The sequence below is a fragment of the Falco biarmicus genome, chromosome 7 (genome assembly GCF_023638135.1).
Source record: "Falco biarmicus isolate bFalBia1 chromosome 7, bFalBia1.pri, whole genome shotgun sequence".
Classification (NCBI taxonomy): domain Eukaryota; kingdom Metazoa; phylum Chordata; class Aves; order Falconiformes; family Falconidae; genus Falco; species Falco biarmicus.
Genome location: NC_079294.1, coordinates 49148712 through 49291260, shown reverse-complemented (window position 1 = coordinate 49291260; position 142549 = coordinate 49148712). Strand labels below are relative to the sequence as shown.

Here is a 142549-nt window from a genome sequence, read left to right as displayed (position 1 = left end):
GAAGTTTTCAGACTCCTGACTGAAAAAAAAAATAATTTATGGGCCCACATCTATTTGTTGTCACTATTTGAAGGCTTCAGAGCAGCCTGAACAATTGCAGCAGGAGATGAGCTGAGCAAGGAGGGAAGCTTCCCCTGACTGCACTTGTTTTCTTTTGTGTTAGCTTCACCAGATCATTCCAACATCACTGAGTCTTGTGCTCTCAAACAAAGTTTTGGTACATAAGAAGGTAAGTCCAATTCCTGCTAGTTGCACTACAGCACACAAAGAAGTAGCCATACTTCTTGAGGAAGGGGAAAGCACGGGAGCTTGCCTTCTTAGCTTCAGAGGTAGGAGATGCCAGGGAGGGTTCAGTGTTCCACCGGGCAATGGAGGTGCTGAGCCCAGAAGTGCTAGTGGCTGCCTGACAGCCTTCCCCTGCGCTGCACAGAAATGATACCACCCAGCCAATAAACAGAGAAGTTAGGCTTGCTTTGGAAGAGGTATTTATACCTTTTTACCAGTGTTCATGACTCTCACCCACATCACCTGCAGCAGTTACCTTGTTTCACCTGAGCCAAGGTCTCACTACCAGGGTGGTAGGACTCCCATTAGAAACACAGGAATATTTTCTGCAAAGCTGGTGTAATTAGGTGACTTTTTAAACATGAAGTCAGAGGTTTCATGATTACAGTGATGACATGGGAGTACAGCATAGCTGCTCTAGTTCGGGGAGAGGAAACACATATCCTTTATACCTTTCTAATGTCAATGTTTGGGGTTTTTTTGTTGTTTTTTTTGTGGGGTTTTGTTGTTGTTGTTGTTTTTTTCTTCAGGTCCAAGCCTGTCTACATGAAGTCCTTCAGCTTTATCTTCCACAGGTTATCACTGTTCAGGAGGTCTGTGCCAGAAGACCAGCACCATGTTTATGAACAGGAAAAGGACTTACAGCTTCACAGTAGATTCATTAGCCCATTTCTACTTCCGTGGTGGAATCATTAAACAAAATGCTAAATAATTCAGCCCCTTACAGTCATGGGTATCCACTAGCTCCCAGTCTGCCTTTCCCAAGGGAAAGCATGTGGCTATTTCTCATATGCTGGTATGAATCAGAGAAAGTGATCTGGGTTCCTCATGTGAAAGAGCTCTCAGAAGAGATATGAGAAGCTGCAGCACTACAGGACAAAATGCATTAACCTTTCCAAGAGAGAACTTAACAACGGCAGAAACACAAATGGTGAAGTGTTTTTATGAAGAGTCAAATCTGTGGTTTTTCAGCAGCAGCTTGTTCTGAAGATGCTTTCTGCACATGCTGCAGTTAAAGACTTTGTACAAGTGACAGGAGAGGAAGTCTGTAGTTAAACACCTTGTAAAGATGGCTCAAGATAGAGAGATGAAACCAGGAATTTAAAAAAACCCCAAACCTTGTGTAAAAGTTAATTAAAATATTAATAATGCAAAGTTTCATTTATTCATGCATAAATAAAAAAAAGATATTTAATGATAGACACACACTGAACATTACTACAGTGAACATGATATTGGGATAGAGAAGGAACAAAGGAGAGCTTGGTCTCTCAGCACAGAAAATTGCTGTGGGGTGTAGAAAGTGCTCAGAAAGGGATGGCCGTGAGGTGAGGGCTGCCGTCCGGGGGGGTCCAGCACCTCCCAGGCTCAGAAGGCAGGATGAGCGATGGTTTGCCATCTGAATGCGGTTCTGCTGGCATGTGTGAGGGGCACAGGTGTACAGACTGCTTCCATCAGCATTTCAGAGTTGCTTCTGCTGTTGTGTCCTGAAGGGCTCCTGGCAGTAAATGGAGCCAAACTCCAGCCTCTGCAATGCTGTGGTGCTGCCATGGTAAATGCACACCAAAAATAGTTTATGTTCGTATTTCATAGAATCATAGAACCTCAGTTTCATAGAATCATATTTGTTATATCTCAGATGTTTTAAATTTCTTGTCATAAATGACTGTATTTGCCAGTGTTTATTTGCATTATTATATATATGTATATAAATGCTAAGAAAAGCATGCTATGAGGCACCTTCCTTTGTTTTTGTAGCCACCATATTTGGTCTTCAAATACAGTGTTCTTGTACAGTAACAACTAAAAAATCCTGTAATATTTTTATATCCTTATTTTCTACAGATCATAAAATCATAGAATCATAGAGCAGACCAGGTTGGAAGGGACCCTGAAAGATTGTCTGGTCCAGTCTTTCATGGGAAAGGGAGCCTAGATGAGATTTCCTAGCACCCTGCCCAGCCACACATTGGAAACCTCCAGTGGTGGGAGCTCCACCACATCCCTGGGGAGGCTGTTCCAGTGAATGACTGTTCCCAATGTAAAAAATTTCTTGATGAAACCTCTCCCAATGCAACTTGTACCCATTGTCCCTTGTCTTCTCCATGTGGCTCCTTGTGAAGAGAGAGCCTCTACCCTCTTTGGAGCCACCCTTTAAGTACTGGAATGCTGTGATGAGGTTCCCCCCAAGCCTTCTCCTCTTCAGGGAGAGAAGACAACTCCTCGGTTTCTCCTCACAGGGCAGGTTCTCCAGCCTTTTGATCATCTTCATGGCCCTCCCTTGGACCCTCTCCAGTCTGTCTGCTTCTTTCTTGAATTGTGAGGACCAGAACTGTATACGATCAATGAGGTTGGGGGTCAGGCAAGCAATACTCTCCAACCTGAAGCCCACAATATTCTTAGCACGGTGCTGCCACATTTGTCATTCCATAATTTGTGCTTTCTCTGACCTCCTGGAACATCTCAGAGTGTGACTTACAGCCTGTTGTCTCTGGGCACACACTCTCCACTTCTGAGACATCTTTCTCTCTACGTGCCCTCACTCCAGCATATCTGTGCAAATACTTTGTTTCTGTGCAGCCATAATTATATTCTCAGTTTGTCTCTTTAAGCTGTCTTTGACAAGTCATTTATAGTTTGCCTGCCTTCATGAACTTTTATAGAGAAAGAAAGTTGGCAGGCAATTCTCAGCTATCCTACTTGTCTCTTGTTTCTCTGATGATTGACTTGCAGTGGGAGTAAGTTTTGATATTTGAAAAGATCCAGACTATTATTATTGAACATTTGAGTTGTGCGATGGAAGTATCTGTCTGACAAATCCAGGATACCTGAGCAAAAGGCTCAAAGGCTTAAGGAAATTCCGGAACATGTATAAAACATTGTCCAATGCTTGCCTCTAACATCAGACACAGAGTGGAGAGAGGCTCCAATGCCAGCAGAGTACAGCCAGGTTGAGGAAAAAAGAGATGCAAAAGGAGTATTTTAAAAATATCAGGAGAAATATTAGGTGCTGTGAAGACTGGAAGACATGACAGACAATGGGATGAAAAGGACCAATGCTGACCTACATATCCAGACAAAATCCCCACTGACAGAGGAAAAATTATGCCTCTGATCTGCAATTGATATCAAGACTTTGGGCAGACAGAGTTGGAGGAATACTGCTGAAAAGGAAAAAAAAATAATCACACAAAACGCAGTGGAGCCTGGGAACTTGCTTCAGTCATAGTAGCTCACTGTGTTCAGCCTGGACTCAAACTGCAGTCCCACATGGGGACAAGACATTTGTGATTAGCTTAGGGATGGAGCTCTGCCAGGAAAAGTGCTAAGCACTGGAGCTGGTCACCTGGCAGACAGCAAGGGCTGCAGAAAGGTGATTACAGAGTCATGCCCCGGGGTGCTCTGCTGAAGGGCTTGCTTCCAGCTCCAGAGCTGGGCTCCTGACTCTTACACGCCCAGGCATATTTTTCCTGAAAAACAAATGAAAATTGCTGTCTTGGTCAAAGAAGCCTCCCTTCATGCCTCATCTCCCGACCCAAGTAAGCAACTGGACTGATATAAGACTCATTTTACAGAAGGTATATTGTTAACAGTAAAGCACATGCCCAGCTTTGAGTTTATGCTGTGCCCTCCTGTACGCAGAAAACCAGCTGTAAGTTCTTGAGAGATCCTTCTGTTTTGGAGCCAGATGGGCAAATACATTTCCCTTCTCCTGTGGAGCTGAGGAAAGGACACCATCCTTGACTCATGGCAGCAGATGCACAGGAAAGCAGGCATGCAAGGACATCATCAGAGAGAGGCAAACTGTGCTCCTGTACGTAAAATTAATGCCGAAGTTCCCATTGCTGTTGCGACACTGATGCTCTCTGCAATCTTGTCAGTGAGCTGGCTGAACAACAGCAGTGGGGATGTAACTGTGCGCCTGTGACCTCGATAGTGATGCACTAAAATAGAAGACAGAAGCGATTCTAGAAATTACCTTGTTTCATGGCATTGAATGAGAGAGGGACAGCACGTGCTTTACCCCTCAAGTTCTGTTCCCAGTCTGTAGCTGGTACAGTTTCCTGTGCTGCAAAGTACTCCCACCTCTTGTAAGGCAACAGGGCACTGTGACAAACCTCAGGAGCAGTCTGCATAATTATTTGCAGCATATAATTATGCTACAAAATATAACTGCTCATAGCTAACAGCAATTCCCCAATTAAGGTTTTCAATCGAGGCCAATACACACATAGCTCACGGAAGTCAGATAACTGCATCATATACTGTGTCAGAGTTAGTACCATGCGAAGCAATGACCTCCAATCATGCGGTGCGAGTGTGTAAGGCTCTGCTATCACTTCAAGAAGGGACATAGCAAATGTATTATGAATCCTCCCTTCCCGTACTGCTTTGCTTAACTCTTTAACAGCCTCATATTGCACAGGCTGCCACTCTGGAGGCTGATCTGGCTGATACAACACTGGACATGCCATCATGACTCCCAAATCCCCTCGCTTAAGCGCTTCCCGCTTGCATCCCTGCCACTGATCCCCCAGACACCCTTTCACCCTCCCTGAAAACACAATCAAGTCATTGGGGTGGGGCGGGGGCAGGGGGTGGGTGGTGTGGTGGCAGTGGGCAGGGAAGGGAAAAGGTCTGGTTCCTTTTCTGGATCTATAGGACCTGGATCAAAAGGTTTCTCAGTGTCAATGAAAATCATTGTCCGAGTTGTCCTTTTCCCACACTTGGTCCTGTGCTGTGAAGGGTCGCTGCAACCAGCGACAGGAACTTTGGGGGCAGAGGAGGTATGGACAGAGTCACCATCATTGACGATGTGTTGAGAAGAGTTGCACTGTCGGTGGAATTTACAGCCTCCCCTGGTTTAGCACTGTTAGTAGAATTAGTTGACACTTGGTGAAGAGTAGTCAGGATTTGCCACCAAGGTGCTAAATGCATTCCCGCTGTGGAGTTCCCCTCTGCGGCAGCATCATACAATCGTCTGCCAACTGCTTGCCAGGCAGAAATTTGCAAAGTGCCATCAGGTGGAAAGTCTGGCACTTTGTGAGGGATCCATTCTAACAGAGTCACCAGCTGTGGACCCACCACAGCTCGTTGCTGAGCTGCAAGCAGCCGTTGCAATACAGCCAGGCTGCGCTATTGGTCTCAGGATAACTTCCCTCCCATCGTTCCCGACTGCTCACCTTTTTTTGTAGGTGACCGGTGCACAAAATTTCTGTGGATCCTGGTTCAGTCAGGCTATGTCACTGGTTTGGGCTCTACAGCCCCAAGTTGGGTGCCATTTGTGGCATATGAAGGCATGGACTCAGGTTGTGGAGTAACCAGAGACACATTATTGTACAGAGAAATTCATATTTATATCTCTGAGCCTGGATACAAATTCCAGCTGTATGTACCATCAGGTTCAGGGCAGAAATCAGTCATGCAGCTACATAGCTATATATCACTAGAGGCATACAGACACCTTTTCACTACTAGACAGTCATGTTTATCTTTCTTACTTTCCTTCACAATACGCAGCTGTTCTCCCATCTCCTGCCAGATCAGACATTCTCCATCCTCCTCTCATATATCTCTCTTCAGACATTCTCTATCCTCCTCTCCCACAGAAGGGGCCTCTGGAGACCACCCAGCCCATCCCTCTGCTCAAGCAGGGTCTCCCAGAGCGGGCTGCACAGAGATGTGTCCAGGCGGGTTTGGATGTCTCCAGAGCAGGAGACCCCACCGCCTCTCTGGGCAGCCCGTCCCAGCGCTCCGGCACCCTCACGGTAAAGACGTTTCTCCTCAGGTTCAGGTGGAACTCCCCGTGTTGCAGCGTGTGCCCGTTGCCCCTTGTCCTGTCGCTGGGCACCGCTGAAAAGAGCCTGGCCCCGTCCTCTTGGCACCCGCCCTTAAGGTATTTGTAGGCATTGATAAGATCCCTCTCAGCCTTCTCCAGGCTGAACAGGCCCAGATCCCTCAGCCTGTCCTCATCAGGGAGATGCTCCCCTCCCCTCATCATCCTCATAGCCTCTGCTGGCCCCTCTCCAGCAGTTCCCTGTCTTGAACCGAGGAGCCCAGCACTGGACACAGCACTGCAGATGCACCTCACTGGAGCAGAGCAGAGGGGGTGGTTCCCCTCCCTCCACCTCCTGGCCACTCTCCAACATGCTCCCGGGTGGAGGGGGTCCCTGGCGTGGGGGGGTCCCAGGTCTGGTGCGGAGGGTGGTTCCCCTCAGCAGCCAGGGCTGCTTGCTGGGGCCAAGGGATGGAAGCTCTTTGCAAGGCTGCCTGGCCTGTAAGGGTCTGTAGGGACCTGAACGAGGGACATCTGGTTTATGAGGACGTCTGGTTAACAGCCATCCAGCTAAAAGCAGAGGAGCCTACAGAGCCTGGTATTACAGTCAGATACGCAACCCTTGGAGCAGGGGACAGTGGTGGCCAGAGCTCAGGGTGACCAATAGATGGACTGTGGGGGAAACGTGGGAAGGATAGGAAGGGGAACAAGGGGGTCCTGGGACTCGGGGGAGAGCACAAACTCATTATGGGGTGCTGGAGGGGGCTGTGGGGCTGTGTAAACTTGCTGTGGGCCAGGGATGGACAGGGCAGGGCTGAAGAGGGGCTGGGGTGTCTGCAGAAATTAAGGAGGTGAAAGGCAGGAGGGGACGCAAGGGTGAGTAGGGTTAGCACAGGACTGGGGGGTGCCTTTCTGGCTTGAGCAGCATCTCTGTGCACATGTGTGCAAGTGCACGTGTGTGTGTGTGTGCATGCATGTGCATGCCTGTGTGTGCAGCACCCATCCTGGCTGCTGAGAAGAGCTACTTAAGGGGAGCACCACAAACCCTCCAGGCAGAAGTCTGTGGCACCTGGTGCCCCTTCCCTGGGAACGCTCCAGGGGCAGCGATGGCAGGGTCCCTCTGCCCTGGGCCAGGCTCCTGGTCCTCAGTGGCACAAGCTCCCACTGCAGCTGGAGGCACCTTGGCTTTGGCAGAGCTGAAGGATGCTGCTTGCCCTTCTCAAGCAGCATGGCGCATCCTGTCTCCTGCCCCATGCCACCAGTGCTCCATGTCGCTTGGCCTTCAGGAGCCCCACACATCTACTTCATGGCAGCTTTGAAAAGATTCCAGGTAGAGGAAGTTTTGAATTGTACCACTTCAAACCACAGGAGGATTATCCAGACTATTGTCATATGTCAGAAAAACCCAAACCCTAGCCTACCTTCCTCCCTTTACTTCCCTACTGGTTGTTTAGAATCCATTGGAACAAAAAATTTCTATCCAAGTTTCATTTGTAATATAGGTCATGACTTCATTTATTGTAAATGCAGATAAAGTGCTACAAAGGCACTTAAGTTCAAATATATAGAAAAACAGTGATTTCTAGTTTAAAATTAGATATTTAATTAAAAATATATCTTAAGTGTATATATGATGTAATTTTTATGTATTTCATATCTATCTTAATTTACAGCAGGAAAATCAATTTTTCAATTGATCTGGTATTTACCCACTAACAGAAGGGGAGTTTTTTTGCAACTGAATAAGCCAGAAAAATGCTTCCTGAAATATGCTGTCCAGCTCCATTCCTGCCCTGCAGCTGCTGGCCTCTCAGTTGTGCTTGTCTAATAACATGGTGGACATGTCTGCTGCTATTACTGTCAGCTCCGTGGCAGGCCCATTTACGCCGCAGCTGTCCTCCGGGCCCAGGGGACAGTGAGCTGATGTGTGGCCAGGGCAGCACTGAGAGGGTGGTTTTGGTGCTGGGAAATCTGGTCATGCTGCCCTCTCCCATGTCCCCTGAAAAAACAGTGCCACTTCACTGAGCACTCCCTGCAAACAGTGCAGCTGAATACAGGCTCCAGCTGCTGAATATTTTCCCAGTTTTTCTGATTTTAATGTGGGAAGCTGACTTTGGTCCCTGAATCAGGATCTGAGTAACCAAACCATTTCCCAGCTCATTCTGCTGCTGCTTGTCAAAAGCCAGTGTCTGGCTGCTGGGGCTGCACATCCTAGCGTAAATGCGCGTGGATGGGTCTACATTTCTGCTGCAGGTTCAGGCCCACACATGCACATCCCGAATTCGAGGCATAGGGGTTTCACAGGGGTTTTCAGCCTTTCCAGGTGCTGGTTTCTGAAGCTGTGTACAATGTGGCAATGTGGACGACGTGACACTGGGAATGGTAGGGATGGACACGACTGGTAAGAGTGATTTTTGTCCCGACACATGGAGTGATTTGGAAGGGTAAGGTGTCGCTACAGACAGATGCACCATTCTTGTTTCATGCTTCATTGGACCCTGTGACAGAGCATTAAATTTTAATGAACTGGATATTAGCTGTCTGGGGAAATCACTCTGTAATTTGTTTGGAGATGTAAATAGCAAACCCAAACCTCACAGACAGCATACTAAGGAATTAGAAAAGAAGAGGCTTTTTGGATTCCTGCTATTATAAACTCAGTGAACCAAGCAGAAACCCTTCATTGGGCACCTTTTGAAAGAGGCGTCTGTCATTCTGAACTTTCTACCAATCAGGCTCAAGCACATCTTTCTTTTGCTTGGCTAGGTGAAGTAGGTCTATTACTTCTAGTGGTTATTACTCATCATCACACCCTAATACATCTCATCAAATAATTTAATTCATATTTTTTAATCTTTTGATCTATTGTTGTCCATCGTACCCCTGCCCCCCATTCTTGCAAAAGTATTTATCTAGTCATAATATCAAGGTGATCCCTTATTTGCCTCAAAGGAAGAGATTAACTTCTTTTGCAGCAGAGAAAGATCAGAATCTGGCAGTCCAACAAGGTCCCTGTGTTACACACTGAGGGCCCCCAGTTGCTCTCCCATTTGAAGGTATTCTGACAGTGAGAGGCCCTTACAGAGATGCCCTGTGCCTTATGCATCTCCTGGTCTTATGGTGCAACCCCAGCTGGCAACTAAGTACCCCACAGCCGCTCCCTCACTTCCTGACTATTGTGGTTTAACACTGTCTGGCGACCAAGTCGCACACAGCTGTTTGCACACTCCCCCCACAGTGGGATGGGGGAGAGGATCGGAAAAGTGAGAAAACTCCCAGGCTGAGACAAAGACACTTGAAGAGGCAAAGCAGAAGCCGCACACAGCAGCAAAGCAAACCCAGGAGTTCCCCCACCGCTGCCCAGGGCAGGCAGGTGCTCAGCCATCCCCAGGGCAGCTGGGCTCCATCACGCATGACGGAGGCTTGGGAAGACAAGCTCCATCATTCCCAACATCCCCCCTTCCTTCTGCTTCCCCCAGCTTACATATCCAGCATGACAACATATGGTATGGGATACCTCTTTGGTTAGTTTGGGTCAGCTGTCCTGGCTCTGCTCCCTCCTGACTTCTTGTGCGTCTCCTCACTGGCAGAGCACAGGAAACTGAAAAGTCCTTGATTTCGAGTAAGCGTAACTTACAAGAACTAAGACATCAGTGTGTTACCAACATTATTCTCACAGTATATCCAAATCACAGCACTGCACTAGCTACTAAGAAGAAAATTAACTCTACCCCAGCTGAAACCAGAACACTGTGCATTGTGTCATTACCCGGAGAACACAGGACCGGCTTGTTCGTGCCTGATGGCAGTCCCTCCACAAAGGCACTCTGGGAGCTCAGATAGCTGATGACATTTAATTCATGCCTGTGCCCAACTTCTGCCATATGACAGTGCAAGCACTGCTGGGCTCGTTGGCGGTGCCCACCTGTGCCCATGCCCTGTGCCCAGCAGCAGCTGGAGAGATGCCCACCAGTGAGGATACTCCAGCCCACATGGACTCTGCGTGCTACTCCCCTCTCCCTGCCCATGCTCAGGGCTGCTGTGCCAGGGTCTTCAGGCATACTTGTGTGATCACACCCTGCTGCATGTGAAGCCATGCCATCCCCTGCACAGTCAGCTGGTGCTTTTGTTTATGCATCTCCAGGCTGTCTCAAATCCACCCTGGTAAAGCACCATAAAGCAGAAGAACATTTTTTTCCACTAAACCAGTCTATATTTTGACCAAATTCACACAATAGAAGTCTTCTGAACTGTTTGTAACATTTCTCCACTGTTCTCTGGCCATAAATGAGACTCATAGTCTATTTTTTAATATTTCTTTTTATAAAAAACCACATTCGTTAGCATCAAAGCTTTCACTGTTCTCCAATATCTTGCTTTTCCATTTGGAAGGATTTCAGGAAAGCTCCTTACCACATGGCAGCTCTTTCTTTTTGTTAATAATTAGTCTTAGAGAACTGTCAATCTGTTCTTACCCTGTGCTTGGTCATAGAATCAACTCTGCTACCCATGGGGTTTCTATTAATTTACTTTTTCCTGCTGCTTTTCATCTTACTGCTTATGCAAGCTTTGAGCCTGCTCAGTCTATCAGTGAATGTTGATAATCTTTTAAATACTAACTTTTCTTTAGCAAGCTGGGCTGTGACCTGATCCGTAGCCCTGGAGAGGTCCTGGCAGGCTCTGCTCTCCATGGCTGTGGGTCTTCTTTCCCCACTGCTGTTCGCAGATGTGGGTGGAGGTGGACACTTTGCTCCAGGGTGCTGTCCTGTGCCAGAGCAGAGGCCCCAGGGAAAGCCTACCAGTCCACAGAAGCCCAAAGGCAGAAATAGGGAATAGTTTGGGTTTGGGCTTTTTTTGTGTCTCAGTTTCCCCTCTTCTCCTCCATTGAATAGCTTTTTTTTTATTTTTTTTTAAATCTTGTTTGCTGGTAAGCCTGCCTTCATGCTCATTATGTAAGCATCTGCACACTTCCTCAAGGTTTGTTTATTTGCATGTTGTTATTACTGCTATGCCAAACAGAAAGGTTTCAACAAGGTCTGAAAAGATTTCAAAAGGTCTGTTTCAAACACAGCCCTGGGGACCTGTGTGCAGGGTGACCAGCCTAGGAAGGGTTTCCTCAGCAGCTGACAACCGCTTGTTCTTGTGCTCATATTATGGATACGATTGTTACTTGTACTCTCTAGTCCTTCTACTATGTTCAGATACAGCAGTCGTCGCCTTGTTGTCCTCATTTTTCCAGCTTAGACAAGTCAAGTTCTTCTGAATTTCTCTTGCAAAACAGGTACTGAGTTCCTGAGGTCATCACAGACTTCCCCCCACCCCCACCCCCCCGAACTGCTTCCAGCTGAGCACATCCAACCTAAGTTTTCCTAGTGAGACCCACAAGAGTTTTTAAACATCTCAATTTCAAATGGCAGTTTCAGTGTTGAAGAAGCATTTGGGCAATGCCCTTAATAACATGCTTTAACTTTTCATCAGCTCTGAAGTGGTCAGGGAGTGGGACTGGATGATTGTTGTAGGTTCCTTCCAACTGAACTATACTATCCTGTTCTGTCCTGTCCTATCCTGTCGTGCCCTTCTTCCCACCTCCCTCTTTCCCCAACAGTACATGCTGAGGAAGTCTTTGATGACATGTTTTCCCAGTCCTGCACTCAGGGAAAGGATTTCATGGGTAATCATGTCCCAGTCTAGGCATTAGCTCTGTCATGTTGTGGAAAAGAAGCATGTATCCTCTGGTGGGGGTGAGAGCTGTGGATTTTGTCAAGGTAATTTGATCATCTGAACATATTTGCAAAAATCATATATGAAGTGCAGGTTTTGAAAGTCTTCTGTGTTCATCCAGTTTAGTTGGGTTTCCACAGAATGGCAAAAATCTACACCTTAGACACTAGTGAGGCTTGAAGATCAAGCCCTCAATCTGAAGCATGAAATGTTCCTGAACTAAATGGTTGCAAATCTTTTTGATGTGAGCAATACCTGTTCATTTCCCCTGGGATTTTTTTTTTCCTTGTGAACATTTTTGTAAATGCCAGAGCCATTTCCCTTTGAAAAACATAATAAAACAAGATCCTGAAAACAACAGTACTCCATCAGAGTGAAGGTCCACCTGACCCAAATTGACCAACCATAAATATCTAAAGGAGAGCATCTGAACAACGCAAATCTACTTTTCTCAGGGTCCTGGGGGTGATCACAGACCTCAATGGCTGGCACTAGCATCCCCTGGGACCCCTCCTTACTGTCCCTGCCAAGGACCCAGGGGACATGGTGTCTTATTTCAGCCTGGGGCTTCCAGTCCCTGCCTGAGCCATGTCATAGGTGTGACATTCTCTGCCCCTCTCTCTCAGATGGGCCTGGGACCTGCACTGCAGAGACCTGCTCTTCTAGATGGACCCCTCCAGCCTAGGTCATAGCTTGCAATGCAGAACCCTAGGCATAACATAAGTGGTATTCTATTCTATTCTATTCTATTCTATTCTATTCTATTCTATTCTATTCTATTCTATTCTATTCTATTCTATTCCATTCTATAATTTTTTGTACTAATGATGAATCGATTAACAGTGAGACTGTTACTTGCCTGCAATGCCAGGGCTTTTTCAGCTCCAAAAACACTTTCAAGAGCACATATCAGAAAGGTTACAAGTGGAACCTGGATCTTATTTGATTTTTCTGAATCTGTTTCAGAGCCAATTCTCACAGGCGTTAACGTAATGTGCATGTGTAGCCAGGAGCAGGCTGATGCATTCTTCAGCTTAGGTTGAAAACACATTGCTTAAGGTCTGGCAAAGGAAAATCACAGCACTACAGAAAGCAGCAGCAGGAATAGAGGCCAAGCAGACCCTGTTTTCTGAAGAGTGAGAATGTGAAGAATGAGGACCAGGACAGATCACACACAAAAGAAGAGGAAGTCTGGGGCACCATGTGGTATTTTCAAGAGTATTACACATACCAACGACAATCATACTTTTTGCCTTCAAAAAGCTGCTTTGCTGTGCTTCTTGGTCAGCGATGCATGAAAAGGGCTCTCATGCCTCCACTACGCTTGTATTGCATGTAGGGACAGCTGACAAGTGGCAGCTCCTGATGGTGTGGCAAGCCTGGAGCCTTTGCAAGCACAGGCGGTGTTGCACAAGCAAGAACACCTAGGGAAATGGAGCCAAAGGAAGAGAAAAGCTTGCTCCCATTACAAACTTGCAATGGAAAAGAGAGCCAGAGAGCCAGGGCACGAGTGGTGCCTTCATGGTGCAAGAACAGCAGGTGAGAACCTAGCCAGAATGGCCCAGAGAAGCGGTGACAAGCAGCCATGCTCAGTGCTGCAGAGGAAAGCAAAAAGCCACTGGGACTGGTGACAGTCCAGCCTAAGGGGAAAAAAAAACCTCCTTCCTCACCCAAGAAGGAGGGCATGAGTGGCATCCTCATGGTGCAAGAGAAGCAAGCAATAAACTAGCCGAAACAGACCAGAGCCACCTTGACAAGTGGCTGTACTCAGCACTGCAGAGGAAGGCAAAAACCCCTGGGGACCAGTGTCCACCTGCCCCAGAGCAAAACTCTGTTCTGACCCCAGACCTGGTGATCACATTCCTTGAGCATGTGAGCAAGACCTGCCTCCTTGTTCCACAAGCTGCTCGTGCCTACCAGGAGACGCTAGCACTGATGGTCCCCTTTCCTCCATCTACCTGGAGCCATCTCAAGGCGTTCCAAGACTGGGCAAATGCCCCTGGTCTGATTGACCTTGGGGGAGAGAATCCTTTCCATGGCCGGCAGGACACCAGTGGGTGCTCCAAAGCACTGAGGAAGGGTGCTAGGACTGGTGCATCCCATTTCATATGGCTGCTGCCACTGGCCCTGCAGGGGATGAGGACAGTGAGTTTTGTGGTGCTTCTCAGGCGCCAAGAATGCATTCCCTTGGTCTTTCCCCTTCTAGTCTTCTTCTTCCATAGGCTCTCCACGCTCTTAATCAACTGCTTAGTCTTTACTTACTTTCATCCTAGATGGAATTTATCTTTCTTGGACCTGAGTAATGAGAAATGTCCATAGGGTACAGGTGAGTTCTCACCAGGGCTTTTTACAACACTTGCCTGTCCTGTGGAAATATTTTGCCCAACGCACAAGAATGCATTTGTCTGTATCATATTCATAGCTCATGGTCCCCCTATGATCTGCTCATGCCTCCAGGAACACTTGCCTACTTCAGTGTTTCCAAACTGTAGCAGAAACTCATGTTGCTTCACATGGCATAGTGTTACCTACCCCTACAGTGCAGTTCTTCGTGCATGGTTTATTGATGCAGGGGATCCCTCTTATGTCAGAGCTTCTGCCAGTGTGGAGTATGGGGGCTGTAGAAATGTACCATGAGATACAGCTTTTTCTGGTTCATGGATACCATAACATCCATAATATGTGGACAATGAATGCATCTTTTGGAGACGGCAGCAAGCCTACATGTCTTGAATAAAGGTCTTCTGCAGTGTAAATTCAAAATAACTGACCATGAGCTTCACAGTTCCGTACATTTGATGACATCACAATATGAAAGGTGGAGCCTGAGAGATGCGTTAAGGGTTAAGGAGGCTTTCTCCTTTCCATTGCCTGCTGGAGTCCAGCTCCACACAGTCACAATCAGCAGACCCAGCCCTCCAGTGCTGCACAAGGAATGCACTGTGTGGGTGGGCTCTGAACACGGAGCTGGTGGTGTCAGTCTAGTCACTTCCAGAATGGGTGCTTGCCTCCAAGGAAAGACAATAAGCACAGCTGACGTTAACTGAGCCTCCAGTTCGGAAGTTTCATTGGAGAAAGTGCCAAATCAGCCCAGACACTGAGAAAGCTACAAGAGACAAAACACTGATGGGTCTGTGTCATGCAGTTTGTGGCACTGCTGTCTCTGGGGATGTGCTTTACTCCCCAGAAAAAAAAGGTTTCTGAGTTTTTAAAGAATTCTGCAGGCATTCAGTGAAGAGGAAGGTTATTGCTGATCATGTTGGTATGGGTAAGGAGGTGGCTGGCCAGGCGGCCATCCGACACTAGAAGGCAACTGCCTGTCTTTGAGAGTCCCTCCATTCCTGTAAGACAGTTGCAAAGAAGGACTGAAGATTTTTCTTTTTATATGCCCACCTGAAACCTCCTGAGAATGTCAGTGTTGCTGATGATGCTATTCAGGTACAAAGGAACTTAAAAAGAAAACAAACAAAAAAACAGCAAAAAAACCCAAACTATGGAAAACAATCTTCTAGCACACACATGGTAATTAGTTTGCAAAACTGGTGCAATGAGTGCAGAAAGCTGCCAGATTATGTTTATTCAGTTAAAGAATTTCAACATTTTGTTGTAAGCCGAGCGTGACGAGGGAGGCCATTCCATGTGTCCAAATGAGGATCTGATAGATCGGCAAGCAGAGCAAGGCTAGAGACAAATTTCCTTGCCAGGAGTGCCCCTTGTCCACAGGGCTTTGGGGAAAAAGGACGGTCTTTAAGGAGCAAGGATTTCAAATTACATGGAACCTCTAAGCTAAAACACATTTTGAGTTATGCTTGAAAATGAACTCGTAACCAGTGCATTTTAAGACCATGCTTTCCTCTCTGCAAAGGGGAATGAACAAGGTAAATGAATGCTGAAATAGCACATCCTGAAATAATTAGCTATAGCTGTGCTAATTGCATTCCCATACTGTGGGTGAACACGGTGCGGGAATGCGATCCCATAAATTGGGCCCCACCATTTAAGAAGGATGTTCAGGTACTTGAATGTATCCAGAGGAGGGGAACACAGCTGGTGGCAGGGCTGGAAGGCATGTCCTCTGAGCAGTGGCTAGGCACTCTGGGTTTGTCTGGTTTGCAGAAAAGGAGGCTGAGGGGCGACCCCATTGCTCTCATTGCTCTCTGCAGCTTCCTGGGGAGGGGACATGGAGAGGGAAGTGCTGAGCTCTTCTCCCTGGGATCCAGGGACAGGACACCTGGGAATGGCTCAAAGCTGTGCCAGAGGAGGTGCAGACTGGGCATCAGGAAGCATTTCTTTACCAAGAGAGTGGTCAAACCCTGGAACAGGCTTCTCGGATAGGTGGTCGATGCCCCAATCCTGTCAATGTTGAAGAGGCATTTGGAAAATGCCCTTAGTAACAAGCTTTAACTTTTGGTCAGCCCTGAAGTGGTCAGGGAGTGGGACTAATGATGGTTGTAGGTCCCCTCCTGCTGAAATACTCCTGTTCTATTCTATTGTGTTCTGTTCTGTTCTGTTCTGTTCTGTTCCGTTCCGTTCCGTTCCGTTCCGTTCCGTTCCGTAGTATTCTACTCTATTACTGTATGCTAATACCACTCTGAATACATCCCAGTACTGAGTTAGCCTTTTCTGTGACTGCCTCACAGTGGTGACACGCATGGATGCGACAAGTTAACACGTCACTGCCTCAGCTTTGTTGCTGCCATCTCCCACTACTTTAGAGATCCTTACTGTCCCGTTTCTACAAACTACACTTGTTTGTACAAGGCAGTTTGAAATGCTTGAATGCATGTTGTCCTAGAGGTGAGTTAATGTACTCCCACTTAATTTTGATGCACCATCTACAAAAACCTTGCCCGGTTTTCCTCTCCTTTGACGAGCTTCAAGAACAATTATTCTAACTGCTTACATTTAAAATGCTTCTTAGATTTTAACACTGTTAAATCAAAGCTAACCATCTGGTAGATTACCATCTAGATGTGCTGTCCATCTGGTAGGTTGTTGGTCTGCAGTTCCACTTAAGAATACTAACTTTTTCTCCTTTTTAATCCTAAGTAGAATTTGTGGTCTCTGGCACAGTGCCACTCAAGGCTGGGCCACCTCCAAGTACTTTGTGGGATGTATTTTACTCTTCCTGGCAATAGTACATGTGGTCAAAATACTTTTAAACTTGTTCTTTTTGCTTTTGTACCCTGCATAATCTTAGTTCAAAATCCCTTGCTCATCTCCTCACGCCTATTGCCATCAGTGACCTCTGACTTCTAGTGGTGTCTGGTGCTGTGGCATATGTGCGCTTGTCCATGAGTGTGCGCATATGTACATGTGTACATGATGGAATAGAGGGATAAATTGCCATCGTAGCATATTGGTTGTTGTCAGTTGCCAAAAACTAAAAAGGAGCAAGTGAAACAATTGTGCTGTAGATTGCTCAACAATCTGAAGTAACAGTGTAATTGTTGACTCTTAGTAATGGCTCATGACTCATGAGGGGATGAGGTAAACCAGGGACCTTGCAAAGGAGGCAATAGAACAACGGCAAAAGCTAAGACAGGAGATCTGGGGAAACCATTATCACAGCAAACTAGGCATGGAGCTGGTGGACTGTGTTGCAATCACTTAAAAAATATCGTACATTGGGTTCAGAAATGCCATTTTTACTCATACCAGTACTATTGCTTTTGGAAGAAGATTTGAATTTTAGGTTACAATTTGCACTTGCTGCAGTTCTGTGTGGTTAATACACTCCCAAAGCATAAACCCACCGCATTTATAACGATAGCATTTTTGAAGAACCCTTTACTCAGAGCATGAAGGGGGAGTGTGGCGGAAAGCACGCAGGGAGGGGAGCTGAGGGAGCAGGGCAGTTCCTATGGGGAGCCAGGCATGGCCTCTGTGGGGATGCTGTCTGGCGGTGTGGGTAAGGGCTGGGGCAGGTGGAGGCACTTGGGGCACTTGTCTCCTGCCTAGTGCACCCCAGGCACTGCAGGGAGGAGCTGACATTGTACTCGCCTGTGTCTCCCTTCTGAGGGAGCAGCACACTGAATCACATCTTCCCTTTCATCATCAGCAATGCAGAGCGCTTCCACTGCCCTGTACGGTCCTTCCTATTTATACCTGTGTACAAAAGAGCAAAATATGTCCCTATCAGAATATACATTTCTCCTTGTCTCTAGAAAAGAACAAATTAATGTTCTGACATGGAAATTAAGGTGTCATCTCTTAATTGCCCTGATGTCCTCAGCATCTGAGGGAGAAATAGGACCAGAAACGGGGAGCTGGTAACAAAGCAAAAATGCCTGTTAACACATGGCACAATTAATGCAGGCAAGTATGCATTGCAATGGAGCAGACCTTGTGACCTGTGACAAGGAACCTGGGGTGTGGGACAAAAGGGAAACAAAACTGAGGAATAACTGCAATGTACATCTCTGAACCTACCAGAGGTGAGGCAAATCCTTGGTCAAGTTATCTGCAAATTATACAGCACATGCTGTTATTTTTGTCTTATTGTCACCCTGAATAATGCAGCACTAAAGCCACAGGGAACTCTTCAGAAGTGTTTGTGCTGTGTTTGTGAGGCAGAAAACACTTTTGTCTCCAGAATGTGCTGAGCTAGACTGTCTACCCGCCTCCTCATAGCAGGTGGCTCTGAGAGTGGTGTCCTCACTTCTCTGTTCCTTCCCCCAGTCCCTCTCCATCCCCTCCTGGCTCCCAGCTCCATATGGCACACAGCCCAGTAGCCGCACACATATCCACACACAACTCCAGGCTAACGGAGCTCCCTGGGAATCTCTGCAAAACACTGGAGAAGAGAACATGGCTGGCTGGAGGGGTGGCTGCTGTCACTGCCACTAACGCTGGCTCTTCTTGCTTTTGGGGGATTTGGTCACATGCAGTAGAGTGAGTTGGTTCTGCAAGGGGGCTCAAGGGCATCCCCTGCCCCACAGCTGTCCGCAGCAGTACACACACAGCTCACGGTCTCCAGGAGTTGTTTCCAAACAGACCTTGGAATTGGTCATTTAGGGCCAGGTTTCAGAGCAAGCTGAGCACTGGCTGGCACCCGTGCTTGTGCTGCCAGGAGCAGAGGACAGGCAAGTCTCCCTGGCTGGAGCTCGGGTGAGAAATTCAAAGCAACCCCCCAGGAATGGAGCTGCCAGAGACAGGACCTCCAAGGCAGAGGCTGCGAACATGCCAAGCAACCAAACCTGCTGCCTTTGAGTTAGTTACAGGTTGCAGATCTGTCTGCCCAGGCACAATTGCAGAAACTGAATGGTGGGCGAGCAGCTGAGCCAGCGTCACTGTGGGACAAGTGGCTGCTCCCCAAGGATCAGGCACTGCCTCATCTCCCAGCTCCTCCATTGCTGTATTTCTGAATGACTGCTGTGCTATGGGGTGAGGGAGAAGTCATGTTGCTAAACTTTTACTGACAGAATTTGAGCTTTTAAAGGGACTGAAAAGTCTGACAAAACCCTGGCAGGAGCTTCTGGGGGTGCAGTCAGAGGCTGCAGGACCCCATGCAGCCCATCTTCCTCCGGACTACCAGGTCCCCTGCCGTGAGGACCCTGCTCACCCACCACCACCACTTCATGCAGCAGGGATGGCTCTGCCCATGTCAGGCACCTCTGTGTGGCAGGGATGCAAGAGTGGAAGAATGGCCTCATTTTTATTTTATCAAGGTAACTTATGTCAAATGCCACACCAAACAACTGACTGTTGGCTCACCGAGATTAGCCTCCTACAAAGACCCCGTTCCTCATGATGTGTCACTCCAGCTAGTACATAAAACATTATGTACTGGAGAAAACTGAAGTCTCTGCTCAGTGAGACAGTTCTGTTTCCTCTCATCATTTTCCCCTCTCCAATAGGTTGTTTTGTTCTTGCTTTTAGGAAGGAGAGTGACAGATCCACTACTGTAACCAACATTTATTTAGCAATGGAGTAAAAATAAAAGTGCTTTCTTTCTTGGACTTGTGCAACCCTGAATTCTCCTTGGTGCATATAAAATGCATGCACAGTGTTGCACATACACTGACAACTGCAGCTCTAAGGGACTGAGAGCCAATTTGGGCAAAATCAAAGTATCGAAACATGATACTTGCTATTAACATTATCTATTAGAAAATAAAACTTTCTTATAACATACCTCTGGAAAAGTAAAACGAGGAAAAGAATGTTTCAAACCTGGCCATCTGTATTTTTTCACATTCTGGCAACTGACTTACGAGGCAGCTGTGTGCTTCCTTGTATAAATTCAAATGGACAAGCTGACAAAGCAGTGACAAGAGTGACACTGCATCAGATTTCTCTTTTAACTAGTCATTTTGATGACTGCAATTTACAATGCAGACTGCAAAGGATTTTCTGATCTCCTTGATGACAAGTTTTTAATTCCTGAGGAATTTTGTAGGGATACTTAAGGAGATAAATTTGGACTGAACACATGGCTGGAATTGTCCCTTCATTTGCTCATGACTTGTGCTGCTGTTGTGGTAACATCTGTCTGTAGGTGTGCATGTGCCACATGGTACAGATAACAGCCCTAATAGCAGCAGTCTTTCCAGTGCACCAGGGTGGAGCCCGAGTCCTGTGTGGGATTTTTGCTTCCAGGGCTGTGTTTCCCTCATTCTATTTGTGGTGAGCTGAAAATCCCATTCAATACTTCTTTGGATCTCCAGGCACTGAAATACTTTTAAAAATCCTGGGGTTTAGCAGCTTATGGGGCCAAATAAATCGGGGGCTTGAACATGGTGTTGTTGAACAATTGCTACCAATTGCAATTGTATGTGTGCTATCTATGTTGTTATGGTATGTAGAAAACAATTCCAAAATGTTATTATCTGCAAATCCCCAACAAATGAGACTGTTCTTAAGGAGACCCTATAGGCACACATGCTGGTCCAAGGATATTTGACATTCACACCAGTTTCTAAGAAAAAAGGAGAAGGAAGGAGTCAAGAGGATGGGCTGTAAGCACAAGCACATCTTTGGGCAAGCAGGAGGCTGCCAGCTTAGATACATCTATGGACAGAAACATGTAACAGTACTTTCAAAGTGAACTGCAGAAGTATGAACTCAGGATTTCCAGAGTTAATTTCATAGGAGAGGTATGGAAAAAACCTGCAATGTGGGAAACCACTAGCAAAACATCTACTGATAATAAGAGAATATAATGAAAAAAACATTCACTGATGATCACTGCAGCTACAGTTGCAATGAGGGTCTATGTCCAACAATGCATTTGGACTTCCCGGTCTTCTTTCCTGTTGCTGTAACTGAGGTGGTTCTAACACAGAGCTAGGACTGCTTGGAGTTAAAATCAAACGGGTGAATTATACATTCCTTCACAGTGGTGTGGAAGAAGAGGTAATGTCATGAGAGGCAGCTCTGCATCCCCAGGTCCTATCTCCAGTGCCAATCCCTCCAGGGCTGGGCTCAGACACGAAGCCTGCCCCAGTGTCACCCATCAATCCCCTCCTCCCTGGCTGCCTCCTGCACACACACGTGCAGGCAGCTCTCTTTGAGAACCCCCAGATGTTATGGTCCCCACTGAAGCTGGCCAGGAGTCCCCTGGTCACTCCAGTCACTGACTCATCCAGGTGTGTCCTCCTCATACACATGCCCTCTGGTTCCCAGACCACCTCACCTACTCGACGACAATTGGTCTGGCTCCATCTTCACCAGCACCCGCACCTGTGTTTGCACACGCACACTCACCCTGGGTGCTGCACCATGGACATATGAGCTTCTGGCCCCTGCTCCCACCCCAGTGTGTGGTGCTTGGAGCTCCCCCCGACACATGTGCACATAGCACAGAGACCTCCTCACAGGGGAAAAGATCTAGAGGTGGAGTTCGATGAGACAACAGGACAGGCAGTGCTGGTCAGGTGCAGGGCAAGACCAGACAAATGCACTGACCAGAAGCATGTTTATGGGTCACTGTCTCCACTGGTCTCCTTATCCCCCTATTTTTCCATGCTTGTTCCTCCCCAGACCACCTGGACCCATCCTTTCCCCTGCCTCTCCTACAAGAAGTCCTGTGCAATCCTAATCTGCTTTTCCTCTGCATCCCATGACATCTCCCACACCCCAGGCAGTGACTGCACTCAGTCTGAAAGGTGGTCCAGGGAGTTGCTCCTGTTGACTTATCTTGAGCCCATCTTGATGGGCTTCATTAGAGACTCTTGAGCATGTGTTTCCACTGGGACAGCCCTGAGAGGAGTCCAGGCAGGGTCTCCTTTCCTCTGAATTCCCACTTTGTATCCCCATCTGCTTCTGTGCCTCTGTGCTCCTCTGGGCTTGTAGAGATGGGCTACTGGTGGTCTGGTCCCTCTCCTGCGATGGGTCTGAGATTAGGCCAGGTAGATTATTATTTGTGCTCCTCACCACCACTGTGCCTGTGTGCCTGTGTGTGTGCATGCGTGTGCGTGTGCGTGCGTGTGTAGAGGAGGTTTTGCACCCAGTGCCAGCCCAGTGTTCAGCCAGCCCAGGAGCGTGGCAGCCAGTTCAGCTGGCCCTGAGAAGCGGCTTCCCAGAGGGCAGGGCTCCCCCAGCTCCAGTCCAGTAAGAAACTGGCATTGACCAACCCAGCCCACCAGGTCCCCTCCTGGTCACCACAGAGATGTCTGGCAGCAGATTAGTGGCACAGTGTCACCTGCAGCGTGAGCATCAGTTACTGATACAGGACAGTGTTGACATTGTAACTAGAGAAACAAGCCCTGCAGCAGTAGAAAGTCAGAGGCTGAAAAGTAAAACCAAAAATATTCAGATCAGAAATTAATTGCAAACATGAACGGCAGCAGCAATGGGTCCTAGTGATTCCCTGCCAGAGCTCTTCCATGCAGTCTTTGCCTTTAAAAAGTTCTTTTTCAGCAGGCTGCTGCCCTGGCCATGGGTCTGCTGTACAGCAGTGCCGAGCGTCGCCTTCCAGCAGTGGCAGAGGGAACACGGACGGCTCTGGAAAGCTCACGGTGACTTGGCTATTGTACTGCTGCACACTGTGGTAAAGTCGAGACCTCTTTTCTTGTACCATGTTTTATCTCATTAAAATAGTGTCTGCTGACAAGAGGGAAGTGGGTGCTGCTGGCGGGGTGCTGTTTTGCACCATGTGCAGGCTGGCTGGGTACCAGTGAAACCAGTGCGCAGCTTCCAGCGCAGCAGTGAGCTGCCTTGCCTTCCCTGACACATGCTGAGTTATCCCCTTCACTGCAAGACGAATGGCCAGAGGCTCATTTTAAAATACCAGCAATTGGTTCGGGAAAACTAGCACCACATATATCTCCATGGATCACATGGGGACTATGAGAGCTTTCTAAGCAAGCTGGACTGCAGGTCCAATTCCTTTTGTCTATTAGACAGAGTAAAATAAAGCAAATTAAACTAATTACAAAGACTTAGCAAGCTTTTAGTTTCAGTAGTGCTGAGGACAACCCACTTATCTTTGTATAGAAAGGTTTTTGTAACGGTAATTGGGCATTACTTTGCCATTGTGGCCTGCAACAAAAATGAATTTCCCTGCTGTTTTCAAACCTTGATCAGGCTTCCCTTTTGACTGCTGTGTTAGCTGCTGTGAAAATGGCAGGGAAATATTTCTGTGATTTGTAGTCATCGTTTCTGCTTTCAAACGACTGCTAGATAGCTCACAGTCAAGTGTGAGTTTTACCGGTGGGGTGAATTTTACTGTGGCGATTCAGCCTGGTCTCCGCTCCTTGCTTACAGAGCCACTAAGGATAACTGACACTTCAGGGCACGTTACCGCAGCGTAACATGGTGAAAACCTGAATAATCGCCATCCTTTTCAAGGTCCTGCGACTTTAATTGTACAGGTGCTTTTACTTCGCTGCCCAGAGCTATCAATGAAGCTGGTAACTTATTACAACTCAAAATGCAGATTAGGTGTTTATGCAGACAGCAGGATACCTGCGGCTGTGCTGAATGAGCCCAGAAGCAGATGAAGGTAATCACCTTCCCAGCTGCTGGGCAGGCTGGGAGGACTGGGAAACTCCTGGTGCTTCTCGGGGGACCATGTGTGCACCCCGGTGGGGCACGGTTGGATCCTGCCTGGCAATAAATCACAGGCTTCTATGAGAAGTGGGTGTGTTGAAAGTACAGGGACTTCTGCTCGGCTTGGTACTGGGGCTGCAGGGTCTGGCCACAGCTCACTGCTGGGCTGTAGGGTGGGCACCCCTGTGCAGCCCAAGCCCTGTGTTGGAGGGGCTGAGGGGGAGCCGTGCTCATCCCTGCCGTGGTGGGGTGTGGAAGGATGCTGTGGAGACCAGTTTGTCCCAGGACATCGTTTAGGTCTCAGGCATGTCTGAGCCCTGTTCCTACAGGCTTGCAGCCTGTGGCTCGCTTGGTTGCCATGTGCTCGTGGGGCTCATGCCAGCAAGGGAGCTCAGGCACAGTGTCCAGCCAGGAACACGGGTGGAAGTGCTCTGCTGAGCCATCCTGGGTGTCCAGCTACAACCGCCTGCCCAGAGCTGGGTATCCCCGCCATGGCTCACCTGAACCCTGAGCACAACCTGACACTTTCTCCTGCCTTTTGGTCCAGGAGGGAAAACCTTTCTAGGACATTTTCCTGCCGAATGCAGTCCTCTGCCTCTGAGAAGGCTCAGCAACACAGTCCGCTCACAGCCACACCACAGCAACACCACAGTGGCCTTTGCATCCTTGTCCATCATCAGTCCCCTAAACCAGGACTGGGGCGGTGATGAGCCCCATCACGGCAAAGGAACCTGTGCAGCAGGGAGGGCAGCCCTGTGCCGCTGGGACATGGCAGCAGCAGATGCAGGTGCAGACCAGCTGCAGCCCTGGAGAGGGTCAACCCAAAAATACACCCATCTTCCAGAAACCAGCAAAATTTGAAACAATAGGAAGGAAGGGTTTATTTTCCCATGACTGATGAATCTGTGCACAGAAGTGTATAAAGAGCTACAGCATCATATTCAGAGAAAGATGCTGAAGGATATCTTATTAGCATACTCTTATCTTTACTAATCAAGTCAGTGTGAATAATTTTGCTTATGATTGTGTTTGATTGTATTAGTGAATTATAGACTTGAAAAGTCCTTTTTTTTTTTAAGACTGCAGAAAGCAGAGCCATTATTACTGAACTATTTTTATAGAGTTTCACAGATAGCATACTCTGTTCTTTTACTATTTCATTACAATAAATTATAATAGGACTTTACAAACACACCTCCAAGGAAAAGGAAACGTACCCTACAAAGGTGGCTATTAGATAGGTTTGTATGACTAGTGGGTGCATTTTCTGAGTCATAAGTCATTTCATACCCTTGTACTGTCTGCCAAACATCAACGGTGATTCCATGCCAAAAATAATGTCCCTGCTGATGTTAGTAGCACTCCTGGCAATGTGGTAGACACATGAGCTGGACCTGTGGCCAGCATTCAAACTCAGGGCCAGTGCTCTTGGCTTTTGAGTGGTATCTGGCATGGCTGCACCTTTTGCTGGGCTGGAATCGGTGCTCAGTAAAAAAAAATGCTTTAGATTAAACTTTGTTTAAATCAGGCTCTGATCCAGGCTAAGGGTGGTATGCTGGATTGCAATGTTTTTTCACCCATTTTATACTACACGTCTGAAAACAATTTTCATGAAGGTTGATATTCCATTGCTTCAACTGTACATACAAAACCACATCTGTGCCACACTTTGGACAGATCTTTCATTGAAAAGAACTGAACATTACAAATGTTAAGGCAAAAATATCATGTGTTACTTCAGATGTGCAATTAGCAGAGCCTGCTGTTACTTAGGCTCCGTTAACCATCAGCACTTTGTATTGGCACAGAAGCCGTGAGCAGGGTGAGGCTCTGGTGCTGTGCTTTCCAGCAGTCCTGGTGTGAAAGGAGAGCTCTGCAGTTTCTGATCACCATGCATGCGGGTGTTGTGAATTCTAGGGATTGCTCAGGCCAGGTCAGTAATGCAAAGAAGTAGGCAAAAGCAAAATTTCTTGATTTCTGGTGTGACTTGCACTAGCAGTACTGTTATATCCAGACCTTTCCAGAAAATTTCAAAGTTTGAAGATGGACATAGGAGTTCACGTGCTGCCACCTCCTACTTCTGCAAGGAAGGTTATGAGAAATTCCTCTTGGTCCTGCCTTGCCAGGTATCATCACCAATTGTTGAGAAATACTACCAGTAACATAGCCCCACTCTTGTTTTCAGATCACCATTATATCCAATTGCATTTTTGGTTTGGTATTTTTGGGTCCCTAAAACAAAACTGAGCAGGGTTAGAAGGGCGGTATACTCCTGGTCTGCATGCTTACTGGTAAAGGAAAAGATAACTCCTACCTCCATTCTGTTCTGCCTGCAGTGCTGCTAAATAAAACCCAGTGGTGCCACTACAGTTGTAAAGTTCATAGTCAAAACTGCATTTTTTACATCACACATAACTTGCCTGCACTTACGATATACCAAAATGAACAGGAGATGTTTTCTGCCCCAGTGATAAAGAGTGATTTATCTGTTCAGCCTCAAGTTGTAACCGCAGGTGAAAACTGAGTGAACATGGGAAGCAGATCTCCTGGCCGCGCTCGACCTCAGCGGTGGCCTTTCAGGCCACAGAGGCTTTAAGGCCATCACACAGCACAGCTTCAACCCTCTTAAACCTCAGTAAGATTTATGGGCAGCTGCTCTCTTTCCAGGTGATTTTTCAGGAGGGGAGCAATATGGGATGGCCTCGCAGCCCAACCAGCCTGCTGGGAGAGCCCAGCCAGCTGCCGGGGTGGCCAGGATAGCCCTGAATCTCCAAGGTGTGGGGCTGAGGACCCTTGGCATGGGCTGAGCATGGCCCCCAGCAAGCGCCATCCCCTGCCAATGGAGAGCATCACCACTGAGACCTGCAGGAGATCTGCAACCCAGGAGCCAACCTGTCCCAGGCAGCAGGTGGGAAGTGCTTCTAGGAGCACATGACAAACCTCCTCTGCTGCTGGGGGTGGTGGGAGCCAGGAGCTCCGTGCTAACAGCCAAATATTCATGAAACCACACAGGGAATAAAATAAAAATAATTTCGCTACTCAGTATTTTCGTAAATTACTTGCATGTTGATATAAAATCAGCACCTGTGCAGAAAGCTATGACCAACTGCAGACAGGTGAGTAGTGCTTCCCATGCTACAGCCACAGAGTGATCTGATCTCATGGTGACCTGACCCCATCCAGGCAAGAGTGGCCCAGCCAGGCCGAGTGCCTGCGGCTCCTCCTGGCACCAGGCACGCTGTTGCTGAGCTGGCGCACAGCGGGGACGGCAGTGTGTGAGCAGTGGCTGCTGGTGCGGTGCTGCAGCAAGCGCAGTGGAGGTGGGCTTCGGATGAGCTAGGGGAGCAGTGGGAGGAAGCAGGAGGCAATTTTCCTCTTATAAGACTAATACTGGACTACTGCACTGTGTTCTGCTGTCTGTGTTTTAAAGAAAAATGTTCCAAATGAATCACCAAAACAATTTGAAGGATGGGGGAAAAAATCCATATCTAGCAAGAATTAAAGAGTTCCATGTGCTTATCTTGCCAGAAATACAACAAAATGCTGTCTTAAGTACGTGTTTTCAGGGAGATATTGTCTGGTACTAAGAAACTTTTCAACCTAGTTGAAAAAGCAAAAGAAGAGACTGACTGGAAGCCAAAGCAAATTTAATTGGATTGGCAACAGGGCATGAGTTTTGAAAGTGCTAGAGATTAACTTCAGGTCACACAGCCAAGGTGGTGGGTACCTGCTCCAGCCCCTGCAATGAACCCACTAAGACTAGGTAGAACCTTTCACAGAAGATGAATGACAGAAAGCCCACGCTGTTGTTTCTGCACTGAGGGGTTGCTGCACATGCTGCATGTGTGATGGAGGAGGTCCTGCTTGCAGTGCTGCGATCCATTCAGGTGGGCAGGAGAAGGCTTCAGTTCCAGGGATGGTGGCAGAGCCCCACACCAGTCATTGTGGTGGCTGACAAAATGCGGAGTGATGGTTCCCCTGGACATCATGAGCCTGTGGCTTCCCACATGTGGGATCCCAATGTGATCCCAACTCACATTGATCCTCCACAAGGGTTATCTGTGAATTTACAAATACTCTCCAGAGTTTTGTATCCACTCATTACAGAAAGGGCTCAGGGGGCTGCATCATGTCCCAAGGTCAGATGAGGTCGCCTGTGAACTCTTCCTCCTGGTTTTTGTACCGTTGTTCTTAACAAAAAGCATATTTAAAAAAAAAACAAAAAAACCCAACATGAAAGCATGGATAAATTTCTTTTGTCCTCCCTCCAAGACTCACAGCTTCCTTGGAAATTACCCATTCCCATTGTGCTACAACAGAGACTCATAAACTGTGACCAGCCATATCACTTCCTCAGTGTGCTACTTTAATCACAAGTTACACTGGAAAGTCATTCTTGCTGAGTGGACTCCTGAGGCCCTTTGCTGCTGACATGGGCTCCGAGCAAGCTGCACCTTCAGCCCGGCAGCCTCAGACACCCAGCCCCATGCCAGTACACGGCCCTGCAGGACTCCTGGCCAAAGGCTTGCTCACAGCCCATCCCAGACCTGCTCACAGTGCTCCTCTGCGTGAGTGCGTCACTGGCTAAGAAACAGGCAGGGACAGAGGGGGTTACTTTTTTAGCTGGAAATAAAGGCATCCCTGCAAAGGCACTTAAGGAACATCGCTGCCTGAGGTACTCCCTTGTAGTAGCTCAGCTCAGCTCTGTGGATGGAGATGAAACTTGTGAACAAGTGAAACATTATGGAGCTCTTCAGCTGAGTGCACATACGCACCTGCTCACGCATAGAGAAAGCTCATATTTTCCTCCAGTGAATCCTAAAGAAGAGATTATGATAAGATTTTGAGCATACACTCTTGTTATGCATGCTGACATCAACGTTTCCAAGGTACATGTGAAGAAAGAAAGGAGATAAGATGCAAAAGGGTTCTGTAACGGGTACTGAGGATATTCTGGGGAAGAGATTTTTTTTTCTTTGTTTCCTAAGTTTTCAAAAATAACACTGACATTTATCCAAACAGGAGGTTTTTATTTTCCCTTAGAGATTAAAAGCCTGCAGTCTCCTGTAGCGAGTTATCATGTTGGCACTGCTAGCACAGGTAAAGTGCTAGCTAATATGCTTCTAGTCATATCATTAGCACCCAGCAAGACAAAAGTATTCTGGAGTTAATTATGGATTTAATAACAAGTAATTATCAATAATTCCATCGTCTTCACTCTACGTGAACAGCAACTTTATTTGTTCGTTGCATTGGTGCAGGGAGGCTGGTTGTGCCCAGCAGCACACCCGCACTGGCACTGGCAGCCAGTGCACCTCACTGACACACGTTTTGTTCGTTGCCCAAAGGATATATCATCTGACACCAACCCAGCAGGGTCAGTAGCTAATTGCCTGCATCCTGGGCCCAGAATTAGGCAAAGAGCATTTGCATGACAACCAGCATCTGAAGGGAGGAGGAAACTGAAGGACTGTGAGATTGAGGGCCTGTCTCCATTTCAAGAAAGGTGGCAGTGACAAGACCAGGGCATTAAAGCATCTGGTCGAGTAATGGTGTTGTCTTCATTCAGTCAACAATCAGCTGAAACCTTGGTCCTTACACCAGTGACAGACCACAAAATTAGCAATTTCATTCCCATGGCCCATCAAAGAGCTAACAGGACAAGCAACCATTGAAATGATGCAGTGTATTAGAAGAGTGTAAAAGCCTGCATTAACTGCTGCTGGCAAAAATTACTCCAAGCCATGTCCGTGCAGTGTCCTGGCTTAATGTGAATTATGTGTCAGATGAAGGCTTCCCTGGGGTTACCCAGGGGCTGGGACCCACAGTTGTGTCTAATGGCAACCACAGTCGAAGGAAAGGCCTGTTTGCCAGCCCATTTGAAAGACTCCAGCTGATGACTTTGTGCTGAGTGAATTAATAAGTTTTACTCTGGTTCCCCCACAGAAGGCAGATAAGCCAAAAGCCAAATAAGAAGCACAGCCAGAACAGTAAACATGTTTGCTGTAAGGAGTAGGAGCCACGGTTAAATTTCTAGACCATGTAGCTACAGGCTTCCTCAAATTAAATTAATTTAATGATTTATACATTTCCTCTGTAGAGATGTGGGTACTGAAATGTGCGTCTTCAGATGAGCGTAGGAAGTTCTGGCAGATACCCTTGTCACCCCTCAGTAAGGTACAGATGACATGTCTGCATTAGGGACCACTGGGAGAGGGACATCTGCCCTGGGCAGTGCCCAGCACCACCAGCCTCCAGCTCTGGCCTTGCTGGTGCCTGCAGCATCCCTCCCCAGCAGACCCAGACAAGCCACTGTTGTGAGTAGGGGGGGACCTGGAGGCTGCGCGAGCCTTCCTGAGGAGGGGCCTCAGCAGGGAGCCAACAGTGCCCACCTGGTACAGCAGCAGCGCAGCTGCAGGCAGCCTTGCCGAGCCTGAGCTCCCACCTTCACCCCACTTCCATCTGGCTCCTGCCAAGAGCTCTCTGTCACTTCTTTGCCAGAAAGGTTCTGTATTGCCGTTCTCCAAATTACTTTTTATTCACTTGGCCAAGCCCTAATTCATCTTCTGTCAAATATTTTTTCCTCATGCTGAAAGCACAGTTCCTATCACTCTGTTCCTCACATCCACTTTAGCCTAATGGCATCTGTAAATAATGAATTTGCATAATGACAGTATTTATGAAAACCAATCGCACTATGTGTAGGTGACCTTGTGACTTCAAACAAGCTAATAACCTTTGAAGTACCGACAAGATAATATAGTGATACATCACCACTCCTCTGGATAAGGAGGGAGTCGATCATCGACAGCACAGGTATGCAGACTGGCCGCTGTGGCAGTAGCAGGTTTAAAGTGCTGCTAATTGGATAAGTGAGCTACAAGCAAAAGCTTGCCTTGCCTAATTTATTGGCTGAATGCAGAAACCCAAATCACTGGAAACAGAAACCCGCTGGACTCCCTATAAAATTAATGGCAATACTGGTCAAATATCTCCAGTCACAGCCCCAGCACTGGTACCGCCTGCCCGTGCTGGGGAAGCTCCTGGCACAACCCAGCAAAGCCCTGACCAGTGCAGGAGAGCCCAGAACATTCCTCCAGGGATTGCTGGGCTGCTGATCTGTCCTCCCCTTGCTCGGCTGCCTTCAGGCTGTCAGTATCCCTGCTCCCTGTGCGGGGACGGAGGTCGCAGGGGGATGCTGCAGACCCCGGGGGGCATGAACAGTGCCAGGGGGACCTGTACAGCCCTGGGGTCTGCCGGTGCCGGGGCACAGGTCGCTCCCACAGGTGCTGCTCTGGATGCTGCAGGCACAGCAGTTTCCTGCCCCCTGCACATTTGGGCCTCGTTACATGTGTTCCCAGGTTGAAAAAAGCACAGTGCTGCTGAAAATGGTGAAACAAAGTCAAATGACCTGTTTCTTATGTTACAGGAAATTGCTTGCACTGTTACAAAACTTAAAAGCTTTATTACTAGATGATGCTTTGGTTTAGGTTTTTGTAACATTTAAGTATTAGTGATATTGCACTAATAAAAGACATCCAGTTTTGCCTTTCTTTTTCAGGAAAACTGAATTTGGTTGCAAAATAACTCATCCAGGCCTGAGAAGGCTCACTTCATTCATACAGTCTCTGTTGAAATTTATTTTCTCTCACTGTTTGTTAAACCACAAGCCCTTTCTATTCACATGTCCCTATTTCCAGCTGTAGGCTACATACATTTTCTTTCCTTTTCTTTCTTTGTTACAAAAGTCTCCAGTCATCTCTATGAAATTTCTGAAATGGAAAAATACTGAAAGGGATACTTAGCCATTACAAGCTCTCGAGGGAAGTGACACTAGGCTGGAGGGTGGGGGACTGATAAGAAACTTAAAAGACTCACCAGGGCCTGGTGGGACACACAGACTGGGGGAACTGGGGCTGCAAAGCAGCATCTGTGGCTGTGACATCCCACCAGTCAGGAGGCAACTGCAGCGGAAAACGCTGACTTCCTGGCCAGGGTCTGATGTTTGCAGCAGCACAGCGAGAAAGGTACAGGAGACAAAAAAATATAAGAAGTATTACTGGGACAGGAGCAGGGCGAAGGGCTCACAGCCTGCCCCTGTTGCCCACCTTAGCAGAGCTGTGAGGAGTCAGAGGCAGGTTGTGCTGGGATGAGCAGACACAGCTGAGCAGTTCCAGTGGGCTGGGGCTGAGCAGGGCTGTGAAACAGTCCTCAGGGACCAGGTGAAGCGGGGCAACGGACAGCAGCACAGCAACCGCCAGCCTGCCTGGGTGAAGACACAGCTTACTCTGTGACGGGGAGAAACCACTCTTGATGTCCCTTTTGTGTCTCTAAGTATCAAATCAAGAAAACCACTGTGGTGCTTTTCTTACCCTCCCATGAAAGATCACTATGCAACTGCATTCCAGGAAAAGATTAGATTTTAGGCATGTGTACAATATAGGGCAATAATTAATGTAAATATTATATAAATCGGTAGTCTGGGCTTACCTGCAGAGAGCCCTGTGCAGTGCTGCCACCTCTCCCTCCACATGGCACCTGCATGGATATAGCAGACATGGAGGGGAAATACAGGGAGCATTAACATTGCGAGAAACAGGAATAAAAACATGTGCCAAACAAATATGTGAAATATTGCAAGAGAAGACAGCTAGTTCTGGGGTTTTTTTTGTTTTGTAACGTGAGAGTTTCAGTGTGATCACATATAAGCTAGTAGCTATAAATAATTGAATGTAGCAATAAATAAAAGGAAGCTTTCCTTGCACACTGCAGGGCTCACCATGAAGATCAAGAACTTCGAGAACCTGGTCAAGAACTTCAGGTTAGAAGGGAGCTGGGCGCTGCTGTGCACAACAAGGCAGGGTGGTCCAGGAGGTGCTGGGTTTCTACCCAGGCAAGGCTGCACCACAATCCACCATCTAGGAGGAGCCACCTGCACTCCACTGGGAAGATCAGCTGCTGCCTCTCTCCTGCAGGACCTTCCTGCAATGCAGCAGGTAGAGGAAACCGCTGGAGAAAAACACACTCAAGGTCAGACCCAGTCAGGCAATCTCTAAGTTTTATATCCCCTGTAAAACAGATTAATAACTAGACCTAATTGGAAACTGTGCTTTCTCCCATGGAAATTTCTCGTAGAAAAAACCCATGAAAGTAATTTCCATTAAAGCCTTCCATAAAAACTAAACTTTTTTTTTCAGAGGGCAGACGGAGTTGCTAAATTCCCAGATTTTCATCTCTTCTCAAACAAGCTGCCTCGAGGGGAGTGTTTTCAAACTAGAGGTCTCAATTCTAGGCAGAACAGCAAGACTTTTAAGCAGAGCCACAAGATTGGAAGTACTCAGTCTAATCCAATATTCACATGAAAATCCGATGTTGCACTAAATTATTGGCATACATATTGGGTTGTGACTGGGAAACATCTTGGAGCTTCTGCAGTAGGGAAAGCCCCAGCCTGTGCTCCTCCTCAGAGGCTGCTTCCAGCCACGGTTACTGCTGACTCCCCTGTTCCAGCTTGTGCCTGTACTGCCTGCCTTGTGCTCAGCTCCATCCCATTTGACAGAGCTGGCGGTGCCTTATAAGGATATCTTTTATTCAGTTTTACAATATGGTTTTAGTGGCATTTTGCAGATCTTTAAGCGGACAATGCAGAAGGCATTCGGACAACTGCAGCAGGATGACAGCAAGGCAGGTCACTGTATTAACCGAGCAGGATGAAACAGCCTGAGCAGGTCCCGTCTGCAGTGGGCACTGTTCATCTGGTGCAGGGAACCACAGGGAGGACCAGCTCCTGCTGCTGCTTGCTGCCCTCCACAGAGGTATGTTTGCTTTTCGTGGACTCGTGCACTTGAAATCAGCGTGGAGCAAACGGCCGTGGGCACATCTCTTTAATGCATGCAATCGGTATCCATCAGCCATCTCTTTGCAGGAGTAGAGCTTACGCTCACGCCTGTGACCCTCAGAGAGCACTGCCACTTTATTTCTTGTGATAACTGCAGAGCTCAGAACTTAAATTAGGGGTTTCCAAACCTAGCCCAGGGGCCGGTGCTGAACTGCTGCTCGGCTGTGATGTGGCTGGAGCTGCTCCCACACTAAGTTTGTGTCCCTGTGCCTCCCGTCCCTCTGGCTCAGTGGCTGCGTGGTGCACCTGGCTCAGGAAAACACCATCGGCTCTGGGCAATGGTGCACTGGCATCAGAGCATTTTGGGCAAACTCACAAGGCAGCCCTCTGAGGCATCTCGGATCCACCGTGGGGGCCAGCAGCCTGCACCTTCCTCTTGGGAGAGGGACCATGGAAAACTCTCTGAAGTTCACTGCCCTTTCAGACCCTCACCCAAGGGTTACTGGTATGTTAATAGGTTTTATGAGACTGTGTGCTACTACCACTCACTAACAATGGGAAGTGCTTGAGCAAAAAGACTTAAATGTGCCTCTTCTTAACAGCCTTTCCATTTTAAATGCAATCAACAAATTGCTCCTTCCAGTGAAGCAAGATAGAAGTACTGAGGAAACAGTAAATGCGCATTGCTCATGACACATATTTCACTGAACAATCCTGCAATTATTATCTCTGACAAGTCATAAATAATGTAGTAGGAGAAACAGTCTTGATGAGAGGAAAGGAATTCACGTCACTTTTGTTTATCAGCTGTGCCTGAAAGAGGAAAAGGAGGGGCGTCTTTGGCTGGGACCCCCTCCAGGCTCTACCTCCGCTGCTTCCTGCAGAGGTGCTGCACTGGGGCACCGGCCTGAGCTGCTCTGGTCCCCCTGCTTGGAGCTTCACCAGGGCTGGGGAGGGGGCTGGCTCAGAGACCCTCATCCACATCCAACACCCAAACTTGAGTGATTGATTCCCTGCAAACTGCTAGCACCAACAGTTGCAGGAAAGCACCTGGCCAGGCAGTCCCCACTCCACTTTAGGACCTGCAGCTCTTCTCTGGCAGCATTTATCGAGGGACTTAATTCCATATGTCTCATGATTTTCAGGGGTTTACAGGGACAGCTTCCAAGAAATGGCCTCAGTCCTGAACCAGTCTGAAAAAGGCTTTCCTGGGGGCAGGATGGAATTTTGCAGTTCCTGGGTATTGTCAGGAGTCACTCCTCGGACTTGGTAGATTTCTGCCAAGGAACCTAAAACATTAAGAAATATGAGAAGTAACCCAAAATATCATCACAGTAACAAATGGAAGTCCTTTTGCAGGATGGAGGTGTGGAGGCCAGGCCTGCAGATGAGCTGTCTCCAGCCTTTGCACCAACAGCAGACCATCCCTGGCAAGGGATGACCTAGATCACACATGCAGCTGGTTGGCCCGTGCACTTGCAATGTGACACGAAGTTTTCTGGCATTTCCACCCAAGGAAAATGTCCCAAATTCCCCGAACAATGGAGCAACCCAACATGCTCACAGGTGTTTCATTATTATTATTATGTTTTTGAAGAACTAGGATAAAAAATTTGGATGAATGAGGGTAAAGGTAAAGAAAATTATCTGGTAGAAAAAGTTCAGGATTTCAAACTAGTGGCTCATTTTGGCTTGGAACAGGAGGGAAAAATCACCTTTCACATTCTTTTCCAGCAGATCTAGTTTAATAAATGTTCATAATAAGCCTGCCTCATCTTCCTTTTTAGATACTTCCACATGTGTAACACTGATGCGGAGAACTGCAAACCCTGTCATGTATAAAATGTCTTTCCTGACATCTATAACATTTCATTGAGATGATAAAACTTTGGCCGAAAACTTCAGCCACTGGGCGACTACAAGGTTTCTCTGAGCTGTGTTGAAAATATGGAGCTGGAAGTAAATTACAGCCTTGTGCTTAGAGGTTACCCAGAACAGCCTAGTTAGTTCACAAATGAGAATCTCAAATATTTTGGAAAATATCAGGCTTTTCCAAAAGTCACTATAAATTTGTTGCTTAATTTTATAACATCAAATCCTATCTTCATTTTTACCTCTCAATTTGCTGTTTGCTTATGAGAGCATGCACTCCCCTGCTGAATAGCAAGCTGTGGTAAATTAAGTTTATCAGTTTAAAAGAATATATGTTTAATTTTTAACTGTTAACGCCAGCTGAAATAATTCCATAGATTCCTCCTGCATGCAAAGAAATTCAGTTAGGAGATTATATTGCTGTAACTATGTGATTTGTATGTATAAATATTAAAGGCATCAGCTAATCAGAAAGCTTTAAAAACATCAGAAGCTCTGAGCATGGCTGTGTGCCGGCATCCAGCACACCCCTCTGGAGTGTGCAAGCGGTAGAAAGATGGGAGTTTCTGCCTAGGGATAAAATAATCCCCTTCGGCAGTGTGTCCAAAAGCCCACTTTGAGGGCACACCACCATGGCTCCACAGCCAGTAACCAGCTGCCTGGGGTTTGTCTGGGCAGGGAGGATCTCAGGAGCACTGTTCTCAGCCAGAGCAAAGTCCTTGTTTTGTGGGACTGATACAGCGCTACGGAAGACTTGTCTTGAGAACGTGTGTGCAATTTTTCCTGGACCTGTTTGCCTTTTACTGCTGAAGAAAGTTGCTTTGGGAAGTCCTTGGCCTCAGATGTAGACTAGATTTCCAGACTGGGATAGTGGGAGTTACGACATCTCACTTCAATGTTGGGTGTTTAATGATGCTCTGAAGGTGTCACATAAATATACTGGGTTCATCAGTGCAGCCATGCTGATGGCAAACTGCTGGTGAGCAGATGAGGCAGGTCCCTGCACCGAGCCCCGGCGGGTCATGGCTGACAGCAGCCCAGCCCTGGACCCTGAGCACGCCCAGCATGTGCTGTGCCACCCAGAGACCCTCCCAGAGAGCCACAATGTCCCAGCCCGAGAACCGTAGTGTCCCTCCCAGGGAGCCGTGGTGTCCCAGCCAGCAGGCTGTGGCCAGGTGAGCGCTCTGGGAAAAAGTGATCCGTGTAGGAGTGACTATACCATTGGCCATGCCCCACATTTAAGGGTCAATCATCCTCACACCACCCCCTTGGCCCAAGCTGACTCCACCCCAGCCATGGGGAGGGTGACCAGTACCACTCTTTGCTGCTTGGAGGTCTCAGTGCAGGCTTTGTTCCAGGGGTTGGGATGCTTTCTGAAGGGGGGCCCTGGCAAAGGGTCTGCCCTCACAGAGCCCCGCAAGCCTTCATCCCATGTTGGATATCATCATGTCTTCCATTGTGCATCACTTGGGTTTTTTCCCTTGGGTTTATTCCTCTCTCTCCCTCTCCTCTTCATTACAATTGTTAGTTATTATTATTACCATCATCATCATTAGTGTTATTATTTTTTATTTTATTTTAATTATTAAACTGTTCTTATCTCAACCCACAGGTTTTACCTTCTTCCAATTCTCATCCCCGTCCCACCAGGGAGCGAGGAGCAGTCAGCAAGCAGCTGCCTGGTACTTAGTTGCTGGCAGGAGTTAAACCATGACAGTCCTGATGAGAAGTGGGTACAGGAGACCCCACGGCTGTGCACAACCCACCCATGGGCCTTTAAAGAAAGGCAAAGCTGGAGCTGGACACAACTATCTTCAGGGTAATAAAGAGAACATGAAATGGCATCTACCACATCTTGAGGCACCACATACCATGCTGTGTCGTTGGATGTAACCTGGATGTAAGCTGCATGTAACCTGGAGCTGCAGATCACCAAAGAAGGACAAAATGTGTAAAACAGATTAGCAAACACACAGAAAAGACCCCAAGCAGGTTCTGGGGTGAGGAAGAAGAAACCATCTGCATGGATATCATGATCCTTTTGTTGAAAGACCGCTGACACCAACACATGCTGTGACACCCGCAGGGCCAGCCCCAGTGCCTGACTGCAGCACCTGCAGGGGCTGGGGAGCAGAAGGCTTGCAACAGGGGTAAAAACTTGGTGGGTGCATAACACCTTCGGCTGCAGCTCTCTGGGTGTGTAGCAGCTTCATCTGCACCAGGGCAGGTGAGATCCTCAGGATTTCAGGCACACCAGTAACACAGTATGGGATCTCCCCCTGCCCAGGGTACATGTCCTCCCTGCCCACAGCACGACCAGCAGTGTGGGCATCTGCTGGGGTTGGGTGGAGTGGGGACAGCTCTTTGTCCTGGCAGGGTAGGGGGGCGCAGGTAATGCCTGTCCCCATCCTCCTGCCAGGGCTTCACCTGGAGCAAACAAATGGCTCAATGGGCCACCTTAGGGGACCTTCCTAAAGACTTGCTGAAAATCTGAAAAGAGAGAAGAAAAGGCCTTGAGACAGTGCAACCTGGAGGTGCTGAGCTGTGTGTGGCTGCCAGAAGGTTTTGGATGATATCTCCTTTGGGGACTGTGTCATGATTCTTGCATGAGCTCAAGTACTAGGAGTCTCTGTTGTCAATGCTAAAGGTTCACTTGAACTCAAAAGTGACTGAGTAAATTTATCACAGAAAAAAATGGTCTTGGATTTTTTTTAGAACAAAACCATTTCAGCCATAAACCACTGGAAACTGGAAGAATATTCTGGGATTGCATGTTTAATCTCTTTTCTGGTTAAGTGTGTCAGCCAGCATGCAAGTCTGTCGTCTTTGCTTTTAAGTCTTTCTTATTCCTCCTGCATTCTCCATATTTTGCATTCATTTTGGCACATTTTCTGCATTTTTAAAACAGACTGCCAGGTTTTCTTTTCATCTGCAAAGTCTATATGCATCTTTCAGGCCTATGTTCTGTTAGTTCCAGCATTAGGTTTTAGTTTTTTCTTTTTTTTTTTTTTTTTTTTCCCCCCCACAGATTTTTAGGATCTGGGATTTGGAAGTGCATTCCTTTCTGACACAGCTCATGCTGGATAAATGGTTATATAGACTTCTGGCTGGACCCAGTGGCTGTTTGTGTCTTCTGCTATATCTCTTACTGCGGAAAATGTTATTATCTTTCCATATTGCAGAAATAATAAAATTATAGCCCTGATAATCTAAATATATAAGTAAGGAAAAATCTGTAGATAGAGGTTACATTTTTTAATAGAACCATTGATATGGTAGGTGAAATTTCAGATCTGAAGAGCTTTTGTTTCTGAAAGACTGCCTGTTTTCTTCCAGTTATATCAGGTGGTAAGATAAAAGATCCTATTTCTGCTATAAATCTCCCTTGCTTGTGTCCTTAGAGCATTGTGGTTACAGCAGCCCTACTGCTGTACCATGTGAGACAAACAACACAATTTCTGTTCTCTGAGGAAAAACGTGGCAGGCTTGGAATCCCAATGAATGGTTTTAAAAATAGTCTCATGAAGCTGCTACGTAAATGTTAATTTGATAAAAAGTTCCCTATAAGACAGAAATATTTGTATTCCCTTCCTTTAAATTTAGATAACAATGCATTCAGGAAGAAGACCCTTTTACATTTGGTACTGCACTGAGCTGTTGATAATATGTGAAAGCCTTAGACATTAAGGATTAGTCTGGCTAACTGTACTCTTCAAGCTCTTTTTTAATTGCAAACAAGGATAAAAACTTGAAATACCATAAATATAAAATGTTTCAGAGGTTTTCCTATTATTTGTTAAAGCAACATTTTGTTTTGCTCTAACATAGGACACGCTGAACACATAGTTTGTTATACTGCCCATGTAGCTCTGTAGAACTGCCGCAGGGGAAACAGGCAGCTCTTGCAGCCAGCAGAGCAGCGCCGGACCCCTGGCCACATCGCTGCTCTCCAGCCGCCTCCTGAGAGGAGCCTCCATCCTGGCTCAGAGGTGTCGAGCTCTGCAGAAGTCACGGGAAAGGGGAGGGCTGGGGGCAGCTGGGCCTGGAAATCTGCAGGGGGGGTGCAGGCTGGTGCTCCAACATACTGACTTCGTCAATTCTGACCTGCAGAGCAGCACTTCCCCAGCTGGGTATGAAAAATGGGAAAGCAGCCGCTTGAACCTGCTGAAGTCTGCAGGCAGGAAGGGAAAGCCTGTGGAAGTCACCGGGTGGGCAGCTGTCTGGCCAGTCCCACAGCCAGGTTGCTCTGCCGGGGCCATGAGGCATCACCGGGAAAGCAAGCTGGCCGTGGGCAGCAGCCAGAGCAGCACCCGTGGCACGTCCCCGTGGCACCCCTATCCTGGTACAGGTCCTCCCGGGTCGTGGGGCAGGGCAGCCACAGCTCCGCAGGAGTACTTGGCGAGGAATTAAATTCGGGGAACATGGAGAAGGAATGAGTTCCTGTGACCTCAGTGGTACCAGCGACATCATGTTCCTCCCCATGGGGGATGGCAGGCTGTCCTCCTGGGGGCTGCCCAGGTGCTGGACGCTGAAGGAGGTGAAGCAGATGCAGCTCTTGCAAGGGACCCTCACCTTCCAGAAATGAGCATTTATCATGATACAAATGTTATTTTAAGCTTTCAGTTGCTGACATAATTAATGGAATACAAAGAATACCTTGTATCATACAATACATCAAACAAGATCTGATATATTACACATATCAGAAAAACTATTACTCATTGCAGACTTGTCCTCCACATTTTTTGAAACCTCACAATCCAGTTCATAAGCTGCAATGTTATGTGGTTTTGCCTGTTCAGGTGTTGCTTCATTATTTCTTTTTCCTGTTTTTTATGCATTTAGTCAGTCTGTACTGAAAAGTGGTGATTATTTATCACTGGACCACATGGCAGTGAACCCTGCTTGGCTAGTATTCAGCTGTCTGGTGGTACCTAATTTGTCTTGTTTGCCTTGAACTATAAGTCATAAGCCACCATGGCTGCTCAGAAATACAGCCTCTTTTTTTCTGCAAGATAAATACATAATTCTGCACACACACACAAAAAATACACAAAGTGTAAACTGTATTGGTTTTGCGTGGTATGGTTTAGTAGTGGTGGTGGAGGAGGGGTCTACAGGGGTGGCTTCTGTGAGAAGCTGCCAGAAGCTTCCCCCATGCCCGATGCAGCCCATGCCAGCCGGCTCCCAGCCGGACCCAGCGCTGGCCCAGGCTGAGCCCATCGGCAGGGGTGGCAGCGCCTCGGGGGTAACGGATTTGAGAAGGGGGAAGAACCCAAACAAGAAAACCGCAGCTGGAGAGAGGAGCGAGAATGTGTGAGAGCTGCAGCCCTGCGGACACCCGGGCCGCTGCAGGAGGAGCTCCCGGTGCTGGAGCAGAGATTCCTCGGCAGCCCACGATGAAGCCCACGGCGAGGCAGGCTGTGCCCCCAGCCCAAGGAGCCCACGGGGGAGCAGATCCCCCCCCAGCCCTGCAGGACCCCACGCCGGGGCAGGGGGTGCCCGAAGGAGCCGTGACCCACGGGCAGCCCGCGCTGGGGCAGCTCCTGGCAGGGCCCGTGGCCCCGTGGGGAGAGGAGCCCGGGCTGGGGCTGGGCTGGGGACCCCGCGGGGACCCCCTGGGGCCGGCTGGGCCTGGGGGCAGCACCTGTGGGGGGGACCCACGCTGGGGTAGGTTGTGCCTGGGGGGCTGCGCCCCTGGGGGGGGACACACTGGGGCAGGGCAGAGTGTGAGGACAGGGCGGCAGAGACAGCGTGTGATGGACTGACCGCAGCCCCATCCCCATCCCCATCCCCATCCCCATCCCCTGCGCTGCTCGGGGGAGGGAGAGACACTGGGAGTGAAGTTGAGCCTGGGAAGAAGTGGGGGGTGAGGTAAGTTGTTTTAAGATTTTTGTTTATTTCTCATTATCCTGCTCTGATTTGATTGGTAATAAAGTAATACCCCCAAGTCAAGTCTATTTTGCCTGTGACAGTAACTGGTTCCTCTCCCCTGCCCAGCTGAGGAGGGCAGTGACAGAGCAGCTGGGTGCACCTGGCATCCAGTCAGGATCAACCCACCACAAAACATATACTACAATATTTTTTTCCTGCACTTTTTATTAAATAAAAATCAAGCATCTGGGAAGCTTTTTCTCTTTTCCAGAAACTGTTTTTAGTTCCAAGTCCTTTCTACCTGCAGTTTCAGGCCTCCCTTCCCTATACCTCCCAGTTCATTTCCAGCTGTCTCTGCTGGAAAAAGGATATTAAAAAAAATAATGGTGGGTATGGAAAATAAAACAAAAATATTGAACATTTGTGGTTTCAGTAGAATTAGAAAGTAATTGGGGAAACACTCCCCTGCTTTTCACAAGAAGTTTCCCTGCTCTGCCTCAGAATTATTTTTTTTCATCAAATGTAATAGCCTGATCAGAGTTTTTGCAAGCTGATTGGTTCTGTTCCCCCACACACCCAAATAATCCCCCTGGGGTTCTGGGTTGCCACTTCCATCACCACCTACTTCCCAAGAGATGTCCTCCCTGGCTCCTGATAGGAACAACCGCCCATTTTCTCTCTTGCTGATCTTATTTTTACCTCATGGAGCACCATTGCTCTGCCATTTTCAAAATTTCTGCCCCTTGTGGGATGGAAGTTAGGGACTGAGCCAAAGACAGGACTAGTGTCAGTTTTACTGCATAACTGCCCTAAATAAAATCAAAACAGGGTATTTCCTTTCCCTGCATGGACTGCTGCAATGCACCAGATGCGTGGCCCGGAACTGTCACGTGTGACTGACCAACTGCTGGCTCTCATTGTCGGAGCACCTTCTTTGAGCTGTCATGAAGACAGCAAAGATAGACAAATCATCAGCCAGAAATTACTGGTGACCTGTCCTCCGTTAGTCTTACAAGAAAGTTAATAGCTCTGTATACTGTCAAAGTTAAGCCATAACCAGAACTGAGACATCACCTACAATTACTGAGCAGACAGACTGTCCCTTGGAATAGGAATAGGATTATTCCAGGTAGCTCATTGCACTGGGAACAGAGTTATTAGTTAAGCTGGTTAATATTAATGAACCCCCAGGATTAAGTGACTTGCACGCAGGAGTTCTGTGGGATGCAGGTATGATATTGCCACACGAGTAATTGCAGCATACGCTCACTGCTCACACCAGTGCTGCTGCCAGAATCCTCTTCTGAAGGGGCTCCAGGGGTCATGCAAGGCACTGAAGGTCAGCCGAGTGTCACACTCCATGTCTTTCTCATGGGCACACCTTCTGTACAAGTAAAAACAAGACATTACTGTGAGTGAGGCTGAAATCTCATCATTGGTAGTCCAGATCCAATTGCTGCAGAAAAAGTAGTAGTTAAAATTGTTATACACACACTTGGTGTCACAGCACAACCGGGCAAAGGGGAGCTGCAGGCAGGGGACAGCGAGTTCAGGCAGAGCAGGCATGCTGATGCCGAGCCTTGGTGCTGAGGCCTGGCAAACTCAGTGCAGAGCTTGTGGGTGGTGACTGGCGATGGCAGGGCCATGTGAGAGGGCTGCACACATACTCACAGATGCAGCTATCTTCGCCTTTTCCTGGCAGTCTGTCTGGAACTGACAAACAACAGTTTGCTTTGCTTTTGCAACTCATGGTCCACCCAGCTTTTGAGTTCCATCCTTTTGCTACCCTCACTTTGATGCTAATGAATCTGATGCTATCTGCTGTATTCCCAAATGTAGTTCTGAGCAGTGGCAATAAGCATTTTTTAGGGAAAAAATTAACATCTGATGTGCACTACGATGAAGGGAGAAAGCAAAAAGGAGAGAACAGCTTCATGGCTGGATTTCTTTTATTTGTTAGTACTGGGATTTGGAAAAGTGGAACTGGAAAAAACTTTCATTTAAGTTTTATTTAGTGGCAGCCTTTTCCCCATCAAAGAACTGTAGAAATGTTAGTGGATTATTTAAATAAACCACAAAATGCCCACAAGATCTACTCTGCAGAGTTAATAGGAAATCTAGTTCCAAGCTGTTGCTTAAGAAAAATGTAAGGCCAGGTTGTTTTGAGTTTCATTTGCTTCAGGAACATTGCCTTATTTGTTCCCACAGGATTCTCTCAGGCATGTTTCCATCCTTGCAGATTTTCCAGGATATGCCTGGAAAAAAGCATGAAATGACTCTGGGTACCCTCAGCATCTCAGTGTCCCACCCAGCCCTCCCAAATGGATGTACAATGCCAGACTGGGCGCTGCACTTGGTGAGCAGTAGTGGACTCTGGCTGAGAATGGATGCTAAAAGGTGTGGAAACCGACACATCCTTTTTGTTTGGGGTTAACTGGAAGGAAGGAACGGAAAAAAAACAAAGTACTGTTTGCTTGCCATGGAAGTGTGATAAACGCAGCCATGATTCATGTCAAAAATAGAATGTAGTGTGATAAGTGTAATTGTTGCGCCCTGTGTAAGTCTGGGACCTGTATCGCAGTTGTGAGTGGGCGCGTGTGGTTCTCCTTTGAGACGATGTGATGGCTTCCCCTTCCCCTGAGGCAATCGCTGCTTGGCAAAGCCCGCCGGCCAAAGGAGATAAGGAAAGCGAACCACGCCAGAGAAGGCCCACGAAGGAGACAAAGACCTTGAGATTTGAAAAAGCGCGCCAAAGGAGAGCCAGTAGGAGGAGAAGGCGTACCCTAACGGCCCAGTGGGGAAAGAGCGGGACGAACAGCCGGCGAGAGGAGATTGGTCGAGATCCGGGCATAAAAGACGCTGCTGTTAGGACTCAGGGGTGCCTGTGGTGGAACTAACTGAGTTCTCCGCGCACCCAGCGCTGGTTTTGCTTATTGTTTCTCAACCTAAATTGATTGAACCCAAAATAAAATTGTTTTAATTGTTATCGTTTATAACAGAAGTCTTCCCAAATGAGCACCTCTCCTCTGGCGTAAGGGCTCCCACCTGTCTTGCTGGCCATCACTCTGAGTACTACTGCCTCATCACACCTTTTTTAAGAGTCTTCACCGCCACAGTTATAGGTCTGAACTGCTATTTCCCTACTAATGGAAACACGCTGCTCATTGAGTTTGACTTTACTATTGAAATACCAAGGACGTAGATGAAGCTAGCAACTGGCTAGCCCATGTATAGACTCATTTTTATGGTGCAGATGGGATTCTTCCAAGAGGAATGGAAGCTCTGGAGAGTTGTTACACAAGTCTTAAATTCATTATTAACAATGTAGAACTGCTAATTGTAGAACTGTAATGTAGAATTTGGTAATTGCTTACTATACAAACACTTTAACGATTTAAAGAATGCATCTAATTACTAGCTTTTGACAGAAAGCAGGCTTGAAGTAAGTCCAGGGCTGGTAAAGTGAGTGGCTCAGCATCCTCACAGAGTGTTTGCAGATGAAGTTACAAGCCAAGGCTAAGTGGTTCCACCAGCTGGTTGCCACTGTAAGGGGAAATCTTGCTCACCCACCTCTTCCTCATCCTTCTGCCACTTCTGGGTGTGCTCTATGTCTTCTGTAGCAAAGGGCTGAAGGAGATGACAGGAGGCATTTGTTGGTACCATTTTCTGGCCTTAGTGAGAGTTCAAAATCAAAATTAATCCAAGAATAGAATGGGTTTTACTAATTGCATGGAAACAATGTTGAAGAATATGGGGTAGCTGTATGTGAATTAACTACTGTGCTTGTTTTGGCTGGGACAGACTTGATTTTCTTCCCAGCAGCCCACGTGGGGCTGGCTGGGGTCTGTGCTGGGAACAGCGCTGAGCACACAGGGCTGTTCCAGTCGCTGCTGAGCGGGGCTTGCCCAGAGCCAAGGGCTTTGCTGCGCCTCAGCCCACCCCACCGGCGAGCAGGCTGGGGGGCACCAGGAGCTGGCAGGGGACACGGCCGGGACAGCTGACCCCAGCTGGCCCCAGGGACGGCCCCGACCATACGGCGTCACGCTCAGCATGTAAAGCTGGGGAAGCAGAAGGAAGGGGGGGCGCTGGCAGGGATGGCCTTTGTCTGCCCAAGCCCCCGTCACCCTGATGGAGCCCGGCTGCCCTGGGGATGGCTGAGCACCTGCCTGCCCTGGGCAGCGGTGGGGGAACTCCTGGGTTTGCTTTGCTGCTGTGCGCGGCTTCTGCTTTGCCTCTTCAAGTGTCTTTGTCTCAGCCCGGGAGTTTTCTCACTTTGACCCTTCCAAATCTCCCCATCCCAGTGCGGGGTGGGAGCAAGTGAGCAGCTGGGTGGGCTGAACTGCCCAGTGGGGTAAAACTAGGACAGCCAGACATGTCACAGCTGCTCACCCATGCATGCCCCGCTATGGGGCTGGTGGCTGGAGGTGCACCATGCCACAGCACAAGCTGATTACAGCTATTTACAGCACACTGATCTTGCCACTCCCTGAGACTCCTGGGCTTGCTCACAGCAGCAGGGACACAGCCTGCAGGTGCATCCCTGCACCCCTGCTGCCCCTGGGGCCCTATGGAAGGTGCTAGAGTCCTGGCCCTGAGCACAGCTCCCAGCCTGGATGGCACCTCCATCTGAGCTGGTGGCAGCCCATCCTACTGGCAGGAGCAGGCTCGGGGCATGCTGAGCCCTCAGCCCAGCCAAGGTCTGGGCTGGGAGCTGTCACTGCCTTGCCATGAGCGTACGGTCTCCAGAGATGCCTGCCTTGATGCACAGAAATGAAGCAGCAAAGCTGTATTTGGCCAGCAGGGTAGTTTTACCCATTTTTCATTAAACCTATGTTAAATAAGGAAATACTGCACAAATGAGACTTGGTATTTCATGTGTGAACTCTTTTGCACATTTTGGTGCACTCATGTTTGGAGATAAAAAACAGAATTGATAAAACTCTCTTCTGGCTTTCTACTGGAAATGTACTTAGGTTTACTGAATTGCGATGATAAATTTGCTTTAAAAAACTAATCTAAAATCAAATAGAGTTAATAAAATCTCTAGAAATGCTTTTCCAGTCAGATGAGCAAGGTAAAAGATTATTTCTTCTTTTCTTATTCTTTTTTTTTTTTTGAGAAAGAAAATTAATTCATTGTTGTTTCAGAGTCAGAGCTCTCCTTGAAACACAGCACTCTCAGATGTGACCAGCAATACAATCTCATCCCAGACTGAGCCAATGGTTCAACAAGCTTGTCTCAGAAATGAAGAGATATTTGGTGGTCATACATGGAGCAGATTTTTGGTTATACTGATTAAGAGCAACTTATCCGTGAGTATCTGTAGTTTCCCAGAAGACAAAAAGCTTTTCTGGCAGCAGCTCCTTTTGCTATGTAGTTTTAAATTGGAGAGGGGAGTGATCAGAGAGAAAACTGAATGGAGACTGTAGTACTTATTTCTTTATTGTATATGAGATCTTTCCATTGGAATGGAGACAAACAACCCCACCTGAGTATCAAAAATACCTTTCTGAAACATAGCTGTGCACTGCTTTATGTAGCCTCCTCCACAAAAGGGAGAATTGATGTGGAGTTGCCCCAAATGGATGCACAGTTTTAAAGAGAACATAAGGAGTGAGAAAACTTGCAGAGTCGGGGAAAAAGAAAGATTATCCAGCAAAGGGAACTACATCCTGGAGACAGTAAAAATCTTGGAGAAAGCAAAGACTTCCAGAAAAAAAGTGAAAAGAAACCTTTGCAAAACATGCAGAATATCACACCAAAGGTTGGTCAGCAACATAGAGGGGAGTGAGGTGGCCATTCTGTGCTATGATTGGGATGAAGACTAAAGGAAATCTATGCAAGGCAAAGAAACCGAGGGGCTAATTCACTTTATGGTTATAGTTTTGGTAAGGCCGTGGTGTTGAACACTGGTGCAGACAGGTGATGGGAAAGGAAATGAGTTTATGGAGACAGAGGCTCTTGAAATGGATAAGGATGACAAGCAGCTCAGATCACTGAGTTTTCTATGCACAGAAACCAGGTCTTAATTCCAGGGTTGCAACAGACCAGGAACGACAATTTTAATAACTGTCAAATTGGGAATGGTATCATTGGGTGGGGAAAAATGCTGCACTTGTTCCTGTATTTTAAGAAAGAAAAAAACAAAACAAAACAAAACACCCAGGAAATCTTTAGGTTAGCCCTCAGCAGTGTGCAAAGTTGCCACAGAAACTGAGAAGAAATAGCAGCTGAAAACAAGTGAAAGTGGGTAATTTAGGATTCAAACAAACTGGGTTTCAGAGAGGCAAATTGCAGCCGAGTTCGCCAGCCAGTAACATTTTGTTAATGACTGACTCCCTGGGCAGGATTATCATGGACCTCGTAACGTAAGGACCTAACATGCACGGGCTTCAGGATGGAAAATGTTGATTTAAACTTGGCGGGATGGAGACAAACGCGATACCTGCTGGGCAGGTGAGGAGCTGGCTGTGCTCGGGGTGGGGGCAGCCAGCCACCACAGTCACTCTGCAAGAGAAGCTGTCACAAAGAAATGAAGTGCTCAAGCAATGCCTGGAGAGGACAGCGGTGGGGAGGAACTCTCAATAGAGTCAAAGGTCCTAACACAGAAAAATGGTTTCCATTTACAATATGGAATAGTAGCATGAGTGGAAACTAGCCTTACTGTAAAAGCACCTCCCAGTCTTGGTACCTTTTTGCTCCCTGGCAACTTTGTCTGGTGGACTGGGAGCTAAACTCGGTGATTCTTTCTCCTCTGCCATGCTTGCCCAGCACCGAGCCATGGGGTGCTTGGTGGCATCTCTGCATTCCACTGCAGGGCAGGCAGGGACTTGTAATACTGACACAAAAAAAGCACTTGCAGATTTTTTCGCTGAGTGATCAAACAGGTGAGCACCAGATGAGTCTCTTGGTGGGGATATATGGAAAAGTGCTACCACAGCCGAAAGTCAGCCTGCCTCAGATGCTCCAGTGTCATCTCTGCAGTATCTGGAAACCTGGGCACAGTGGGCACCTGTGCATCTTTACTAAAAAGAGAAATTTAGGGGAAATCCAAGGATGCATCTTCTCAAAGCAGAAGAACCCAAAATGCTCCCCTTCAGCACCCACTGCTCTACTGCCGCCCTGCCAGTGGTCTGAAACGTTGACAGACCTCTGCCTGCTCCCGCACCTTGACCACCGATCTGCCCCGAGCTGCGTAAGGCTAGCAAGGTGTTAAGCTGAGCAGAGATTTTTGTGCTGAGTGTTTGCTTTTCAGCTGCCAGCAGCCCTGAGCTCCCTCCTACCCAGAAATCAGGTAAGCAGATTTTCAGGTCAGCGCCAAGCGACAGCTCCTGCGCAGGCTAATCAGGAGGACTGCTGAGAGCAGGCCGGAGCTGCTGCTGATGGGAAGACGCTTTTCATTAAGATGTCTGCCATTGGCAATGCAGAATTCACACTGAGCTGCAGAAACATGTACAGATCTCTGCAAGTGGGGAGGCTGAGATGGGGAGACCCCCCCCTATAGCAGGGCACTCTTTCAGTAATGGGAAAGGCATTTCTGATGGGTACTATCTCCAACGCAGAGCAGAGTGTTTCCAGAGCTGCTTTTTACTCGGTGCATAGGAAAAACCTGCTGTTCCATGCAGCTATCTGAAGTGCTTGGTCACTGCTGCATAAAGGACATATTAGGGAGATACAGTTCCTATTTCCTGTACAATTTCATGTTGCCGTACACACTGAATGCATACTCATATTGCATATTCATATTGCTTACTGACTTCATAAGGGCGCTGTATCTATGCAATCTTGCTTTCTGAGTCTGTAAAATAACAGTGGTGGGGTTTGTTTCTTTTAAGGTCAGAGCATCTGATTAATGGATATTCACACACCTCCTTCTGGAGAGCAGAGCTGAGTGAGACATGCTTTGCTGGGCAGACAGGGAAACAGGCATGTGAGCAGAGGATGCTCAGGAGTGGGTGGCAGGTCTGGACCTTGCGGGGAGCCAGGCTGACGCCAGTGCAGGCACCTAGCTGCAGGGCTGGGCGCTCACCATGCCCTGTGAGGTCTGTTCATCACAGTGAGGCCAAGCCTAGAAACCCCTGGTTTCACCCTGAGCTTGGGCAGCAGTCCCCAAGGAGCCTTTTCAAGGGGGATGCAGTGACTGAGCCCTTGTCAGCCCTCCAGAGGGCTGGGGCCACCCTCCCAGCCGCAGACACCATGCCCTTTAGAGGGGCTGAAGCACCCCAGGGTGGCATCTGGCCGTACAGAAGAAACACATTTCCCAGAGGAGACAGCGGTGCAACCCCAGCACGGTCTGGCAGTACCGACACCGGTGGAATGTAAAGGAATGAATGCAGTGGGTTAATTAACATTGATAAAATGCAGCTGTAGGCTTGCTTCAGGGGCGGTGGGTTGATTGATATCAATGATGTGCAGCTGTAGCTCGTTCCCACTACGTAGTTAAATAGCACCGAGGCTTGTGGGGGAGGGGTGGCTGGACAGAGGAAGAGTGGTGTGGTCTGGCCTCTGGAGGAAGGAGAAATAGCATGGACAGTAGAATCTGACTGATGGTAAAGCCTTGTTGCAGCCTGATAGCTTGTTTGTGCTGCAACAGGGGAAAACCATCTGATAATTAATTTCTTCTGATTTGCAGAGTTTCTCAACCTTTTCAGGCAATCAACCCCTTTTCTGCAGCCACATTTTCTCAAGTCTGTGTGGCATTATCAGCAACCACCTTCATTCTCCATCTTCCCTTAGGTGAATTTCAAGCACCAGCAGATGCGTGACCTTGCAGGGCAGGATGGCTCGTGAGTGGGAAGAGAGAGGTTTTTGGCTGGAGGTCACAGCACAGCTCTTAATATCCCCTGACCCCTTCCTGTTACCCTATGGCCATTCACAGCACACCAGCAAACATTACCCAGTGCCTGAGAAACATTTCTCTTTAGGGAATAGACGTTAAAAAGAGAAAGAAAAAAATAATAAATCCATGCCTGGAAGCTACAGTAGGAAACTTAAAAGTAGAAGTAAGATGCACATTTTTAACAATAAGGATAGTAAGTCATTGGAGCAACTTACCCAAGGGGCCATTTGAGTTTTGTCTATTGAAGTTGTTTTTCTTTAACCCAGCTTGGGTTCATCTCCAGAAGAACTTCAAACAGCAGCAAAAAGCGTGAGCACATGGTGCTTGGCCTGCGCTCTGCAGCAGGTCAGACTAGGGGTGATACACCTGCCTCTTTTTCCTTAAGAAATGAAAATCCATGCTTGCCACCTTTGAAGGGGTCCTGGTATGCAGCACTTGAACCTGCTTCTGCTGTCTGAGTGTGGTACTGTGGTGCCCAAGGCCTCACAGGACTGAGCATCCTGTCCTTGAAAGGTCAACGCCAGCAGAAGCTGCAGAGAAGCTTGTGTTAGCAACAGGAGGAGTAAAAGGGTAATTAACAATGACAGTTCTTGACCCAGGCATCCCTGATCTCCCTGACTCTTGTAAAGGGAGTTATTAGTCAAATACAGAGCCTATGTGTGAAACAATTATCACTAATTACCATCAAGCCACGGCATTCTGAGATTTTTAAACACAGCATGGAAGTCTTATGTGATTAAAGAGACCATCAGGGATAGTTTTCTAAGGCAACTGTCTAAGTGTTTTCCATGCAGCATGTTCACGAAAACACAAGATGAATCAGGAGACTTTTAATGCCTTTTAATCTATACAGAATATTACAAATAAAGCAGGCTGGCAGACTGAGACCAAGAAAGTGCACAGCCACACAGCAGGTAGCCTGAACCCTCCCCTTGTGCTCCCTCAAAAAGAAAGAAATGATGGGAATACCTGGCACCTTGTGACTGCTCACAGGGCTCCTGCTCAGATTTTGGCTAACACAGCTCATGCCAAGGCCTGATGTGAGCTGGGAGTAGCACCACTTGGGTCAAGGCCAGAGCACCAGGTAGGCAGGACAGTGGCCAGAAAGAGCCGTGATGCAGCTGCTGTCCCCTGCAGCCAGCACCTTTGTGTATCAAGTGTCAGGCAGTTTCATCTAAATCTGCTAACTCCTGGAAACAGTATATACCAAACCTCCAAGCTGGAAGACATAAACCATCAGCTTACCTAAAATGCTTTTGTGCTTCCCAGTGTGACACAGGGGATGCCCGCACCGCGGTGGAGGAGGAAGGACAAGCACTCTCACCCTTGGCTAGGGAACTAGTTTGCTCACAGGTGCATGAGTTAAGATTTACATGTTACAAGTTATGAACGTCATGACTTGAGTGGTGAATAAGTGAATTCATGTGAAAAGACTAGTTTGGGCAAAAGGGGGTTGAGCCCTTGTTTGTCATGTTTGTTTGTTGTATGTCTTAATGAGCTCATAAAATTAAGCTTAATTTACAGGGACTTTGTCCTGTAAATTTGAGAAATCCAAATGAATTGTGACACACGGTCTCCTTATGAGATGCCAGCTGTAATGAAGCATGTCTTTGGCCACGCAGGGCAAAAGTTAGGAAGGCCAACGCAGAGATGTACTCCACGGGGCGGCAGTGGCTGCGGCAGGGTAAGGACTGCCACTGGTTGCCTTCTGTGTCATGCCGTGGAGCTGTGCAGGACAGTGAGAAGGTACAGCTCTGATCTGCCCAGAGAGGTGCTGCAGCAATGCGGCATCTGCAAAAAGGAAAGGAGGGTGGGCACCAGCCAGAAAGGAAGTGATTTTTAGCACCTCTAGATCTCTGGAAAGGGTTAAATCCATGCCTGACTCAGGATCTTGAACTCACTTTGTGTTACAAACATAAATGAGACCCAGATAGCCAAAGTCAGCTATTGCAACTCACCTGCAGACAAGCCCATACAAAACCCACATGCCTGGGCAGCCGTGGGGAGACCCACGTGGAGAGTCCTGCTCCGTGCATGGCCCCTCAGCACCGCTGCCGGATGGAACCCTGCTCTGGCTGCCCGAAGGCAATGACAAGGAAGGAGGTGTCAGGGAGGGGGGTTGTGGTGGGCAGTGAACGATCCTGAGTCCCAGCAGACGGAACCAGAGACCCTGCCCTCCCCAAACCATGTCTCAGAGCTCCAGCTGGCAACTCCCTTGCCTCAGTGGCACTGTCGTGGCAGGAGAAACTGCATGGGAGGGACAGAGGTGCTGCCCACGGACAAGACGGGTGTGCACAGAAAGATGGGTCTGAAAGGCCATTACAATGGGCTCGCTGCCTTGACCAGATGGAGGAGTAAATCCTTGAGTGGAAATACCGTGTCATGGTTAAACCAAGTAATTCAATAGCGCTTGGAAACTGCTTAGTCTCTTCCTTATTAGATTTATCTCGCAGCTTTTCCTTCCTCCTCCATAGGGTTCTTTATTCAGACTTTGCTCAAATATTTTCCTTCAGAAGATTTAATATCTCAAAGTGCAAATATCCAAACCCTGTATCATTTTGTAATTTCATACTCCATGGTTCTTTCATATGCATATCACTCATTTGCTATCTCTTTGAAAAATGCAGCTTGAGTAATGAAAGTGAAAGAAAACCCATTCAGTGTTGATTTTAATTGAACAAGCTCAGAAGCTGTGGGGATCCATGCCAGACTCCAGCTCACTTTCTTTTGAAGAGTTATTACACGACTTATTTTGCCTGTGTGTCTATGTATTTTTTTCCCAATTAGCAACTTCCTAAAAATATTAGTTACCTTATTATTTTTCCAGTTCTGCTAGTTTGGGATGCTTATGCCTCATAATCATTAAATCTGCTTTCTCTTCCTGTTCCAATGCAATATTGCGTTCCTTGTCTGGGGAGCAAAACAGCAGTCTGCATTCAGGAATAAAATTTTGTAGGACAATTGACTCATTTTTGGTATTGCTTTTTCGCTTTGATGTGGTTATGGCAGTGGTGAGTTTCTGTAGGCTTTAAACTGTGACTGTAAGGAGTGTAAATTCAAAACCATAAAGACTGTAAAAAAAATCTATTTTCTTTTTCTTATGTGCATAAATGAAATCTCTGGTAGTTCTTCATCCTCCATCCCAGTCAGTTGAACACGAGCCCTCAGCTTGTTGCCTGGATATAAGAGAGGAGATGGGACGTGCAGAAGAAGGAAGACAGTGCAAATGGCTTGAATTATTGGATACTCTTCTCCATGCAAGATTTGGCTTAAGAACACTTGAGTCAGCAACTGGTTGAAGAGCAAACAGTTTTCCAGTCTATTATGGAAACAAGCTCTCCACGTGGCTCTTACAGAGCAGCAAGCATGCTAAGGGAATTTGAGCAGGCCGGTGATGGTGATTTTGCTATTTTCTACTGAGAAATCACCTCAACAAAGTAGGAATAAATTGCATAAGAAAGAAATGTGAATAAGAAAGAACTTTAAAAGACCAAAACCCAAAAACCCAACACGAAGAGAGTGCAAGTGTTAAGGGAGTGTGCTATTAAAATATCAAGGGCACACCTAAATACTACCAGAAGAAGGGAGGAGGAGACAAGCAATGGAGTGCACCTTTATCTCGGCTGCTCCATTCTGTTAAATAGCCATGGTGCGGGATGCTGAGCCCTGGCGAAGCAGGACAAGGCAGCTGTGCTATCTGCCGTGTAAAGCCTATCCCACCTGCACGGCAGCCAACACTGCTTAAATCATAGAATCATTTAGGTTGGAAAAGACCTATGAGATCGAGTTCTACCTCTAACCTAACACTACCACATCCATCACTAAACCATGTCCCTAGATGCAGCAGAAGCCTGCTCAATTGACGGTACATGGGCTTGAATGATTGCCAACTTGGATCGAAAGCATCTCCAGTGGTATTTTGCCATTTCTCCATCATCCTCCCTATCCTTCTGTGCCTGTGTTGGTTTGAGAGAATTGGCAGAACACCGATCAGAAGTCCTCATTCAGTGATGGGCAATCACTGCCCTTGAATCCAGCAGGGTTAACTTCTGAGGAAGAAATGGAGAGCTGTTTTTCCCCCAGACATGCTCATCAGAGAGCAGCATTGCTCTGCAGCTCTGAGTGCTTTCCTGGGGCCGCTGGGCCATTTGGCTCCCTCCTACTGTAGTTAGCTGGGACAGGAAAGTAAAAAGCACTCCTGTGTCAAGGGCTTCATGGACTGAAGGCTGGGTGGGTCCCCTCAAAACCCCAAGTACCTGTATATCTGTTTACAGCTGGAAGAATGGGGTTGCCAGTGTGTTGGCAGCTCCCTCCATTTAACCTCCATGGACCTGTGGCAGTTCCTGACTGCTTTGGTCCCTGCTTGCCTTGGGAACACTTGTCCCAAGCCCTGGAGATGACAATGAAACCTGGCAGAAGGAAACAGCTTTTCGCAGGTAACCATTTTTTTTTTTCTGGGGTAGGCTGTTTTTTTAAAATTATGACTGGGATTATTCTCTATTTTTGATTTACAGCCCTGCAATAAATCTCTTTCTTCCCATTTCTTGTGCAAGGTCTCCATCTGCTGTATTTCCTTCCACTCCTGTGTCTGTGCACAGCAGATTAAACAAGCTGTGCTTTGGTCGAGCTCAGTTCCCTGCCACAAAGCAGCCTCTTGGCCAGGGGGCTGGATGTGGCCAGACAGCCATGGGGTGAGCAATCGCGTGGAGCACAAAGTTTGCCGAAGGCAGATGCGGTGCTTTGGCCAGACACTGCCCTCATGCCCGGAGCTCGTGTGCCAGCTCAGAGGGTGGGCAAAGCCCTGCCCGGGAGGTTTGGGCTCTCAGATGGCATGGCATGTTTTCTCAGTTGTGCCTCAAGGTCCTTCCCAGGCAAATTTGTGCTCATGTGATGCAAAGCTATTGCTAGATCACTACCAGACATACAGCATTGTGTTAGTCTTCCAGCTTATACCTACCGACTAAAAAGTATTGAAAGGTATAAGCCACTTTTTTGAAAGCCAGGTACCAACAGGAAGAAATCTTCATATAATCATGCAGGAGATTTCAAAAAAATCCAAAGTATATCAGTGCCTTATTTTATACCTCAGAAAACAAATCTGTTAAAATATCAAGCAAACAGACGGTGAAATTACTGCAATCATGAATTTAAATCTAAATTGAACTGGAGGTTTTTTTAATAGTTTAAAAAAAATTAAAAAGGATGCACTTCAACTATTAAGTATCTCTTCACTTGGTTTGGTTTCAATAGGTGAACTGTGTCCATGTGAAGACAAACCTGGTGCCAGCTCCCTGCTCCCCGCAGTGATTTCAGGTACAAGCTCTGATTCGTTGGCAGCACCAGCCGGCTGGGACGGTGAGTTGATCAGTGCTGGCTCTTTACTGCTCACCAACGCACCCTGGATAGAAACGCCACACCAGCTCACCTTAAATCAAATTACAAGTAATGATGAGGAAGGGGCCTCTTCACAGGCCGTTTGCCTGGGCCAGGTTTACCCACTGCTAGCTCTGTGCCTCCCGGCTGGCAAGGGCAGTAACGGGGTGCACTACAGCTCTGGAAAGTGCCGGCACTTGCTGTAGCCTCATGGTACAGCTGGGGAGGCTTCTCTGCTCCTGCCTGCTGCAGCTTGCTTACAAGGAGACATAACACCTAGGAACTAGTACGAACAGCCTCTGCCGTTTTTTGTACAATGCAACAGCTCCCCCATCTTACAGATGAAATAATTTAAGATTGAAAAAAAATCCCCACGAAACGAGTACCAGGGTACCTCGACATGATTCACTGCTGCTTCTGGAGGGAGAGGCTGGTGCCACACTCGTGCCTGCAGTGTTTCCCATTTCCCAGGTGCTCTGGAGGAGGGGGATCCACTCCACACAGCACGGCACTTGACATTTCAGTGATTAAGGCATTGAATTTTCATCTTGTAAGGATGAGTAAACATTGCAGTTTCCAAATACTTTCTGATGAGCTACAACAGTCTATCTTAGAGTAATGTTTACTGCCTCTTGCCGTAGAGATTTAGCGTGGATGCTACAACTTGCAGGCTCCTGCCTGCCGCTCTCGCGGCGATGCTGCACTGCTGCCGCTCTCCGTTAGGGTGTACACGCAGCACGCGGTACTAACGCTCAGTGCTGCCTAATGACAAAGGACCGCTTATGCAAATGTAAAGCCCTTTGCTTGGTGCGGAGTGATGTATGCCTAAACAGTCACTCCTTCAGACCTCTGCACAGCCATCGCCACTTCAGAAGAGAGGCATTTCTCCCTTGTTGCCCCAATGACAGCATACAGTCTTGCCTGCCCAGCAGTTCGGCAGTGATGCTAAGGATGCTACCCACCTCAGCGCAGCTGGAAGGACAGCTCTGGTGTATCAGGTGGGGCTGGGAGGGGGTCTGGTGAGGGACAAGCAGCCTCTGTGATCACCACATTGGGCGGATGCATGAGTTTGGAAGGTCTGGGGAGCCAGCTTGGTGAACATAGCACTCCATAATGAGCCAGCTGCAGTGAAGTGGCACTGTGCCCAGGCTTGAAGTCCCTCCTTCATGAGGTGATTAAAGGTTAGAAAGAGTGCATAAAAGCAGCTCTATGTATTATTTGTACAAAGCACTTTCCTCAAGAAGCTCACCTTATTTCAGCCAAAAAAAAGAAATTATGAAATAATTTCTAAATGATGGCTAAGAGGGGGGAAAAGATATCAGGTTATGGAGTAACCTAGGAGCTCTAGCAGGTAAAAGGCATTAACACTGTGCTTGGAGGCTAGAATAAGACAAAACCCACAGTAAGTGATTGTTAGGAAGGATAATGGGTGAGGTGGTTGAATCCCAGAGGCGGTGAGGGGTCCCTGAGGCTGCGTGGGTCCTGACCAGAGGGGTCCCTGAGGCTGCGTGGGTCCTGACCAGAGCTATGTGGGAGCTCAGCTGAGCAATCCTGAGCATCCCCAGCCCTAGGGGCCATGTAGGACACCACCACCTATGGGGGTGCACTGCCAGGCACTCAGGGTACACTGCCTCGCACATGTGGCTCCCCCAGCACACAGACCTGCCCCTTCCTGGGGCACTGAGGTCCCTCCTGAAACAGCCCACACCTGGGCCTTGAAGGGAGCACTCAGGCACAGACACCCCCCAGTGTCACCCCATGCAGAGCCCGGAAGAACCCCAGAGAAAGACCACAGTGGAGGGGTGAACAAGAGAGAGGGGAATGGTTTCAGGACAAGACCTGCAACAGCACAACAGTTACATGTTGTCAGTCAGGTCTGGGTCCCAGATTCACTTTGACTTCCACGCTCAGACATGGAATCAAACGTGGCGTTTGACTGCTCCTGTTTGAAAGCTGCTGGGGTTTCACTCCACTTCTAACCAGCCACGGAGCTACACCTGGCAGTTGGTAAGTGCCCAGTTACACCAGTACAGAGCCTCCAGGACAGGGGCAGCTGGGCAGAGCCAGAAGCATCACGCACTAAGCAGCTGAGCTGAAGGCAAGTCACCATATAGCCACTGGTCCTCCACATCCAGAGTCCATGTGTGCCACCAATGCTGTGTTCCAAGGAAGGCACACACGTGATCTCCTGCAGCTGCAGAGACTTTCCTTCTGCAAGCAGGCTGCCACTAAGAGCATCCCACCAGGGCTGCCCTGTCTTAAGATGAAGACACGAGCACCTGCACTGTTGCTGCCATGGGACAGTGCCTGCGAGGCAGCCTGACGACATGGCCAAGGGAGTGGGAAGTGGCTGGAAGAGACGTGTTGTAAGTACACAAGGTCAGAGCCATCACAGTAGACACATCCAGTGACATGACAGACTGGCTGTTCACCCATCAGGGAGTGAACCTCCCCAGAACATCCACAGCTCCCCACGCTCCCAGACACTCCGGGGAGGAGTAGTTTTTCCACTGGGTAAGTTAACAAGGCAGTCCCACATCCAACAATGAATTCAGTCTGGCAAAGAAGCCGCATCAGCCCTTGTTCAGACCGCTGAGGCCAGAGTGTGGGACATTATTGTAGCTGTCTGCAAGGATATGGAGTTTCTGGACTGTGCTGTAACGGTACCAGTTCAGAGTGGTCCTGAACAAGTCCTCACGGTGGGTTTGTGCTGGCAGCAGCAAACCAATACACCCTCCAGTATACCCAATGCTCTGAGTGCAAACTTCCACCAAGTTCCCACTAGGCTTTTTCATCTCCCTTCCACCAGAGAAGCCGCACCCAGACACTTCCTTCCTTTCCTGATGCCAGCTGCACAGCTGGTGTCACCGTCATGCCAGCCATCCTGCTCTCGGGGCAGCAGAGAACTGACAGAGCAGCAAACACTTGAATGTGAAGTCAAAGAAGATTGTCTAATATGGTAGACAACAGCCAAGATAACAGACATTTTACCACGGAGCATCTTCTTGTCTCTCTGCTCTCTCTAAAGGAGAGCACGCTGTGAAAACAAGTCAGGGCCGAGCATGAGACTTTCTCCAGCTCCAAAGGACAACTGTGCTAGAAACGAGTGTTAGGGAAAGTAACTGCAGGGCCAATCCTTGCAAAATCAGCTTACTGACATGAGTTTTCCCTGAAGGGAGTAAAAGATTTAGTCTCATTCCCTCCCATGCGCACTTTAGCCTCTCTGCCTCCATAACAACTCAAACCAGCTTCATGAAGTAGCAGCTGGGACTTGGAGGTAACTTAGGAGACCCAGCCTGGCTGCCAGGCCCTGGGCTGTTTCAGAGGCTGCTGGAAGGGCAGAGGATGGCTGCTGCTCTGGGAAGTGCTGCACTCCTCCCTAGAACAGGGTCACAGGTTGCTGCAGAGACCACAAAAACAAACTCCCTTTCCACTTCAGAGTTTGGAAGGAGAGCGATTTTCTTGGGTCACGCTGACAGACCTGAGCACTAGGAGCACTGCCGTGTTCCCTTTCCCCACTCGCAGTGACAACAGCCATTGCATCCCAAGGCACAAACATCTTTTGCACAGCATCAGCAGAGGAGCTGTGAGGACTGTTACTGCATCTTTCCTTTTCTGGGATGGGGCTCCCTGACAGCACGTTCCCCCAGCAAAATGCCAGTGTATCCCAGCAGGGTGGCTTCCATTGCCTCCGAGCGCGCAGAGCAGTCGATGCGTTCTGCCCTGCATCCTGCAGCAGCAACTGCCCTGCGTGCCAGTCTGGCTACAGGCAGCATCCTGGGCACTTTGGCTGGAGAGGCCAAGCAGACCTAGGCAGCCCCAGCAGAGCTGGCCATTCCACCAGGAGGGAGTCCAAGGAGACAGGGCCTGCTGCCAGCGGGCACAGGGCATGTGCCAGCGCCTGCCTCCAGATCCAGGATCAACGGCGGCCAACGGGGTCCCTTAGCTCCTCTTCACGGCAGTGCTCCTCTCGCTGCTCCGCTCCGGGTCCTGCACCACCACCGACATCTTCTCGCAAAAGAGCATTAGTCGTCAGTGTTTTGTAGTGAAATGTACTCTCCTCCCTACCAGGGAATCCCGGAGGCAGAAAACGATCGCAGAATCCCTAAAAGCTCTCAAATTTATTGACCCCCAAAGACAACCCAGCCTCTCCCTCTCCTGCCCGGATCATCCCCTCCTACACGTCAGGTGTTACTGCCCGCATCCTGGCACCGGGCGCTGGTCGGGCGGCTAGGGCGGGCAGGGCGCGGGCAGGGTGCGCAGCAGCAGAGTCACCATGCAGGTCAGAGCCGAGCCCCCGCGCCGTCCCTTACCCTCGTGTCCGTGCTCCTGCCTCCACGGGCCGGCTCCGCCGGTGCAGCTGCCGATACACGCGCGGGTCGAGCGAGCCCCGGGCGCGGGCCTGCCCCACGGCGCTGCCGTGCCCGTGCCCGGTCCCCGCCCGCTGCCCGCCCGGCGGAGCGGAGCCCCGTGCCCGGCGCAGCAGGGGGCGGCCCGGCGGCACGTCTGCGTGGCGGCCGGGCGGCTGCGGCTCAGCCGTGCGTGCGGCGGGGCGGGGAGGCGCCCGGCTCCTCCAGCCCGCCCCGGCGCGGCGCGGCTGCGGGGGAGGCGGCGGCTGCCTCCATGCTGCAGCGAGCGGTGCGGCTGCCCGGGGCTGGGGCCGGGCGGTAGCCGGCGGCGCGGAGGATGGGCGCAGCAGCAGCAGCAGCAGCGGCGGCCGCGCAGGGGCGAGCCGCGGGCACCGAGCACCCCGCCCTGCCCCGCCGCAGCGCCCGGCACCGCGGCTGCTCCGCCTGAGCGCGCCCGGCGCGGAGCGGCGCGGAGCCGCATGGCCCTGCCGCCGGCCGCCCCTGCGCGCTGCGCGGCCGCTCCGCTGTAGCTGCACACCCCCCCGCGCCCCCTCCTCCCCACACCCCCACACACCCCCCGTCCCATCCCGGGGGGGCGCCGGCCCGGCGGCGGGGCTGACCGCGGCCGCGCTCCTCGCCCCGTCCGCCCGTCCGTCCAAGCGGCAGCGCCCCGGTGCGCAGGATTCCGCAGCGGGGCGCGGAGCGGGAGCGCTTGTCGAGGATTAACCTGGCGCAGGTACACGGCAAGGTCACCGGCCGGCGGGCGCGGAGCGGGGCTGCCCGCGGCGGGGCGATGCGAGCGGGCTCGGCGGGCTGCGCCGCTGCGTGCCCCGCGCCGTCCCCCCGCCTCCCGCCGCCGCCGGTGCGTGTGTGCATGTGCTGCCCGCCGCCCGCCGGAGCCGCGCCGCCGCGCCGCATGGGGCCGTCCGCGCGGGCTGCCCTGCCCGCCCCGGCCGCGGGCCGCCGCCGCCGCCGCGAAGCCGCTCTAGGATGCGGCTGGTGAGCGCCGGCACAGGGCGGAGAGGCGGCCAGCCTGCCTGCCGCCAGCCCGCGGAGCCCGCCGGAGCCCGGCCGCGGCCGCACCTGCAGGGGAAGCGCTCCGGACGCCGTCCTTCCCCGGGAGGCGCCAGGTAATCGCGGGGGGCTGCCGTGCCCGGCTCCATCTGCATTGCAGCCCGCGCTGCTTATTCGCGGGGGACGGGGCGCGGGGGCGCGGAGGACGGGGCGCGGGGGCGGGGGGGCGGCGGCGGGGTCCGGAGCCGGCCCGGGCAGAGCCAGCCCCGCGACGCGGCGGGACATGGCCGGCGGCGGGCGGCGGCGGTGGGACGCCCCTCCCGGGAGGGCGGCGGCCGCGGGTGCGCTGGTGGCGGTGGGGCGCGGAGGCAGCGCGGCGGGGCCGCTGCCCGCGGCCGGGCCGGGCCGCGCTGCCGCCGCTCCCGCCGCTGCCGCCGCTGCCCGCGGGACGGCGCCGGCGGCCGGCCGCGGCTGGGGGTGCTGCAGGGCCGCGTGTGCCGCGGCGGCCGCCGCCCCCTCCGCGCCGCGGCGCGCTGCTGCCGCCGCCCGGGGAGCGCCAGCAGGGCCGGGCCGGGGCGGGAGCGCGGTGGGACCGGCTGCGGGAGCGGCAGGCGCTGGCCGGGGCCTGGGCCGGGCGCTGGAGCGCGGAACCAGCCCGGGGCGCCTCGGCGGGCGCTTGGCTCTTCTGGCTGCGGCGGGGAGCGGAGCTGCCCCGGAGGGAGCGGGAGACCTGCGTCTCGCCGTCTTCCTCCCCCCACCGGCCGCTGCCCTGCTGGCGGCCGCCCCGTCCTGCAGCCCCCGGCCGGGCGCGCCGCTCTCGGCTCGCTGCTCCGTCCGGGAGGGCTGCGCTTGGCCCCGGCACCCCGGGATGCGCGCCGCGCCCCCCTCCCCTCCCCGCCGTCCTCTGTGCAGTGAATGCTCCTCATCTGCGGGAAAGCAAATGTAGGACAAGCGAAACCTTTTCTTCGCGCTGGAAGGTCCCCGTTAGGGGAGATGGCAGAGCAGTTGTAGAGGAGCCAGCAGAAGCCTCGCAGCCATGTTGATGTCGGGAGCACACAGACCTGGTTCTTGGAGCAGCCCCAGCCGGGGAGAGGCCCTTGGAGGGGCAGCGTGCCCAGCCACAGGCAGAGTTAGGGGGGCGTCGCGCCGGGGGAGGCACTGGCACGGCTGGGCTTGAAGCACTTAGGGAAGCCCCTTCCAGTGCTGCTGTTTGCCAGCGCAGGGTCTGCAGCCCGACGGGGTCTGCCGTGGAGCTAACACGAGCGCTGCGCTCCCTCATTTTATCCGTGGCACTGGGCCGTGGTGTTTCCTCTCCTGCACCTTTGCCTTCTTACCCGGTCTGTTGTGTCTCTGGGTCAGGGACTGTCTCCCATTGCGTTGCCTAGAGCAGGATGGCTTACTCTCAGTTGTGGTATGCACATAACCTCACCAGTCCCCCAGAGAGCTGGGTGCCCAGCCCTTCACAGCCTCCAGCTGACCATCCCAGAGCCAGGCAGGCCAGGAGTCCCTACACCGTGATCACTGTGCTTGTCTTGGTAGTGATCTGTGAAGATCACCCATGCTTACATTTCACATGTTCCCAAAGCAACGTGATGTGGGTTCATTCCTTCTGAGCATCCTCGGGTGTGTGGTGGCGTGTCCAGGCCTGTTCAAGTCAGCACAGCCTGGCAACAAGCTAGTGAGATACAAGATGCATCCATCCCAGGTCCTTAGAGCCTTTTTGCTTACCACTGCGCGTCTGCAGGTGGCTTCTGGTGTGGAGGGGCCCTGCCTGGCTCTGGCAGCGCAGATCCTGGCCGTAGATGTGCCCAGGAGAGTGATGTGGTGATGCCCAAATGGACCGCGCATCCTGGGACTGGCTCTGCTGCAGTGCAGCGGGGCTGTGTCCTGGCACACCGGGGCCGCCCTGGACCTGGTCATTCGGGGCTGTGCACACCCTGTACTGCCACAGGGACTCCAGCTGAGCTCCCCAGTGCCTTGGAGACATTCCCCAGATGCTGTGAGTTGCGTACGGGTGGGCCTCACCTCAGGGCCAGCCCCTGGGTGCCGTGTCACTGCTGTGGGCTATCCTGGCAGGTGGAGGTGTGCCATGGGCACTGGAGCGAGGCCTGGCGGTTTTGCTGCTGCCTGGGGAGTTTGGTTCTTCACACAAAGAGCCATACTGTAGCCCGGGTGTTCTTGGTGCCCAAACACCTTCCCCATCTATGTTTCTAAATATATACTGTACTCAAGGGATTACGCGTTTGTTTAAATGCATAATAAATGCATTTAAATGTGTAAGACTGTATCAAAATGCATACCAGAGCTTGCCAGTTAGGCCTCGAGTCACAAGCCTCGCTAAGAAGCTTCTCCTGGTATATTAGCTTGCCTTTCTGCTTTCAGAAAGAGTAATTACTGGTTTTATCATGGCAGTGCAGTCCATGGAAGTAAAAATTAGATATTTCAGGTGCCTAGTACAAGTTCAAAGCTGAACTAGGTCATCTGCTTACCCAAACACAGGCAGCTGTAGGAGTGGACTCCACATTGTCCCATTGCAGTGGGAATTGCTGGGCTGAGCACTCCGGTCCTGCTCGGGAGCAGGGGAAGGGCCGGGCTGTGAGATGCAGTTCTGCTGGGGGTGGGGTGGGGTGTCCTGGGGGCTTGGGTTGCATTTTTCATACAGCTTTTGTTTTCTGGAGAGGCTCCTGTTTTCCACCAAAGGTATGAATGGTGCCAGGCTGCAGTTGTAATACAGGGGCAGGGTAAGGGGTGGCTGCCCAACCTGGGAACTGGGCTGGCTGGGTGTGCGGGAAAGAAGAGGGGGAACCCAAGAAGAGACGTGGCAGAGCAGTGTGGCAAGAAGGAGCCAGGTCTTCTCCAAACAGACGACCTCCAGTGGGCTGCTGCTGCCACGATGGCTGAGTGTGTGGTTTCTTCCCTGGAGTTGAGGAGACACAAAGGCAGATGTGCCAGGAGGGACAGGCTTGACCAGCAAGGGTGCCTGCAAGCTGAAAGCACTGTGGAAAGATGGAGTGCCCCGAGGTGCCTGGAATGCTTGTCTGTCTGCTGGGGCACGTGGAGGTATTTCAGACACTGGAGAGCTAATGGCTTTCCATTGCTGATCAATATTGCCTATGCTTTCAGATGTGGTAACAGGTTCAGTTTTATAGAGCAATCTTTTGAATATTCTCTGAGCAAGCAACCGGTCCAGAAAATCGTTCTAATAGCTTTGCTATTAATGGGCCTGCAGAACTTGAGCCAAATAGAAAAGGCTTGTCTAAGTGCTGCTGAAGCATTTTGGGCCGGGCATAGTCCATGCATTAGGGAAGATTTGTACTCCTTTGACCAGACATCACTGAGTGTTGTCTATTTATACACATCTAAATATATCCTCTGCAGTTTTCAGACTTCTCTAGCTAGTAGTAAAATTACTTTTTGATATCGTGCTATTAAAATGTACTTACTGACACTGTTTTATGAGTTTTGTGCTAAGGGAGGTGTGTGTGTGGTGTGTGTGTTTTAAACAAAAGCTATTTTCAGGGCAGTTATCTAAAATGCTTTGGAAATAAAAGCATGTTGTCCATGTAGATGGATAGCAGAAAGAAATGTGGTCAAACAGAAGCAATACTGGAGACAAGATCAAGCCTGGAAGCCGAAACCAGACCAGTATAAGGTTTTGTTGCTTCAGAGTGAGCCATTCTTTCTAGAACTATATATCAAATAATCGTGTTCTTTGCAACAAAACAAAGATTTGCTTCTAATTAGTCAGATATACCTTCTGGTACCTGAAGTTGGAGACATCATTTTGAAAACAAAATGACAGACACTGAAGAATAACTTCTCATTTGCTCGGGGTGCGTGGCGGGTCGGGGAGCCAGCAGGTGCCCTGGGTGTCAGTGCTGCTGCAGGGCAGCCCCATCCTGTGGGAGCTCTGCGGTGAAACCCATGCTGCGATGGAAATGGGAGGAGTTCATAGAGAAGGGAGCAGGATTCTCCTTCAGGGATAAACTCAACAGTCCATTGCTGTAGAGCTGCGGGTCTTGGTGCTGGGCAGCCTGCTGCATGCTGCATCCCTGCACAGTGGCACAGTGGGGAACGGCTTGCGGAGGAGCTGACCTGAGCAGTGGTCTCACTGCGTGCTGGGGCAGAGGGGTGCTGATGGCCGTCCAGGTCGTGCTTTGGAAGTGATGTTACAGACCCAGGGGTGAAAGATGGTGCCCTAATTCCAGGTTGTCATAAGTATTCCCTCATGTCCTTGCTGCAGAGGGGCAAGTCTGTGTCCGTGTTTGCCTTTCTCTGGAGCTAGGGAAGGTCTTGTGGGGCTTCTGAGGAGGGATGGAGACCTCTGATATATTCCTGGATAACAAACAGGATTGCTTGATTGTGGTGATTGTAGTAATGGCTGTCTGACTAGCCTGTGGCCCATCATGAAGCAGTAATGACAATCATTTCATATTCTGTGGCAGCTCTCACTCACTGTTCTTGGAGAACTAAGGGAGGCTACAGAGGAAGGGAGAGGGATTGGTATTCATGGCAGAGGAGACCTGGTGAGGAGAGGGTGAAGGCAGGGCTCTCAGAGGAGGTCCTGGCCCAGATCCTTCAGCCTGGTCGCTGCATGCCCTGGGCAGCCCGAGGACAGGTGCTGTGGCCCCCAGGCTACTTCTGGCCCCTTGGTCCAGGCTCCACTAGCCAGAGGTATGGAGCGTGGTGAAACTGTGGTGCCAGGAGCCATGCCCTGCCACAGAGCAGCAGGCACAGATTTATGTGGCAGCTGCTTTAACTGCCCAGTTGTCCTGTTCAATGGGTGTAAGGAAGTCTGTGGTGTCCGAAGGCCTCCTGTGTGCCCCCATCCTGGCTGCCCTGCTGTGCCCTGCTTCGGGGCGGCTCGCTGGGCACACCGTGCCTGTGGCATAAGCTGGGCAGCAGCTCTCGTATTCCCATGGAATAAATAGCTCTGCAAATAATATTTGCCCTGAGCAGGCGGAATAATGCAGAAGGTGATTTGTCAAATGGCTAATTCAAGCGATAGTGGGAACCTCTGTGAATGCCTCTCTAATTGCGTAGCATGTGGCGAGCCATGACTTGGGAATGTTTGAAGCTGCTTCCCAATGCTGCAAACCCCATGTCCAATGCCTTGCTTTTGAGGTTGTTCTTCTAGATGAAGTTTCTCACTAGGAAGTGTCTCTTAGCAAAACATTTTCATGAGAACACATGATTAGCTAGCTTTACTTTAAAGTGTGTTATCTTTTTTTTTCCCATGGAAGTTTTTGTTTAGGCTTCTCTGTCAAGATCTTGTTGGACTTCTTTTGGATTGGAGACAGATAAAACTCTTCAGCTTTCATTGCCTCAGCATTGTTACATTGCCAGATATCTGATATTCTCTGGGTATATATTTCTAATTCTATGTACTGCCTAGTCTCTGTACTTGGCCAAGGGGGACAGAGAAGCAGGAGGACTGAGCCTGACACAGAAGCCCACAGCAGTGAGCTGTGGCAGCTCTGTGCCCGCTATAGGAGAAAGACAGACTACCAGCTGCAATACAGCAGATGTACAAGAAAAACATGTACAAGGGAGAAAAAGCACGGTAGAAGAAGTCACATGGAGAGGAAGCCCCAGATTCTGTTTTCAGTAGGCTGTGATAGTGCTGCTGGCCCCAGGATTTGGGACAGGATTTCTTTAACAACACTTGAGAAGTAATGCAGGGATGTTCTGCTGCACGTGGGTGAGGTGTGGGTTAAACTTATCTGGGCTTTAACCAGAGTGAAGTGTTTACCTGTTATGTGGAGTCTCTGCCCCAGCAAAGAAAGGCACATACAGTCAGTCAGCAGCACTGCCGGTGCTCTGGTAGCTGCATTGTTTTTGTTTTCACCAACGCACTTTTAAAATACTTTATGTAAAGACTCCCTGATATGGCTCTGTGGGAACAGGTCTGAGTAAGGCAAGCAGGATTTGTCGCCTTGTCAGCTGTGACTCAGTGGTTCTGCCGGTACGTGGTGTTTCACAGGAGAGCCTTCTATTTGGGACTGTGATTCAGCTCTGCCGTGCTGTACGAAGCTGTTTTTGCTGTGCTGTGGGCAGATTTGCTGTGCTCAGGGCTCCTCCTGACACGTCAGCATTGCATCTCATCTCATCTCCACTGGAGCCTGGATGCAGCGATGCTGCTCTCGTGAGTCGGGGCCAGGCTCTGAACTGCAGCTCCAGAGCAGTGACTGCCGCTCTCCTGCCAGCCAAGCCTTGGCTGTGGCTTCTGTTGGAGACAGCCTGCTGTTCTGCAGGCAAACTGGAAGGGATCTGCAGACTCATGGCACGCCGCTCAGGAGAGCGGTGGGGCACTGGATGCCATGACCAAACCCAGGCAAGCCGACACAGAAAATTGAGCGTCTTCTCCCGCTATGGTGTAAAGAAGCAAGACGAGAACAGTGCAAGCCCTGGTTCAGGCTCCAGCGGCGCTTGCCAGCGTGCGGCAGCAGAGTGTCCTGGCAGGCACTGGGCAGGGGTCCTCTGGCACTGCCTGCAGTGGGGCTGGGGATGTGCTGCAGGTAGATCCAGCTGATGACTTTTCCGGGTGGTGTCGTGTGGGTCTGGCAGCACTCGGGCCCCATAGGTTCTGGCTTTGGATCCTGAAGAGGTTTTCTTGTACATCCCAGCTCCGTGCTGCACCTCCAGGACTTCCCTGCATTGGAGCTGTGTGTGCATGCCCTGCTGCTGGGGGAAACAATGGGAAGGGAGCTGGCACACAGGCTGGGAAGAGCTGTGATGTGCTGTGCTGGGGACCAGGGCTGTGGGGTGTACATGGAGAGGAGTGGCTCTCTGGATGATGTGTTGCTGCAGAGGCCCTGCCAGGCAGTTGCAAGCAGAGCACCTGCCAGGCAGTTGCAAGCAGAGCACCTGAGCAAGGACTCCTTGAGCTGCTCATCACTTGGTGCCCTGGCCTTAGCAGCAATGGGCTGGGCTGCTCCAAACAGATGTGTCCTTGTCCCCAAGCATGTGGCAAGGATTGCCCTTAGTGACCAGTTTTGAGGGTGCAGTCTGCTTTCCAGTACTCCTTGTTCCCTTGCACAAGGCCCCCTTCTTACCGCAGTTGGGCACCACAGATGCACCACTCACGCCTCCCCTCTCTGCACCCCCGTGTCACCAAGCAGCGGGGAGCCCTCCCATCAGGGTCTAGTGCATGTTGGAAATACCCATGGGGATGTGGTTAGTGCCCTACGGCATCTCTCTGATTGTCAGAGATGAGGAGGTTTGCTCCTGTTCCAGGCAGAAATGAGATACTTCAGCTCATGGTTTGGCAGACAGAAGTATGTGTGTAGCTGTGTATGTGTGTGGTGGTGGTGAACGCTCTGCTCCCACACTGAGCGACTCGGTGTAATGACTGTTCAGCCCAGCCATTGCCCTCGCCGCTGTTCTTGCCATTAAAGTTGCGGAGCAATGCTTTTGTCTTATCCTGGCAGTATAAACCAGTCTTTTGGTTTTTTTAATAGTTTCTTCAGAAAACTTCAGCGCCTCAGAGTGTAATTCTTGTACCTCCAGCACCTTTAGAGTGGAGCACTTCCACTGGAGCCATTTCAAAGCTCCGTGGGTGCAGGAGCTGAGTGTAGCTTCTTGTTTTGCTGCATCCATGGTGAGTGCCCAGTGCATGGGTGGCGTAGACCTTCTGCCAGACCAGCACTTAACATACTTATGTAGGCTTAATTCTTTATGTGAGTAATCCTTCTGCAGTCAGTAGGACTGTCCATGCACCTCAGGGTGTTCCTGGCTCCGGGCCCTCGCCCTTACCCTTGTGTGTAGGGTGACACTTAATGTCTATCATGGGGCAGCACCATGTGTGCAGGACGTGTTTGCCTGCATGGCCATGTCCCCGCTGCGGGACGGTGCTGCCCGGGGTGGCGGGCACAGGGTGTTCTCTGAAACTGCTTGGCATGAAGAAGCTCCTGTAAATAGTAGAGGAGTTGTACATGTAAAACGCTGGCTTTAAAAAACTTAATAGAAAGCCATAAAAAGTCACAGTGCCTAGCAGTTCTCTGTGTGGGGTGGGAGGTTTACAGTAAAGTACATCTTTGCAGAGGCTACCACCAGCTCAGGAGGAGGTTTGTGTTTCTTTGGTGGTCTTCAGAAAGCGTTGGCAATTAACACTGAGTCTTGAGGAGTCATAACGTGGTCCCCAGCCTGACAAGATGTTATTCAGCCGATCCAGGTGGTGCCAGTGCCCTGGCGCGGACCCTGAGCAGTGGCTTGCTGGTGGCCTGCCCTGCTGCCTGCTCATCCTGGGCGCTGCTTGTGGGGTCACCCATCAGGCTCTGCCCAGAACTGGGGTGGTGCTTGCCCCTCTGCCATGCTCTTGGGGGTGTGAAGAGGGGCCTGGGGGTGCTGCTCCCTGGGCGAACCCTGGGGCATGGGTGTTGGAGGGGGAGCAGCCCAGAGCCCTGAGAGCAGAGCTGGCTGCCCCCCACCTCCCATTTTGCCCCATCCCAGAGCACCTCCAGACCCGGCTGCGGGATGTCAGGCTGCCTGGCACTGAGCTCCCTTCCAGGGTTCACGCCCTGCCTTGCTGCGAGCACAGGGTCTTGGGACAATCCCTCTGATCCACAGCAAAGTGCTGGGCACCAGGGAACCTGCCGGGGACCAGGGACCCCCTGGCTGATGCTGTGCCTGCCCTGTGGGCACGGGGACAGTGGCAGGCGGTATGATGTGGTGTTTGTCTCTCCCTGCCATCCCGCATAGAGGCTCTGTTTGCTCGGCTGTAAGTAAGCAAGCAGAGCACATTCCCGTCTTGCTGCTTGTGTTCCAGCAGCCTGACCTATAGACGTTTCGATGGGGTGGTTGAAATGGGAGGTTACTTCCCCAGGGCTCACATTTCTGTTGTATTCATTATTGCCCATTACTGCCCTGGGTCAAACACTCTGTTTCTAACTTGGTTTATTTAAGAAGCATTCTGCAAACAAACACTTTCTGTGGACTGAAGTAATCCCTGTGTCCTTCCCTGTTTGTAGAAGGAAAACACAGTAAATACACTGGAAAAAGACACAGTAGGTCAGGATGGATAGTTACGGCTGCCTGCTAGGTTCAAATGAAGATTGTATTAATTTCTAAGGGAACAAATCAGGAAAATATATTTTTAAATGAGCTTTACTAGTGTATCATTGTGCAGTATATACAAATGAGTAAAAGATAAACTGCTTAGGTAAATGCCCTTTGATTGCTTCTATTGCTCAGCCACGTGATCCGCAGTAGCTCTGTTCGAGCATCGCAGCCCCTTGCTGCTCACATACGGGCTGTATTATTGTCTTCAGTGGTTTCACTGAAGGGTACAAAGTGCTGAACTGAATAAGCTTAATTTCTTCTAAGAAGCTTTAAAGAAGCCTATGTACAGACCACGTGACTGTATTTAAACTGCATCTGGAATGTCAAAATAATAACAATAAATAAATAACAATAATGAGGAGCAAAATCGTGGCCAGCAGGATGCAAGAGTCAGAGTGCTGTGGAGAGGCTTCCTTCTCATTGCCAGCTGCAATTCAGGCCGTACATGAAATCAGATACCCAAATGGTTCCCTGATGGTCAGTAATGCTTCCTTGATTTATATTGAGAATGTGAAGAGAGGCAAAGGATAAAAGAGGAGAGGGAAGGGCAACAGCATTACAATTACCACATGAATCAGGAGAATCGCTGGTACTGCGAGGGTGCAGTGTGCTTCTCCTGTAATGCTGGACACAGAAAATCTAAACTAAACATCTCGGTGGGGCAGAGCCCAGGTCCTCCTGTGAGCAGATGGCACCCGTGTGGCATGGCACACGCAGGGTAACACAGGGAGGGTGGTGTGGGCTTCCAGCTGTGGCTGCATTGCCCCGAGCCCTGTCTCCTCCTCCTCCTCGACCCCTGGTTTGACCAGCAGGGCAAACTTTGGAAGTAGTGCTGAGTATTAAGATGTGGAAGTGGGTATTTTACCCTAGAGGCTTCATCCTGAGCTGACATTTGCGTGCATGAGGTGTCATGGAGCAGGATATCTGAGTTCTGCTAAGTGTGGTTTCCCTCTGCCAAGGCTTCGCTGACTTTTCAGACCATGCTAAGTTGCATGGACGTAGTCCTGGTTTACTTCTATGCTAGTAAGTTGTGTGGTGCAAGAAGATGAATTTGGCTGGAACTAGATGATTGTTAAGGCCCCTTCCAACTCAAACCATTCCATGATTCTATGATTCTGGGGTGAGATGGTGGGTGAGGAGGACCCAATGTCCCCACCATGTGTTTGGGAAGTTACGTGGCACAAGGTCTGATGGACTGAGTGCAGACCAGGGGCTGGAGTGCACCCACGAGGTTGAAGCACTCACCTCTGCCAGTTGCCTTTCGCCTGGAAGAGGCCCCGTGTACCTGCCCTGGGATGCTGTGCGGTGCGCACCGAAGCGGTGGGGTCACCCCCAGGCACACTGGGGCAGGCAGACTGCCTGCCTTGGGTGCTGTGTCCATGGGCAGGGCCGCTGTGCTGGGGGGATGGGGTCTGACTCGCTGGCTCGTGCCAGTGGTGTCTCCGCAGCCCACGGGAGCAGTGCTGGTGCTGGGTGGTGCGGCACAGAGCAGAGCAGAGGGCTGACTTGGCTCCCTTGCTGGCTCAGCCCAGTGCCGAACGCCGGCATATGACACTCCTTATCTCGCCAGCTCAGAAATAGAGTGCTCAGGGGCATCCTGATGGATTTGTGGCACTCCCCGTGGGACTCTGCGCTCATAAAACCAATTAAAGGATTACATCGTTATAATGTGGAGAGTATTCTTTGTTTATTAAGTAATGCAGGTATAATTCAATTAGTGACAGGCTGACCTGCTGATGTCAAGATGTGGATGCCAGCCAGGTCAGTCTTGAGCTCTGCTTTCCAGCACGGCAGCTTGCTCGTGACTGCCCTCCGAACCAGAACGGCAGTAGCTGAAGGGAGCAGCCACCCCTCTGCTAGCTCTCCCTGCCTTGCACAGAGCCGGGGGGAAGCCAGGGGAGGGGGACTGTGCCAGATGCTGCCTCTGCCATACCTGCTCTCTAATGTCTGCCCTGACGACTGCAGCTCGTAGCAGGGTGAAGCTTTCTTTGGTCTGATCCTGTGCAACCGTCCCCTTCCCCTGCACCCATGCTCGCTTACTGCCTTCCCGAGGGAGGCCGTGCTGCATGGCGCGGGAGCAGCAGTGATACCCACCATAACCATGTCTTAGCCACCGCATCAACCTGCGGCCCCCCTGGCGCTGCCTGCCGGGGAGGTGCATGTCCAGCGGCAGTGGCCCTGGTGCCTTTGCTGGGCTGAGGAGCTGCAGACGGGGCTGCTCCAGGCATGGGCCATGGGTGCATGGAGTGGCAGGGGGAAGAGCGCGACCTGGCTTATCTGGGCTTCCCGATGTCCAGCCCATGCACCTGCATGGCTTCGCTGGAATAGCTGCCCTGGGTTACCGCTGGGCACTAGTTAAACCAGGAGATTTTGTTAAAGCTTTTACTACCATGTTCCTTTATGAAATGGTTTCAAGGTGGGCTGTATATTTGATGTTCAGCATGGCTCAGAAAGCACCAAATGGTATCCAAATCATGGTCTGTCTGAGGGCATGGCGTGTGGCCTCCATGCGGGTGACTGCAGTCCCATCCGTGTCCCCAGCTCAGACTTTGCCATCGGAGCTGCACTGTGTGTCCAGCAGCCTGTGGCACCATGGTGTGGGCTTGGGAACCCCTGCTCGCCTGCCACAGTGTGAACGGAGGTGTAAATGGGGGCTAAAACATCGCCCTTCGGTGGGGTCCTAAATGCTGTGAGTCCTGTGTGCAGGGAGGTTCGTCAAGTCTGGCTGTGTGACTGCAGGCAGCCCAGAAGTCCCTGGAGGGCAGAGGGCTGTGGAGGTTTTCCATAGGGATTGGGTGGCCTTGCTCTGGAAAGGGGATCTTGGTCTGTGACTTGTGGTGCCTTGGCGCCAGAGCAGAACACAGGCTGGGCACACCTCTGCCAGCCAATAGGGGTGAAGAAATAGAAATGGAAAAAAACCCTTTATGTCAGTAAGACTGTACAGGAATAACTCAAGAGTAGAACGTAACTAGTTCAGTGGATTCGGAGGTTAGATTAGAATTTAAATCTCAGTGAGGTGATTTGCTCCCAGGTGAGAGGCTTACCATGAAATGGCCAGCACAGCTCCAGCATGCAGCTGGGACCAGGTGGGTGCAAAAGGCATTTCGGGACTACCAGAACTTTCCAGAAAGACCAGTAGGTTTCACTGTCCAAAATAATCAAAACTGGTCAGAAGCATGCTCTGGTTTTCCATGCAATTCCAATGACAAAATTACACTTAGTTTGCAGCACAGATCAAGCAGTGCCTCCCTCCTTACATGTTGAATACAAATATAATGCGAAAAAAGGGGATATCTGCACACGTGTGTGCAAATATAGACATGGAAGCTGCTGATGTAGCCTGGCAGTGCTGGAGTAATACAAACACCTGACAGTGGAAGAGAATTCTCTCCGAGGACCAAAGACTGACTTGTAAACCCTGGAATAAATTGCTCTTATTTTGTAGCACTTACTTTCTCGGTTGCACTTTGCAGGGAGTTTGCTTGTCTGCCAGTTACTGTTCGTCAGAAGGAAAACCCCAAACTGCCAGTAGTCTGGCAGCTGTCTTTACAGTAAACTAGGCACAGAAGGTAAAACAAACAAGGGCCTGGCAGTAAACCGTTCCCCCGCCAAAAAAAGTGAAAGGCAGAGGAGGGCGGGAGGGCGGCCCCGGGCTGCAGGTGTGGGGGGGAGCAGCTGGGGATGCTGCTGAGAAGAAGCTGCCCTCGCCCTTGCTGCCCTCGCCCCTGGCGCCTTTGCCCCTCAGTGCCCTTGCTGATGATGCACTGGCCCCTGATGCCCTCAGTGCCCTCCTTCACTGCTGCCCTTGCCCACTGCAGGGCAGGGGAAAGCCCAAGCCCTCAGCAGAGCGATTCCTGCCTTCCTTGGGGAATAAAGCCTTTATTTCCATCCTGACTGTATGAGATGCTAGGTCATAAAATCCTGACTCTCCTTGTAGGAGACCCATCTCAGGAGAAAGGCATGTACTTTTTTGGGCTCAGGGGGAAATTAATGCTGTTTTCCCAGTTGCAGTGAGGCTGGTCTGCAGTAACCATGGCAACTGGGCTTCAAAGACAAGGGGTTAAAATACAGGTTTCCCAACTTTGGTATCAGCAGAGGAGACGTCCTTTACATGCATTTTCCCAGGAAGATGGGGGTTCAGGGGGTGGGAGGGATGTGTGGCTGTCCCCCATCCCAGGGCGCACCGGCACTGGCACTGTGGGCACCAATGCTGCCCAGCTGGCCCCCTTCACAGCAGCCGTATTTTCCTGGGACTTCTGCCTTCTGCTGCACTGTTTGTAATGCTCTAAATCTCCCAGGTGCTGCTTCTCTCTGTGAAGCTCAAGCAAATTCTTCAGATCCTTCACAAAATCACACAATTTGAGCCCATTTCCTTGGCAGGCAAAGGCAAAAGCTTGGGACCCAAGTGGTCAGTCACAGCCCAGCAGCCCTCTGATGATGCTTGATGTGAGTTTCCACGTGCTGGCAGTGGCCAGCTCTCCTGACGTTTGTCCTTTTCCCGTCCTTGTGTGATGTAATCTCTTATTTTGTATTTACCTGTGTCCTGCTGCTTCTGCTAAAAAGAGCAGTTGGTTAAGGCTGTAACTTTGACCTGGCATTCGCTCCCACAAAGAAGTTTCTACATGAATGCAGTACAGTCGTGTTGTAGGAGGATGGTATCTAGCTACGTGCAAATGTCAGTTTGTGTGGATGCAGGAATGGTGTTTCATCCTGAAATTAATTGCAAATATACCACCTCAGGGCATCAGAGAACAACTGTCTCCACAGCGCTCCCAATTATCAGCCAACACTCGCGCAGTGAAGATAACGGTGTATGAATGAGTTAATGGTAGTTGGAGGGGCTGAGAGAGGAGGATACCTGTTACCAGTTAATGAAGGGGAAAAACACAATGGAGGGAAGTCAGTTCCGCAGCAGAGGAGGACAGGAATGGGAACTGACCCAGGCTCTGGCTCCCCACCTGCCCGCAGCCAGCTCCGGTAACCAGGGGCTGCTGGGGAGCATCAACCTCCACAGCAACAGCTGTGTACCTGCCATGCTGCACCTGCCGGCCCTGGGGGGATCCCAAAACTGGGGCAGTTCCTGGGGAGGGCAGCCCCATCAGGTGCCCGGACGGCAGCCCTGTGTCTGCTGCCGCAGGGGCGCATGGCCGATGCCTGGCATTTGGCCGCAGCACCTGCACGCCCACCCCAAAGGGTTAACGTGGCCAAGGCTTCGGGTCAGGAGAGGGCACGGGATCCCAGAGGGTGAGCAGGAGCCCAGAGTGGGATTTCATCCGGGATGGCAGCAGGATCCCAAGGCCTGGGCTGCTCCCCGCACAGGAGTGCACTGGTGGGGGTTGCAGGATGGTCCCGCGTGGTGGGGTGCTGTGGGGTGTTCCCCCCACCCCCGGCCATGGCAGAGGGCTCGCACCAGCAGCCGTCCCACACAGGCTGCATTTGTGTGGGGCACGGTGAGCCCAGCAGCCAGTGGGCACCATGCCAGGAGGCAGTGCTGGCAGGGGCTGCGGGCAGCTGGGCAGGCAGTGTGGCGAGCCAGTGCGCCTTCTCACGCAGCAGCTGCACATGCTTGGAGCAGCAAACCCGGGGCAGCACCCAGGACTCCCAGATTCGTGCTCCGCAGTGCTCTGCTTGGTACATCTCACCCCTCATGGCACCGTCTCATCGGGCGATGGTGGCCAGTTGCTGCTGCGGCCATGCCAGGGCAGGGCTGGAGCAGCAGGCAGTGCTGGCCAGTGGGTTTCAGCTAGTGGATGGTGCAGGCTTCCGGGACGAGAGGGGAGGACCGGGTGTTGCATGGCCCGAACTGGCTTGCAGCCTTGCTGGGCTTCCTTCTGAACGTGGAGAGGCTGATGCTGTGGGAAGGAGGGTGAGTGCAGTGGGAGCACCCCAGAGCGAGGCGGTGCCTGCTGGGGCTCTGCGCTCCCATGCCTCCCTGCAGACAGTGAGACAGTGGGATGCATCCCACTGCTGCATACCTCCTGTTTGTCACGCTGTGATGTCTCGTCACTTCTGCAGGGGCTACGATGCCTGTGTCCCATGCAGCACCCATTTTTCACATTATATCAATGTATTGCTGTGTGTTATCACAGAGGATGGAGCTGATGGCTGAATCCTTCCGCTGCAAGTGTGGGCCACTGCTGTTTCACTACATTTGGTTACTGAGGGGCACCAGGCTTCCAAATGGAGACACTTTGCTTTGCAAAAAGTCTTTTCCAGTATATTTCCAGCTGTGCCATGGTGGGTACATGTGCTGAGTGTCAATATGCCGGAGGGAAATTGCACATAGAACCAGCTCTTTATGTGGGGAAGATGGAGTAGGGACAGTCAGATCTCGTTCAGAGCTTTGGTGAAAGAGAGGCTGCCGTGGTATCACTAGAGATGTTGCTCACTGCTTTGAGGATTTGTTTGTTTATTTTTCTGTGTGCATATGTAAATGAGAGTTTAACTGAATGATTGCAAATAGCAAAGTAGCACATTCCCCCAATGTAAATGGGTGAAGCAGAGTGAAGCATTGCAATATCCCTTTCTAGCAGTGTGAGCCGTCTTACGCTGTGGCTGTGCTGCATTGCTGGCTGAGAAGCTCATTTCCCCTATGTCATCTCTAAATGCCAGAGCCTGGCAGGTAAGACTGCGCTTGTGCTGCTTGGTAGGAGTTCTCGTCTCCTGCAGCCTGTTTCCTCTGTTCTGCTGCGCTGGGGTGCAGCCAGTCAGTTCGTGACTGCTTCTTCAGGGGGCTGGGGTGGGCACCTCATGGCAGTCTGGCTGGAGCCAGGGCACCCTCCCTGGGCAGGGCTGGAGATGGGGTTGCCCAGGGGTGGCACCCAAGGCAGATTGCTGGAACGAATATCTAAGACATTTGCTTCCTTCCTCTCTTTCAGTTCAAAGAGAGCGATTTCATGCCTAAGGGCATCGCTCCTGGGAGCAAAAGGGTTCCTATTTTACTAGGCAGTGTTCCTGGCAGTTCTCCTGCCTGCTGCTTATAACGCAGCCAGTTTGTGGCTGCTTCCCTCCCAGCAGCTCCTGGGTGGTACCAGTGTTGTTTGGGCAGCAGTGGACCTGTCGCTGATGCCTCCAGGTGCTTCCCCTGGTCACAGTTGTTCTGAGAGTGGCAGGGTGATGCTGGATTGCTGCTGCTCTCTGGTGTCGGTCCATGGCCTGTCGCTGTCAAAGCCGAGCAGGTCCTGGTGCTGGAGCAGGGACATACTGGCTGCTGCAGTGTCCAGGTTTCACCCTGCGAGCTGCCCGATCTGTTGCTGCTGCTCCTGGTGGGGTCCTGGGAGCACTGTGGCTGCTCTCAGTGACGGTCGAGAGATGCTGATCTGCTGCTGCTGGATTTTTGCATGTCTCCATGATGTTTTGTGATGTTTTTTCAGTGACTGGATAAAAGCAAACCCAAGGGTCAGCTCCTGCCCTGTCATGTTTCTGAGTCAGTGTTGCTCAGCCTGGGCAATTCTGTCCTTGTGGCAGATCTCAGCTGGGGGGTGTGGGGGCTCAGCACCCATCTCTGCACAAGACGAGGGCTTGCCTCTGCTGGGGTGGCAGGTCATCAGCAGTGAGAGACTGGGGCTCTGCCTGCAGGCTTGCCTCCTGCCTGCAGGTGCTGCCTGGCCTACAGCTTTCCTTGGCTATAGAGACCATTTATTTACTGCTTCCCTCCCCTCATACACAACTATCCCTTTATTTTTTTGTCTTTTATGTCTCCATGCTGCTTGTCCCTCGTTGTGAAAAGCGGAGAGCAAAGAGGATGGAGGTTACTGCCTCCATCTGCCAGAGCAACAGCACTGTGGGTTTCTTTTAAAAATGATATTTTTATTATATTATATATATTATTATATATTGTTACCAATTGTGCCTTTTTAAAAAATACTTTTTTCTCCAACACTTCAAGGAAGTTTATTCTGGAAAGTTTATAATTAGCAGGTGCTGCCAGAGGTTGGGGGGGGGCGCTGGGTAGTGCTGGCAGAGGGGAGGTGCTGATTCAGCATCCCCTTGGGAGGGGCTTGGACACTGAATGGAGAAGGGGCCGGCAGCCTGGCTCCAAAGGGAGGAGAGGCATCTCAGGGGTCTGCTGCTGGTGAGCTGGGGCATGGCGAGGGGGCAGCACCAAGAGGTGTCTGGCGTGGAGGTGTCCAAACCAGGCAGAGAGCTGCTGCTGGTGGGGGTGGCCCCCCTGCAGATGCTGGTCACCCACTGGGTGCCCAGGTGAGCTTGGTGTGGTGCTGGCACCCAGCTGAGTGCAGCACAGAGTGATCCTGGCACCCAGGTGAGTGTGGCACACAGTGCTGCCGGTGCCAGGGGGGGGCACGGTGATGGGCTTCGCCCTGCTTGCAGGCAATGGGTGCACAGGTGGCACCTCTGCCCAGAGCGGGTGCGGGTTGCAGGTGATCAGCAAGTCGCAGCAGGGGGCTGCAGCTGGCATCCAGCGAGCTTTCCTGGGTCCCCGCCTCATTCATTTGCAGTGGGAACTGGGGGTGCGTGGCAAGAGTTATTTTTTGGCAGCCACCTATAGCAGGCATGTGCGTTGCTCCGGCTACTCTATGCTGTGCTGGGTACATGTGCCCTGGCACATGGCCAGCATGGCTCTCCCTTCCCTGCAGGGCAAGCAGATGCTGGGGGAGGTCCCTAGGTGGGCATCCACCCCCAGGGTTCAGTCTCTCCACCCTGGGTTTCCCCCTCTCCATCGTGGGGTTCAGCCTCTCCACCCCAGGTTTAGCCTCTCCATCCTGGGGTTCCCCTCCACCATGGGTTCCCCCTCCATCCCAGGGTTCAGCCTCTCCACCCTGGGGTTCCCCCTCCACCCTGGGCCTCAGCCCAGCCATGAGCAGTGCTCCCATGCACAGGCTGTATTTGGAGCACAGTCACAGCCCTTGCCCCCAAAGCAGTACGCAAGATGAAGGCAGGGGTCAGAGGAGACAGATCACCTCTCTGCCCTGGCCCACGGCAGAGTCAGGTGTGGCTGTTTCAGGGGCATCCCAGGTCATTTCAGACCTGTGGGGTCTGTGCACACCTGGCTGGGAATGGCCAATGCCAAACCAGGCCCCATGCCGTGGGGCCAGCAGAGGCTGCGAGATGGCCTCGGCCGCCAGCCTCTGGTCTCTCCTCTCTGAAGCAGCAGCTTCTGATGGATCCCCATGTGACAGTCTCATCTGTAGTGCTGGGCCAGTTCCAGTATTAACTTCCAGCTTGTTAACACCTTCAGTGCAGCAGTGGGACTTGAGGCAGAGCTTGTCTGGCACCGTGGGGCAGAGAAAGTGTGCTGCAGCTGCTGTAGGAGGGAAGAGGAGGATGGCTTTCCCTTTGCCATCAAGCCAGCTCCTTGGATGGTGAAGCACAAAGGAGCACATGCCAGTTGTTTGAAGAGAGGAGGCAACGCACAGTTGTGTCTGTGCAAGAGAAGCCCTCTTCCTCCCCTCATGTGATGGAGAGGGAGGTAGAGTGAAGAGCAGCAGCTGGGGATGGATGCAGCAGCCCCTGCAGACAGACAGACCTCCCCAGGTGATGGTTTTTCAGGCTTGTGACACGGAGCTTTGGCAGGGCTGTGCCTGTGATCTGCATTTGCCCTGCCTGTTCTGGGAGCAGGGATGGATGCTTGGTCCCACACGTGCTGCACACGTAAGTGCAGCTCTCAAGAGCTTGCAGCCAGATAGATAAAACTGGCAGAAGAGGAATTTTAAAGAAGGAAGTGAGCTCTTCAGCAGTTCAGTGTCTTGCAAAGCGTTTCAGAGGTGTCTGTGGCAGCCAGGGATAAAGCACCGGCTGAGAAGGCTCATCCCAGCTGGAGAAGGAGCTAACCTGCCTCCCCTACTGCAACACTTGGCTAGTATGTGTGAAACAAGTATAACGGCATTGTTACCACAAAAAGTCTTTTTGATGAGTAAAACGTGCAATTTTGACAATAAGGAATAAGTGCAATATATAGAAGTCATATATTTTTCAAAAGACTTAAAGGTCCCGTTTCTGGGAGAGATGTAACATTTGCATGCTCACAGAATCAGTGATGCTTGAACTGCTGAGTGGCAAACTAACTTGAAAATAAAGTGCAGCCCACAGCATTGCTCTGCTCTTCTCTGCCCACATGCTAGAAAAACGAAATACTTTATTTTTCTCCATCTCCCCACCACATTTTTAGTTACAAAATCAAATAACAGGATCAGAAAGCAGAAGAGATGGAAAAGGGAAAAATTTTATATCAAAGCTAAAAATTAAAAAAAAAAAGTTTTGATTTCCTTAAAATTTTATTTTTAGTAAAAGGCTTTCTTATTAAAAGAAATTAAATTAGCATCAGTACTTTGCAGCAGAAATGAAGTGTATGAGAAAGCATTTGCGTACCTCAGAGCCTTATTTGCAACGGGCAGAGTAAGTTGCTTTTGCTTTTCCGTTCTTTTCTTCAGTATAATAAAACGTCAAAAAAAACCAACAATCAGCAACACAAGTTGAAATGTTGGCAAATGACTGTGGTACATTTACAGTAGCCGCAGAAAGTGCTGCATTCAGTGTTTCCAAAGCGGCGGTTTGCATCCCTGCCACGGAGGAGCAGGTGGCTCTTGCCCCTGTTGCAGAGGGGGTGCAGAAACCTCTCCTCTCCTGCATGGTTTATTCAAGGTGGTTTGAAGTCATTGGCTTTCTAGGGTCTGTTCCCTGACTAATCCTCTCCTGGCCTTGGCTGGTGTAGGGGCTGTGGGAGGCGCGGGCAGCTGCCCATGCGTTGCCAGCATGGCTGGTGGTGGGCAGGGCGCTCCGCTGCTGGAGCGGCCACGCTGCTGGTGCCCCAAAACCTGGGTTGCCTTCTGCGTGGTGGGGTGGGAGCTGGGCCCAGCTTCTGCTCAACAACTTGCCCTGTCAGTCCTTTGGTGGGCATAGCTGGGACCCACCGCACCGGGACCTGCCCCTCCATCACCTCCACCGCACCGGGACCTGCCTGCTCTCTCCTTTGGGACCTGCCCACTGTCCGCTTTGCCAGCACTGGGACCTGTCCTTCTATCCCCATCCCTGGGGATACAGAATCCATATTTTAGCTGGGCTTGAGCCTCTCTCTGGCTGTTTCCTGCAGTTGTAACTAACGGGCAGGCTCTGTGTCAGGAAATACCTCAAACGTTTTCTGATTATACTTTCCTGCTAAAAAAATGCCATTTTTTGGAATACAAAATGCTCCACTCACAATGTTTCAAATTTGATGACTTTTCCTTACTTTTAGGACAAGTTTTGGAAGGACCTGCCCCAGGATTATGGGTTTGGTGGGGACCTGGAGCGTGTGGTGTTGTGCCAGGCATTCCGTGCCTGCTGTGTGAAGCTGGGGGCTCTGGCCGCCCTCTGCGGATGCTGAGGATGGCTGCGCCATTCCATTGCTGCCTCTGGCACTGTGGAGACTGCCGGTGATATGACCCTCTGGCAGTCTGTGGCTCCCAAGTGATAATTTCAAACTAAAAAGTTTGATTCTAGTTCAGAGTGAAACAAAAGTTAAAAAACTCCTAGAAAAATCCACTGTTGCCACATCTGCCTCAGCTGGTTTGCAGGTGGGGGCACGCTAGTCTCTTTTTTTTGCTGCAGCAAACACAAACAGATGAAAAACTGTGAGAAAACTACTGAATCTGCAAGCGTGGACTATCCCCTCACCCCTCTCGATCCCCTGCAGCAGCAAAGGGTCAGAAAGTCTCATAGTCCATCCTGAAGTGCTGCAAAGGGTCCCTCTGGGCAGGTTGGCTCTGCCCCCGCCTCCGCTGCAGTCCCGGGGCAGTTGTTATTTAGCTGGCGAGCAGGGTGCTGCACAGGGCCAACAGCCCCATTTGGGTTTGGTTCTCACCATCTCTCACTTCACCATGTAAATCTGTGGGTGTCTGAGCCGCAGGAGGAAGGTTTGGGAGACCTGGAGTAGATGGGAGTCGCAGCTGGGCACTGCTTCCTGCGCTGGTGATACCCAGGGCCACGTCCACCCTGTGGGGGCTTGGCTGATGGTCTTTCCCGCATCCTCCCCTTCCTCCCTCTCGTTAAGCTCCTTTTCTAATGAACCTGCTGTGGACAGTGAGTAGGATGTGACATGAAGCACATCACAGAAAAATGCACTCCTCTGCCTAGAAGCCTAGAAATCAGGGAAAGTAATGCATTATTAAGGAGGACATTCTGGGGAGAGCAAAGTACCTCCTTTGATTCCTGTGCATAATTTAAGGATAACTCAATTAGCTTCAGTAAAGTCATTCTAATTTACCTGAGGTAAAAGTTTGAGGTTTCTTGTTTCTACAAGCATTTTACTGCATAATGCTGCTCATTCTCCTTTCGTGAAAAAGGAACTGTGTAATTTTCCTGATATTAATTAAGATAAGAGAGAATTATGCCTAAATGTATTAAACAGAAAATAAATAAGTTTTAAACATGCCTGAACTCCAGATTAAAGTCACTGGCCTGGTCACTGAGTGAGCCCAGGTACTCGGACCAACAGGGTTCTGTGGTTAGCTGATACGGTGCCATAGCCAGCGGTGCAGGCTGCGGAGCCACTTGGGGTCTGCGTGCGCTTTGTTTTCATTTTTCTTTGAAAACTGTGAAGAGCAGGGAGAACTCATGCAGGGAAGAGATGCAACAGGGAGCAACCATGCTATGGCCACCGGGAGTTGAACTATGTCTGTGCTGACGCTGCCAGCTCCGCAGCGTGGTGCAGAGCTGCGAGGGGCTTGGTGCACTGCCCCTCGCTGCACCTTCTCCGTGGGGCACCCCTGTGGGCAGCCAGCTCTCCTGACGTGGGTGCGCATCCCGCGGCACTCCCAGCTGCGGGCCCTGGTGTGCGAAGTGGTGTTGGGGCGCCAGTGGTGTGTGTGCCAGGGCTAGTTCCACCTGGTGCCCACCGGGACCTGGCGTGAAATGCTAGAGCGGGGGGTCCCACTTGACACCATGCAAGCTCTGCTCCCTGGGAGCCTGTGTGGTGGGGTGGGCAGTGCCCAAGGACATGCTCGATGTGCTGAATTCCCTTTTGCAAATTAGTGACGGATTTTGGTCTTCTCAGCTGGCAAGCTGCAGATTGCAGTGCAGTTCCGGCTAGTTTTGTTCATACCTGATGTAACACAAGAGCTGCCTTTTACTGTCGGTCTGGAGCACTCCTGCAAGCAATGGAAATACGGCTTGGGTGGGAAGATGCAGGAACAGGTCATCAAGATCTCCCAAAACCTCTGTCTTCTCCAAACTACTATCACAAGCGGTGATGGGATGCAAGCTGGAGAAACCCCCTGCAGGGCATGTGGCACCATGATCCAAGCCTGCTGTGGTCCTTGGCAGCTGCTGCACAGGCTCCTGCACAGCTGGCCCACAGCTGGAAGTAGCTGAACTATGGTGTAAAACCAGTGGTTCCAGGCGCGCAGCACTTGCTGCCTGGTGATACAAGCCAGCATCGGTCTGAAGTTGCTGTATGGATGCATTTGTGGGGGTGTAAGTGTCCATCTATTAGTGTTTGTTTCACAAGTTCAACAGAAATCTTGCAACAGCAGCACAGCTGATCAATTTTTGAAGCAGCAATTAAAAACTAAACTTCTTTGCCAAAGCCTTAAGTATGTCTCTTATCTAAAATGCTCAGACACATTGCTGAGTTAAGAACATTAGGACCAAGAGACCCATTAAATTATCTGGCACAGGAGAGAGAGTTATAAAACCTGCAAACTGACTGGATCTCACACTGCAGATTTGATGGTATCTTCTTTATACACTAAGATGTAGCAAAGGAGGGATAAGACCTTTCAGAATAATTCCTCTGGGCTGGAAGTTTTGAAGGTGGCTAAGGATTTCTTTTTTCTTTCTCAAAAAATCTGTGTAGAATATTTTTGATCTTGTCCAGCTGAAGGGAAACCCACTTTATTTGCTTGTTTTACTTTTTCCATCCTACAAAATGTTTGATCTTCCTTTTGGAAGAGGACAAAAAGATACAGCACTGTTCTGTCAGCCCTTCCCCGATTAAATGAAATGGTCTCTGGTAGTTAGAATCAGAAACTGTTCAAAATTGTAGCTCAGAGATGTGGTAAGGTCATAAAAATAATCACCATACAGCTTCTTCATGTTTCAGCGATGCTGTTCATCAGTAATCCGGTGTCTTTGCAAGTTCTGAACTGTAGAAATAGCCTCACATTAAGCTGTAGCTGTATTTATTAGCCAAAGTTCAGTGCTTAATGACCAGTAAACACTTGTGTCGACACTGTCCCGAGTAGCCCAAACAAGGTTGTTTATTAATGCAAAGCAACAGAGCATGCAGAAATGACCAATTAACACATGAAATAATAACACACTTGCTTAGGTGACTACTTGTTTAAAACTGCAGGTTCAGAGCAGCAGTCTGGGAGCTGGGGATGCTGCTGGGGTGCTGGGAGAGCTGGGGTGCCAGAGGGGTGCTGGAAGACTAGGGTGCTTTTGGGGTGCCAGAGAAGCCAGGGTGCTTTTGGGGTGCCAGAGGACTGGGGTGCTGGAGGACCGGGGTGCTTGTGGGACCCCCGCTGCCCCAACCCTTGGAGGTGCACGGGGCTGGTGGGCACAGGCTGTCCCTTGCAGGGGGTGAAGGGCAGCGGTTGCTGCTGGAGCTGCCCTTCTCGCCACCCTTTTGTGAGCCACATTTCTGCCAGACCACATATTAATTCCTGGCCCTGCTCCCCAGAAAAATTTGTGCATGGTGAGGGTCTTTTTTTGTGCCTGAATATCTGTCTTCCAAGGTCAGTGGGAGTTTTCTAATTAAAATATTAAATATCCTTGGGTCAGGTACCAGGTGCAGAAGGAGAATTAGGTTTTAGATACAAATAAAAGGCTGTCACAGGACTGGACCTATCTGTAGGCAAAGACAGAAATACCATCAAGGGTGATGTAGAAGAGAAAGATGTTTTCAGTGATTATTTTTGTTTGCCATTGGCAAAGCAGCAGAGAAATGCAAACTCATGGAGACACTGAGGTATTTTCTACTTCTACAGGAACTAAGAAAAAGGTTAAAAAGTGACAGTTTAAGTAAGGCATTTTAAAAGTGGCAGAACTGGATAACTGGTACCCAGGAGTATTAAAATAATTGGCCAAGGAGCATCCCAAGACAGTAATGGTTTATTTTTAACAAATCCTGGAAGACTGTGGACGAACTAGAGGAATGGGAAAAGGCTAATGAAAATTGATAGAAAAATTAAATATGATTGAGTTCAGGGGGAATTACGCTGTCAGCTCCTCCTGGGCCAGATCCCTCTCCTCTCACTGCCAGCCTCCCACTGGCTTTGCCTTCCTCCCACTCACATGCCCTCACAATTCCCACCACAAGCTTTTCCTGCAGACCTGGTGATGCGAAGCAGTGGCTTCTCCTGCCCTTCTTGCTCCTGGAAGGCTGGCTATTGGGATGCACCACCCGTGCTCAGCCCCCTGTCCCGCACCCTGTCCTGGCAGCCGGTCCTCCTGGGTGCTCTGCCATCCCCAGCTCCTCTGTCTCAGCAGCCCTGCCCTTTGCTGGCGATGCAGTTGTGGGTGGGTGCAAGATTTCTGGGCTTCAGTGCTTGCTTTCCCCAAAGCACCCTTGGGGCAGCCAGAGCCACCCAGGCTGCATGCCCACCGCTGGGCAGCAGTTCCCGGTTGGCCACACTTGCCGTCCCGTCTGTGCCAGCAGAGTGTGGTGCTGCAGCCCTGCAGCCCCCCCTTGTCAGCATCGGCGTGAGGCAACCCAGCCCAGCCAGCCTTTTCTCTGCGGGTCGCTGTGCTGATTGTGGCTGTCACTGGCCGGGGTGCAGAGTGCCCATGAGCAGGAGCAGGAGCAGACGAAAATGCCCAGAGCTCTGGATGTGGTGTTGCAGACACCAGCCTTCCAGGACCCCCCCCCCCCAGCCTTGACAGCTCAAACTGGCATGTTTTGTTGGAATGTGGCTCTTCCAGGGTGAGTGCCTGCCCCTTGCATGGATGCCCCTGGCAGCTAGAGATGCTCTCAAGGTGCTCCATGTTTTGTGGTGCTGTTTCAGGACCATTCCCAGTTTTGCAGGGGCTCAGGGCCTCTCACTGTCCAGCCCAGCTCCTCATTCCTCTCCAGGATTATCCCTGGGACTTCAGTCTCATGGCTTCCCTTTCCACATCAGATGTAGGAGTTGAGTTGTCTCCTCTCCCATCTCTTTCCAAAGCCTGTCTCTCAGCAGTCTGTATTTCTCAGGGGTGGTGATTGCCCCTCTGGTACCCATGGTGTCCCAATCTGTGCTCTCAGGGCTTGGAGGCTTTAACTAGCGTGCATCTCTCATTGTTTCTTGTCTTTGTTAGGTACCGTTAGATTTTACTGTACCTTCACAAAGATAGGAAGGGTGATTTCCAGTTGTCAGCTACACAAAATCCCAGCTGGTGGTGGGGGACCCCCCTGAGCTCTGCTCCAGGTGAGTGGTGGGGGCCGGGGCAGGGGAGCCACTCCAGACCTGGTAACCTTCATGGCAAGCTTCCCGCTGTCGTAGCTTTTGGAGAGTTGCACATTTGATCGATTGGCAGTTGTTTAACTGATGATGTCAGAGGCTGTATGGTGGATGCCAGGTCCTTAATCCCCGAACGCTGGCCCTGTTGCAGCCCTGCAGCCCGCTGCCACACCAAATGAGTTCTGGTGTCCTGAGCCTGGTATGAGCCGACTGGGCGTCTGTTTGACGTGACCGTGTGATGGTGCCGTCACAGGTACTGACATGGCATAGCGACAAGTCCCTGTCCCTACACATAAGTACATCCGAGGCCAGTTCGGTGGTTCTGACGTGCCCTCATCTCTGCTTACAGACCTTCACTCAAGAGCAAGGCTTTACATTTCACAGGCTTCTGCAGGTTCTCCTGTCTCCATCCTGCCCAACACAGCTTTCCTTATGCATTTCCTTGTACCCAGGGACCTCATATAGTCTCCAGAGCATCCTGGGTTTTTTAAGCCCTTTGGCATCATTATTCTGTTGCCTCTAAATAGTAAGCCAGCAATTATGGCAAGAACTGATATGAACTGATAGTACAGGCTTGGTGTATAATTTTCTGATTGCACTGCAGAGATAGGCTTTAATGACTTTCTGCAGTGTGTTATCTTCTACTGTGTCCTCTGCAAATTTACTTTTCACTCTTTCTAGGAGGGTCAACTCCCTGATTTTTTAATCCGGTGGAGGCAAAATGAGTTATGTTGTGTGCCACCTGAGGGAGCGACTTGCTGGGTGCCACCACGATGGGGCCACTGGCAGTGGTTGTTGGTCACCAATGCAGCCAGAGCTGGTGCAGGCTGCCATGCCCGAGGTCTCCCTCCCAGAGCCAGGTGAGCATCCCTGCAGCCGAGCATCCCTGCAGCCGAGCATCCCTGCGGCCGAGCATCCCTGTGGCTGAGCACCCCTGTCACTGAGCATCCCTGCAGCTGAGCATCCCTGTGCTCGTCTGACCTGCTCCTAGCAGACAGCACTGGGGCAGTGGCTGGGGTTCGCCACCTCTGCCCGAGCAACCCTTTCATTTCTGCCTTTCCCCTGACTGTCACTGATTCCCCGTTTGCTGTCTATCCTCCTTCCAGAGCTCTGATAACATTTCGTGCAGCTTATCATTACTTTCTTCTGTTGTTTTTCCCTGTATCAGGAAACCATAAATATGTATTTTAGAGCCATCAGTTTTTTCAAGTATGCGGAGCACTACCTCCTGAAAAAAATCCCAGCAGCAGATTTTGAGCCAAAGGGAAGATTGTAAAAATAGTTTCTCCCTTATGGCACACTGAAGGTTTCTCTTTTAGGCAAAATTGCCTAACCCTGACAGATGTATCTGAAGTTTTGAAGAATATGGGTCCCAGTATTTCATTGAAACTGTCATCCTTGGTAGGTAAAGGAAAATACTCCTTTTAGTATGCTCATTGGTTTCCTTTGGATCTAAATACAGACTAAGATCCATCAGTTTCCTGCTGCAGCTGCATCTGTGGTCAGTGAGCTCTTGTGTGTGTGTTTCGAGTAGAGCTCTTGCAGGCTTGCTCCGTGGTCAAAACTCTGCTCTGCTCTGAGTTTCCATGTGTAGCCAGAGGGATTGCTGAGGGCTCTGTCCCCTTTCTGGCTGCTTGAGCCCGTTCAGAGATCTGGGCATCAGCCGCCTGCGTCGCAGCCCCGAGCCCCTTTGGTTCATGCCCTCTGAATCAGCGCAGGGAAAGGCAGGGTTTTCTGCTCAGTGCTGGCTTTTTGTTGGGGATGGAATCACCTCCATTTCTTCTCTGACCTTCAGCCAAGAGGTGGCAGCCACTGCTCCCAGCCTCACCTGTGTCCCCAGGGTCCCCAACAAGCAGGGGTGCTGGGATGGGACATACACTGCCTTTCTGCCCCGGCTGCATCACCAGTGCATGGGAACCTGTCCTGGGGGCTGGGGGCTGGCCTGGCACTCCCCCTGGCCTGGCACTGCCGTGTTGATGCTAAACACAAGCCATACGTGGTGATGGTACCATATGTCATTGTCACAGGGTTTTCAGACACTGGGTGTTTGCTGAGACATGGGGCACTCCCACATCCCAGGAATTTCCCATCTGCTGGAAGTGCTCAGAATTTACTCCAGGGTTGGTCAGTCTCTGCAGGGGACTTGCCTGCTGGGGCAGTGTCACCTCCAGTCTTCCCTATGGGGACTTTCTTTCCCTGGGGCATGGAGTGCTGGATTGCAGCATCACGGCTTGGGGCAATCAACAACCGAAGAAGCAGCTTTGGGGCCGGCAGCTCTCAGAGAGCCGGTCCCTGCTGGGGCTGCCCTTCCTGCCGGGCACAGGCACAGAGGTATCCAGCTGGTGCAGGAGCATCTCCCCCAGTGCTCTATCTCCTGTCCCTGCCATCCTCTTCCTTGGGCTTCATTCCTCTGATTGTGCAGCTCCTCTTTGACTTTTGGTGCCATCTATCCCATTGTTCCTGGAAGATGGGATCCTGTGCTGGGACCTTGACAGAACCTTCAGCATGTCTGAGGATGTGCAGGGCTCCTCAGGACAGGTTGGGGCTGTCCAGCCGAGCACCCTGGCACTCATGTGCCAGCATCAGCACTGCTGCCCCACTTCGTGATGCTCTTTCTCAACCGTGGCTTAAGGCAGGCTGGGAAAAACCAGTGCCGTCACCTCAAGGCTCTGGGGGTCTGTCATGGGGTATTTTGCAGCAGGCTGGCACTGCTGCTGGACTGCACATCCCTCTGGGCAGCCAGGGCGGTCTGGGTCTCAGCCTGGGTCTCCCCAGTGCTCCGGAGCATTCTGTCCCTGCCTCAACCTGCGCCCCAAGGCAGCTCCGACTCTGACCTGCATTCGGATTGATTCTTCCTCCAGGACAGCGAGGAGTGGAGCTGTCAGAGCTGGGGAGGGATGGAGGTGGAGCAGTGCCGGGGGCTCTGCTCTGGGTGCAGCCGGTGGCTGTGGGCAGGGGCGCAGAGCACAGCCCTTCCAGGCTCCTTCAGGTGCTGCCTGCATGGAGAGAGCCCTGTGAGGACGCTCCATCCTCTCCTGGTGACCTCCCCATGCCAAGGGCTGTGCCGGGATCCCAGCTGGGGCCATGGCATCCAATCCCCTTCCTGTGAAGTGGAATTGCTTGGGCTTCCAGGCAAGATAACAAGGTGGATTAATTAGATAGTTATGTGCTAATAGCAATTAAGAAGAGATGTACTTGCTGTATGCCTGAAGTTTGAATTTATTAAAACTCCTTTCTGTATGGCCTATTAATTTTTGATGACTTTAGATAAATTGCATTCAACCTGAAATAAATTAAAATAAGTGCATATAAATCATTTACTATTCTTGGCTTCTGCAAAACAAATTTCCATTTCAGCTCTTGTTGTCCTTCTTTTATTACATGTATTCTGACAGAGCACATAATTTGCTATTGTGATGAAAATGTTTTATCTCCTTGAGATTCCCTGGTTTTGCCTTTGAAGTGTCAAGGCTGCTGTAGACATGGCACATCTTACATTATTTCAGCAGCTAATTTGGCCACATCTGTTTTGATTTACCAGTTAACAGGCCAGACCTAAATACTAAATAGGTATTCTTTAAGAGAGAGATCTACAGGTTGTACCTGGTGTTACTTGACGTTAATTTAAACTTTAGAACTTAAAATCCACCTTACGTTTCATGACTCACATCCACAACTGATGTTCAGACAAGTGTAGAGGCAAACCTAATAAATGCACGTCTGGTTTTAGATCATTTGTTTTACTATATGTTTATGTCAGAATACAGTGACGAAGAAAAGAATTGGCCTCAGTTAATCCTGCAGTGTTTGCAGGATATTATTACTACAATAATAAATGCCCATCTGGAGTAAATCATTGTTAGTTTACTTTTAATTTTGTAGACTGCAGAAGTGGGGCAGTGGAAGGAATGAGTTAATGTTACAGTGCTTGATAAAACCTACAAACTGTTTAGGCTTGGAAATCTTATGATTAAGCCCCCCAGTTTTACTTTGATTGTCATACTGATGATCTCCCTCTTTAGTAGTGCTGTTCCCTCTGCTTTTGATTTCTTCCGATTAAACAGCAGGTGTGTTTGGTAGGCACACTGGGTTTGGCCACAGCACCCTGCACCTGGGTCCCAGTTCGTGCCTGTCCCCTTTCAGTCTCTGGGATGGTGCTGTCAGGGAACACAGGTGTTGGTGCATTAGAAAACCACGGTGTTTGGTAAAGGAAACCTTAGGAATAATTGTATTACATTTGTTTCACAGCAATTAAGTTCAAAATTGCCAACATTGGGCAACCTGTACTGACGTACGATGGTGGTCAGGAATGGATAATTGCAGGGACTTCAAGGCGGCTGCATGGCAGGTGCTGTCAGGCAGGTTGTACATCCAGCTGTCTGTCCTGGAACCCATTTGTTCACCATTTCGGAGCGACTTGTGTGTGTGTGCCCTCCTTGCTCCGCTGGGCAGCACGGCAGGTACTGCTCACTTCCCCAGGGATCCAAGGAGAAGGGGGGCTGTGCTGGCGCAGGGTGTAAGCACACAGATGGGTTCAGAGGCAGTTAGCTGCTCTGAGGATCTCCTTGGGTGCCTTCCTCTGTCCTGCAATAACCAATCACGCTTGCAAAGCTGACCCTAAGGACAGATGTGGAATTTGTGCCAGACCTGGGGTTTGAATGTGGACCTGTGCAGTCGTGGCCGGGCGCTCCCTGGCAGCAGTCAGGAGCTTGCCCAGTGCAGGGCTGGGGCTCTGCTAGCACCCTGCCCCTCGCCTGCGTGCTGCAGCGTGCTCCCTCATTCCGTGCGTGCAGACAGGACAGCTCACGCAGTCGGGGTAGACGGAATATTTTCATTTCTTTTCACTGTTCGCTGTCAGGCTGCAGCTGCACACTATTCAGACCTTCTTTTTGAGGTGTAAGTACTTGCTTTCTCATGGGTCCTTCTGACAGACCCAGCGATGTAGTATTTTAATGCTTTATAAACGGCATTTTTTGGCTCACCTATTGTAGGATGAAGAGAATTGAAGTTAGTGGGGTTTGTTTCACTTAGCGAGCACTTTCATCCCTGCAGAATGCATTTTGATTAATCAAAATTGATTGTTAATGCTGGCCAAATTTTTCAGAAAAGTAGCTGGAGAGGAGCAGATGGAGGAGCCCTTGGGGTCACCAGCCCATGTAAAACTGAGCACCGTGCCTTCTGGTCCCGCACGGACTCGGCCCCCGGCCAGCAGCTGCCCATGCCCACTGCCCATGGGAGCGTGCCTTGTTGTGGGGAGAGTTGTTTGTCAGCCACGGCATGTCAGAGCATGTTGACCGTAGATGTTCAGCATCACACCAGACCTGGGGAAAACCTCAGGGTTGATTCCGTGGCTAGAACTTTCCAACCTGTGCGATGAGTGAAGGCAGCCTCGCTGAGTAGCGTTGTGCCCTAAGATGTTGAGGCTGGTGAAGGCAGATGATGTCCAGCGATGCTTAGGGGGCTGTGCTGGCACAGAGCCGCTCCGGCTGCAGGTCTGTCCCTCCCGCTGCAGGGCAGCATGGCATGGTGCTGGTGAGTGCTCCTTCCCCTCCCCAAATCACTCTCCTATTCCTGCTTGCCAGATTTCATAGCAAAGCCTGGCTGTACCTGTTTCTTCATGCCTTCATGGATACTCATGCCTTCACCGCAAGAGCACTCTGTGGTTGCAGATCTTCCTTGTCAATTAATTTAAAAAAACATCTGAATGGCAACAGGGAGGAAGCTCCTCTCGGTGTAGAGATGCAGGTGTCCCGGCTGTTTGCTTGGAGGGGTGCACGGTGCCCCAGCGCTCCCGAGAGAGATCCACTCCCTGCGGCACCATTGCAGAGCTGAGACCCTCAAAGCACATAGCTGCAGGAGGCAGCATGGCTGCTGGAAGTGGGTTTGGTGATGCACTGCCAGTTCATGGCAGAGAGCAATCCAGTGCCTTATGCACCTGAACAGTTTGGGCTTCCAGCCTGTGGATGTCCCCAGTACATACCTCTGAGCGCTCCTGCAGTGTTTCGGGGTTGCAGCCAGTGGCAAAGTGGGTCCCTTCCCAAACATGCGCTGGCGTGATCCTCAGGGGAAGGATGAAGGAGTGAGTCCTGATAAAAAGGTGATGCTTGTACTTGTGGATGAAGTGCTGTATTTAAACTTAGGAGTATGTAGACATCTTTGAAAAAAAGCAGCCTTTTTATTAAAGATCAATCCCCTGAATTTGAGGGAAGGGCACAGAGCCTTTGTGGAGCTGTATCGGGAAAGCAGGCCAAGAGTTTTGCAACACTGAGTTTGTCCTTGTGCTGGGGCAGCCAGAGCGGCTCCTGTCAATGCCCCATTTAAAACACATAAATGCCCCGGGCCTTTGCACATGGATGTCTTTGTCTGTGGATAAATCTGAGCTTTCGCTGTGCCAAGAGCCCTCACATGACACAGCCCTGAGTAAGGTAAAACATTCTCCATCCGGTATGTTTTTTGCAGTTTCCAAGAGTGAACCAGTGAGTCCAAGGTGGATTCAAAGCTTGACGGAGGAGTTTGCTTTGCTGTTTTCAGGAGAGGATCCCAGTAGCTGGAGTGCTTAGTTGGGGAAGCAGAGCCTGCCGCAGCACCTTTGGTGTGCGTTCGCTCTCTTTGTTGCTGTGGCCTTGTTTTGAACATCAGTGTCCGGGCTGGTGGGGCAGCTGGTGCGGGGGGCTGCACCCAGGTGTACAGATGTTTGGTCCCGCTTCTTTGGTGGGACCCTATTGCCCAGAGCCTCTGGTATGGGCAGACATTGTTCTGGCTTTGCTGCTTGCACCGTCTCTTCGTGTGCCTGCTCACAGCAGCGTGTGCCAGGGTTTGGGACAATGTTCTGGGTTTCACCATGCAGTGGTGCTAGCATTTTGTCAGGATCCAGTCATGGATGGAATAATCCTTGTAGATGATTTTCGGCTGAGCCTCCTGCTTGTCCATGTGTAGAGGGAGGAAAGGACATTCTGGTGTCCCTGTTGTTGGGATGTATAGTTTCATGATCTCTTTTGCTGTGCCAGGTCCATGTGGGTACCTGAATAAAATAGCTCTCCTGACTCTTTGGAAGATACATGATCAGATCGCTGTGTGTGTTCATGTGCCATCTGGGGTTTCCCCACCTCACTCGCTGGCAGTGGCACTGCGATGTGCACAGGGGACAAGAACAAGAGCCTCTGAGTCAGGCATTGGGACTGGGCTTCAGCTTCTGGAACGTGGATGGGAGAGGAAGAGAAATCTGAGCCTGAGGCACCATCTGCCAGTGTGCCAGGGCACGGAGCATCGCACAAGGGCACGCTGAGTTGGCTGAACCTGGGAGGTGTCAAGGCATTTTCTTAGTCTCTGATCAATTTAATATAATGTATAATTTCAAAGTTGCCCGAGTTAAACGATGAGACACGTTGCTTTGAACTTTTCACATCTTTATGCCTGCGAGCCTCTCCTGTGGAGTGGGTTGTGCTGCTGCGCTCATTCCTGCCCTGTGGTGACAAGGACATGTAGATGACGCTGGCAGTGAGGTGGAGGTGCCTGTGCCCCTGTGTCAGCCCCATGCAGCAGCACCGGCTGCAGGCAGCACCGGCCACTGCTGCTGGCTCCACACTGGGAGCAGCCTGGTCGGACGGGGAGGCTGCCTGCACAGGAGCCCTGGGAGTGGGAACGGGCTTAAGTTCCCAACCAGGATGCTGCTGGTGGATGTCTGGGCTTGAGGAGCAGCTGCCACCCTTCCTGCCCCCACCGCTCAGAGCCGTGCTCCCCAGGGGGGGCTGCTGGTGCCAGGGTGGCAGCTCCAGTGCTGACACTTGCTGGGTGCTGGTGGGTGTTTGACAAGAATAATGAAGTCGTAGCTGTCCCCACAGTGGGACTCGCCAGCATGGGGGGTGCTGCTATGGAGTGCTGGCTCGTGGCTGTCGCAGCGGTGGGCAGAACTGCAGGGAGCGTGCACAGGCGAGGGCAGGCCTGTGCCAGGACGGGGGTGGGTGGGTGCCTGGCCTTGGTGATGTTGGTGCTGCTGGCACTGCTGGTGCTGCTGGCACATTGCCCCTGTGTGCACAAGGGGGTGGAGGGGAAGTGGGGCAGCAGCAGCAGCACTCGAGTCTGGGGCTCTGGCAGCCCCTCATCCTGCAGAGCGGGGTTCTGCACAGAGTGGGCAGTCCCTGGTCTGGGAGCAGTGTGCCCAGCCCTGCGCTGCCTGTGGCTCCCAGAGGGCGGGTGGGGGGACAGTGAAAATTCTGGGGTCATTTAGCAATGGGAAGTATCCCAATTAGTGTCCAAATGAGCTGAAGCAAAGCATCTCATTTTGGTTCACTGAATGGCAAATCAGGTTTTTTGATAGAAATAATAAGATTTTCCTTGTGGGAAAATTGAATTTGGGAAACGCCGTTTGCTGTCCAAAGGTGTCGCGGTGGGAGCTGCCCCCCAGCTGCAGTGCTCAGGAAGGCTCCTGTGCCACCTGCAGCTGCTGTGGTGGTGACCGAGGGTGGGAGAGGCGATGGTACGTGGGGGTGTGTGGCACACAGGGGCTCCCTCCGGGGCTTTGTAAAAGGATGCTTGTGAATAAAGAAAATCAGAGTAGCTTATTTTGAGGGGGGGTTGGTTAAATTTTCTATGGAAATTCGTAATCTGAGAGTAAAACTTAGCAAAGGGTATCTGCAGCTTTGGCAATAGTCTGCTTTCTTAAGAATAGTTCTAATATTTTGATTTCATAAACTCTTGTTGGTAAAAAGCCTTGTGACTGTGCTTATTAGTAGGACTGTCAGATGCTTCAACATCTTGCCCTTATTTTCATTAGTTTATGACAACATTATATATCAAGTGTTCAGGCTTGGTTCGGGCTGAAGCGTTGGGTATCGATTGCCTACTCCAGCTGAGGTCTGTCTTACTGGACACATAGAATGACAGAATGGGTCAGGTTGGAAGGGACCTTTGAAGATCATCTCATAATCTGATACAGTGCATTTCAGCAGTTTCTGAGATGACTTTATTTGTAAGCAGAAAACTGGTGACTTGTTCTGGGGAGGGCTTTGCCATCTTCATTGCTTAATTCCCATGAACAATCCATGGTGGGATTTTGCCAAGAGGAAAAACATCATCTGTGTCGCATGCCCTGTGAATCTCACCATCCCACCTGGCCAGGTCTTGGGTGAGGGTTTCCCTTTGGGGGGCCACCCCTACCTTCTGCTGTGCTACCAGAAGATGCCCCTGCCTCTCTTCCTAGCAGCTGGGATGCAGAGGGCCAAGGCAGGCATCTGCAGGGGTCCCGGGAGCAGAAACGTTGCGAGTGTTGCATCTCTGTGATTCCAGGCCCTACGTGTGAAACAGGGATGGCATTGCCTTCCCTCTCAGGGTAGCTGAGAAAACAGGTGAATGTTACTGGACATCATTCAGAAAAGCCGAAGGATAATATGACAACTCTCTTCTGAGCAAGGCTTGAACAGTGAGCAGTAAATAAATCATGAAGCCACAAGTGAGAGCAGTAAATAAATCCTGATGCCACAAGTGGACAATCCAGATAACTTATTTAATGGCTAATTGTCAGGTGGGCACCATCCCTCCCGATTCCTCGACAGGACAGGATCCTTTGGCAAGTACGGAGCATGCCAAAGGTGGTCAGCAGGGGAGGAGCCAAGTGGCAGCACTGGCTCCAGCTTGGTGTCCCCAGGATCACTGCATCCGACCGCTGCAGCCTTGCTCCAACCCCTGCTTTCTGGGCTTCGGAGTTAGGGCAGATGGTTCTGAGACAACCAGTTTGTGTTGAGTTTTTAAACCTACAATTCCTTTAAAACAAAAGTAAAAAGAGAAAGGGGAAACTGGAAGTGCACATGCTGGGATCATTCTAGGATGAGGCAGTGTCAGGGGACGCCGTGCCCTAACCTGGCTGTGGCTATGCCAGCCCCGCTGCTGCTCGTACCCGTGTGAGCCGCTTGTTTTGTTGGGAGAGTGGCAGCTGCTTGGCCAGAAATCCTAGGCTGTGGCAGTCTCCCTGCTCTTTGGCTCCCTGCCGTTCAGAAATGTGCTGCGTTGCAGGTGAGTCTCATGGCTCTCCGCATCCTTTCACAGCAGTTAGCCAGTGATTCGGGTGTGCCGGATGCTTGTGCAAGTACTGTGCACCCGCCTGGCACCTGGCCGCCCCAGTCGCCCCGGGTGCCTCTGGGTCCACGACAGGGAGGGGTCCAGGGTAAGGATGGTGGCCCCGAGGAGCCTCTTCCTCCCAGATCAGGGCTTGCCACTCACCCCTCCATCTGCAGACCCCTCTGTTACGGGTGGCCGGGGGGAGCATGCTTGCTCCCAGCGCACTGCACTGGCCAGCGGAGCGCAGGGCGCATTTTGCACATTTTCCACCCCGTGCTGCCCCAGAACGCACCCCTTTGGCAAACCGGTGACAGAGAAGTGTCAAAGCAAATCCCTTCACATTTGTGTTGTGTTTTGATGTTGCAAAAACACTTAGTTTTGAAAATGCCATGATATTCCGATTCAATAAAAATGTTTTGATAAGTTAAAAGCTGTTTTGTTTAAACAATTATTCACTTTATTCACTTAGGCTTGCTTGCATTTTTAAGCTGCGCAATTGATGCTGGTATTACAGTCAGCGTTTAGCATATTTTATAGTATTGCGTATGGCAGTACCTTAGGAGTTGGAAAATGCAACAGCTTGGTGTTTCTGAGTTTAAAGCACAATGTTGTGCAGCCTTTCCTGCATTGTATACAGGTACAGGAATAATTACGGGGGGCTTGAGGAAAAGAAAAGGAAGGAATTCATGATGCACATTTTATGGAGGGGAAGCCTAGGAAGATGAGTGCTCTTTGCAGAGCCCTCCCAAGCAGGCAGCCCTGGCTGCTTGTGGTGTATTAGTGCACACTTGTTTCAACAAGTGCAAAAGGAAAATCACGTGTAGTGGTGACAGACCATTTGGGTGGTAAGTCTGTCACTTGCTGCTGATTACTAACATACACTGGTTTAGAGTTGCCTTGGGAATTTGGTCTTTCAGTAGGAGGGAACACCACTGCTGGACCAGGAGGATGTATTGCTGAGACTTTCTGTTTCAATGACCAGGAGGAAATACAATGTAAAAAGCTAAAATAGGCTCTCAGCTGTGCCTACTTGAGCCTGGGGTAATTACAGCGCTACAAACACAGCTCATTGGGTTTGACACAGGGCAAGATGGGAGTGTGAGCATCTCCCTAAGAAGCCAGGAGGGGATCTCCTCTACAGGCACACCTAAACCCAGGAATGGTGGTGCAGGAGGGGCTGGGGGGTGTGTGGCCAGGTGCTTTCCCAGCTGGGTGTGTTTTGGTAGCAGAGCATCATGAGCAGCCCTTACAAAACCTGGGCCCCACCGTGGGACAGAGCTGCAGTCACTGCACGGGGGGGGGGCTTGTGTGGGTGCACCCCCGGGGCTCCCACCACCTGTCTGCCACCACGGTATGTTTCTTACCATTCTCTTCAGTGTGTATTTTTATCACAACGTTTTAACCAGTGTTTTTTTCAGAAGCTTCTTTTATTTGTCCTTGTTTAAGTATCCATCTTCCCAAGCCATGGTGCAGCCAGTGAGAGGTGCCCCCCCGAGCCCTGGGTACTGGGGGCCGTGGGGGATCGCCTGGCTCATTTTTCTCACGGCACAGCTATTAATAAATTACAGAGCTGCAGTGCCTGCGCTGCCACGTTGACTCATCCCATGTATCACTCTCGGCTCCTCGTCTGTGATACAAATGCCTAATGAGCTGTCTTCACCGCAGCCCCGCGTGTCGGAGCTCCCCTTGCTCTGTGACTTGTTCAGCTTTTAATTCCTTGCATTTCAAATGCATTCATTTTAGCCAGCAATGGCAGTAGCTGAGCAGCACTGTGCATAGCTCTCACATGTAGCCCGTGGGCTTGGGGCCACACCAGCAGGAAGCGTGCAGGAAGCGTGCAGGAAGCATGCAGGAAGCATGCAGGAAGTGTGCAGGAGGTGCTGGAAGCGTGCTGTTGCCTTGTCTGCCCAGTGCAGGGCACTCACGGTGACAGCCCTGCCACGCTGCTGTCTGTGCACGTGGCTGGCAGCTGGTGCTGAGAGTGCTGGTCCCTGTGTGTTCAAAGCAGCTTGCTGGGACCTGGTGTGTGTGTGTGACACAGTCAGCACGGGGAGTGGCAGCGAGCAGAGCAAAAAGGGAAACAAACCAAATTCCTGGAAAAGCCTAAGTCCCTGCTGCATTAGCTGTGCTCACCCTGGTGTCAGCAGGTCACCTGCTGCCGGTGGCATGCGTTCGAGGTGAGCCCGCTGTGAGCCCGCAGCGAGCTGTGCTGGCGGAGCAGGGCTCACTGGCCGGGGTGGCAAGCACTGGGCATCCCCCTGAGCGTGGGGCCAGCTTCAGGCTTGGGATCCTGAACCTCCCCATGGCTCCCGGGGAGGCTTCGGTACTCCCGTGGAACTGCAGGACACCAAGAGCTGTGTCAGCAGTACTGAGGGAACTGAGTGCCTGGGAAGTGTCCGTGTTCCCCGGCTCCTGCTGGGAATTCTTCAGCTGCGACTGGGGAGCCGTGCTCTGTTTGCACTGGTGCAGGGAACCCAGTACAGCTGTTACCTTTCTGAGGACTTGGCATTTTTGATTGTTGTCTGCTCCAGACAATACGAAACAATTCTAAAGTAAAGGATAACTACCCTATTTTTCTCCTCTATTTCTGAGCCTTACAGGCATGTTTTTAAGCTGTACTCTGCAAGGGCAAGAGCTGAAGCATTTTGTTGGTTGTGTAGAAGACAGTTGAGAAGCAGCACAAATCCAGGAACTGAGCTTTTGAGGAAGAAACATACATTATGCCAGGAGAGGCGGCATCCCTGTGTGAACTGGCAGTGCCACCCCTGGGCCCTCACTTAGAGCCTGCTTTAGCAAGCCTTGTGGCACTGGGAGATACCCATTGTCTGTGGGACACAGCCCTGGCAGCTTGCCTCAGCCCACCCTGCCTGAGCAAAGGTGGGATGGACGAGGTGGTCTCCAGAGGTCCTGACAATCTCAGTGATTCTGTCTTCTGCAGAGGGGTCTGCCTTCACCTGACGTGAGTTTCCTTTACGTTGTTTCCCCTTATTTCCTGAATAAGCTGGACAGCTGTGATGATGCAAGGGAGTTTTATTACCCAGGATGCAGAACTGTAGTGCAATATATGTGAAGGTCCTTTGAGGTCAGTGAGCAAACAGGGCATAGGAATCAAGGAGGGATGAGTAGTTTTAAAACCATTAGTGGCACTGCAGGCTGAGGTAACCTCATCCCAGGTAGCAGGGCATGCGCGAGAGAGTTAAAAGTACACAGGAGTCCCAGGAAGGGTGGCATTTGCTCTGGGCTGCCTTGTGGGCGTGCGTGAGGATCAGTCACTTCCAGCAGCATGGTGCAGGTTGGGAAGTCCCAGTGCTCTCATTTTGTGTAGCAAATCCCATGTTCCCCACTAGCGGTACTGGTGCTCACCAGTGCAGCAACTGAACTCTTAATACTGCAAACCACCAGTGTCCCCGTCCCTCCCCCAGTCCCTGGTGCTCCTCCATGGATGCACTGGGGCACGGGGTGCCCATCCCAGCTGTGGTGCTTCAGGTGGGGATCTCTGTCTCTGCTCGTGGGGCAGCGGCTGGGTGAGAGGACAGGGACACAGGTGGCCAGCAGCGAGAGTGGGTGTAGGAGCTGTGCCAGGACACAGGTACCCTGGCCAGGCGGGATGGATAGCCTGTGCTCCCCGGAGCTGCACCTGGGGGGTCCTGCTGCATAGCTATGCCCCCCTGTGCCAAGACCAGGGTAAGGGACTTCAGTGCTGGATTAAAACTGAAACAGATGTCCACTTGCCTTCCTTGCTGCTCTAAAGGGTTGCCTGTGCATTGGGAGGATTGTAGAAAGATGTGGAGCAGCTGGTTTCCCAGGGAGCTGCAGGCACAACGGACTGCAGGCCAGGGCGGCTGCCCCAAGGCAGCAGGAATTAGCGATGAAGTTGGTGCCCTTGGTGTGTCACCTGTCTGTTTTACACTGATGAGGTTTTGAAGGAAAGTGTTGTATCAAAACACTCCAATCTTATGGGTTATATCCAGCAGGCAAAATAAGTGCAAGTAACAATTTGTGAATTACGTTGATGATTACAAAGAATTGAAGGCAACAGAGTTGCTCACAAATCGGGTGAACTGTGGGGAATAAAAAGACAAAGTGCTACACCACCTTAGTTCTCTTCTGGCACGTGATAGCTCCTTACTGCTTGGCTGTCTGCAGCGCAGGGGGACAACTGAGGAATATTTTAAATTAACAGTAATAATGAGTTTAGTATCCTTTTAATACAGCCCAAGACACAGCCTCTGTCCTACTGCGGCAAACCCCTGATGATGCTTTGGGCTGCCGGCCGTATGCCTGGCGGGGTGAGAAACTGCACACCCAAAATAGCCAGCGCTTCCCCTCATGTCTGTGTCAGCCCTTTGTCTGCATGGGTGCCCGTGGCTCGCTTCCTTTTGGTGGTCCTTCAGCAGAGAGGTCAAACCACTCAGTGAAAGGTTTAGACCCTCAGCATAAACCTTAAAATGTGGTATGGTATATTGCCCATACGCCAGAGCCAGGCGCTGGGGTACCTCAGCTGTCCCACCTCACTGACATGCCAAACACTCGTCAGATGCTATTGAGCATCATGGCTCAGCGGGGGGAAATGCAGATGCATTCTGAACTCAGACCACGTTCCAGACGAGGTGTAGGGGGGCTCCCGTGACTCAGCCCTTTGTCAGCCATGGGTAAGGCTGCACGAGGAGCGGGGCTGTTCTGGGGGCTGTGCTGGCTGCGCAGGGCTGGTGTCTGTTGGTACTAGCAGCGGTGGTGTGACAGTTGCACTGGTACCTGTTGTTTCCATTAGTCCCATGTGAGCTGTGGTCCCCAGTCACTGGTGGCACCCCTGGCTTTAGGGGACATGTCTGTTGTGCCCAGTAGCTGGCAACTGGCTCCTGCCTGACGGTGCTTGCATCCCTCCCCAAGTTCCAGTTTGCATGCATTTGCCTCTCTTTGCTCCATGTCGGTTACCTTCCAGCTCTGGCCCTTCCCCTGGCAATGGCCTTTTCCTGGCTTACGGCTCAGCCTGGCTCCCCCTGAGCCGGACAACCCATCTCTGTGCCCTCGTGCTGTGTCACCAGCTGCTCTGCACCTTGACCTGCCACAGCTGCGGGTGCAGCCAGCACTGCCTGTCTGGGTCAGGCACAGGCGAATGCTCTCAAGGTACAGGTTTTTCTTGCAAACTCTTTAGGGCAGTGGTGCTCTCTTGAGCGAAGGACCCCCTGATAGTTTGCATCATCATTCCTTCCTTCAGGGTGTGTATCTCTTCATGTGCACATGAGAATACAGAAAAAGCGCTGTGTTTGTGAATCACAGCATTCATCGCTTGGAGATGGTTGGTGTTTCCATTCATCACTTGGTGTTTCATGCTCTTGTTTCCGTGGATGCTGCACACAGTCGTTTCACGCTACTCTCCATACTCAGTACCCTGGATAATGTCATTATTTTTTACTGTTGTTGTGCTAACACTTCTAGTGTGAATCTTTGGTTCAGGTAGCTCGCAGTGGAGGGAGACCTGGGGCAGGGGAGATGGGGAGCACTGCCCCAGCTGCCCTGTATCGCCAGGGACTTGCCATGCAGGGCCTGGGGGATGTACCAGCACATACTATCATTGCCATTATGCAGCAGCCAGTATTTTTTCCAGCAGGTTAATATTTGCACTCTTCCTCAGAAATTTAGCTGTGCCAATTTAGTAAATGGTTAACTGATTATTAAAGGAATTCATATACAGTGGGCATTCTGTCCTGCTAATAAGTAAGGACTGTTCCATTACTTGCAGCCCTTTGGCTGGCGCAGTCCCAAGCCGAAGCCGAGGGTAGCTGGAGTTGGGCTACCAGAGCGGGGTGCTGGCTGCCAGTGCTGGAGTTGGGCTACCAGAGCGGGGTGCTGGCTGCCAGTGCTGGAGTTGGGGTACCAGAGCCGGGTGCTGGCTGCCAACGCTGCTCTCCACTGTGCCAGGACCCTGGCTGGCGGCTGCCCAGTGCTGCGTGGTGGTGCTGCCAGAATGGCCTCGCTGAGAGGTGCCCAGGCAGGGAAACGCAGACCGGGGTGGTCTCGGGTGGGGGAGAGCCGCTGCTGGTGCAGGCACAGCCGTGGCTTGGTGCGACGCTCCCGTGGAGGGCTCCTGGGCCATTCTGGGATGCTCCGTGCGCCATGGTGGGCTGCGTGGAGATCCACCCACCCTCCCCTCTGCAGCCCAAGGCAGGGTGAAGGAGCCTGGCATGGATAGGCAGAGGTGTCCCCTGCCCTGGCCCTTGACTGGGCCAAACAGTGTGGGGAGACCCACCTTCACTCCCCCCCGCCATCTTCTGACTTGCTTTGCCCTCCTTGCTGCCATTGCTTGCTGACTCAAGCATCCTTTGCTGCCTGGAAGCTCTAGTTTGCAGTTTTGCTGTTCACACCACAGCACTGTGGTCATTTTATTTCTTTCTGGAGAAAACTGGTTGATTTTCTGCCTCAGACAGAACCCAAGAGGGACTTTGTGGCTCGGATGAGAGGTTGGTGGTCACTTACAGATGGATGCGCTGATGTGCTTCTTCCTCAGGAGCACCTTTCCAGTCCCACATGGGCGATGCCCAGCACTGTCCCAGCCTGCCGTGGCAGTGCTGTGTGGACCCCCACCGCACCCCCTCCCTGGAAGGGGTGGCACTTCTCCCCAGCACTGTTGCTTCTCCAGCCACCTCTGGCTGAGGAGCAGCTGCCAGGTGCCCCCACCTAGCTGGTGCCCCCGTCTAGCTCCTGCCCCCCTCTCTGCATGATGTGGGGAGGGGGTGCAGACCCCCACAGAGCTCTTGGGCAGGGGCTGCCTCACCCTTTATTTTCGGCACCCTGCCCTGCAGCCAGCTGTACAAACAGCAGAAGCTTTCCTCTCAGATGTCAGCCAGGCGCGTGGCATGGTCTAGGGCTTACTGATACCAGTTCTGCTTTCTCTAGAAATCTCTTTAATTAAAATAATTGTTATTGTTCACTTTAATCTTGCCAGTTTAGACCTCATTACAGGGAGAAAAATTGCCTCCCAGAATGCATTGCTTTGCATGAGTATTGTTTGCAGCTTAAGGCTGGAGGAAAATGAGAGCAGCTATGTGAAACAGCTCATTAGCCAGCCTGCCTCCAGCGCTGGGCTGTACTTTGTTATTTACAGGGGACATAACCTCTGGAGCTCACCTGACCACCTCTGTGGCAGCATCAGGCGCACTGAAGGAGGCCCTGGAGCAAGCACAAGCTGATGTCCTGTAGCTTTTGAAATGCCCGCAGGTTAGAGAGGGTGCAGCAGTATTTGTTGCAGTGTTTGAAGCCCTTTAACCAGACTGGGCTGCAGTGTTTCCACCATAGCATGCCTCCCCCGTGGTGATTAACCTGTTCAGTCCTACAGCAAGTATTACAAGCACTGAAGAACCAAAACAGCACGTCCTCCCTGCAAAGCAAATAGGCAGGCTGGACCTTGGAAGGAAGACCTCAGCTGAGGGCTCCTTGCTGCCTGCATCAGGAGATGTTGCTGCTCACCAGTGTGAGGGCTTTGCAGCTGGTGGAGCACTGCGTGCAGCACTGGGGCAAGAGGCCGTGGTCCTGGCCCACGGTCCTGGCCTGTGCACCACTGGGCAGCCAGGAGAGCCCCCAGGGAAACCTCTGGGTGAGGCTCTTTGATCTGAGTGTACCTTTTTTCTTAGGTGCTTCATTTCCAATTCAGCAAAACACTCAACTGTGTTCACAAACCATTGACCTTTGTGAAACTGAAGCTCCTTGTTCTGTTTAAGTAGTTTTAGCAGCTGGTATGCCATATATCAGAGCATCTTCATTTATGTGCACCCATTTTAGCATGACTGCGGGATCCTTTGGTGACTGGTGCCAGCTATTTCTCCATCCTTCATCCCCAGCAGGTGAATAACATCAGCTTCTAGATAGTGGTTTTTTTCCCTACCATGAAATTGCATTTGCAAAGACCTTGAAAATCAGAACTTCTGCTGAGACCAGGAGGGGTAGGAAAGGCAGTCGATAGCTTCTGTCATGACCTTAGTGATGACAGATTATGTCTGAGCCAGGCACTGTATTAGCAGCTGCCTCTGAACTATTGGTGTGCCGCGTTGGGTCTCCCCGGTGTGCTGACTTTGTGTAGCACCTACCGTCCAAACAGAATCAGATGCTAATTACTGTCTCCTGGATCCCGCTGCTTCCATGTTTTAAGTAATCCACAATATGCAAGTGAACCTTTGTAGCACTGGACACATTGGCAGGTGCTGTACCAAGTATCATAAAACCTATTGCTCCCAAAGAAGATGGGGGGAAAAAAAAAGTGAACTTGCAAGCAGCACATCAGGGAAAAAGAAGCAATCTCAGCCTGGCTTACATGACGTTTCATTCCCATGTCCCTTGGATCAACTCCAGGCAGAAATTTCAAATTCATTAGCTCTTTACATGACCTCAATTTGATGCTAGATCCAGCGGGTGGTCATTTATTTTCATAGCCTGCTGATGATTTTCCCTTTTTTTTTCCCCACTTCGCGGCGTGCACAGGCAGTGCCGCTTGCCCTGCAGACGCAGTGCCCAGCAGTGCTGGGCTGGAGGCTTCGCTGGGGCAGGACCTCGCCTGGCAGACCCCCGCAGGGGGGTCAGATTTGGGTCTGCCTCCTTAGGAAATCCTGAACAGATGGGTCTGCATGTCCCAGAGGAGCACGGGGGCCTGTCAGGGGCTGCCACCCTCGGAGGGGGATGATCTCCTGACGGCAGCAGTGTGGCTCCTCTTAGAAGTGATGGGAGCCGTCCTCCTCCAGCGGGTCTTGCAGAGCAGCCTGCAGCGCTGCGAGGCCGGACTGTCTGCACCAGCTGTCCCTACGTCTTGCCTGGGTGTGGGCTTTCTCCTGGACATCCTCAGGGTGCTTTCCCCGTGCTGGGACAGCTGGTTTACAGCTGCCGGGACTTGGGGCAGCAGGAGCCCGAGGCCCACACTGGGAGCACGGCTGAGGTGGAGCCTGTGCAAAGACCAGAGGCCACATTAGAAACGCCCAGCTGGGGAAGAAACGCTGAATTGTCGCCCATCATGTCGGCATGTCCCACCTGAGAGCTGCCAGGGCAGATGTGGGAAGGGGGGACAGGGAAGACAGGTTGTTGCACCCCTGAGCCCAGGCTCTGCCAAACCGCTGTGGGACCTGTTCTGTAGCTGGGAAAAGTGAGTAAGCAGAAGGACTTCCTCTGCTCTGAGACAGAAGCAGCAGTCCGGGGGCAGTGCCTTGGTTCTCCTCTCAGGTCAGTAGGAGAGCAGTGGGCAGGTCGGCCCCTCTTGAAGGGCGCCTGCACTGGGGCTCGGCGGGGTTGTTTGCTGACCTCGAGCCCGCTGTTCGCCTGTCGCATCGTGTCCAGCTCTTGCCGTGCACTGAGCCTTTTGTCTTGAGGTTACTGTCAGAGACAGTGTCAAAAGCTCTCCTAAAATCCAAAAAAAACCCCACATCCACTGGTGAGTCACCTCATCATAACCTTGTTGTTCCAGCTATGGTTTAAGTCTTTGTCTCTTTATGTCAGCATTTCATCTTGTAACAGTACTTCAAAACTTGTAAATGCACCTTCCTGATTTGGGTTTAATCTTGTATAGCTCTTCAAATGAACTTGGCTGAATCCAAGCACATTACTTTAATCACAGCTACAAATCTAAATTAGCAGCATTAAATTAGCAAATATAAATGAGCGTGGTATCCCCAGCCAAGACTGTCTGGGGACCCCGGCAGTCACACTGCGGATGCCCTGAGCCGCTGGGACTGTTTGGAACTGGTATGTGCCAGGTCTAGACTAAAGGAGAAGAGTCCCTCCGGGAAAGAGGGGGAGACGGCCCGTGGCTGTGGCTGTGGCTGTCCAGGTGTCAGCAGCAGAGGGTTGGAGCAGGCGGTTTGCTCTGCTATGCTTCGTCCTCCACTGCTGGCTGAGCATCTCTGCACTCTTCCAAGTCTGCTTGCACAACCCAGACCTGCAGGGCTGGCACAGGCTGGACGAAACTGAATCCAGCAAAACATATTTGAACGCTGCCTGGGAAGTTTGCTTGCTGCCACTATTAATGGTAGCAGTAACAGTAATGGTTTTAAGGGTTCACAGCACAACAGTGGTGATAGTCCGTGCACACAGCAGCACTCAGTTGAAGACTGCAGTAGCGTACTCTTTTTTTTTTTTTTCCCAATGGAGACTCAAGTGTTGGAGCCAGAAGTCGTGAAAACCTATAGTCCCCAGAAATACCAGGAAAAAAAACCCAACAAAAAACCTGATGCTGCTGAAGAGCAGGGTTTAGAGGCTGGTATTTTCACTTACCCTCTTAGCAACTTGCTGCAAAAGATTGAATGGCACTATGGATGGGTGATGGATGGACAATAGGAGCAGTAATTGTTCTGACGTTAAATGTCTTTAAATATCCATGATGATTCAAGACTCCTGGTTATGGCTAGCTGTGAAACTTTATTTTAGATGAGCTTCATTAGTACATTTCTGGGATGTTAATGCATCTGAGTAATCTGATCTGTACACATATAACTTTATCAGTCCCAAAGGGAGCCGAATGCTTCACCTCCGATGCGGAGTCCCTCTGAGCTCTGTTGCTTACGACTGCACAAGTTTCCTCTCAGACACGTAGGTGCTTCTCCTCAGGACCGTGCTCCCTCCTGCTGCCGGCTCCATGGAGGAGTGTCCGCCTGCCCGCGCGGGGATGCTGACGCAGGGCTGTGCAGAAACCGGCACTGCAGCTCTCACGGAGCTTTTGGCTTAGTCACTGATAGATGATTTCATTTAGCTGCTGTGGGCACTGTTGTTGTCTTCCTTGTTTCCATACTCTGTATGGATCCTGAATCTGGCAACGTAAAAGATAAGGCTAATTGAACTGTCAGGCTTTCTGGGAGAAGAGTGCAGCACTGCTGGCTGTGGCAGCTGGGAAAACAGTGATGATCTAAAATTAGTCCATGTTCCATTTTTTTTTTTAGATCCCTGTTGTTGTGGGGGCTTTTCTGGTGGGTTTTTTTTTGTTTGTTTGTTTGTTTAGTTTTTGTTCTATTTGCATTTTGGGTTTTGAACGACACAAAATTGGCTCCTGAGTTTATTTTGAAAATAGCATTAAGAGCTTTAACGTTTGGTGGAGATGACTGTAAACCCACTGAATTGCCATGATTTAGAGGCTGCTGAGAGTTTTGGCTTAGCAATGAAACATCCCTCATTTTCAATATATAAGTGGCATTATGGTGCAGTCACTGCAGACCATGAGGTCAGGAGCATCTGTTGGGAGGCTGAGAGCCTGAAGTGGGGATGCGTTGCATGGTGGGGATGAGGGGCCTGAGAGGCACTGCTGACGCCATGTGTGGAGCCACTGGCTGCTAACAAATTGCTTTGTCGTTTGTATGTAAGCATCTGGGTGTGTATCTGTGCATATGCAAACACACCTATCTCTCAGTTGTTCTTCTGGAATGTAGTATAGGAACACTTACGTCAAGATACAGAGGATGATCAAGACATCAGGTAACAAGATGAGGATGACACACAGTTACGTGAACCTCAGTTTCATGATTTAACCATGGATAGTTTGTCTTTGCTTTTTTATTATGTCATTTGCTTACCTTGCAGAGACTAACAGACGTTTGCTCTCCCTTACAGGCTTTTGAACCTGATCTACAATGGAAAAACTGCTTTTGTTTCTGCTGTTCATTGGCATAGCAGTGAGAGCTCAGATCTGCCCGAAGCGCTGTGTCTGTCAGATTTTGTCTCCCAACCTTGCCACCCTTTGTGCCAAGAAAGGTCTCTTATTTGTTCCTCCCAACATTGACAGGAGGACCGTGGAGTTACGGCTGGCAGACAACTTTGTTACAAACATTAAAAGGAAAGACTTTGCCAATATGACCAGCCTGGTGGACCTGACACTGTCCAGGAATACAATCAGTTTTATTACACCTCACGCATTTGCCGACTTGCGCAATTTGCGGGCTTTGCATTTGAACAGCAACCGATTGACTAAGATTACTAATGACATGTTCAGTGGACTCTCCAATCTTCACCACTTGATACTTAACAACAACCAGCTGACTTCAATTTCTTCCACAGCTTTTGATGATGTTTTAGCTCTAGAGGAATTGGATTTGTCTTACAACAATCTGGAAACCATCCCCTGGGATGCAGTGGAGAAGATGGTTAGTTTGCACACCCTCAGTCTAGACCACAACATGATTGATCATATTCCTAAGGGGACCTTCTCCCACCTCCACAAGATGACCAGGTTGGATGTCACATCTAACAAACTGCAGAAGCTACCGCCTGATCCTCTCTTCCAGCGAGCTCAGGTACTAGCAACCTCAGGAATTATCAGCCCTTCGACTTTCGCGTTGAGCTTTGGTGGGAACCCTTTGCATTGCAACTGTGAGCTCTTGTGGCTGAGGCGTCTTTCGAGAGAAGATGACCTGGAGACCTGTGCTTCTCCCACGCTCTTGTCTGGCCGGTACTTCTGGTCAATCCCTGAGGAGGAGTTCCTGTGCGAGCCTCCTCTCATCACCCGGCACACCCATGAGCTGCGGGTGCTGGAGGGCCAGCGGGCAGCACTGCGGTGTAAGGCTCGGGGGGACCCTGAACCAGCGATCCATTGGATTTCACCTGAGGGCAAACTGATTTCAAATGCAACGAGGTCCGTGGTGTATGACAACGGGACGCTCGACATCCTTATAACAACAGTGAAGGATACAGGCTCCTTCACCTGCATTGCTTCCAATCCGGCTGGGGAGGCCACGCAGACGGTGGACCTGCACATAATCAAACTCCCCCACTTGCTGAACAGCACGAACCACATCCACGAGCCTGACCCCGGCTCCTCAGATATCTCCACATCCACCAAGTCGGGCTCCAACGCGAGCAGTAGCAACGGGGATACTAAAGTCAGCCAAGATAAGAAGGTGGTTGTTGCAGAAGCAACATCCTCGACCGTTCTGCTGAAATTCAATTTTCAGAGGAATATACCTGGGATACGTATGTTCCAAATCCAGTACAATGGTACTTACGATGACTCCCTTGTTTACAGGTAAGGCAGGCATAGCCTGTCTGCGCGGGGCCCCGCTGGGCTGCTTGGCGCTGGCGTGCTGCCCCCAGCTCCGGGCAGCCCCCTCCACCGGCACCTGCCTGTGGCACCAGGTGGGGGGAGACTTAGGAAAGGCGCGTGCAGTTTTCTACTCACAAATAGGGAAATTACCTTAAACGGTGTTATTTTTAGGTGATCCAAATGGACCTCTGATCCTCTGAACTAATCTGATTGCCAGAAAGGTTGTAAAATTAGATGAGCTAAATGGATCTAAACACTCTCAGCTTTATGGAGATGCGGGGAGAAAGGTGTCCCTAAATGCATCCCTGGTGGCGCTTTCTGCCACTGTCTGTGCTGGTGTGCGGGCAGAGCGTGGAGAGGCTCTGTGCCGCCAGGCAAAGCAGTCACACTGCTCAAAACTGCCTTTGCTTGGGAATTTCTGTTATGTTTTTGACGTGGTTGCTCTCATGGGGGGCTCTGCCATGCCGAGCCGTGCCAGGGGGCTTGGTGGTGACTGCTGCCCCACGTTTGCCACTAAACATGGGGCAGCAGCTGCTGCGGGGATGGCGAGCAGTCCTGCAGGGGCAGTGGCAGGGATGGGGGAGCCGAGCTGTGGTGATGCTCACCATGGCTGGGGGCTGCAGCACGTGGCAGGGGGGGACCTGCATGTCAGCTGGATTCATTCACACTGCTTTTCTTCTCCCCCAGAATGATACCTCCCACAAGCAAAACCTTCCTGGTCAACAACCTGGCTGCTGGGACTGTGTACGACCTGTGTGTCTTGGCCATCTATGATGATGGGATCACCTCGCTCACGGCCACCAGGGTCGTGGGCTGCACGCAGTTCACCACTGAGCAGGATTACGTGCGTTGCCACTTCATGCAGTCCCAGTTCCTGGGTGGGACCATGATTATCATCATTGGTGGGATCATCGTGGCCTCCGTGCTTGTGTTCATCATCATCCTCATGATCCGCTACAAGGTGTGTAACAACAACGGGCAGCAGAAGGCCACCAAGGTCAGCAACGTGTACTCGCAGACGAATGGGGCTCAGATCCAGGGCTGCAGCGGGGTGCTGTCGCAGTCGATGTCCAAGCAGGCTGTTGGGCACGAAGAGGGCATCCAGTGCTGCAAGGCTGCCAGTGACGGCGTGACGCAGTCGCCAGAGACTGGCTCCAGCCAGGACTCGGCCACCACTACCTCCGCTTTGCCTTCCGCCTGGACTTCCAGCACTTCTGTCTCCCAGAAGCAGAAGCGAAAGCCGGGGCCAAAGCCAAGCAGCGAGCCACAGAGTGAAGCTGTCAGCAGTATCGAGTCCCAAAACACTAACAGAAATAACTCCACTGCCCTGCAGTTAGCTAGCCGTCCCCCCGACTCTGTCAAAGGGGCCCCCACGTACAAAAGAGCACAATCAAAGCCAAGTAAGTTCCTCACTTTGCCAGCTGATGCATCCCGAACCAAGCGCAGGCTCTCCCTGGGCGGCGAGCTGATGGAGTCCCGCTGCCCCGGCAGCACCTGGGGTGCAGGCGGATTGCGGTCCAAAAGGAGCATGTCCATGAACGGGATGCTAGTCCAGTCAGACAGCTCTGATGTGGATAGTGGAAAAGCAACTTTCTCCAGTTCTGAGTGGATATTGGAAAGCACTGTGTGACCTGCTTTTTTTTTTTCTTTTTTTTTTTTTTTTTAATTTTAATTTTAATTTTAATGAAAAACAAAACACCAAACGTTGTGTGAAACTCCCTCTCTCGGGGAATTGGATTTGGAGGTCCACTGCTGTCTCACTGATTAATGGCTTGTTCATGCAGGGTTCTGTGTAAGCCACCCAGTGCACACAGGGTTTTATTTAGTTTTCATTTGATTTTATTTAATAGCAAAACCGAAGGCAACATTCAGAGATTTAAAAAAAAAAAAAAAAAAAAAAAAGGAAAAAAAAAAGATTAAGGGGTGAAAAAAAGCATGAAACAGCACCAGTGCCTTCCCTACTCTAGGACTGGCTTCCTGGTTCTGCAGTAGCAGAAAACAAGAGAGAGAGTTTTCACGGAAAAAGCCTTTTATAAAGGAAATTAAATTTCCTCCAAGCTAACAAATAACCACTTCTGGATCAATCAGTAAAATATTTTTTAAAACGGTCATACTGTATATTTCTTTTCTGTGACAATGGTGTTGCCTTTGTTTTTAGGCAGATGCTGTACAGAAACAACAACGCTGTGTTGTTATGTTGTGTAAAATAAAATATTCACTCCGTACACCAGCCAGCCTCGCGGTAACTGCCTGCCCAGGAGCCGTGCCCAGGGCCTGCAGGCGCCGCTCGGGGGGTCCCACCGCAGGGACCTGGAGCAGGAGGAGGAGGATGTTGGGGCGAGGGGTCCCTTTACTCCCACTGGCGTCCAGCTCACTGGGGTTGGATGCTGGTAGAGCAGCAGGGCTCCGCTGCTGGGTCCCCCCAAGAGGGTACCCAACCCGCGGTCCCTGAGCATCCTCATCCCGAGCCACTGGGCCACCCACCCGCAGCCACCTGAGTGCCTGGGGCTGCCGCAGTGATGGCTTTGCCTAGTGGCAGCACTGGAAAAACATGTTGCCGTTCAGCATCAGTGATCAGAGCAAGCATCTGTCTGTCGCTCCCAGCCGGTGCAAGGCTCGGTGTGCTGCTCCGTTTGCAGAGCTGGCCCTGCCTGGGCAGTCAGTGCAGCAGGGGCTGTCCCCTTCCCCTCGGCGCAGGTGCACGGTGCCGTGAATTGTGGGCAAGGGGAGCTTGTGGGAAACGGGAGCGGCCCTGCACCCCAGCCACAGCAGCAGGCATGGTGGCAGACCTCCTGTGGGGCAGGGAGATGTGACCTTGTCAAGCTCCAGGTGCCTCGGTGTGGGACAGAGAGGCGAGCAGGGGCAGCGAGTGGGGCCGGCCAGTCGACCCCAGTGCTGCAGGGCAGGGCTGCAGCAGGCAGGCACCCAGCCATTCAGTGATGGTGATGACGATGGTCATCTCCTTTCCCAGACTTTTGGGGGCATATATCGTGTAAACTCTACAGTTAGATCCAGTTCTCTTTAATCCTTGTGCGCAATGAAGGGACTGGAAGATGGTCTCATCTTGAACCTGCCGTTTGATCGCGGTGCCTGTGGGATAGAGTAATTTCAGGCCACTATGTAAGGACATAAACATACGGCAGTAGGTGATAGCAATTGAAAACCCCATGTTGTGCGGAAAGAGGAGTCTACAATTAATATTAATTAAGCTTGTATGGTCATCATGTTGAAATGAGAGACATCTTATCCCTGCAACATTAGTGCATTCTCAGATGCCAAATAGTAAGTTTGATATGGGCTTCGCAGCCTTTAAAGTGATAGAATACTTACATTTTACACCCTGTGTGCTTGTTCTTGAGGGCAATGTAACCCAAGCCGATGCCTGAAGACACCCTGGCTCTGACCAGGGCAGCAGGTGTGCCTGAGAGCAGCCGTGGCAGGGACCCCCCAGTGGCAGGGAACCCCCCCTCTCCGCCTCTGAGCCCTGCAGCTCGGGGCTGATGCACACGCCAGGTGACCCCGGTTGCTTTCAGCCCTTGTTGTGGGTTGCTCAGCGGTTTTTCTGCCTGTAGTGGAAGAACAGTGTCTAGGTGGGGGTGGTGTAAGGGACATAAAAAGAACAGGCTGTTTCTTTTTTAGAAAGCCCTTTTACTTCCCTTGCAAAATGCAGAGACCAAAAAGGAAAGGAAGCCTCAAAATTAGAATACCCACTTCCTGCTGGGGAAAAAAAACAAAACAGAATCCCTCCTTAGATTTCTCTGGAAGTCCCCATTCTTCTCAAGGGGCTGTACGCACAGAAACTAGCTATTAAAATAGTGCGCCGTCAGAGTGTTTGTTCAAGTTGTGGTAGTCTGACAATGGAGGCGTTGTCAAGCCTGGGAAAAACAAGTGCTTTGTGCCCCAGCGAGGAGCTGCTCTCTGCAGACAGTACTTCCACTTTGTGCTTGGGTACGGAGATAGCTTTAAAGGTTTTCTGCTGAGGTCTTTGTTTTAATCGTGCATTTTAAAAACATCGAATGAAAATGCTTTATATGTTGTCTAAAATGGAACGTAAATGTGTCTTAACATTTTGTGAAAGTGCTAAAATATTAACAGCTTTTTGTGGTTTAGGGAGGTTTATTTTTATATTTTTAATTTTTTACTCAAAGGAATCATTTTCTAAGCACTGAAGCCGAGTGTTCTGTCCACAGTGCATCTGTATAAGCAGCTTAGAAGGACCATATGTCCCTGCATTTGATTTAATTCTCTGCTAATAGTGTAGGAATGGTTAGACCTGGATAGCTGAGGGTTTGTCTCGTGCAGCTCGCTCTCTTTGGCAGAGAGGAGTGTTCCTGGGGAATACACCGAGCATGAAATCTGCCGTTTCCACTGGAGTAACTGTGCATTTCATTCAGGCTTGATTCAGTCAAAGTGTGGGAAGCCTTATCAAGGAGGAAATCCTCTGTCCTTTCTGTTCTGCAAAACCAGAGGTTGCCAATAGTTTAAGGCAGAAAAAGTGCTGAGATATTCCTTGATCAAAACAACATTGGTACGTCTTTCTTCAGCGTGCAGTATGCCAACATTTCCTAATGCTTCAGAAAAGAGAAGATGAGCTCAATAAACTCATACAGAGTGTTCCCCGTGGTGGGTGTGGACACGTAGGATGGTCCGGGGGGGCACTGGGGGAGCGGGGGGTGCGGTGAGTCTGTGGCTGACTGGGCACTGCCATCCTGGCTGCAGGCAGGAGCTTGCAGAGCCCTGGACCAGCAAGTGCAAACCTGCCCCTTGGGGCATCGCCCCGCCTGCAGGTCCGCTCCGGGCTATGTTTCTCGAAAATAGATGAACCGGGGTTCTGGCAGTGAGATGGTGTCTTTTTTCACAAGCACTGGAGAAGGAGAAACTACTTTAGAAATTTGTTTACTCTTATTAAAATTTCTGGCACATGCTTCCTCTTACACCTTTTCCTAATCCTTTTCTCAGAGCATACGTGTTGTGTTAAAGAGGGCTGGTACAAATGATGTTTGAATGGAGAACCAGGGCTTTGTCGGGTGAAAAGTTTGTTGTGTTAGTTGTTTTCTATGCTGCCTTTCCGCTTGTGTTCTGGGCATGTTCTTTACAGTGAATATATGGTACTGCTCCGCTCTGGGTGCCAATGTGGCTTTATTTCTCCCAGCGTGTTCCCTTGTGTTTGACAGCCCTCCCCACACACCCGGACAGCCCTGCAGTAACGAAGAAGAACGAACTGAAAAGTGACGGCTGCCATGTGTCCCATGACGGGGCATAGCTCCTGGGCATGTGCTGCTCTGGGGCAGCCCCACAGCATGCCCTGCCACAGGGTGGCTGATGCTGGGACATGCTGCCAGCCCGAGGGGATCCCGCCGAGATGCTGCCGCGAGGTTGTCTCATCCCCACCAGCTGCAAAGCTGCTGGAGGCTCGATGCTCGCTGCCAGCAGCACAGGGATGCTCCTGACTCCTGGGGACCCTGAAAGCCCCACTGGTCACTGTGTTGGGACTGCACAAAGCATCTCCTAGTAACTCCTTAGGCACCTGAGTGTGGTTGCTGAGCTAGGTGGACGCCTGGCATTGAGCATCCCGGACTGGTGGAGCGACACTGAGCTATGATGGCCAACAGTCTCAGCACAGCCCTTCATGTGCCACTACAAAACTGTACCCAGAGCCGTGGAAGGCACCCTGCATGTAAAGGGAGTGCCTTTCTTCCCCCACTAATTGATTCAGCCAGAAGAAGTGATGGTCACAGCTGCTATCACTTACTAGCAATTCTCTCCCTATTAATCAAGAGGAACTGAAGTCTCAGAGGTACCTACCACTCATGGAGTTGCAACATCTGTCAGCATCGCGGTAGCTCAAGAACATTTGCTGTCCTGTTCTAGGGTGCTGCTTGCAACCAGGGGTGTGCTATTGTCCTAAAGCAGCAATAACAGACACAAAATCACACAGTGCCTTTCCCCTGGTAACAGTAATGTTAATGTTGCTTAAGGTTTGGGTTGAAAAGAAGCAAACCATGGCAAAGTCAATAGGGTCCTGCTTACAGAAAACACCTATCCCATATTTTCCCTTTGCAAATGTGTTTCTGCATGCCTTGCTGTGTGTCAGGCTGTCAGGATCTGGTGCCGGAGCCTGTGCTGCCGGATCCGGCCCGTGCTGGGTAAGTCACCCCCTGCAGCACCTCTGCCCATCCAGTACTTGGAAGCAAAGTGCCAACTCCTGCAAGTCATTCTGTAGTGCTGCACCCCCCTGCTGCCGGTGGTGCCCTTGGAGCTGAACGGTCCCTCTGGGCATCAGGCACCCGCCGAGGGGTCTGGCCGGCACCAGCCCACCCCGCATGGGCAGCAGCCTTGTCTTTCCTGCCACAGAGCCTGCAGGCAGGTGCATCCTGTTAGGCATTGATTGTCAGATTAAATCCACTCTGTAAATAAGAATACATGTGCCCTATACTGACTTTTACTATTTGATTGTGTCTGTGGTGTTGCTTTCACAACAGAGCAGACATCCACGAAACAAAAGCGTGCAGGTTAGTGGGGCTGAGGTGGTACGGGTTGCAGCACTTACACACCGGCATCAATAACACAAGACCAGGAAAAGACAAGTCGTACTGGTCTTGCTGACTGTAGACCTTTAATATAATTGATTTATTCACAAGATCTGGGCATGAAGGCTGCTGCTGTAGAAAGAAGGAAGCTTAGCTTGGAAGGAAGGAAACTAAAAAGGGAAAAAAAGGAACATCACAGTGATGGCACATCACTGGCTGCAGAGAGACCCCACGCTGGAAACTTTCTGTGTGAAAATGAACAGAGTAAGCTCCTGTTTTCGTTGTGCTGGAACAAGCTGTTTCACCCCAAGTCATTTCAAGCCCTGCACTTTAGAAAGCATCCCTGTCGTGAAGCTGAGATCAGGTTGGTGTGCCTAGCTTGGTGCCGAGCTGTTTTTTGTCCTGGACCACCAGTTTTCTGTGTGAATGCTGTATTGCTTCTCCAGAGGTGCCCACTGTGTTTTGCATGCAAGCCATGCAACCTTCTTCTCAGGGGAAATTTCTATTGGAATAGGAGAATGAGGAAAACCAGTAAGGGTTGTGGCCCCGTCCCCCTTGGTTTCCCCAGATGCCCTCGGAGGGGGTGGCAGAGGGCAGCCCCAGCCTGCCCATGGTGTGGGCACGCAGGGAACCCGGGCCAGACGGCAGCCTGGGCTTCACCCAACGAGTCTGTAGCAAGCCAGGAGCTGTAACCCACAGCAAAGCGAGGACGAGTTTAAAACCTGCTGTCTAGTTTGTATTCACATACTGCAACTGCAACTTTGCATTCCCCTGAGGTAAGTGAAGCGGTGCCGGGGTGGCAGGAGCGAAGCCGGGCACGGTGGGACCGCCGGCGAGGCAGTGGTCCTCCTGCGGATAAACGGCCACCCTGGGGGCTGTCCATGGCGCCACGGATCGATGCAACCGATGTGGGAGCTCAGGGCAGGACGATGAAACATCTGCACATTCTCTTCACAGTGACTTTTTCTCTTGCATGTAACCCTCACAAAGGCAAAGGCGGACTTTGTGCCCACTCACCGCTCCGTTCTGGTGTTTTCAGTCCTGTGCAAAACGCTGAAACTGTGCAAAGAGTTGAAATCACTGCCAGGGAAAAATGCTTGGCCTCCGTGAGGGCAGAAGTGAATCTAGAAACTGGAAAATCCTCTGATTCTTGAACAATGAGCTTTACTGGTTCCATTTTGGGTTTGGTAGTTTGGGAGGTTTTGTTGGTGGTCTGATTTCCCCCCAGCAGCAGCCGTGCTGTGCCAGCACTTCCAGCTGGTGTAGAAGCTGGCGGCGGCTTGCTGAGCGCAGGCTGGGGATGCCAGGTGCCATGAGCCCTTTCTCCTGGTAGCTGCCACGCTCTGCTGCCGTGCTGCAGACCCCGCTGTGCTGGCGGCACCCGAGCCGGCAGGGTGCTGGGCGTGAAGGCAGGCTCTGCTGCCCGCTTGCTGTGCTTCTGGGGCTGCCAGTGCGGTGCCATGCCTGGGATGGCCCTGTGGAGCACCACAGCAGGCTGGCTTCGGCTGTGGGAAGGGCCAAATCCTGTTCCTTGTCCCCTCACTGTCTCTGTTTTGTCTCTTTACGCAGAAGCTGGGGCCGATCTGCAGGACACCTGCCCTCCTCTGCTCCCTGAAAATGTTGCTGCCAATGTTCTTACTCGGCAGAAAACAATACGATTCCAACTCACCGAAGATTAACATGTTGCACCACACTCACCCCACCGAAACCTTTACTTGAAGCTGCAGCCGAAGCCAAGAGGCCGTCGGGGTTGGCTGCGTCAGATGGAACTGTCTTCCCCCGTTCACAGATTGCCCATCTCCCATCTGCCACATTAAGTCTAAATACCTTTTTTTCTGGTGTCCAAGGTTTTTATAAAACTAAAAATTATGATGAAAAATCTGGTGGCAACAGCTGCAGTCCCAAATCATGTTAAATGTCGCCAGTGGTCAGTTCACAAACTGTAAACATGGTAGCTTATATCACCTGAACAAATAAATGTTTTACTATGACGGTGTGGGCATGTTGGTTGATCCGGAGGGTTCTGCTGGGCAGCAGACATGCCCGTCACCGTGAGGCTGTTTCTCGGCATGGAAGGGCCCCATGCTGCCTGTGGTTGGGCTCAGCACTGTGGCAGGTGACGGCAAGACTACCTGTGTCCAGCGTGAGCAGAGCTGTGCCCCCTCCCAGGCCACAGCTCCCAGTGCCGCCTGCCCAGGGCGACCGGCCGGGTCAGGCACTGATGCTGCAGCAGAGCCACCTGCTTTGCCCCTTGGTGCTGGGCGAGAGCGTGGGCTCTGAGTGGAGAAGGAGTGCCCTGTCTGCCACTGCCCGTTGTGGTCCTTGGGGTGCCAGGGCTGCTGGCTCTGCAAAAACCCTCTCCCTTGTGACCAGGCTGGGGACGGGGTGGGTCTCCCGGTGGCCCCCCCGCCAGCTGCGTCTCTCCGTGCCAGGCAGGGAGCCTGGGACATGCTAGGTTATGGCGCCATGGGCTGCTACAGCTCCGTGTGCCAGGAGTGCTGTGAAACAGGCAAAGCATCCGTCACTGAGCACCACTAGCACTGTCAGCTCTAACAGGGGAGAGCCCGGGGCATAGGGGGAGCTGGGGCTGTAGCCCTCCCACGGCCCCAACAGCACCTCTGGCCACGCTGCCAGCCCAGCGTGACAGCAGGTCTCCCCGTCGCGCCTTGCTTCTCAAACAAGACCAAGGGTGGGTTTCTTATGGTTTTTTTCCTTTTCTTCCTCATCAAGAATCCCATATGGCTTACAGATATAATTACAGCTTCTACAAAACCCACAGTGAATTAACCAGCTTTAATGTAACTTCTGAAGAACATATGACAGCTAGTACAAATATTTACTGTTGGCGGGACTGGCTTGTCATCGGCTGTGCGAAGGGCAGGAGATGGAGCTGCCCAGACATGGCTCCTCAGCCCAGCTGCTCCCTGCAAGGGGGAGCTGGTCCCACCGGTGGCTTCTGCCATGCTGTGCAGATGATGGACCTCAGCCCGGCAGCTGGCTGAGCAATTTGCCTGTGGTTTGCCCATACCAGCAGAGACACCAGCATCTCCCCAGGACAAGGCAGCCCATGGGAGGATGGTCAGAGCTAAGCCAGGAACCTCACCCTTCGGGTTTCCTCTTACGCTATCTGCCCTGATGGCTGCAGAGCCAAGGGCTGCAGGGCTGAGAGCGGCAGCCAGGGTTCACCCCAAGGCATCAGTGATTCAGACCCCAGACTTGCTGGTGGAGCCCCGCACCCAAGAGCTTGTGTATGCGCAGAAAACATGGTACCAGTCCAGCCCCACATACCCTGGGGATAAACAGTCCCATGTTTCGTCCAGTGCACAGGAATGCCATGCCAAGTGGAGGCTTCATTGGGAATTTTTGATCAGGAGTTGGACTCATCACTTGTATTCTCACGAAGTGTGACCAGGGATCTTTCTGGCCCTGCATATACCCTGGATTTTATGTGAATTATGCTAACAGCATGTATTGCTCTTCCGTTTCCTTAATGCATAGTGTAATTGGGGTTTGGATTCTGGAAGAGGATGAGCCTTAAATAAACTACTTTTCAGTATAATGTTTAGCGGAAATCAAGTCTACAAGCTTATTACCTCTCATTGCAGACCGAGGTGTTTTCCCTGGTGAAGTTACAGGACAACTGACCATTCTCAGAGCAAGCAGATGACAGGTCTGTGAAACAGCTGGGCAGAGGGAATCCATGGCTCAGAAGTGTGAGTTACCAGAACCCACAGTGAATTAACCAGCTTTAATGTAACTTCTGAAGAACATATGACAGCTAGTACAAATATTTACTGTTGGCGGGACTGGCTTGTCATCGGCTGTGCGAAGGGCAGGAGATGGAGCTGCCCAGACATGGCTCCTCAGCCCAGCTGCTCCCTGCAAGGGGGAGCTGGTCCCACCGGTGGCTTCTGCCATGCTGTGCAGATGATGGACCTCAGCCCGGCAGCTGGCTGAGCAATTTGCCTGTGGTTTGCCCATACCAGCAGAGACACCAGCATCTCCCCAGGACAAGGCAGCCCATGGGAGGATGGTCAGAGCTAAGCCAGGAACCTCACCCTTCGGGTTTCCTCTTACGCTTTCTGCCCTGATGGCTGCAGAGCCAAGGGCTGCAGAGCTGAGAGCGGCAGCCAGGGTTCACCCCAAGGCATCAGTGATTCAGACCCCAGACTTGCTGGTGGAGCCCCGCACCCAAGAGCTTGTGTATGCGCAGAAAACATGGTACCAGTCCAGCCTCACATACCCTGGGGATAAACAGTCCCATGTTTCGTCCAGTGCACAGGAATGCCATGCCAAGTGGAGGCTTCATTGGGAATTTTTGATCAGGAGTTGGACTCATCGCTTGTATTCTCACGAAGTGTGACCAGGGATCTTTCTGGCCCTGCATATACCCTGGATTTTATGTGAATTATGCTAACAGCATGTATTGCTCTTCCGTTTCCTTAATGCATAGTGTAATTGGGGTTTGGATTCTGGAAGAGGATGAGCCTTAAATAAACTACTTTTCAGTATAATGTTTAGCGGAAATCAAGTCTACAAGCTTATTACCTCTCATTGCAGACCGAGGTGTTTTCCCTGGTGAAGTTACAGGACAACTGACCATTCTCAGAGCAAGCAGATGACAGGTCTGTGAAACAGCTGCGCAGAGGGAATCCGTGGCTCAGAAGTGTGAGTTACCAGAAGAACTGAGAGGCTGCTGCTTCCTTCTGACATCCCGCATTAGGCTGTGCAGCTGCTGAAACCCTTGTTAAACCAACAAGCTCCAAACTCTTGCTGCATGGACTTTATCAGCTCCCAGTTTTTCATTTCACATTAATATCATGTTATTATTACCCTCATTCAATGGCTCCAATTTCAGGCTTTCATGCACATAGCAGAGCTGCTTTTCCCTTGCTGATTCCTTTCTATATCCTTTCAATTAATTGTTAAGGTAAGTTCCACCTGTCAGCTCAATGTTCATTAGAAACCCAGGTTTCACTGTGATGGAATTTGCTGAAGTTGTGAAACAGATTTTGGAAAAAAAAGCCCTGGCAGGTCGGTGGAGTAGAGCATGCCAGCTATACACTGTCATCAATAATCCTGCTGATGGACCACCAATAGGGGCTGCTTTGCCTGGGATGGCTTTAGTAGCATGTCATCCATACATTAAAGTGTTCAGAGGAATATCATTGTATCAAGCAAAAATGGCCTGTTACAGAGACCCAGAATTTGGATATGTCCTGAAGAATCACGCAAATCATCTCAGCTGAAGTTTTGGCCCACAGACAGCATTTTCTTAGCTCCTGGTGGGTGCTGCACCAGCCAACAGTTCTGTGCATCAGCATCCTCTGCCCAGCCTGGGCTGCGGGATGGGTTTCTCTCCAGGCAGACAGCTGTAATGCTTTGAAGGTGTTCCCTGTGAGGGACTCCATGGGCCAGGCACCACTCAGCTGTCAGTGCCTCACCACTGGTACTCACCAAAGTGAATGGATTCATATTGGAAAGTGCTTTTCTTAATAGGTTGAGAAAGGTTGGGAAAACATTTCTATAGGTACTGAGGAGTTGGTGGCAAGTTGATCTGGGAAAGACAGAGGAGGATGCGGCACACCGTGCACCAGCAGCCTCCTGGGGAGCTCAGGCTCCCAGGCAGCCCAGCACGACACTCACAGGGTCTGCGTGAAGCCCAAACGATGGCGCTGTGATGGGTTATGTCTTCGTGCTATTCCAGGGCATCTTCAGTCAGAAAAGCCTAGATGTTACAGCCTGCCAGCGTTCATTACTGCAGGGTGCAGTCAGCTCCCGCAGGTCTGCAATGCACTAGGGAGAGTGCTAGTCAGGACTTTGCTGATTAAATCTTGTTTTCACAGAAATACACAGATTTATCATGGTCTTGTTCTGGTTTTGTTGTTTCTTAGGTTTGTTGTTGGTTGTTGGTTTTTTTTCAGTGGGGGAAAAATTAATTGAAGAAAAAAGTTCAGTTCAGAAAAAAATTAAGCCCTAGAGCAGCCTGTAGACAATCAGTTCCTGGGAAGCAGGAAACCCAGATTTGGCTGGATTTGCAGTGGGGATTTGAATCTCCATTTTCCATGTCTAATGCAAACATCATTCAATATTGGCCCCAAACTATGACACCAAATTAGCGTGGGCTTTTTTTCTCCTCCTCTCTTGCTCCTAAGCAATTGCCTTATCGTGTTCTTACTGCAACCGAAGGACTGTAGTGACAGTTTCGATCTTACTCAGCTGCCGTGAATTGCTCGTGAGTTACAATGAATTCTGGAAGAGGATGAGCCTAAAATAAACTCCTTTTCAGTATAATGTTTCAGCAGTTTCAGCAGACTGTTGCTGCTTAGTGAAGCCAGGCCTCTGGCTGCTGTGCCTGGGGTTCCCTTCTCCTGCTGGCCCAGCAGTGAGGGTTGCAGGAGTGCCCTCACTGCGTTAGAAAGAGAGGCTGCATCCTGACTGCAGAACAGCCTGCCAGCATGGCCCTAACCTCACCCCACAGGGGGAACCTGGTTTAACCGTGTCTTTTAACCACTGTAACCGTGAGCTCAGACAGTCCCAGCAAAACGGTGCTGCCCCAGACCCGAGGGACAGTTCTCCATAAGTCTCTGTGTCCTGTGAGTGATGGTGTTCACTTTTCACACTGACGGCAGAGTGCCCTTCTCACAAATTACATACCAGACAGGCAAGTCTAGTGCCTGAGGAGGCATGGACCCAAGGACTGGCCATGGGTGCTGAGGGTGCATCCTCAGGATTAAGTAACACCAAGTTTAATAGACGCTGCTAACAATGTACTTGGTCCTTTTTGTTTGTTTTTGTTTGGTTTGGTTTTCAGGGGTTTTTTTGGGGGGTTGGTTTTTTTTTTGGGGTGGTGGTGGGGTGTGGGGTGGTGGTTCGGGGTGGGTTTTTTTGTGTGTGTGTTTGCTTTTATCTCCTGGCAACTTTATGAGACTACAGAAGCCCTTCCAGGCTGCACTTCCAGGTTGTCCATCTCCCCTAGGATGGCCAAGTCCTGGAGCAGCAAGGAGCTGGCTACTCTGGGATGTTCCTATCTGGGCAGGGGATGTGGACCATGCAGGAGTTGTGCATGCTGCAAGCCAGCCTTCTGATTCCTACCTCAGCTGTGGGACTTCCAGAGGCACTTTCACAGAAATATGAAAACTGTCCATTTTGTCCATGCGTCCAGTGCCAGAAACTGTTGTCTGTTTAGCATGTGTGTGGAAAGCAAATAGCAGAAGAACCTGGTGAGTTCTAATCACTGCTATGCTAATAGATAACCTCCTGCCCTCACCAGTTCAAAGAGTCCATTTTACAAGATCTGCATGCTGGTTGCTCCCTATGCACTTCCGTGTACCATCTGCAGCTGCTGTGTGCCATGGTGCATGGCAATGCCCGTATGCATCTTCTGCTGCAGTGTGGGACTAGCTCCCCTCCTGTGATCCCCCAGCCTGGGAAACTGAGATGCTTCAGCATGACCCAGCTTGTATCAAGTCTTTGCCACGGGCTTGCGTGTCAGCCCTGCACACTGTCCCTGCTTAAGGGAAAGTTTTACGTTTTACACCACTTGATTTCCCAAAGCATTGTCACTGGCCATTTCTGAAGCAGGAATGCTTTCATGGTTGTTTCCCTTTGCAGTTGGTAGTCATTTCTCCTAGCCTGATCTAAGAACATGTCCTTAGCTGCAGCCAGGCTTGTCCTGAAGGCAAAGTGAAACCTCTTGGTGGGCTGGGGGAACCTTGGCTGAAATGGGACACAACAGGCTGCCCCGGCTCCATATCTCCATGCCTCTCCCATTCCCTTCCATCCCATCGGAGCCCACTGTGGACTCAGCCTCCAACAATAGCGTGGTGGTGAAGGCTGTGGCAAACATTCCTGCTTACACACTGGTCCAGGGTTGCTCTCCAGCATCAACTTTAAAAAATCATTAATGAAAGCCAACAGGAGAGAAGACAAGGTGGTAACCTGTGGTCCAGGAAGCCCCCAGGACAGACACTGCTGCCAGAGCTGCGAGTGTTCTTACCCACAGGGGTCCCCCAGAAAGACCCCAGGAGAGCAGACATTGTCCATGGAACACTGAAAGACACCAGGCAGCTGCTGGGTGTGCCGTCAGCCCCATGGCACCCTTTCAATACCTTGGATGGGGTCTACATGGTGCCAGACTGCTGCAAACAGTCAGTCGCAGTGTACAGCATCTTGTGTGTGCGGTGATAACACCTTTCCCAGCTGCCCAAGACAGACAGTGATAGGGCAGAATTTTGTCTTCATCCAAAAAGCCTAGTTTAAATTAAAAGGACGGGAACTGAATACAGAAACAGCCCAACAGTTGGAATCAGGAGGACTAGGAATGGTGGCTGGAGACAATCAGTCCCTTCTTTTCCAATTGCAGGGAACAGCATCACATGATCTTGCCCATAGGTGAATCAGGCCCTGATCAAAGTCTAGTTAGATTTCTCCAGTCTGCAAATCATCCTGAGGGATCCTTCCAAGATGTCCATCAGACATTTCTATTTGTTGCCTGCTCATGACGTTTCTTTTTTGCTGATAGTACCTCATAACACAGGTAACTTTTTTGACCCCAGATGTTTTTCTTACTAGCATACCTGTAGAGAGTGTCATACCTGCTCTCATTCAGCTGGTTTCCCTTACTCCCTCCACTCTGCTTGTATTCATTCCTCTCCATCTCCTGCTCCCCCCTAACTCCTCTTTCTTCACTATGTTAGTCAGAGTATTGCACACCAGGGCAAAATTTGCGTGGTGTCACTGCGACCACAGTTACGGCTCTGTGGAAGGGTTTGCGTGGGCTGTGATTGCCTGTCACTCTGTATCCTTAACTCATCACTGACATTTGTTTTCTATGACATCTATTACGTTACATATTCATGTCTCAGGAAATCTTAAAGACTCTGCCCTGGGATGCCAGGCTCAGTCACGTGTGGCAAGCAAACACATTATACTGTCCCAGGGCAAGAGGAACCACAACCACAACCATGCCTGTGTCCTAGAACCACCTGTGCAGCAATGTGTTTGGGGGATTGACAGCAATGAAGATGCTTTTCCTCCATAGCACGTGCAGTATCAGCCTTCCTTGTCAGTGAAAATGTGTCCAGCTGTTATCTGTCAGCAAAGATCCAGTACAAATGGACTGGGTATGCTGGGAAATTGAAGTAAGGAACCACCTTCAGTCCCTTTATCACAATATCAGCTGTCTGCTGCCACCTCCCTTGAAATCAGCACCTGTCACTCTTGGTTCTGCCTGCGGGAAGCGAGCAACAATCTATGTCCCCAAAACCTGACCGAAGTAAGAGGAATAAAAGGGAAACTGCGTCTTAACCTTAGTGATGAGTACAAGTTTCAAAATATTCAGAAAATGTGGTTAGATCAAGTGGGTGAACAACATGAGAACGTGGAAATGATTCCCAGTGACCTCACTGATGTGTCCCCAACACTGCCATCTCGCTGGAAGTGGCACTTCGAGCAAGAACTGTTTTAGCAAAACCATAGCTATAGCTTACTGGTACTAGGCATGAGTAACTCCCTTACCTGTACTGGTGAAGATTGAAACCAAGAGGTCAAAACACAGTTCACATTTTTTTTGAAGAATGTCAGCAATTATATGGTGAAAGAAAAGCAGAAAAGAAGTTACCAGAACAGGGAGAAAGCTGAGAAGACACAGGGACAGGCACTCATGAATTCATCCTGCCCTTTTCCTCACAACTCTGGCAGCTCTGAGGGGTCTGTTGGCTGCTGAGTGGGGGTCTTCAGGGTGCCCTGCCACTGTGGGGTGTGGTGTCCCAGTGCCGTGGGGCTGCGCCAGCCCCTGTCCCACAGCCACAGCTCTGTGCAGGGCCCTCCCTGGAAAGGGCAGCACTGTGCCCCACACTGCACCCAGGGACGAGCTCAGGCACTGTGCTCAAGGCACGCGTCAGGATGCCAACTGCAGCTGCTGTCCATGAGTTAAGACACGTCCCCATGCACCGGTTCAGCACTGGAGGCAAGTGGTAGTGATGAGGACAACAGGGAATGGTTTTAAACTAAAAGAGGGAAGATTTAGATTAGATATTAGGAAAAAAATATTTACCGTGAGGGTGGTGAGTCATTGGCACAGGTTGCCCAGAACAGCTGTGGGTGCCCCATCCCTGGGAGTGTCCAAGGCTAGGTTGGATGGGGCTTGGAGGAACATGGGCTAGTGAAAGGCACCCTTGCCCATGGCAGGGGGGTTGAGGCTAGACGATCTTTAAGGTCCCTTCCAACCCAAACCATTCTGTGATTCTATGATTCTGTGAAGCACTGGTTGTCAGTCCAGAGCTGGCAGGAGCAGAAAGCCCAGCCATGTATTCCCATGCTACACTGCTGGTGCTGACCAGAGCCCTGTCCTGGAGGTGCACCCCCTCTTTCCATCCTACTAACAGCCACTCTCTGGTGTCTGCTTTTCCAGACAGTTCCTGCCAGTTCTTGTGTACCATGAATGCAGTGAGAAGTTAGGGGGTCAGTTAGAGCCTCCAGAAGGAGCACACAAGGGGTTGTCACTCCCCATTAGTCTGCCGGAGCAGAACCTGTCCCAGCGCCTCTGTACCCATGATAAATGCATGCTGCCTAGGAGAAACCGCACCAGACACTCCAGCAAAGGGCAAGCTGCCTTCAGAGACACCAAGGTGAGGGCTCAGGGGTCATCCTTCTCAGTGTGCAGCAGCACATTTTAGGAGAGGTGGCACTGACCTTCCCAACAGCACAAACAAGAAGCCACAAACAGATGAGAAGGTGCCTTCCTTGGAGGAGTCCCACCATATGGCTGCAGCTCCACCTGCATTATTGTGGGCTTAGGGTCCAGGGTGAGAGCTCTTGGCTCTCAGTGTCTCTGGGGACTGCAAAGGGACCTGCACAGACAAAGGCAGATGAGTGCACCCTCCAGTTCCCACCCTGCCCAAATACACTGGGAGGTTTGAGGCCAGTGGGAAAAAGTTTTTATCTTTGAATTGTAGGCCAACTTTTGAGTTACCAAGTTTTCCAGTAATTTTCTTCTATAAATTATCTTGTATACTCGAGATCTGAGGTGGACTGGTTCAGGGTTGACACAAGCCATTGGATGAGACTCATCAAACAGGCTCCTAAAAGAGACCTTACCTGACTGCCAGGCAGTAAAAAATGTGTGAGATAAGGAGGACGTCAACATGCTGCTGTCATCTCTCTTGATGCAGACATTTCACTGTTGATTAATGACATGGCAACCACTTTTTCCAGTTATATTGGAAATAATGTAGTTCTTTGGAATTTTTTCAGGTTGCAATATTCACTGCCACATCTGTGCTCATGCTTCTGAATGGCAGTAATTACACAGCTCTTAAACATTCATTCTCTTCTAAGTGGTCTAATATTCATCTTCGTTATTTAGGAGTATTCATCCCTAAAAATTGTCTGACCTTTATAGTCCTAAAACCCTACTGAATTTTAAAATACATGGAATCCAATCTGTGTCTGGGCTGATGTCCTGTCACTGTCTCAGAGGACAAATGTGGTGGCAGTAGGTAATTCACTGCTGGAACTGAACCTTTTCTGAACTTTAGCTAGATAAACAGGTTTTTGTGTCCAGTATTTTCTGCCCAGCCTCTGGAAAAGTCGGGGGAGAGATGGGACTTGTGTGGTCCCATACAACCTCGCCAGCTGCTGACCGAGCAGCTTGGGGTGGGTGTGGGGAGAAACCTTCCCACCATGGGCAGCAGCGCAGGGAGGAAAGCTTGTGAGATCTCTGTCCATGGAGGTTTTTGAGACACCACAGGGAAAAGTCCTGAGCAACTCGGTCTGAGCCCAGGGCTGGCCCCACTGTGAGAAGAGGCTGGGACAGAGACACACACACACACACACCCCTCCCTGGGGTCCTGTCCCACCTGGGCAATTCTGCATTTCTGTGATTCAGTGCAGGACCAAGGGGATGGTCTTGGCCAAAGGTGACAGCTATACTGGTTGGGTTCACTTTACTTCCCAGAGAACAGTCGTGCCCTGGCCAAGGTGGTGTGGTGCTCTGTGCTGACTGGGACCAGTGGGGCTGGAAGGTTACACAAATACCTGCAGAGGACGGCATGGCACTGGCTTTGGGGAATGGCAATCCCCAATGCTTCCACCGCTCTGTCCACACAAGTTATTTCAATGTTTTGGATTGCAATGTTGTGGTCTTCTTGAATGGGCAAGAATAGCACTAATGGTTTTCTCACATCATCTTGTCATTGTGTTTGGTGATGCCACTACTTGGTAGCACTTTGGGGTGACCAGCCTGCACCCACAACTTACTCAGAGTTAGCATGAGTCAGAGTGAATGTGATTTTCTGGTAAAACCTGTAAATTAGCGCTGATGCATCATGGGCCTCTTTTGCAGGACCTTTGGAAAGGGTTTTTTAAGACAAAGGACAGCAGAAGCCTTTGCCAGCAGCAGCATGATGGCCACCATGGGGCACGGGCCTGGCATGGGGCTGGGACACCCTCCCAGACTTAGGAAATTTCTTGGAAGTCCTTCCCTCTCTTTCTGAGGTCCTGCCCAGGTAGAGTGTGAGTTGGGTCTGTATCAGCAGTGAAAGGAATGCAGCATCACCAGCAGCACCTGCAGCAGCAGGGCTCTTCCCCTCGCATTGCTGTTTGTTTGCCTTTTGTGGCCCTCCTGCTTCCCCACTGCCCGGGAAGCGCGTGCTATGCTGAAGTTATCTCCAGAATACCAGACTTGTGCTTTTTTTTTCTCCAGGGGTTTCACACTGACCCTGCCCTGTCCCAGCCCAGTGCCAGCCCATGAGCAGTGCCTGCTGCAGCTGGAGAGATGAGGACAGACACCAGCTGCCCCAGTGCCAGCCTGCAGAGCAGCCCACTAGCGACCTGGTGTAAAAGTGGCCCAGCTGGGGCTGGGGAGGGATGAGGGGTGGAGAGGAGAGGCTGCATTTGATTTTCTCTGTGAAACAGCCGGGAGCAGCACTGGGGTGAACCTACAGAGGCTTCCCAGGAGCAGCTTAATGCACACGAGAGAGGTTTGTCTGCTTTGCTGGGATGAAAGGGCAAGTTGTACAGAGGAAGAGACACCATCCCAGAGCATGTCGTGGACAGCCTCTCCCTCAGGGGAAGACGGTAAGGGCTCTGCACAAGTGCTGCCTGTGCTGGAAGAAGGAAGGCATCCCCACAGCCCGAGGGTGCTCTGACTTGTGCCATGCTGCATGGGCAGGCAGGAAAGCAGGCACAGCTCAGTGTTGGTACTTCAGATGGCTCTGTGGGAACAGCTTCTTTCCAGATGCTGTGTAACCCCTCCAAGCCCAGCTGTGGCTAGCACAGCTGTTACAAGTCCTGCTTGCATGGAAGTCCAGGAACTGCCTCTGTAACAGGGTATTGCTTGGGGGAGGCAGTCCTGCTCTCTCTTGCCAGCAGCTTCTTACTTCCCTGTGTCTCAGTGCTAGCGGAGCCCTGACCCCGTGGGTGCTGGGGGGCTGTGTCCTGGCTTAGGGGGTCCCTGGCACATCAGTGACTCCTCATGCCACCCTGTGAAGCTGAGCCCTTCTAAGAGGTGCAGGGCTGAGGCTTGGCCAAAGGCAGTGTTCAAAGGCTGCTCTGCTGTCAATAGCTTAGGTTTTCTATACAGAAATTCACAACATTTCTGGATTTTTGGGTGTTAATAGATTGCAGGAAGCTGAAGGTCCGTGACCGTGTGGTTTCTTGCATGGGCATTGGGGCTCCTGGCTCTGTTAAGTGGCAGTTTCAGGTACTTCACAGGAAAACTACGCTCTGCAAGAGTAATAGCTGTCTGAGCTTTACCCTCATACTAGATGGGCTTAGTTCCCTTGTTTGATGAAATGGTCTAAGGCTGTTGAGCTGCTGTTTCTAGGTGGTATGCTGTTCTAGAAATGCAGGAATCACGGTACCTACTGCCTTTCCTGGCCAAGCAAACTCATCCTACTTAGTTTTTGTTTCCTCGTCTGTTAAACAGGGGAGTGAAGGACTGTTCTCCTGAGACTTTGTTGTTGATTATTATTTTTTTTTACTTTCTCTGATCTCTTACTGCTTTTGTGTTCAGGAGGTTGTGGAGGGTGCCAGGGGGTCTGCGTGCACTGGGGTCACTGAGATGGTGTGAGAAGGGGCCCAGCCTGGCAAGCACATCTCTGGGCACTGGCCTGGAGGGATCAGCTCCTGGGTCAGGTTGCTTGTCTCGTGCCCTGAATGCTGGCTGCACCTAACTGTAACCACAAAACCAAGCACAGACTGTGGCTTGTTTCTGGGAAGTGTTTTGGCCCCCAGGATGGGCTACCCCCATGGCTGGTCTGGGTGCGCAGTGCTCTGTGCTTACAGCCAACGTGCTCCCCCGCTGAAACCTGCAGCCCTCTCAGCCCCTTTAGAGGAAAGGTCTCTATCCCTACAAGTACATTTGTTGTGCAGGTCACTGACACCAGAGGAAATTTAAAATGTGTGTCTAGCATTTTTGTCAGGCTGAAACTGGTTAAAACACGTGGGTGGAAGGCAAACACTCAGAGAAACATTTATTTTGTAATTACATTAAAAAACACTCTTGAAAGAAAAAAACCAAACCCAACTAGTTGTAGCTTTCTCAGAAGGCTTCTTCCTTTATAAAAATCTAACCTGGGATTTAGATTGACCCGATGGTCCTCGCACAGCAGTTCATAAAATACATTCAAAAATGTACAGGAGGACAGGCAGCTGGAGGAAACCTGTGGTGACACCCTTTGGGTGCTCTCAGCTTGGTGCTCGGACGCTGCACAGTGCCTTGCAAGTGACATGCTGTGAAGCTTCTGAAGTCATTAAATAGTGAATATACCTGACACCACAATTAGAGTCATCTCCGGTGAAAAACTGCACTATAATGCGCAACTGTGAAGACAGCTATTTTGGAATACACTGCATCATAGTTCCTGTTACTTGCACTGGGTAAACTTTTGTCTGTAGCTATGCTGAATAACAGTGCTGCTTTTTAAACAGGGTTGAAATATATTTGTGTATTTTTGCTGATGTAGTAGATAAATGTAAGTGCACAAGCATCTTTTCTGTCCCTCTTGCTCCCTAATGTTAAATGAGCAAATAACAAGCCTAGCTTGTACGTGAAGATGCAGGTTATACTTCAAAGTGATACAGCAGGGTACCTTTTTGACAGGCTACAGTAAACCGAACATAAAAAATCCCTGCAATATAGAATTGCTGAAGCTGTGTTTCTGTTTCTTATTTGGAAATGGAGGCAGCATTATAATTGTGCACTGGCTTCGCCTGAGGGACACGGGTACGCTGGCCCAGTGTGTTCCAGCTCTCTACAGGTGTGAGCGCCTGCCCTGTTGTCTGGGTTCCCAGTGGTGCTGGGTGTGAGGTCCCATTCCCCTCTCCCCAACATGTCAGCAATTAGGCAAAACTGCTGTCTAACGGCACTGTAGAACAACACATTACTGAATGCTTTAGATGTAGGAAACGGGAATTCTACTAATAAATGACAGATTAAATGCAGCAGTCTGAGGGGATGCAGATAGTGCTGCACCAGCAAAGGTTCAGGACTAGCCCCTTGGTCCATGCTGCCTGCTATAAAAACTGGGACTTTGGCTTACAATGCTGTCGGAGGAGTCTGTGTGGAGAAATCTTCTGTTTTTTTTGAACATCCAGGTGCTATGTTCAAACTATGTTTGCTGGTGTTGAACATAGCACCTGGATCTGTTGGGTGGGCACAGCCTCAGCACATTGCTGGTGGGCTGTGGCAGAGGACGTGCCTGTGGCTGGAGCGCTATGATAGTTAATACCAGCTCTGCGTGTATCCCTGTGTGACCTGAATAGTGCAGAGAGGAGGAGGGAAGGGTAGGCAGTGTACCATAGGGGATGTCCCCGTTCATCACTTCTTGAAGCTGGTGGCAAAGGTTGTGTTCCTGTTGCTGTAGTTCATGGCAGACCATCAGTATCTTCCCAGCCCTCACTGGTCAGGGATCTGAAATGTAGACGCTAAAATAAGATCTAAACCGTGATGCAGATGAAGAGGAGAGGCTTTTCTGCAGTGAGGGCACACTGGTTTTGATGCAGTTCAGCTGTGGGGTGGTACCTGCTAGCTTCATCCCTAAATGCCTCAGAATGCAAGGAAACACTATGATTTTTGTGACACTGAAGGGAGAGCCTGGTGAATTGAAACATTCAGAAATAAGCTCACAGGAGAATGGGATTACCTCACTGCCGTTGTGTAGGATCAGGGCGAAGCATGGATCTGGAGGGAAGGCTGCTGTGTGGTGCAACCAGGTGCCAGGAAAAGTACAGCTGGGTCTGCTCATGTTGGGTGAGAGCTCCTGATGTTAAACTGCTTCCACTACCTATTTACATTCAAAATGACCACATAAATGCAGATATAGGTGAATTTTTCTTCCTAGCTTAACAAAATCATGTCACCTTTTGAAATTAAGATAAATGTGTTTTTATTCCATTCTTACATCTAAAATACAAGCTGGGTCTCCCAAACATGCATGCTGCTTCTGCTTATGAACTAATTGCTGCAAAAGCATTAGTACAAACTATCAGTAGCACTGGTATATGAGGAGGGGTGTGTGACCCAGGAGGAGGGAATATCTGGTGATGTGGCTCATTTCTCTAGCTCTGTGAAACTGTATTTCCATAGCTGAGACCAAGGTCCTGGGTGCTGGGCAAGCAGGGACTGAGCCCAGGGGCTCTCACCCCATGGCTTTCGGTTGGTGCATGGCCAACTGCTCAAGGCAGAGCTCTCAACACACTCTTCATCACTGGAAGCCCCTCGGCTGCTAGAAGTTGAAGCAAAGCCTGCGTTTGATCATGAGTACTTTTAAATGTTTTTTTCTCCATTAGGACTTTTGCCTCCTCTCAGATGGATGGGCACTCTCACGCTGGGGTTTTCTGACCCCGGCTGCTGAGCGTGACCATGGGAGCACCTCCTAGTGCTGGGCTGTTGGGGCTCTGCACCCTGCAGGGGCTGAGCAGGAGCTTCTGTGCTTGCTGTGCTTGGAACAGTCGTGAGCAAAAGATGCACATGTGTTCAGGGACTCTTATGCAGATCCCACCCATGTGCTCAGCATGCAACAAGGTCTCCGGTTTGGCCAGGCTGCCAGGAATCAGGCTGAAGGAAACGGCAACAGCAAGTGTGCATATGGACATCACCTCTCCAGGGGTGCAGCAGCTGACTTGACGGTTTATATAGACACACTGGCTCTGATATTTCCTTTCCTCTGCTCACACGGTAGCAAACCCCTGAATCTCTGTTGGGCCAGGCAGATGCAGCCAGGTCCCCTTGGACTACTGTTGGCCCTGGCGCACTCTCTGCATCTTATTCACTTGTGATGCATAAGTTGCAGGCTTTGTTCTGCTGTGCTCCTTCTGTGCTTGCTCTATGAAATCCCATCCAGCTGCTAAAAATATTTTCTACCTTCACCCCTTTAAATAAACAACAGCAGAAGCTGCTGTTACATGGTGGTAGATGGAGTTTATGAAATGCTCTCTCGGCTTAACATTTGCATGGTGCAGAGCAAACACTGCAGTTCTTGCTCTTCAGGGGACATGTCAGTTCAGAGCTGGGGCAGGCTTTTGCTTCTGCACCTCTGCCAGGGAAGGGCTCATGCAGCATCTTGCCAGCCAGTGCTGCAAAGGGCTATGTTAGGGTCGTTTCCCACTCGGTGTTACCCATATCATGCTCTGATAAGTGTCACGATGAACGACGATCAGCGGGAGGCTGGAGGAATGCACCCTGGGGAGATGGTAGGAAAGGCTCTGGCCACTTGCCCCGTCTTCTCAGCTTGAGGGGAGAGGCAGCTTCAGCCCGAGGGCTGTGTGGGAGCTAGCAGAGGGGTTGCCTTGTACAGCCCATGCCAGCGGTGACTGGCAAGGACCTGTCCTGCCTGGTGACCCGTGCTGCTCATGCTGGCAGCACAGCTGGCAGCGGCTCTGCAGCTCCAAACTGCATGCTGCTTTACCTCCTCACAGTGTGTATCCCAACAGTTCCTTGTGATGAGGAAAGTATCCGAGAGTGAACATTGTCCAAAACACCCTGCGGGTCCAAGCAGAATAAGATGGTGCAGCAGAGACTTGCAGAAGGTGCACAGAGGGTTGTGTGTGCATGTTTAGATAAAGGGTTCTCACCCATCTTTCCCTTGTTCCTTCTGACTCTGTCTTGCTGCTGTAATGCAAACTTATTCTAAAGATGCTCAACGTTCAGCCTCTGAACAGAAATGAAATGCCTGTTTTGAAGCTTTTCAGAATACAGTTCCTGCCTTCCTGTTCCATTTTGCTTTTTCAGCCAATACCTGGTGCAATTCAGAGATTAACTGGTTTCCTACTAAGGCATTAAGTACTTGCCTTTGTCTCCACACCACCAAGATGACCTGTGTTGACTGATGTCAAGCAGAGCTCAATTGCTCTGGGTTCCCACTGCCTGCCTGCAGCCCTGCCTCGCTGGGAGCAGATGTGCCCGCATGATGTGCAGGGTGGGGAGCAGGAGTGCTGGCATTTCCTCCCCTGGCAGCACCGAATCAGCCTCTAGCCCCATTCGGCACACATAACCCTCCAGCAGACCCAACTCTCAGCCTGGAGAGAGGCAGCAGGAGATGGGGAGGGCTATTTTTATGTCTCGCCTGCCTGTCGTGACGGCACGGATGCTGGTGCGGAAGGAGTGTTCATGCGGCTCAGCCCACGCAGAGGTATTTTTGTGCCTGAGGAACGTGTAGGTTTTGTTGCCGCTGCGTTCCTGGAGCGCCAACAGGCACGGCTGGCAAAACACAGCCCCCTGCTCATGGGGTGAGGGCTTAGTCTGGGGTTTGCCTTCCCGGCTTCTGGCAGGACCTGGGTTGGCAGTGCCTGCTGGGTGCTTCGCTGACTGCCCTCACTGCGTGCAGCAGTCTGTATCCCAGTTTCATACCCAGGGTTGTGTGGGCAATCGCAGGCAGGGCTGGCTGGAGATGGACGTTTCTGTATCCTGTCCCCAAAAGAATGAACGTCACCCCAGCCTAGAGCTGCCACAAGCAAGAGTGGGCACAAAGCCCTTGGCCATGAGCCAGACTGGGCACCAGCTTTGCTCACGTAGAGAAGAGGAAGGTCTGATTTCAGAGTCATAGAATGCTTTAGGTTGGAAGGGACCTTAAAGATGACCTAGTCCAACCCCCCTGCCATGGGCAGGGACACCTTCCATTAGATCAGGTTACTCCAAGCTCCATCCAACCTGGCCTTGTTTAAGTGTTCACTGCCAGGGATGGGGCATTTCTGGGAGTTGTTTGCTGTTGCTGGTGAAGACAGCCTGCATTTTGAGCTGAGAGCAAGGGGGCTTTGGCTGACCCCGGTGTGCCTGCGATCCAGACAACAAGGCTACAGACCTAAAGAAACCAGCGCAAAGAGCAGAGTTAAGGAGAGCTTCAGGGGCTGCATTGCACGGTCTGGGGTGACAAGGGTGTGCAGCACCGCTGGACGCAGAGTTGCTGCAAGGTCTCTGCACAGCAGCAGGAAGGAACAGATGATGGAGACTTCAGTTCTGCAAGACAGGCAGGCTTACCTCTGCTCCCCAGGGGAGCGTAGGGACTTATACTTGGGCTGCAGGTCCCTCTGTGGCTCCGGCTGTAAGAGGAGGTGGGTGGGCTGGGGAGGTCCAGGGACAGCATGAGTAGCAGTCTATGACAGGCAGTCTCTCAGGAAAGAGCAGGTGATTTAATATTTGGATTAAATATAAAGCAAACATTTTGGGACTGAGAGCTAGCAAATGTGCTAGTAGTCTCCAAGTGTGTTTTAAGGAAAAAAGGGGGTGGTGATTGAAAGAGGAAAAGAATAATCTGCCCAGTGTCTGCAGTGGATGGGGAAACACATTGTGGGTTTGCAGAGCAGGGGGCTCAGAGGACAGAATTGTGAGCTGCCCAAGGTGGTGGGGCTGGGGGCCTGGGGCATCTCGCTTGGAGGACTGTCAGGTCTTCAAGAAAGCCTTCTTCCAGGGCACATACATCTGCCAGGAATGGCATGGGTCCTGCTTGGGCAGGGGGCTCATGGGGGGCTCTGAGGCCATTTCCTGCTATTCTGTCATAGTGTGATAAGAAAATGTACTTCCTTCTAAAGAGAAATCTTCAAATTTTGAAAGGAAACCAAATGAACTGAAGGACTCTTGCTCCTCTATTCATAACCTATTGCATTTGCCTCTGCTGCCTTTAAGTAGCTGTTTTGCCCACCATGCAAAACGAGGAGCAAGACAGTGGATGAAGCCTCTTGTCCCACTGTGCCACCTGCAAAGTTTCCTTGAGGTGGATCTAGGGGAAAAGTCTTAAATCACACTAGCAACCCATTTTGAAGGAATGTATGGAAAGGGAAAGCTGCTAAGAGAGTGGTCGTTTGTTCTTCAGAAGATGTAGTCGCTTATGGAGCAGTAAAACAGGAGACCCCAACTGCCCAATGACCCTGTGACTGAACATGTTCAGTTGGATGTGATGATTTCAAAGGTCTTTTCCAGCCTAAATGATTCTACGATTCTGTGTACTGGGCATACACTATCCTTTGGTTAAAAAGGCTTTCTTCTGTCACGTTTCACTATTCGAGCTACAATATGTCACCTTGGGCTGGTTTGGAAGATGCTGACAGTGACTACAAGCACAAGGAAACCATTGCAGCACAAAGACTGGGCACAAGTGTTGGGGTCCTTTTTTAAATATAATTAAACCGTACTGTCTGGACAGTGAGTGCCTGTGCTGCTCTGCTGTTGAACTCTGTGAGAATAACCGTGGTCACCAGGAGGCTGGCTTCCAACTCGTGTGACTCCTGCAGGCTGAAGGTTTCTTGGCTCTGGGGTTTATTCCTCCGGACAGAAGAGCTTCCTCTGGCACAGCAGACCTGCACTGGGCTGCGCCAGGTGGCAGCGCCACGTTTTGTGTGTTTAGGTGCTGCCCTGGGAACCTGCCTCCACTCACTGCTGTCTGTGCCTCCACCGCTGCTGAAGTCAGGATGTGTCTGTGTCTGCTCTGCTGAGCGGGGACTCACTGCCGCTCCGGTTGTTCTTCCTGCTTGGTGTTGATGTCAATAAGAACTGTGGAGCAAAATTAGGTGTCGTTAATAGGCTCTTGTGAAGATCTTATCAAAAGGCATTTGCAATTCTTCAGGCATTTCCCTTCTGCTTTATATAAAGTGTATTTGTGGCATGAAACAGTGGTCAGCGACTGTCACTTACGATAAAATACTTATTACCACTCACAGCAGCACTGGACAGTGAGAAGCTGAGTGCATGAAGAAGGTGGTGAATAGTGAGTGGGTGCTCAATCATCATGGTTTTCTTTCGCTCAACAGATTTCACAATGAAGTTGCCTAGGATTTCTATTTTAACAAGCTCCCATCCTCCCTCCCCTTAGCCAGTTTTTTAAGAAGAAACCCAGATAGCTCCTTGTGTCTCCAGCCTTTGGGAAGTGCAGTCCAGCTCTGGTAGCAACCGGAGATGCCCTGGCTGGGCACCCTCAGCCCCAGGATCCATGCTGTTGGTGCCTTCTGTCTACCCAGCACACACCGCTCAGGTGGCGGGAATGGAGGGGTCTTTTTGAACCCCCCCACCCCACCCCCTGTGATTCCTCAAACAAAATAAAAATAAATAAAAAATGAATGTCATTTAGAAAAAGAACTGGACGGAATTGATCAAGGTTTGTAGAGAGTTGTGTGTTGGTAATTTTATTTTTTTTAATACGAAGGAGCTAGGGATGGAGTAAGAAAGGGTTTTATCTGTTAGATTCCATCCTTGCATAGTGAAATAGTAAAATCCAGTCCACCTCTGACCCATGCATTCCAGTTTCCAAGCACATTCTGATGCTATAAGGGAGGGAAAAAAAGAAAGGGGGGGGAAAAAAAAAAAGAGGAGGGGACTCTGCAACACTGTAGTAGTATGTTTTTACATTAAATCTTCATTACCTTTCTTCCACTGGGGGTGTGGGATACCACTTTGGTTGCCTGCTGCTGAGCAGCTAGATGCTTTGGAGCATAGCAAAGCACTGACACCTGATGGTCTGGCAGCATCCAACAGCAGAATGGGAGGGCTGCGAAGAGGGGGTGTCTCAGTTCCACCCCCATTGCCCTGCTGCAGTCCAGCCAAGGCGCCTCAGTGGGTGTCACCGGTGAGGACAAGGCCCAGTCGTGACTGATTGCTTCCTTGGAGCATGGTCCCAAGCAGATGCTTCTGGCAGTCATGGCACTTCACCAGGAAAGTGACGGGGAGAGCTCCCACCCTCCAACGCCCGCCTCTGAGCATTGACTGCTGCTCCTTGGCTGAAGCTGAAGGCTGTGTGGCCCATGCCGTGCCAAAAACCTGTGGACCAAGGGCCGGGTTTCTCACTGGGGTCCCTTCTTACTAACAGCTGCCACTAAATAAGCTACTGTTCATGCTGTGGCTGTTCGTATCAAACCTCTTTACCTTCTACCCCAGCTGCACTCTGTGTTTGAAGCAACAAAAATATTTAAGAAATAACAGAGTAAGCCAATCAGGACAGGAGGAACTGGTGTTTCCTTCTGCTCTTCCAGATTACCTCTATGGCGGGTGTAACTATGTGATGTGAAAAAACTGTCATCTTTAACAGCTCTCTTTTTCATCTCATCTTCTCTTTTCTTTTTCTCCTCCAAAAAAGTTGTTCAGTTTTTCCTATTTGCTATATCTTCCACTGCTTTAAATTTATCTTAGCATTATTCATCTTCACATCCTATTCAGAATCAATGAGGGAGTTAAAAATGGGAGATTTACATGAGAAGCAGTTTGTGTATTTTAACAAGGGTACTTGGAGCCTTCCCCTGACAGTGGTCCAATTATTTCAAAAGTGGGATAACCAGCTCATTTGCTATTGTTTTTGTTTTCTTTATATATATATACATACATATATATATATATATATATATATATATATATAAACCTGCTTTTTCCCAGTCCATATGCTGGCTGGAACATCTTCTATTTTCTTATGGTTCTCACTGTTGTTCTCTCTGTTACCAAAGTCATTGCAAATACTTTTTTCCCATCAAAATGTGTTAAGGAAATAAATCACTACTAAAATGCTTTTTCATGTGTTCTCTTTTGCCTTCAGTGGCTTCGCTAAGCTAAAGTGAGACGTTCCCCCAGCACCTCTTCTGGTAATAGGAGACTCAGACTTGGCAAAGATGGTGACGGATGGGAGAGACAAAACACTCCGGGTGTTGAATTTGTCACCTGTACTCTTAGTGTCACAGGCAGTCTCTGCAGACCCCTAACGTGGGAACCAGAGTGCCGGTGAGTGGACATTTGTCAGCAGCGAGCCCTGGGCAGGAGCTGGTGCTTCTGGAGGAGCAGAAGTGCGGTGAGCATCTGTCCCCAGCACTGGATCGGGCGGGAGGGGGGACCTGCAGGCAGATGTGTGTGGGGACAGAGAGCAGTCAAAACCAAACAGCTGGCACTAGAAGGAAGACACAATTGCTCTTGCCTGGTTATGTTAAACAATTACCCACATGAGCCTCAGCAGGGAATTACATGGTAACTTACATGTGCTCCTGACTTGTTTCCAGCACCGTCATGTTCTCCAAGTCCAGCCTGTATGGAGATGAGCTGACTTTCCACTAGATGCTCTTTGTTGCTTTTGGTGAAGGTACCAGCTTACTTCTAGCAAAGGGAACAAGCAAGGTCACTCCACTGCGGGACCTGTTATGCTGCACAGGCTCATTTTTTCCAGCTGTATTCGAGTCCAAGACATAAATCTTGTGCTGTGAGTTGCAGCATGGCCCGGAGTCAGGCCAGGTGAGCACAAGGAGAGCTGTTGCTGTGGGCCCTGGATTGCAGTACCACGTGAAAGACAGCGTCTGGCTGCTCTTGGCTGGGCTGGGGCAGTCATCAGGATTATTGACTGGTCTGAGACCTCACATGAGGTTGAATCAGAGATTTTTCCAGGCTGGAGACAGGTTGTGATGGATTAGTTTAATATTTTACTTTTAGTTCTGTTCAGAAACTTTTGACAGTCATGCTGTTTATTACAGATATTTTGTTGCAAAATACTAAAAATGCTGCATCCCTGACTGTTTACGAGTAAACATGGACTACAAATATTTCCTGACCTTGGAAGGGTGAAAAAAACCCACAGGCAGACAAATGCATGCATGTGATGTTTTAAGAAAGTCATAAATCCAAGCTGGAATGAAAAGTAATTTAGTCATCCCTTTGGAGTTATTTTCCATAAGAAAATACATACTGAATATCAAATATACATCCAGTTGTTTTGATATCAATGGTACTAGACAGTACGAATTTCTTAAAAGACAAAATTTAAATTTATACCCTCAGTCTGAATTTGCTGGTAGCTCAGAGCCAAGCTCATAGCTGGAGCTGAGGTCTGAGCGGGTTCCTCCGGGCAGCTCTGAAGGCTTTGCTTCAGATGCAACAAGCTGGTTTGCATGGAGTATGTTCTTTGAAACACCGCTGCCAAAATAGCTGGGCCAAAACTATGAGCACATTGCTTTCAAATGGTTTCTAACTCAAAGAAAATTCTTAATTAGTCCGACAGTTACCTTAGATGTAAGATAGAACATTGTGGCGTGAAGCACGCTGAAGTACTGTTTACTCATCTAGCAACACCTGGCTGATTATTTGAATTATTATACACTATTAATGGTGAATAAACCCCAGAGGGCAGGATGCTGGCTGATGCCTGTCACACTGCCAAGCTGGAGATTCCCTTGTTCTCCCATGCTGTCCAAGCCCCCCGCTGCCACCATGTGTGTCAGAGGGTTGTGTTCCTCCCAGGACCAGGAGCAGGGGGCCAGTGCCTGGAGCCTCAGACTGGCTGTGCCTGCACCCGGTGGAGCTGCCGCTCGTACCTGCTGTGGGGCCAATTCTGGAAAGCAGACCCAGTGGGGAGGTGGGAAGTGTCCGCCCTCGGCTTGGCAGCACCCCCTGGCTCACTTCTCCCTTTCCAGCAAAACTGGGAGGGAGGTGGTATGCACAGCTCTGGGCTGGCTGGTACCTCCAGCCATTGCCCGCTGGGTACCTCCTCCTTCCCCAAGCATCTGTCCCGAGTATTTTATAATGGCTTGGCTTTCCTTGATGATATACCTCACCGAATTCACTTACCAATATCTCATTAATTTTAACTTTGCTATTGCTGAAAAGTGCTGTGGGCTCCGTGCCAAGCACAAGCCCTGCATCGGCCTTGTGTGGTGCAAGGTGGCATCAGCCTGTTTGCCCTGGGGCAGCGGCTGCCCAGGAGCTGGGTGCCTGTTGCCTGAGTTTGTTTTGGCTGTAGTTTAACTGGCTTTTTATTGATTACTTGCTAGTGCTAACAAGGAGCTTTGCTGGTTGGTGTGAGCCATCTGTGACCCCACAATTAATAGAAATGGAGAAGCATGGGTGCAGGAGGTTGCCAGCAGCCCAGGGTCCCTGTGGGTCCCGGTGGGAGCACAGACCCAGTGCTGGGGAGCTCCCCCTTACAGAAACACCAGGGAATTTACCTAAAAAGGTTTTGCTGTATTTTAAATGATTTTTAAAATAATGATTAGATAATTTGGAGTGTGTTAATGCTGTCATAACTGGACTAATAATAACTTCATCTCATATTTTGATTAGACTGGCAAAACGTTAATTAGACTAGCAATAAATTCCTGGCACCTCAGATGTATGCTCCCTCTTGCCCATAACAAGGTCCTGAGTATAACAAATGAAGTGTATATATTTTTATGGCAAGCCATAACACTTCCTCTGAGGTATCTTAGGTTTCACTGGATGATTTGAGCTAATTGTCTTTGAATTCATTACAGAGAAAACCCTCTGCTGTTACTTGAAATGGGTGAGATTTTTAGACAAGAAAAGTGACCGTTCAAAGGCAATAACCTGCCAGAAATTCTTATTGCAGAGTTTTGTGTTTAATATCCTGGCATTCCCCCTTTCTTTCTGCTAATGTAAGGCAATAATTATCATTAATGTGTCACATGTCTGCAGTGGGGCTTGTCTACTGAACTTCTCTTGGTAGAAAACTAACTCCGTATCTCCTAATTGCTGGATTAATGTTTTCAGCTGATGAGGCTGAACAGTGGCAGGGAGAGATGGAGCCCTGCAGGGACCAGGCACAAGGACGGAGCTGCAGAGCCTGGCCGTGCTGCTTGGCCAAGGGCACCACCGGCACCTTTCTGAAAGGCAATTATCTTCAATGCGCAGCAGCTTTGGTTCATAATTTACAATCCATTCACTAGGATTATTTTGCAAACATGTGAAAGTGGTAGTCATTTTTACATGATTATATACATACATGGAATACATAAACAGAAAATGAGATTTGCAGAGAGGTTGGTGTGACAGCTGTACTTCCTACCAGGGATATATCTCTTCTTTGAGATGGCTTTTTTTCTTCCTCTTCTTCTTCTTCCTCTTGGCATTTCAGTGAAGAAAGGAATTAAAATGTAGAATGTTTTAACTGCATGAATGATCATTCTAACTATCAGATTTATGTTAACTTAGGAAAGTCATTTGTCATTTGAGGTTTTCTTTTACCCTGTTTTTGTCAAAGTTTTATTGATAGGAAAACAGATGCAAAACAGAGTACATGTAAGAAATAGACACAACCGCAGAACTGATGTTTTGCAAATCCTTTAAAACTTTCCACTCACATTGACGTAAAACCTGTGATCAGGCTGCACCAAACTGAC

The 142549-nt window shown here is 50.4% G+C and overlaps 1 protein-coding gene across 2 annotated transcripts; it reads left to right on the top strand.

The window, feature by feature from the left end:
- The first annotated feature begins 60634 nt into the window (after positions 1-60634).
- On the top strand, positions 60635-117955 carry LRFN5 (leucine rich repeat and fibronectin type III domain containing 5). 2 transcript variants are annotated; one of them, XM_056347595.1, is made up of 4 exons: positions 60635-61051; positions 108002-109409; positions 110115-110827; positions 117527-117955. In XM_056347595.1, exons 2-4 carry the CDS (start codon positions 108022-108024, stop codon positions 117634-117636), a joined length of 2211 nt encoding a protein of 736 aa, XP_056203570.1. In that variant the 5' UTR covers positions 60635-61051; positions 108002-108021; the 3' UTR covers positions 117637-117955. The 2 variants fall into 2 exon arrangements, with proteins under 2 accessions (XP_056203570.1, XP_056203569.1); XM_056347594.1 differs by lacking the exon at positions 117527-117955 and having other exon boundaries at positions 110115-111657.
- Positions 117956-142549: the final 24594 nt, after the last annotated feature.

What these genes read in the sequence shown, in the direction of transcription:
- LRFN5 (XM_056347594.1), top strand. Translation starts at nt 108,022, where the DNA reads ATGGAAAAACTGCTTTTGTTTCTGCTGTTCATTGGCATAGCAGTGAGA. An exon ending in GATGACTCCCTTGTTTACAG is followed by an intron (nt 109,410 to 110,114) that starts GTAAGGCAGGCA and finishes CTTCTCCCCCAG; the next exon opens with AATGATACCTCCCACAAGCA.